We start from the raw sequence: 144,179 nt of genomic DNA on the forward strand, positions 1-144,179 counted from the left end.
CCCACTACCTTGAAGTTTTTTCCCTATGTTAGTTTTGGTTCTTTTGCTAGTCATCTTCATACAATATTTCCTAGTTCCTGGTCATTCTGGATCTCTCTCATCATTTTAGTTTCTCTATATTTTCTCTAAAGCCTTCACTTCTTGTTTAAAGTAAGGCACCCAGAACTGGTGCCATACCAGTGCTCCAGTTCTGGCAGTACCAGTGTTTATAAAGGCTTGATATGACTTCCTTGTTTTATGTGCAAAGGACTGAAGAAGGTATTATGGAAATAGTGTATAAATTGGATTTTATTTTCCACAATTCCACAGATTATAGAATAGTTCTCACACTTTGGACAGCAGTAAATGTAATGACACTATTTTTTTAAAAGAGGGAGAAAATAAACAAACCCTACGGTCCCATTGGCCCATTATCAATAATGCAAAACAAAATGCTAGAAGCTATAATAGAGGATAATATCAACAAGAATGGACAAGGTCAATATGGATTCCTGAAAGGGAAATTGTGGTTGCTACATGCACTCGAGTTTGGTTCATGTATTAGAGTGTAACTGATAAATAGATAGGGGTAAACTAGTGATGCGGCCTACTCATATTTTTTAAAAAACACAATAAAGTCCCATATAAAAGATTAGTATCTGAAATTAAAGTGCACAGGATTAGGACTAATAGATTGAAAATTGATTATCAGACTAAAAGGAGAGTCAGAATTAATGGATCTTGCTTTGGGTGACAGTGTTAAATAAGGTACTGAGGGGATCAATGATTGGGCTTTCAGCTATTCAAACTATGATGTAGATAAGGGATGGATTGTAATATTTCAAAGACACTAAACTATGAATTGTGAGAAGATACAAAAGGAGTTCAAAGTGACTTAGACAGATTGAGCAAAATATTGGTCTCCTTATGCTGTTATGGAGGGAATGCAGTGAAGGTTCATCAGACTGACTCCTTGGATGATAGGACTGCCACATGACAGGAGATTAAGTTGACTTGGTCTGTATAACAGAGCTGAGGAGAATTAGTGGGATTCTAAAGGAACAAAAAATCTTGATGCAGTCTGAAAAATTCTGTCCAGACTGGATACATGGGGGATGTTTCAATTGGTTTGGAATTCTAGAACAAGGAATCAAGAGTCTCAGATTACAGAGCAAGAGAACTGAGGCTGAAATAAAGAGAAGGAATCTTTTCACAGGGTGGTGAAATATGTGGAATTTGCATTCAGAGGTATACAGAGACCGGTTTTCACATACATTTCAGAAAGATGTAGCTTGAGACATAAAAGATGAAAAGGTATGTGGGAAGATAGATGATCAGCTATAATTGTATTGAATGGCTTTCAGCCCTTTGGACTTTAAGGGTTAACTAGCCTATTTCCTACCCCATTTACCTGTTCCTATTTTCAATGTACCTATGTACTTTATTACTTATTTATAAATAATTCTGATCCCCAGTATCTTTTTAACAATTTGCTCAACCTGCTTTGCCACTACTGATTAACTGTATTTCCTATATTTTCGTTATGATATGGAAAGACATCATTCAGTCAGGCTGGTCTCTGCTGGTTTTCAGTGCTCTCGTTCGCTATGTACTTTTTAATAATTGTACCCTCTTTACTGTCAGATCTTATATAGTTGCCGGTTTACAGAGGAAGGGGTGTAGTGTTAAAACAGGTGGTTTTTAGAGGGATATCCTGCTCCAGCCTGAGCGCCAGGCAGCTGCTGTACCCTAGGTAGCGCTGCTGACCGGAGTCTGTAGCGCCGTCAGGCGCGTCCAATGTGACGTCATCGCGGGCCGCTGGTGCCGGCATCTTTACCAGGTGCCGCCAGGCAGCACTGCGAGTGGAGTGTCTCGGTCGTGGTTGGGTGCCGCCAGGAGCCGCTGTGGCCGGCCCTGTCAGTCCTGGTGCTCGGTCTCCTCGCTGACACACCGGGGTTGTGACCGGTTTCTCTCCGCTGCCTCTGCAGCCGGCCGAACAATTCTACCCGCCGCCGGCCTCACCGTCGTTAACCTTGGCCTCCTCGCACTTTTGCTCCAGCGTTGCCTGCCTTCCCTAGTTGGGGCCCGCTCTCGTTGACCGGTCCTTTCCTACCTACCCGCCCCGGTGGAGGCTTCCGCTGGCTCCCCGGACCCCTTTGCTGAAGTTAAGCCGGGAGGTGCTGTGCTGGTTGTGGCTGGGCCTGGCTCCCAATAGTGAGTGTGTCCGGTGGCGGTGCGGTCTGTCTCCCACCCCCGCGGTATCCCGCTGGGGATTTCGCCCTTTTATCCCTGAGCTGAGCCCTGGCTCTGCCATGCCGGGTCCGGCTACCGGGAGCAGGGCACGCGTGTATGCCGAGGTAAACAGCCTGAAGCCCCGCGAGTACTGGGATTACGAGTTGCACGTTCCTGAGTGGGGGTAAGAGACATTTACAGAGTAATGAAGTTAATATTATATGAATGCATTGACATCTATTTATGGAGTGAGTAATTCGCCTGTAGGTTGTAGAAATGCTGGTAAACGTAATAATAACGTGCAGAGCAGTCGTGTGAACTGTGAATAGGAATATGTGGAAATATAGTTTTAAAAAAAGTAATGGATTTACTTCTATGTCCCCAAAGACATAAGCTCTTGTTGGCATACTGTATAAATGTTTAATTGTTAGAGCCTCCTGAGTAATGTTGTGGTTAATTTCTTAATAAACTTCACATCATATGATTTCATGTTATGAACTGTCCTACATCATAGATATATTTAAGTAGGTATGTACTTGATTTTAATAATTGTGTTACCACTGATTTGAACCACACCCTTTTTATAAACTTCATAGTTAAATACAGATTACTCTACAGGTTATAAACAATTAGCTTTTGGCATTTGGAGTACCTTTTTATTGGCTTACTTGCCTAAATATTGACAAAATTAGATTAGAACTGAATGGCAGTGGCAAGAATGTGAAATCAAAGTCAATATTTTCAAAGGAGGTTGCTTGGCTCATTGAGGCTTGGGAACATAAATGTAACACTTGGATGGGTTTTCTTCCTATGTGGTTTCACATAGTTCTGCAAGACTTGAGCAATGTACAAAGTATTTCTAACTGGGAAGACACAGAAAACTTCATAATAGCCTTACTGATTAATACCTTTATGTTCAGAGTCTTTTGCCCTGAATTCTAGGGCCTGGGTGTGCATGATAACATTCTTTCTGAGGGACTTCATAGCACCTACACATGAACTGAAACACTCAATTTGGAGATTGGCAGTGTATAGTGACTGCTTTCTGTCCATGCAATTGTCAAAAAAAGAAAGTGCTATTTAAGTTATTTTGATATTTGTTTCTGTGTTAGGTTGTGTTGCTTTTTTTTGTTACCAATAGAACATTTGCTTTAGGGTTAGAATTTTAGTAAGGAAAAAGCTGATATATCAAAATACTTACCAACTCTTCCTGCTGAGGAAAGAGCAGGATTCTAGCAAGGCTGCATATTCCTAACGTATAATATTAAAGTAGTCAAGATGTTTCTGAGTTGTATAAAGTGAAATTTTAAATATTAAATTATTTCTGTCATAAATTGAAGATTTTTCGCAGAAGCAACATTAAGATGCATCGTTAGTTGCCATGAAACAAAACAAATACTGTCTGCACATGTCAGGGAAGCTACTTGATTTACTCAATTTGATTTTTTGAGATTTATTCAGACACCTTGGATGCATTAACTGCAAACAATAAAAACACAACTATTTAAATATGCATTTGGGACAACTCTGACCATGTGCATGTTCCTGAAAGGCCCTTGACTTTTTTTGACACTTACCTGTAAAGAATAGAGTGGGGATCTATAAATCTTACAGTAAAATATTTTCAAGGAATTTGAGCAAGTGTTGACACTATAGCATTCCAAATGCTGAATTTGTTGGTGCTGACTTAGCTCATTATCTTAAAACATGCAATGTTTCTTTTTATTCTCATAATATACTCAGAAATTAAAATCAAGGAGGTAAAATTTAAATTTAGATGTTAAGAACCACTCAGTGATGCTTATCATAATTTGCTGTTGCATTTTGTTGCTGTTTTACATTTTTGCCAAAAGATGTTTCTAAAAAAAAAGTTCTAAAAGTAAACACAATTTTACCAAGTATGACCAGAAACAAAAAGATGATAGATCTGTTCTGTTTGGTGATAATGGGACAGCTGTTTCTCTACATGTAGAACTTTTGAAATGCTTAATAATTCCCAGAAAGGTCTTGGTTTAACATTGTGTTCAATGTAAAGCAGAAAATGCTGGGAATACTCAGGCCAGGTTGCACCTGCTGCAAGAATTTATGTTGACATTTTTTCAGCATTCTAACAGCGCCTTTGATCTACGAAGTTAATTCAGTTTCTCTTCTCAAAGGTGCATCCTGGTCTGAGTATTCCCAGCATTTTCTGTTCTTATTTTATAGGGCCTTAGGGAAGTACACACAGAAACGGGTCCTTTAGCCCATCTACTCCATGCTGAAACCAGTTAAACTGCCTACTATCTGTGCCTGGACCATAGCCCTCAGTATCCCTACTATCCATGTACTTGTACAAGCTTATCTTAAACATTGAAATTAAGCTCGCATGGATCCAATGTGCTGGCAGCTCATTCCACATTGTCGCGACCCTCTGAGTGAATGTTTCCCCTAGTTCCCCTCAAACTTCTTATCTTTTACCCTTGGCCATGACCTCTGGTTGTTGTCCCACCCAACTTCAGTGGAAAAAGCCTGCTTGTATTTACCCTATCTATACCCCTCATAATTTTGTATACTGCTATCAAGTCTCCCCTCAATCTTCACAAATGAGAAAATCTGCAGATGCTGGAAGTCTGAGCAACACACACAAAATGCTGGAGGAGCTCAGCAGGCCAGGCTGCATCTATGGAAAAGAGCACAGTTGACGTTTCAGGCTGAAACCCTTCCAAAGTTGGGTTTCAGCCCAAAACATCAACTGTTCTTTTTTTCCATAGATGCTGCTTGGCCTGATGAGTTCTCCAGCATTTTGTGTGTTCCTTTCAATAGCCCTAACCTATTCAATCTTGCCTCCAGACCTGGCATCATTTTTGTAAATTTTCTCAGCATTCTTTCAACCTTGTTTACATCTTTCCTGTAGGTAGGTGACTAAAACTGCACACATTACTCTAATGTGGCCTCATTACTCTAATGGTAATGTAGGCCTCACCAACATCTTGTACAACTTCAACTTTAGATGTACCTCATCTGTATTTTTCCCATTTTCATTATATTCCTCACCATTATCTGTACTATATGCCATGCCTTAAGCTCTTGAAAAAGGTTGGACTGTAATTTCTGAGTGAGATTCTATTTAGGTACCAAGGCATCAGGTGATGTTCAACATTAATGCTAATTTGAACCACGGTTCCCTTCTAATTCAATTAAATCACTTGGATACATTTGTATAACATTAAGTTTGACAATGCAAAAGATGATTTTTCATATTACTGCTTGAAGACAGTAAAAGAAGGATGCTGCAAAAAACTGCAGATGCGAGGAAGTCCAAACTAAAAACAGAAATATGCTGGAAATCCCCAGCAGTTCAAAGTAGCAATTGTGAAGTAAGAAATAAAATATTTTGGGTTGATGACTTATCAGTTAAAAGGAATCTCACTCAAAATGCATAGATTTTGGTTATTAAAGAATTGGTGGGGTATGGGAATTGTGTTAGAGAGTGCTGCTGAGGTTAGAATTTCAGACATGACCTTGATGACAGGAAAAAGCTCAAAACATTAATCACTGAGTTGAGTGGACCTTTGTAACATCTCCCAAATTTTCATGCTTGTTTCTTGTATTCTTGAACTTGATATGCAAGAGATTTTTGATTGGGTTTGTGGTTCTGTCATTTGAAAGGAGGCCTCAGGACTGTACTCTGAGCAACAGAAAGCTCCCTTCATGGAATTCATAAAATATATGCAGAGTAATTTCCCCCCTAGAGTTCCTACTTTGTAAAAGCACAACTGCTGTACAGCTCTAGCAAGGCTACAATCTCATCCTCTCGGGGCATTTATTATCACAGTGGCTTGTAATAATTACAAAGGAAGGTTCTAAAAATTGGGAGACAGAATGCCTTTGATCAAGTTTTATTATCTGATTAAAATGAATGGCCTTGGATGTGGACACCAGGTAGTTTGACAGGGAAATTGTGATTGAGATGTTTTGTGGTGGATAAGACACATCTTGAGCTTCTGGCAAAGTTTTTGAAAACGCTTACAGTTGCAACAGGTTTTTAATAAACCTGTGTATTGTAGAATTCTCCAGTTGGTAATGCACCAAATTTGAGTTCTTCCAACGTTTGAAAGATCAATGTCCATTTGGCTACTCCAAGCTCCACAGAACCTGATTTTTAAAACTTGTATGAGCTGGGCTATTAATAGACAGGGCTTTTCAGTTTGCACTTTTAGAATGGGGGGGGGGGGGAGCTAAAAAATTCAAGTGACTTTCACTCATTAAAGACAATAAAACATTCAGTCAATTTAACAAGGGATACTTTTAGGTGATACAAGTGTCCTTTATCCTAAGAATTAGAAGCTTAGCCTTCCCTATTACAAGCAGCAGTAAATTCAAGTTTTGTTTTGGGCGGGGGGAACAGGATATTTGTTTTTACAAAGCTGCTGCTGAGCCAATTGCAGTACCCCCCTCTCACAGCCAAACTATGTAATATATTAATAAAGGTAAGTCATGGTGCTTTCTAACATGTGGGATATTGGGATTGGTAAAATAACACAAGATACAAGTTAATGCCAATATTAATTTCCCTCCTGCATTTTCATTTGCCATTCAATAGGTCAATTAAATTGAAAATTCCTAACTTTCTCCTATTTTAAAGCTATTTCAATTCTGTCTGGTTCATCAGTAAAATCTGTTGTGAATTAATCTGAGCATTGGGTCATTTTGACTGGATCTCACCTACCCTCTAAAAGCTTAAGCATATTCAAAATGTTGATATTAACTTGTACTGTTGCACTCTCCCACCATCCTGTGCATGTTGACCTGGAGTGATTCCTGATTGGTTGTAAATATGGTGTTAAAATTCTCAGCCTCATTTTCAAATCCTTCTATTACATCTACAGGGTACAGAGGAGATTTACCAGGATGCTGCCTGGTCTAGAGAGTATGGATTATGATTTGAGATTAAGGGAGCTGGGGCTTTACTCTTTGGAGAGAAGGAGGATGAGAGGAGACATGATAGAGGTCTACAAGATATTAAGAGGAATAGACAGAGTGGACAGCCAGCGCCTCTTCCCCAGGGCACCATTGCTTAGTACAAGAGGACATGGCTTTAAGGTAAGGGGAGGGAAGTTCAAGGGGGATATTAGAGGAAGGTTTTTCACTGAGAGAGTGGTTGGTGTGTGGAATGCACTGCCTGAGTCAGTGGTGGAGGCAGATACACTAGTGAAGTTTAAGAGACTACTAGACAGGTATATGGAGGAATTTAAGGTGGGGGGTTATATGGGAGGCAGGGTTTGAGGGTTGGCACAACATTGTGGCCGAAGGGCCTGTAATGTGCTGTACTATTCTATCTAGCCTTCCATTTGTTGGAGGACTCTTTGTTCCTCCAACTTTGCTGTAGACTTCATTCTGAAGCATCTCCACTTCTTTCCCTAGTCCTTGTTTGTCTTTGTTAGAGATTTCAGTCACCAGTATTAATCTCCTTGGCTATTTGTAGAGTTTGGGTTGCTATTATGCATATTGCTGTTTATCTTCACGCACCAATTAGTAAAATGGCCAAATAAAATTAAGTATTCATTCTCATCACACTGAACCAGAAATGTTTAACCTTGAGCTCTTTATATTGAGGTGAAACGGTTGATATTAAAAGCATTGTATTATCAAATCCATTGTGAACTTTGAGACTTTCAAAATGGGTACAGTACTTGAATCATGTGGGCCCATGTCAACAACTGAACTGAAAGTAACAAACTTTTTAATGTATGTTTGAATTTTGCACATTAGTGGGTACAGTCTGTTGCCCCAAATTCAATGGACAGTGCACTTACTAGTAGCAACAATCCTTGAAGTCTTTTGTCAGTTTTACTCATGTATAGTACAATGAGTCACACATTTTTCTCTTACTTTGTTGCTGTGTGTTTAGTGGACCAGGAGATTAGAGTTCACTTTAATGGAACATAAGTGCTTCTCAGTGTCAAGTCTGTGACTGGAATATTCATATTCTGCAGCAGACCTTTTTCTCTATCCTGCCTTGTAAGGAGTTTTTTTTAATAAACTCATTTCAATAAACACTGCAGACATTCTCTTTTCTCCTTCACACCCTATGTAAGCAACTCTGCCAACAATTTCAGTGTTCTGTTTACACTCACAGATTTTGTGTTCACAATTGTCTGCTTCCTCCTTAAAGGCCCTGCTTGATAAATTGAGTTATGATTATTGGACCCAGCAGTACTAAAGTCCATTCTTTTCTTTGTGTGGGTGTTTATGGTTATTTTGACAAAACAATATCTGCCTCCAGTCCTCCTGGATCTTTTGCATTGTGGTCAATGATTGGTTTCAAACATGAGTCTGGCTTTATACTTTTATATTTTCTTTCGCATTCCAAAGAATAATAGTTATTATTGTCAGCATCAGGTTTATTATCACTGACACGTTATGAATTTGTTGCATTGTGGCAGCAGTACTATGCAAGACATAGCAAGTGGTGATACAACCAGTCAGAATGTTTTCCAAGTCTTTGGTGACATACCAAATCTCCTCAAACTCTGAATGAAATAGAGCCATTAGTGTGCTGCCTTCATGATTACATCAGTGTGTTGGGCCCAAGATGGTTCCCCTGCGATCTTGACACCCAGGGACTTAAAACTGTTGACCCCATCCATCAATGGCCCATCAACAAGGATTGGTATGTGTTTTCTTGATTTTCCTTTCCTGAGGTCCTCAGTTTGTTTATTGGTCTTGCTGATATTGAGTGCGAGGTGGTTGTTGCAAAACAATTCAACCAGCTGATCTATTTCACTCCTGAAGGCTTATTGCCATCTAAGATTCTGCTAAAAGCAATGGTGACTTCATTGAGTTTATAGATGCTGTTTAAGCTTTGCCTAGCCAAACAGTAAAGAGTGTAGAGAGAGTAGATCAGTGGGTGAAGCACACATTCTTGATAGGTTCTTGTTTAGTAAGGATGTCAAAGGTAGGAGAATGGGGGTGAGGGGGAAAATAAAATAGCCATGACCAAATAGTAGAGCAGACTCAATGGGCCGAATGGCTTAGTTCTGCTCCTACGTCTTGTGGTCTTGAGATGCACCAGTACTGACAGAGAGAAGTGTTATTACTGATCTGCACTGACTGTGACCTCACAGTAACGAAGTCGAGGATCCAGTTGCAGAGAAGAGGTGCAGAGGCCCAGGTTATGAAGTTTGTTGATTAGTACTGAGAGGATGATGATGTTGAATGTAATTCATAAAGAGCAGCCTTGCGTATGGTTTGCTATTGTCTAGATGCTGCCTGAGCTCTCATCAGCCATGTACTGTTGCACTAGAAAAGGCTATGTTTTCCAGTTTTAATGTTTGTTCATGATGTGTCTCTTCTGCTTTCCTAAAAGTGAACATAGTTGAGGCATATCTGAACATCAGGACTTTACAAAGTAATGTGCTGTAACCAGCTGTATTGTGCACCATTTTACACTTGTAAAATACTCTGGTATACCCACAGCATTAAATGTAGATCTAAGATTGCCTCTAAGATTGTCCTGCATTAAAACCTATCCTCCTGCTTGGTTGAGGTTGCCTCAATCCTCAGTCTACCATTTCCCTTTCATTCCATTTCCCTTTTTATTCTCTGCATGCCAGCATAAGAATTCAGAGCAGCAGTTCATGGTTGATCTAATTTTAACCCCTTTTCCACAATCTTGCACATCTACAGTAAGCTTTCACTCTTTTGCTGATTAAGCATCAACCTTGCTTCTGCTTTAAAATACTCAGACTCAAATTCCATCTTTAAGGGAGTCCCAAAACTCATAACCCTTAGTGAAAATTTTAAAAACTGTGTAATCTGTCTTAATGATAGGTAGTGGTGTCAGTGCTATTGCAGGCACATATTTGCCTGCATGTTAATTTTGGTAAGGCTCCTGAAGTTTGGAAAATGAGCCTTATTATGGATCTGGATTTACTTGCCACTGAGTTTTAGATTTGATTGTGTACAGCTTGTTTGAAATGGTCGAAATCTTGCTGAAATGAAGTACCTTGGAATGGTTTTCCTCATTAAACTTTTCTATTACCCGTTAGCTTGAAAAGCTCACTTAATTTCTGAATATGCAATTGAAAACTGAGCAGCAAAGATGAAATAATGTATCTGGGCCTTTGATGAATGAGGGGATTAACAATGTGTCTTTGACAAGAGAAAACACATTTCAAGACACATTCTAATAGGAAAGAGACAGAAGTCAAGTCAACTTTTATTGTCATTTCGACCATAACTGCTGGTACAGTGCATAGTAAAAATGAGACTGTGTTTTTCAGGACCATGGTTTACATGACACAGTACAAAAAAGTAGACTGAACTACGTAACAAAAAAAAACAGAGAAAGCTACACTAGACTACAGACCTACACTGGACTGCATAAAGTGCACAAAACAGTGCAGGCATTACAATAAATAATAAACAGGGCAGTAGGGCAAGGTGTCAGTCCAGGCTTTGGGTATTGAGGAGTCTGATAGCTTGGGGGAAGAAACTGTTATATAGACTGGTCGTGAGAGCCCAAATGCTTCGGAGCCTTTTCCCAGACGGCAGGAGGAAGAAGAGATCGTATAAGGGGTGTATGGGGTCCTTCATAATGCTGTTTCCTTTGCGGATGCAGCGTGTAGTGTAAATGTTCATGATGGTGGGAAGAGAGACCCCGATGATCTCAGCTGACCTCACTATCTGCTGCAGGGTCTTGCGATCCGAGATGGTGCAATTTCCGAACCAGGTAGTGATGCAGCTGCTCAAGATGGTCTCAATACAACCCCTGTAGAATGTGATGAGGATGGGGGGGTGGGAGATGGACTTTCCTCAGCCTTTGTAAAAAGTAGAGACGCTGCTGGGCTTTCTTTGCTGTGGAGCTGTTGAGGGACCAGGTGAGATTCTCCGTCAGGTGAACACCAAGAAATTTGGTGCTCTTTACGATCTCTACCGAGGAGCCATCGATGTTCAATGGGGACTGGTGCCCTCCTGAAGTCAACAACCATCTCTTTTGTTTTGTTCACATTAAGAGACAGGTTGTAGGCTCTGCACCAGTCTGTTAGCCGCTGCACCTCCTCTCTGTAAGCTGACTAGTCATTCTTGCTGATGAGACCCACCACGGTTGTGTCATCGGCGAACTTGATGATATGGTTTGAGCTGTGTGTTACAGCACAGTCGTGGGTCAGCAGAGTGAACAGCAGTGGACTGAGCACGCAACCCTGGGGAGCCCCTGTGCTCAGTGTGATGGTGTTGGAGATGCTGTTCCCGATCTGGACTGACTGAGGTCTCCCAGTCAGGAAGTCTAGGATCCAGTTGCAGAGGGAGATGTTCAGGCCCAATAGGCTCAGCTTTCCAATCTGTTCTGAGGGATGATTGTGTTGAATGCTGAACTAAAGTCTATGAACAGCATCCGAACGTATGTGTCTTTTTTGTCCAGGTGGGTTAGGGCCAGGTGGAGGGTGGTGGCAATGGCGTCATCTGTTGAAAGGAAAGAAGGAAATGAGAAAGATCAAAGACATTAAGCAAAACATTTAAAATCTACGCAGGCTGGAAGATTTGATTGTCATCGATTAGTTTTGGTGCCTGTTGTAATTTCAATCAGTTTAATGTTCAAATCTAAAATTAATTTTAAAATTCAGGATGAAGCAACAAGTGAAGTAGTTTAATAAATTAAGTTGAGAACTCTGCCAGAATGCAAATTATCATCATGTGCTTGCCAATATGTGCGATAATAATATTTTTCTAGCAAGGTTAGTTCATCTATTATCCACTGAAACCTGTGAATAATTTTTCCTTCCTGTCCATTGACTTAGTTCATAACTTAGTTTGTCTATTAGTCGTGATTTACTAATAATATTAGTATGATTTGAAACCAAAAAAGAATAGTTACCATTTACAATTACAAACTAACATTAGTTCCAGAGAGACCAGTGATGGAAAGGATGAGCAGTTTCAAGTTCCCGAATGTCAGCGTTTCTGAAGATCTATCCTAGACTCAACGTAATTTTGCAATTGCATCAAAGACTCAACAACAGCTATATTTCATTAGGGGTTTGAGAAGACTTGGTATGTCACCAAACATGCTTGCGAATTTCTACAGATGTACTGTGGAGAGAGTTCCAACTGGTAGCTTCACCATCTGATATGGAAGGGCTACTGCACAGGTTCAGAAAAATCTGCTGAAAATTGTAAACTCAGTCTCCCAAGCATCAAGGACATCTTTAAAATGTGGTGTTCAAAAAGGCAGCCTCCATTTTTAAGGACTCTTATTACCCAGGACATGCTCTCTTCTCATTGCTGCCATCAAAGAGGAGATAGAGAACCTGAAGGCACACATCGAACATTTTAGGAACAGGTTCTTTCCCACTGCCCTCTGAATGGAAGATGAATCCATGTACACTACCTGACTTTTTTGTATCTAGTCTTCATGTAATTTCCTCAAAGAATTCCAACATCTGTCAAGCAAGATTTTCCTCGTAAAGAAATCATGCTGATTTTGGTCTATTTCATCATCTGCCTAAAAACCTTAGCCTTAACAATAGACTCAAATCTTTCCAACCACTGAAGCCAAGCTATCTGGTCTATAAGTTGCAAACACGAGGAAATCTGCAGATGCTGGAAATTCAAACAACAACACACACAAAATGCTGGTAGAACACAGCAGACTAGGCAGCTGCCTGGTCTGCTGTGTTCTACCAGCATTTTGTGTGTGTTGTTGGTCTATAAGTTTCTTCCTTCTGCCTCCTCCCTTTTTGAAAAGTGGAGTGACATTTGCAATTTTCCAGTCTCCTGGAACCATTCCAATATCTAGTGCAAGGGTTCCCAACCTGGGGTGCCCACACCCCCAGGGGGTGCAAGATGGAATTTCAGGGGGTGTGACAAAGAGTGGCTTGTGTCCTTGAGTGATGAGCCACGAGTCATCACTCAGCCAGCCGCCAGTGTGCCTTGAGAAGTGATAGTAACGTTTGTCCCAAGCACACTCTAGTCTCCCACTGCCCGAGTCGAAAGAGACGTAAACTCACTCCAGTCTCCCGCTGCCTGAGTCAGCATTGAGGATTCTCATCAATGTTACCTGGGAAGTTACACCTCAGAGTTGAGGAGTCTCATCAATGTTAGCTAGAAGGTTACATCTCAGAGTTAAATATCATCTCATAATGCCAAAATCTTTACACATCCCAAATCAACCATCGAGTAACGACTTCACATTAAAACCAAACCCGCAGACAGTAGGTAAATTATTCAACTATAGAATTTAAAAAAGCCGCATTTTGATAAAAAGCAGCTGAAGTCATTCATTCGTATATGTCTCAATGCATTAAAGAAGTTTTTGCATTTCAAAGGTTTTTTCTCTCAAAAGGTTTTTTTCTTGAATCGTTGATAATTTTGAATTGTGTTAGTTGAGTCAGTATCATGGTTAGCACCGAGGACTTTGAATCGTGTGATAGGAGTTCATATCTCCAGTTGCTTTGGCAAGTAAGGTGAAAATAAATCCAAAGAGTTTCTACAGTTATATTAATAGCAAAAGGATAGTGAGGGATAAAATTGGTCCCTTAGAGAATCAGAGTGGACAACTATGTGTGGAGCTGAAAGAAATGGGGGAGATTTTGAACAATTTCTTCGGTATTCACTAAGGAGAAGGATATTGCATTGTGTAAGGTAAGGGAAACAAGTAGGGAAGGTATGGAAACTATGACAATTAAAGTGAAAGAAATACTGGCACTTTTAAGGAATATAAAAGTGGATAAATCTCCGGGTCCTGACAGGATATTCCCTAGGACCTTGAGGGAAGTTAGTGTAGATATAGCTGGGGCTCTAACAGAAATATTTCAAATGTCATTAGAAACGGGGATAGTGCCGGAGGATTGGCGTATTGCTCATGTTGTTCCATTGTTTAAAAAGGGTTCTAAGAGTAAACCTAGCAATTATAGGCCTGTCAGTTTCACATCAGTGGTGGGTAAATTAATGGAAAGTATTCTTAGAGATGTATATATAATTATCTGGATAGACAGGGTCTGATTAGGAACTGATAACATGGACTTGTGCGTGGAAGGTCATGTTTGACAAGTATTATTGAATTTTTTGAAGAGGTTATGAGGAATGTTGACGAGGGTAAAGCAGTGGATGTTGTCTATATGGACTTCAGTAAGGCCTTTGACAAGGTTCCGCACGGAAGGTTAGTTAGGAAGGTTCAATTGTTGGGTATTAATATTGAAGTAGTAAAATGGATTCAACAGTGGCTGGATGGGAGATGCCAGATAGTAGTGGTGGATAACTGTTTGTCAGATTGGAGGCCGGTGACTAGTGGTGTGCCTCAGGGATCTGTACTGGGTCCTATGTTCTTTGTCATATACATTAATGATCTGGATGATGGGGTGGTAAATTGGATTAGTAAGTATGCAGATGATACTGAGATAGGTGGCATTGTGGATAATGAAGTAGGTTTTCAAAGCTTGCAGAGAGTCTAGGCCAGTTAGAAGAGTGGGCTGAAAGATGGCAGATGGAGTTTAATGCTGATAAGCATGAGGTGCTACATTTTGGTAGGACTAATCAAAATAGGACATACATGGTAAATGGTAGGGCATTGAAGAATGCAGTAGAACAGAGTGATCTAGGAATAATGGTGCATAGTTCCTTGAAGGTAGAATCTCATATGGATAGGGTGGTGAAGGAAGCTTTTGGTATGCTGGCCTTTATAAATCAGAGCATTGAGTATAGGAGTTGGGATGTAATATTAAAATTGTACAAGGCATTGGTGAGGCTGAATTTGGAGTATTGTGTACAGTTCTGGTCACCGATTTATAGGAAAGATGTCAACAAAATAGAGAGAGTACAGAGAAGATTTACTAGAATGTTACCTGGTGTTCAGCACCTAAGTTACAGGGAAAGGTTGAACAAGTTAGGTCTTTATTCTTTGGAGCGTAGAAGGTTGATGGGGGGGTTGATAGAGGTATTTAAAATTATGAGGGGGATAGATGTAGTTGACGTGGATAGGCTTTTTCCCCCATTGAGTGTAGGGGAGATTCAAACAAGAGGACATGAGTTGAGAGTTAGGGGGCAAAAGTTTAGGGGTAACATGAGGGGGAATTTCTTTACTCAGAGAGTGGTAGCTGTGTGGAACGAGCTTCCAGTAGAAGTGGTAGAGGCAGGTTCGGTATTGTCATTTAAAGTAAAATTGGACAGGTATATGGACAGGACAGGAATGGAGGGTTATGTGCAGGTCAGTGGTACTAGGTGAGAGTAAGTGTTCAGCATGGACTAGAAGGGCCGAGATGGCCTGTTTCCGTGTTGTAATTGTTATATGGTTATAAGAGCACTTCAAGAACAAGCATGGCGGAGCTGATGTTGAAGGACACGATGCTGGGTCATTGAAAATCAAAAGGGCTCGTGTTGATTCAGAAGGATCTCTTCCAAAATTAGGTTTTGTTTCTGTTGAAAATCCACTACTACTTGTATCATAACAAGTGGCATATAAAGTGGCCAAATCCAAGAAGCCTCACACAATTGCGGAAGATGTCATCAAGCCACGTGCACTGGAAATGGCAACAATTATCCTGGGCAAAGAAGCAAGAAAAAAATTTAAACAGGTGCCCCCATCAAAAGATGTCATTCACAACAGAATCAGTGATTTGAGTGAAGATATTTTGGACCAAGTCATCTCAGATGTCAGAGCTAGTCCTCTTAAAAGCTCTATTCAGTTGGATCAGTCAACTGATGTCTCCAGTTGTAGTCAACTCATCACATTAGTGAGGTATGTCAATGATGGTGCTGTGAAGGAAGATTTCCTGTTTTGTAAAGATCTAAAAACAAACAGATCTGCAAAGGATGTGATGCAGCTGGTGAAAGACTTATTTGCCAAACATGATTTAGATATCAAAGTCATTGGTTCTGTGTGCACTGACAGGCACCTGCAATGCTTGGAAATAAATCTGGCTTTTCTGCATTGATGAAAAAGGAGACTCCAGACTTGCAAGTTACCCATTGTTTTCTTCTTTGTCATGCTTTGGCATCAACAACATTACCTCCAAATTTGAAGAAAGTCCTTGATACTTGTGTGAAGATCATCAACTGGATCATCGCATCTTCAGATCATTTTGTGAGGATCTGGGAAGTGAGCATTCAGTTTTGCTTTTCCACACAGAAGTCCGTTGGTTGTCACGAGGACAAGTTTTAACCCGCTTCTTTGAACTGCGGGAAGAAATCAAAGTTTTTCTGGAGGAGCGTGAATGTGATCTGGTTGGGGCAATGGAATCACAGGAATTCGCCCAAATGCTGTCTTACTTAGCTGACATTTTCACTTGTATGAATGACCTGAGTGCTTCTCTTCAAGAAAAAGCGATAAGCATATTGAAGGCTTGTGAAAAATTGAATGCCTTCAAAGAAAAGTTATGTCTTTGGCATTGAAGGATGGAAAGAGGCAGTCTCTCAAATTTTTTCTTCACTAGAAGAGATGGCCGATAATGCTGGATTCATAACTCCTACTGTGCGTGAAGAAATTGTGGCTCATTTGGAAATGCTGTCAGAATCGTTTGATGGATATTTTGCTGCTAGAGACCTGAAGATTTCAGAAGAATGGATCATGAATCCATATTCCTACAATTTGGAGAAAATGTTGGATGAAGAGCTGAAGGAAGATCTTATTGATTTGCAGACAAATCGAGCTCTTGAAATGCAATTTGAAAGCAAGACCTTGGAGGAGTTTTGGTGTGCAGCACTGGATATGTTCCCAGGACTTGGTGGAAAAGCACTCTGTGTCCTCATTCCATTTGCAACAACATACTTGTGTGAATCTGGATTCAGTTCTCTTTTGTCAATCAAGACAAAATCTAGGAATCGCCTGAATCCACAGACAGACCTGCGGATCACAGTCAGCAAAAAAGTTCCACATTTTGACAAAATCATGAATGAGAAGCAGGAGCAAAGAAGTCATTGAATTTTATGTTCACAATTGGGATTGATTTTACTGTTTACAATTTTTTTCTGAATAAATTAGAATCTAATTGCTCAATTTATATTTGCATTTATGCACTGAGTTAAAAGCTTATTTTTTTAAGTTCAATTTGTTCACCCATAGTATTGTATGTGGTTCAATTTGTGGTTCAAAAATTAGAAATTAGACTTCATCTTCAAATGTGATATTACTTTTGTAGGTGGTGCGAACATTAATCAAACATTTCCTAGGGGTGTGGGGCACAGAAAAGGTTGGGAACCACTGATCTAGTGATTCTTGAAGGAACACTAATGCCTCCACAATCTCTTCAGCTACCTTTTTCAGAAGCCTGAGGAATAGTTCATCTGGTCTAGGTGACTTATCAACCTTCAGAACTTTCAGCTTCCCAAGCACCAGTTCCTTAGTAATAGCATTCCTAATCACTTCTGCCCCCCACACTTTTCAGAATATTATGTGCCCTCTCTTTGCTTTTATGCTGTCTTTGATTTCCCTTGTCAGCTACATTGTGTCATCCTCTTTAGAATGCTAGTACTTTATGGTGTATCTATCCTGTGCCTTTCAAATTGCGCTCATTGCTGTTCTGTCATCACTGTTCTCCCCACGCCCCCCATCAACTCTGGCCAGTTTCTCTCTCATGCCTCTAATTCCCTTTACACTACTGTAATACCGATGCATCTGACTCCTGTAGTTAGAGAGGGAAAAGTTAACATTATTCATATCCCTAGATTCCTACAATATCTGGAGATCTGTCATTTAGTTTACGATGAAATTAATGTGCAGTACCTGGGTCAAAAGTTCAGAAGATTGCTTTTGGTTGGTAGGAAACCAATGATGGGTGCATGCTTCTAAAAGGTTTTTGTCTGTTTTGATATCTGCCAATATGGTATGGGGATCTATAAATTCTTCAGTAAAATATTTACATGGAGTTTGGGCAAATGTTGTGGAAATAGTATTCCTAGTCCTGGTCATCTTTGATTGCTGACTTTGCTCAGGTTTGTTGGTTAATATTTTTTTGTTGACCTTGTCTTTCTTTATTCATAAGTTTTCCCCCTCTTCACTCTCCCTCTTTGCACAGTCAGTTTGGCCCCTAGTTCAGCTCCTTGTGCCCCATCATTGTAATGCCATCTGGTCAACAAACTGTGGAATTCTATTCTTAAATTCCTCTGTTTCATCCCCCTCAAGTCAAATAATTACCTTTTTGTTTTTGGCATGAATTATTTGTGATCGATCACGTATTAGAAGGGGAATTTGGTTTGTTTCCTGCAGCTAGGAAGAGCAGTAAATGAAAGTCAGTTTCTCCTCCACTTGTTGCTCCTGGCAGCAGTTCTTAATTGGTGCAGGGGTGTGTGTTCCTGCTTCCCGGTAACTCTGTAGTCAAGTGATAGAATGCAGATTTGTTTAACAAGTGTCATATTTACCCTGGAGTGGAGGTGCACCTATTAAATGAAAGTTTCTAATGGAGATGCCAGGTCTAGTAAAATAGACTCAATCTACTGTACCAAAACATGATGAGAAGGGAACACTGAGCTGGCACAATGTTATGGTACTTTGAAAGGTAGATGAATATCAATTAAAGGTAATAATAATGGTGCATACATAATAGACAATAGGTGCAGAAGTCTGCACCGCCATTTTGAGATCATGGCTGATCAATTCCTATCAATACCCGGTTCCTGCCTTGTCCCCATATCCCTTGATTCCCCTATCCATAAGATACCTATCTAGCTCCTTCTTGAAAGCATCCAGAGAATTGGCCTCCACTACCTTCCGAGGCAGTGCATTCCAGACCCCCACAACTCTCTGGGAGAAGAAGTTTTTCCTTAACTCTGTCCTAAATGACCTACCCCTTATTCTCAAACCATGCCCTCTGGTACTGGACTCTCCCAGCATCTGGAACATATTTCCTGCCTCTATCTTGTCAATTTGCAAATTAGGTCAACTAGGTCAATTTGCAAATAACCTGGGATATTATTCAGTACTATCCATTGAACCTTTGAGATTTGATGTCAGAATTGTTATTTTTCTGATAGGTATAATATAGTGATAAATAGAACTAGCCTGGTCGGGGAAACTTGAGCCTGCATTGCTATTAAACAAGATTATGGCCAATTTTTGACCTCAACATCAGACATTGTACGAATCTAGGGATCTGGGTGGACTGGAGATCTGTCATTCAGTTATGAAATTAATGTACATTAATTTGGTTTAAGAAGTTTCAAAGGTCCACCACACTGAACACGTTTCTGCTCATCTCGCTCTGAAGTGGTTTGCCCATTCTTTTGAGATTGTGATACCCCTATTGCATTTTTAGTGAAGTAGATCTATACTGTCCCCTCTCTCAAGGGAAAAGATACCAGAACTGAGATGTAAAAGCAAGGCCTTGCCTTCATTTGCGGATGGGAATAAGATTACATAGCAAAATTTCAAGTAAAGATGGCAATACTCTGAGTTTCTCTAGTCAGTGTATCCTTTCACCAATATCTGAAAACAAACTATATTGTTACCTTCTCATCTGTAAGTTGTTTGCTCTACTTAATGTTGAGGAACTATAAATGTACTTATGGTGGTGAAGTGCCTTCATTTTGCAAGAGGCTGCATAAGTAAAACTTTTAGTACAGGTAGCTTTTCATGATGAATTGTGTAAACAAGAAAAATAATTTTTGTTACAATTGTCTGGAGCCAGAAATGATCAAAAGCTTCCTCCAAATGTTTGGGAATCTGAACAAAGTCCCTTAGAATTTTAAAAGCAACATTTTCTTCAGGAGCCAAATAAACATTTTCAGGAGTGAGCATTGAAAGACAGTGCAGACTCCTTTTGAAGTAGACTTGCATTGTTTTATGTAGAAGGAAACTTGTTCTTGCAGGGACTTGTAACTTTAGTTCTGGAGTGGAAGTGATGCATGCTGAACAGCTTTTCTTGTAGACTAGGTCTACTACAGTGTGAGTAATATTATAGTAAGAAAGGTAGTGAAAATAATCTGGTGAAGGCACAGGCTTCCTTGAGTACTCCACTCTGTTTTGCCCTATATTGAAGGTGCTGGGATGGAGATTACTGGAAGGTAAGCTTTGTGGATTTGGATAGGAGTCCTGCTTTCTGTTCTACCATATACACCAAAATTAGTTGAGCTTAAATCTAAGATGTTAGTTATTTTACATATTTTTGGAAAAATCTTAAAAGGGCTGATACAAAGTTTGAACAGCAGAATCATACAAACTGGGATTTGTTAGGCCTGTGTGTTGCATTACAAAGTGTTAAAACGTAGCTAATCTTTTTCTTGCTCATTTTAAGCTTTTGATTACTTCACCCTAGAACAGACTTTTTCTTTTTGCTCTGCTTGTTTCTCTCTGAGAGAGATGTGTGTAGGATGTATGCTGAGAAATGTACATGACCCAGTTGGAGTAATTCCTGGATTTTTTTTCTCCTTCCCACATGCGAATTATTGACCCAGGTTCACAATCTGGTGCTCACTTGTAAGGGAAGCATGCAAGCTGATTTTTTTTTTTGGCACTTTGTCTCCATTCCAGTACTCCCCATGTCTTCAAAGCCCGATAATGTATGAGGCAGGAGTCATGTTTGTTTGATGGTTAGAGAAGAAACCTACCACCCTTCCTGAATTCTGAACAAAAACTGCAAGAATTTTAACTAGCTTACACTGAATAATATTTTGGTGGAACTGAGTTGTTAACAGTAAAGGTCCGGTGCAATTCGTGGGTGCACTCTCACTGGAGCTGTCACCCATTGACATTGCAGAAATATTGCACATTTTAGTTGAATTATTTTAGAATTCAACACGTCTGATGGTCACAGCCCGGAGCCAGTAAAGAAACAACAAACAATTTCAATACGTCAGGACCACAGATCCATTTAAACTCTATTAAAATAAAGCAGAGGAAATCTCTGAACACAGTTTTGTGGGGGTAATATAATTCTGCGATTATTTGAGTTAGAACAATGTCAACATTCAAAATTATAACATATAACAATTACAGCACGGAAACAGGCCATCGCGGCCCTTCTAGTCCATGCCTAACACTTACTCTCACCTAGTCCTACCGGCCTGCACTCAGCCCATAACCCTCCATTCCTTTCCTGTCCATATACCTATCCAATTTTACTTTAAATGACAATACCGAACCTGCCTCTACCACTTCTACTGGAAGCTCGTTCCACACAGCTACCACTCTCTGAGTAAAGAAGTTCCCTCTGGTGTTACCCCTAAACTTTTGCCCCCTAACTCTCAACTCATGTCCTCTTGTTTGAATCTCCCCTACTCTCAATGGGGGAAAAAGCCTATCCACGTCAACTCTATCTATCCCCCTCATAATTTTAAATACCTCTAACAAGTCCCCTCTCAACCTTCTATGCTCCAAAGAATAAAGACCTAACTTATTCAACCTTTCTCTGTAACTTGGGTGCTGAAACCCAGGTAACATTCTAGTGAATCTCCTCTGAACTCTCTCTATTTTGTTGACATTTTTCCTATAATTCAGTGTCCAGAACTGTACACAATACTCCAAATTTGGTCTCACCAATGCCTTGTACAATTTTAACATTACATCCCAACTCCTATACTCAATGCTCTGATTTATAAAGGCCAGCATACCAAATGCTTTCTTCACCACCCTATCCACATGAGATTCCACCTTCAGAGAACTATGCACCATTATTCCTAGATCACTCTGTTCTACTGCATTCTTCAATGCCCTACCATTTACCATGTATGTCCTATTTTGATTAGTCCTACCAAAATGTAGCACCTCATGCTTATCAGCATTAAACTCCATCTGCCATCTTTCAGCCCACTCTTCTAACTGGCCTAAATCTCTCTGCAAGCTTTGAAAACCTACTTCATTATCCACAACGCCACCTATCTCAGTATCATCTGCATACTTACTAATCCAATTTACCACCCCATCATCCAGATCATTAATGTATATGACAAAGAACATTGAACCCAGTACAGATCCCTGAGGCACACCACTAGTCACCGGCCTCCAATCTGACAAACAGTTATCCACCACTACTATCTGGCATCTCCCATCCAGCCACTGTTGAATCCATTTTACTACTTCAATATTAATACCCAACGATTGAACCTTCCTAACTGACCTTCTGTGTGGAACCTTGTCAAAGGCCTTACTGAAATCCATATAGACAACATCCACTGCTTTACCCTTGTCAATTTTCCTAGTAACCTCTTCAAAAATTCAATAAGATTTGTCAAACATGACCTTCCACGCACAAATCCATGTTGACTGTTCCTAATCAGACCCTGTCTATCCAGATAATTATGTATACCATCTCTAAGAATACTTTCCATTAATTTACCCACCACTGACATCAAACTTAAAGGCCTATAAATTGCTAGGTTTACTCTTAGAACTCTTTTTAAACAATGGAGCCACATGAGCAATACGCCAATCCTCTGGCACCATCCCCTTTTCTAATGACATTTGAAATATTTCTGCCAGAGCCCCTGCTATTTCTACACTAACTTCCCTCGAGGTCCTAGGGAATATCCTGTCAGGACCCGGAGACTTATCTACTTTTATATTCCTTAAAAGCGCCAGTATTTCCTCTTCTTTAATCATCATAGTTTCCATAACTTCCCTACTTGTTTCCCTTACCTTACACAATCCAATATCCTTCTCCTTAGTGAATACCGAAGAAAAGAAATTGTTCAAAATCTCCCCCATCTCTTCTGGCTCCACACATAGCTGTCCACTCTGATTCTCTAAGGGACCAATTTTATCCCTCACTATCCTTTTGCTATTAATATAACTGTAGAAACCATTTGGATTTATTTTCACCTTACTTGCCAAAGCAACCTCATACCTTCTTTCAGCTTTTCTAATTTCTTTTTTAAGATCCTCGAGCACATCATTTACTCCATGCTGCCTATATTTATTGTAGACCTCTCTCTTTTTCCAAACCAAGTTTCCAATATCCCCTGAAAACCATGGCTCTCAAACTTTTAACCTTTCCTTTCAACCTAACAGGAACATAACGATTCTGTACCCTCAAAATTTCACCTTTAAATGACCTCCATTTCTCATACATCCTTCCCATAAAACAAATTGTCCCAATCCACTCCTTCTAAATCCGTTCGCATCTCCTCAAAGTTAGCCTTTCTCCAATCGAAAATCTTAACCCTGGGTCCAGTCCTATCCTTCTTCGTAATCATATTGAAACTAATGGCATTATGATCACTGGACCGGAAATGCTGCCCAACACATGCCTTTGTCACCTGACCTATCTCATTCCAAAACAGAAGATCCAACACTGGATCAGTGAAGGGAGAATGTTGTGGGGATGGCTGTGGAAAGAAAGAATATAGGTAGAAGATGTGTCCTTCTAGTTGGAATTGATTGCTTATTTGTGTAGAATTATCTGTTGTAAAGTAGATATCACATAGCTAACTTTCTAATACCCTATTTGGGTTGTGATGTTAGCTTTACATTTCCTCTATGGTTACTTGTGCATTAATCTCTGATGCAAAAAGAGAACTGGGGGGAGTGTCCTATGTGTTGAAGCTAGGATGGTAGGGTAAGACTTCATTTCTTTGAAATGGGGGCAGTATTAATGATGAAATGTTGCATGTTCAGAGTAAAGGTGGGTGAGCAGAGTGAGGTGCTGGTGGGTGGGGATGGGAGAGCAGGGAAGAATTGAATAATAGACCAAAACTTTAATTGCCCGATACTGTCCTTTGTCTTTGACTAGTCAACCATAAGTAGAGATTGACAAATGAGTCACATGTTGCAGACATTCAAACAATTTTTAAAAAGTGATTTTTGTTTTGCTACAGTAACCAGGATGATTACCAGTTGGTGCGAAAACTTGGTCGCGGGAAATACAGTGAAGTATTTGAGGCTATTAACATAACAAACAATGAGAAAACGGTTGTCAAAATACTGAAGGTAAGCCTCAGCATGTTATATTTATCTTTGCTCACCCTGTGTTTCAGTATTGTAGGCAGTAGAGCAATCTGGTATGTATTGTTTCCTTGATTGTTGCTTTTTAAATCCTTGGGTTTGGAGGCTGGATTCTTTTTTTAAATTCAGATTTGGACCCCAATCTAATGAGGACAGATAGGATAAACATCCCTTGCATGCGTTATTTTGTCTTGGAATAAGCCTGAGGAGCAGCAGTTTGGTTCATGGTGGTGTGCACTGTGCTCTCAATCAAATTGATTAAAATCGACCGTGCAATTGCAGTGGAAATTAGTTTACAAACAACTGAGTGCTTTCTACTGTTTATTCAATTCTGACATGCTACCATTTCTGCCAATTTTCTGGTATCTTTATCCCTTGATTCTCCTAGAGTCCAATGTTTCTCCATCTTAGTTTTAAGTAGATACTGTGCAGCGAGGGAACAAATTTCCAAGATTTGTATTCCTCAAAAACTGAATTGCTCTATCTCAGACCTAAAGGCCAACCCTTTTCCTGTGACAGTCTGCAATTTACAGTCTGAGGAAATGAGCTTTTGCACCCACCCCCAGAATCTTGGATATCTAGCTGTGACAACTTGTTCTTGGAGAGATTGTTGTCTTTCTAATTGCTTGTTGTATCTGAATATTACCTATGTTTTAGGGATTAGCTTATCAGGTTTCCTGTGGTTACCATCGTAGATTTTCTGTTCTTCATCCAAATTGAATAAACTCTCATTTCCCAGGTTATTCCTTTTTCTGTTGTATTTCTCACTTGGTTAGATTGTTTAGCCCTTTGTCCTCATAGTCATTTGTCAGCAGACATAGAAATTTGGAAAGTTTTAATCTAAGTTGTCAGGCAACTTGTATTTGAATTGGAACCAGATCTCAAAAGTTTTTGTAGAAGTATATAACTACAACTTTAAATGGGATTATAAAATTATAGCTGGCTGTTGGCATAGTGGCATCAGTGCTGGACTTCAGGGCGAGGGGTCCCGAGTTTGAATCCGGCCAGCTCCCTTGCACGCTCTCCATCCGTGCTTGGGATGAGTGTTGAGCTAGCAACTCACCCTCGTATTAAAAAAGAACCTGGAGAGGGATGGACTCCACCAGGTTTCAGATGCCCAAGACACACTGTATGATGAGCAATCACCAAAAAGATCGGTGCAAAAAGCTTGTCATGACAGTGCCCCGATGACTCCACCAAGAGTTAAGGGTGCACACACACGCAAACACATACGATATAGAAGCAGAATTAGGCCATTTGGCCATCGAGTCTGCTCTGCCATTTACCCTCTCAGCCCCAGTCTCTTGCCTTCTTTCTATATTCCTTCATGCCCTGACTAGTCAAGAATCTGTCCACCTCTGCCTTAAATATGTCCCATGACTTCGCCTCCACAACCACCTGTAACAATTCCACATATTCACTACTCTCTAACTAAAGAAATTCCTCTTCGTCTCCATTCTAAAGGGAGACCCCACTATTCTGAGGCCTTGTCTGAGGCCCCCACAATAGGAAACATCCTCTCCACATCAACATTCAATAGGCTTCAATGAGATCACCTATCACTCTTCTGAATTCCAGTGAGTAGAGGTCCAGAGCCATTAAACACTCAAAGCCTTTCAATCCTGGAATCATTTTTGTGAACCTGCTTTAATTTCTCTCCAGTGTCAGCAGATCTTTCCTTGGATTAAAGGGTCCAAAACTATTCACAATACTCCCAAATGAGGTCTAATCGATGCTTCATAAAGCCTCAACATTACATCCTTGCTTGTATATTCTAGTCCTCTCTAAATTAATGCTAACATCACATTTGCATTCCTCACAACCAACTTAACTTGCAAATTAACCTTTTGGGATCCTGCACTGGGACGCCCAAATCCCTTTGCACCTCAGATGTTTTCTATCCATTTAGAAAATGGTTTATGCATTTATTTCTTCTACCAAAGGCTAGGACCATATACTGTATTCCATCAGTGACTTCTTTGCCCATTCTCCTAATCTGTCTGTCCTCCTGTAGCCTCTCTCCTTCCTCAAAACTGCCTGCCCCTCCTCTTCTATTTGTTCACAAACTTGGCCACAAAGCCAGCAATTCCATCATTCAAATCATTGACACATAACATAAAAAGAAGTGGTCCTAGCATAGGCCCCTTGGAACTGGCAGTCAACCAGAAAAAACTCCCTTTATTCCCACTCCCGCCTTCTGCCAATCAGCCAATGCTTTATATATGCTATTATCTTTCCTGTAATACCATGGGCTCTTAACTTGTTAAGCAAACTCGTGTGGCACCTTGTCAAAGACCTTCTGAAAATCCAAGTACAAATCATCAACCGATTCTCCTTTGTCTATCCTTGCTATTTCTTCAAAGAAATCCAACAGATTTGTTAGGCAAGATTTTCCCTTAAGGAAACCATGCTATCTGGCCTATCTTATCCTGTGCCTCAAAATACCCCAAAACCACATCCTTAACAATCATTTCTAACATCTTCTCGACCACTGATGTCAGACAAATTGGCCTTTAACTTTATCAGAATCAGTTAATTCTTGAAAGATCATTACTAATGCCCCCACAAACACTTCAGCCGCCTCTTTCAGTCATCTGGTCAGGTGACTTATCTACCTTCAGAGCTTTGTTTTCCAAGAACCTTTTCCCTAGTAGTGGCAGTTTCAAACTTCTGCCCCCTGATGCTCTCAAACTTCTAGCATACTGCTGGTGTCTTCAGTGAAGACTGATGCAATATACTTTATTCAGTTCATCCTACCATTTCCTTCCCTTCCCCCTTACGACCTCTTCAGTATATTCCAGTGGATCAACTTCTACCTTTGCCTTTATTTACACTTTATCTGAAAGAAACTTTTGGTATCATAAATATAATTGGCTAGCATAACTCATTATTCCATCTTTTTCTTTGACTTTTTTAGTTGCTTTTTGTTGGTTTTTAAAAGCTTCCAAGACCTCTAACTTCCCACTTTTTTTTTTTGCTCTCTGGCTTTTATGTTGGCTTTGACTTATCTTGTCAGCCATGGTTATGTCATCCTGCCTTTAGAATACTACTTTCTCTTTGAGATGCATGTATCTCGAGATTTCTGAATTGCTCCCAGAAATTCCAGCCATTGCTGCTCTGCTGTCATCCCTGATGGTGTTCTTTTATAATCAATTTGTGCCGGCTCTTCTCTTGTGCCTCTGTAATTCCCTTACTCCACTGTAATACTGATACACCCAACTCTAGCTTCTCCCTCTCACTTGCAGGGTGCATTCTATCATGTTATGATCACTGTCTCCAAAGGGTTCCTTTACCTTAAGCTCTCTAATTAATTCCAGTTCATTGCACAACATCCAATTCAGAATAGCTGATCCCTTAGTGGGCTCAACCACAAGTTGCTCTAAAAAGCCATCTTGTAGTTATTCTACAAATTCTCCTCCTTGGGAACCAGTACCAACCTGATGTAATTTGCAATCTACAGGCATCTTATAAATCCCCTATTGCTACTGTAACATTGCCCTTTTGGCATGCATTTTCTATCTCTTGTTATAATTTGTAGACCACATCTTTACCACTGTTTAGGGATCTGTATATAACTCCCATCAGGGTCTTTTTACCCTTGCAGTTCACCTGCCAACCCTATGTCACTTCCTTCTAATGATTTGATTTCATTTTTACCCGTCGAGCCAATCCACTCCCTTTGTCTTCCTGCCTGTCCTTTTAATACAATGTGTATCCCTGGACGTTAAGCTCCCAGCTATAATCTTCTGTCAGCCATGATACAGTGATGCCCACGACGTTATACATGCCAATCTGTAACTGTGCTACAAGTTCATCTACCTTATTCTGTATACTGCACACATTCAAATATAACTTATTCAGTCCTGTATTCGCCCTTTTCGATTTTTGTCTACCTTTGAACTCATCCAGTTGACCACAATTTTTCCCTATCATCAACCTCTCCTTGCTAGGAGTCTCACTACACACTGCTTCTGTTTGTAAACCAAATACCCCATCCTTGGCACTATCATTCCGGTTCCCATCCTCCTGCCAGATTAGTTTAGGAGTCAGTGGGAGACGCTCATGGAGTGAGTACTGTTTCAGATCCGCTCCATAACCTTTACTTTTTTTAACCTTTGATCACCCTTATTCAACTTATTGTTACCTACACCAAAAGATTTTTGCTACTTTCTCGGGCTTATCGTTAAGATTTTATTGTGATTTTTGGAAGATATGCAAACAGAAATGGCTCTTAGATCCAAAGGACGAGAACCGGGGCGAAACCCGAACGGTAATGGAAAGAAGCCAGCTCAACCGCAACGCACTGAGTTAACTTATGAACTGCTTATGGAGCTTTTGGATAAAAAATTTGAGGAACAACATCAGGCTTTTCAACGAGATATAAAGGCTTTTCAAGATTATATGGTTAAGACGGATTCAGTAATTAACCAGCAGCAAGTGCTTATCACATCTCTGCAAGAAGAAGCTCGGAAACGAGATTTGACAATTGAAAAATTGCAACAGGATTTAATTTCGACTATTAAACTCGTGGAGACACTTAAAGCCAAGAGTGTCGATTTGGAGAATCGGTCCAGAAGACAGAACCTACGCATACTTGGTCTCCCAGACGGCATAGAAAAAGGCGATCCTTCGAAATACTTTGCTCAATTTCTAAAAGATGCGTTTCCGTCGGTTTTTCCAGAAAACCCTCCGCTACTTGACCGAGCACATAGAATTTGGAGTCGTTCACCGACAGTTTCAGATAAGCCCCCGGTGGTAATCGTCCGATTTCATTACGTACACGACAAAGAACAACTCATTCCTGAAGCTCGAAGGGCTGGGATGATTAAATTTCGTGATTATTGCTTTCGTTTGGTGGATGATTTTAGCCCAGAAGTTATGAAAAAAAGGCTGCTTTTTAAACCTCTGATGTCTGAATGTTATGAGAAAAATCTAAAACCTGCGCTCTTATACCCGGCGAAGCTCAGGATCTCCCCCCCGAATGCTCCGCGTAAAGTATTTTTGTCTACCTTTGAAGCGAGAAAGTATTTGGAGGAGAACTTCCCTACTGATACAGTTACTACTCTCCATTAAATGAGTGATTCTGATCGTGAAAGATGGTTTTCGATTTCTTAAACCAGGGTTAGTCTCTGGTTATTGGTGTAGGTTTATCCTATACTTCATATTTAAGTTAAAGTGTGTTTTCGTTATATTAATCGCTTTGTCTTATACACTTTAACTACTATACTATATTTTTGTCTATTATTTTTGTTCCCTTGAAGGTATATTTTTAACCTTTCGAAGTGAATTTTTTGTTTAATATCAAGATAATGGTTTTTTGCAAAGTATTGGTTTAGTTTAAGATGGCGTTATTGTTTCTTTTTTCGTCTTCTTCCTATAATGCTTATCATAGTTTAAATACTTCTTGATTTGTTTGGGTTATAACCCGATTTATAAACTTTTAGTGATTATATTCCCTTTTTCTTTACAACTCAGCATATTAAGAAGCGTAGTTTTTAGTACTGCGATCATAATTCTTAAAGTTCGGGTGTTTTTTTTTATATATATCCTTTAAATACGGAGTGGTCTGCCGCTGATATGGGGGTAGAGTTAGTCTCATTTTTTCTTTTTTCTAGCCATATTTTGGCTTTTTTTCTTTTTCATGTGGGGGTGGAGGTTGGTCTGTTTTCCTTTTTAATTTTTCTCTTATCAATTTGTTTTAGTTTTTTTACTTGGGCTGTTCTTGAACTACAAATATGTCTACGATGTCGTCACTTCCGGGTCCGCTCTTTATTTTTGTTCCTCTTCCGGGTGCATGAGTTTATAACATGGTTAACCCTTTATATACCAAAGGGATGACTTTAGAAACATGGCTCAAACCATTAACTTTGTGTCTTGGAATACTAATGGATTAAACCATCCGATTAAACGAAAGAAGATTTTCAAAGTATTCCAAAGACTTAATGCTCATATTATTTTTGTACAAGAAACTCATGTGAGGAAGGAGGACAAATATCGCTTTTTTAGGTCTTGGCGGGGTCAACAGTATCATTCAAATTCGAATGCCAAAGTTAAGGGAGTTTCAATTTTTATTGACTCCTGTATTGCATTTGTTCAACATGATATCCTTTCGGATCCAAATGGTAGATTTTTGTTAATTACGGGTTTACTCGGTAATAAAAAGGTTGCTATGGTTAATGTTTATGCCCCAAATGTGGATTGTCCTGATTTCTTTAAGTCCTTATTTACTTCTTTACCTAATTTAAATGAATATAAGTTAATAATGGGTGGTGACTTTAATTGTTGTCTAATTCCTTTGATGGACAAATCTACACCTATTCAGACTCTACCCAATAAGTCGGCCACTTGTATTAACTCCTTTTTGACTGATAATGGAGTTTTTGACATTTGGAGATTTCGTCATCCTAATGACAAAGAGTTTTCTTTTTTCTCACATGTTTATCACTCCTATTCGAGAATTGATTATTTTTTTATTGACTCTTGTTTTATTCCATCGGTAATTGGTTGTAATTATGAAATTATAGCTATTTCCGACCATGCTCCATTAAAACTTTCTATTAATTTTACGGATACAGCTTTAAGTGCTAGACAATGGCGATTTGACTCTACCTTATTGCAAGAGCCGGACTTTATTAAATTTATGAAGGAACAGATTGATTTCTTCTTTTCAACTAATTCCACGGAGGATATCTCTTGCGGAATACTTTGGGACACTTTTAAAGCGTATATACGTGGACCGATTATCTCTTATTCTGCTGGTCTGAGAAAACGCATTAAGAAGGAAACTCTTTTATTGGTTGATAAAATTAAAGAGATTGACAAGAAATATTCGACTACTCCTAGCAAGGAGCTTTACAAACAAAGGGTTGAACTTCAAATGGAACATAGTTTATTACTTACATCTCCGATTGAAAATCAATTAATGAAAACCAGATCTGATTTTTATATACATAGTGATAAATCGGGAAAACTGTTAGCTAGTCAGCTGAAGAATGTTTCAGTTAAACGGCAAATCACTATGGTTCGTCAGCAGAACGGGGATTTGACAGTTAACCATGATGAGATAAATAAGTCTTTTCAAGACTTTTATACCTCCCTGTATCAATCTGAATTCCCTCAGGATCATAATACCATGTGTGATTTTCTTGGGAAATTGAATTTTCCAAAACTATCATCTGATGATCTTTCAGTAATAGATACTCCGTTTACTGATGCGGAAATTAAAGGGGTCATTTCCTCAATGAATTCTGGGAAAGCACCAGGTCCAGATGGGTACACAGTAGAATTTTTAAAATGTTTTTCTGCTACTCTATCTCCTTGGCTATGCAAGGTTTTTGAAGAAGCAATTAGATTGGGGAATTTGCCTCAATCTTTTTATAGAGCTTCCATTTCCTTAATACTGAAGAAAGATAAAGACCCTACTGATTGTGCATCTTATAGACCAATATCTTTATTGAATGTGGATTCTAAGATTTTTTCCAAGTTACTGGCTTCCAGGCTGGAGAAGGTACTACCCCAAATTATTTCGGAAGACCAAACCGGTTTTACTAAAAATCGCTATTCTTTTTTTAATGTTAGGAGATTATTGAATATTGTTTATACTCCTTCACACAATACTTCAGAATGTGTTATTTCATTAGATGCGGAGAAAGCATTTTTTAGAGTTGAGTGGCCTTACTTATTTTATGTGCTGGAGAAGTTTAACTTCAGTCCGACCTTTATTTCTTGGATTAAACTGATATATCAAACTCCAGTAGCCTCGGTGTTTACTAATAATCAAAGATCTCCATTTTTTCGTTTATTTCGGGGCACTAGACAAGGTTGTCCTCTTAGTCCATTACTATTTAACATCGCTTTAGAACCTTTGGCAATTGCCATCAGAGAATCACAGGATATTTTGGGTATTAATCGTGGAACAGATATTCATAAGGTATCTTTATACGCAGATGATTTATTATTATTCATCTCTAACCCTGAGAAATCTATTCCAGCAGTCTTATCATTGTTGGCTCAATTTAGTGAGTTTTCTGGGTATAAGTTAAATCTTAATAAGAGTGAATTGTTTCCTTTGAACAGACAGGTCCCAAACTATGGTATTTTACGGTTTAAATTAGTTAAAGACTCTTTTACTTACTTAGGGATTAAAATTACAAAAAACCATAAAGAATTATTTAGGTTTAATTTTTTACCCTTAATTGATCAGATTAAAGGCTTGTTTACTAAGTGGTCACCATTATCTTTGTCTCTGATAGGTAGGATTAATGCTATTAAGATGGTTATTTTACCTAAATTTTTATATATTTTTCAAGCGGTACCAATTTTTATTCCGAAATCCTTTTTACTAATGTTGATTCAAAAATTTCCTCATATATATGGCAGAATAAAAATCCCAGGTTAGGTAAAATATACTTACAGAAGACAAGGAAGGATGGTGGGTTGGCATTACCCAATTTCAGATTTTACTATTGGGCAGTTAATATTAGATATTTGATATGTTGGTTGAAAGAATGGGATGGTCCTTTTGGCCCTCATTGGGTGAGTTTGGAAACTAAATCGGTATCTGCTTATGCTCTGGGTTCTATTTTAGGGACATCTCTCCCTTTTGCTCTTTCTAAATTGCCGAATCGAATCGACAACCCGATAGTTAAATATACCTTACGTATATGGTTTCAATTTCGGAAATTTTTCGGGTTGACTCAATTCGTGTTAAATAGTCCTATTGTATCTAATTGTTTTTTCCACCCCTCAATTATAGATCAAGCTTTTTTGGCTTGGAAAACTAAGGGATTATTAAGATTTTCTGACTTATTTTTGGACAACTGTTTTATGTCTTTTGAGCAATTAGCAAATAAATATAATTTGCCTAGATTTCATTTTTTTAGATACTTACAGGTTAGGCATTTTTTAAGTACGGTACTTCCTTCATTCCCAAATTTTGTGTCTTCAGATATTTTGGAGAGTTTGTTTGAATTAAACCCTTTTCAAAAAGGGCTTATATCAAAACTTTATAATATAATTATGAAGATACGTTCAGTGCCCTTTGATAAGACCAAAAATGATTGGGAAAGAGAGCTTAATCTTATTATTCCTATTGAGAATTGGGATAGAATTCTTCAATTAGTTAATACATCATCTATATGTGCCAAACATTCATTAATACAATTTAAGGTTGTGCATAGGGCCCATATGTCCAAGGACAAATTAGCTCATTTTTATTCTCATATAAACCCTATTTGTGATAGATGTCAATCAGAAATCGCGTCTTTAACTCATATGTTTTGGTCATGTCCGATTTTGGAAAAATATTGGAAAGATATTTTTGATATTATTTCGGCGGTACTGAACATTGATTTACAACCCCATCCTATTACCGCAATTTTTGGTTTACCGATGATGGGCTCACTTCACTTATCTCCTTCCGCCTGTCGAATGATTGCTTTTCTCACTTTGATGGCTAGAAGATCTATTTTGTTGAATTGGAAGGAAATTAATCCTCCCACGGTATTTTGTTATGTCTAAATTTAGAAAAAATTAGAAGTGCTGTATTTGATACTTCTATTAAATTTGAAAAGATATGGAGACCATTTATTCAATATTTTCATATGATGTAATGGCCCTGTGCCAGGCTTATTGTTTTTTTCAGCTTTAATCGTATGTATGTTGAGAGGATCGGAGTTGACGACATTGATGTTTATGTATGCTTGTGAGATATTATGAACAGCCCTTTTTTTTTCTCTTTTTTAGTTTTTTTTAGTTTTTTCTTCTTTTTTGTTTTTTTTTCTTAGATATTAGATTAGTAGATTAGTTAACTTTCATATATAGATTTGTATTTTTTATTCTCTTTTTTTATATTATATATTATGGAATATCTAGACTTACCTTGTTCATATATACACTATATGGTTTATGTTTGGGAAAGCTTACTTATACTGTATTCATTGTTTATGTATTCCTTCATGTGTAATGGGAGTTTATATGTTTGTAATCCATTATTAATATTTTAATTGTATTTTGTTCATAATATTTTTAATACTAATAAAAAGATTAAAAAAGAGAGAGATTAGTTTAAACCCTCCTGAACAACTCTAGCAAATTCTGCTTGGGGCACAGGCATAGTTGTGTTTATTTTCTTGAAGAGTAAAACCATTGATTGAGTAGTTACTGCTTTAAGTTCAAGGACGAGGGGGGAGAGGAAATGGGGACTTTAATCATCATGTAATTGATCTTACCTCAATGCAGTAAGAAACCCGTCGTCTGGTCTTGTAGGCCCAAGTTAGAAGCAAAAGGATGGGATTGTTTAGATTGCATTGTGTGCACTGTGAACGAGTGCTGAATTGAGCTCAGGTTTGATCCTTTCTTTGTTTCTGAGCGTTTAGCCTGTTGACATTCACTGTGAAGGTTCACATGATTGAGAGGTGTTCTGTGATGGAGAGCACCAGTTGCCCATAGAGCCATCCCACAGTGAACAGTTGACACCATCAGAAGAATGTTTTTCAAATGATTCTGGGATGCAGAACAAATGTGGAGTGGCATTGAGTAACACAGCATGTAATGTAGCAGGTTAATTGAGATCTCAGTGGGAAGGCCATTAAATTGGCAAAGCACTAAACTATTTAGTGATCCCAATGATTAGGTTCACAGTAAAATGAAAGGTCATAAAGAAAAGATGGTGCTGTTTATTTCAGGTTACCAGTTTGTATCATTTCAAACAATATTACATTGGCATTGTATTTTTTCAAATTTTTGTTTACTCAGCATTTTCTGTTTGTTTTTTTGCGGGAGTTGTGTGTTATCTTAGAATGCCTGATTTAATTGAAGCAACTCATGGATCTGTAATTGAACTAGCTCAGCAAATGTGAGCAAAGGAACATGATGAGAATGGAGTTCATGTGATTTCTTTTTCTTCTAACTAAATCTGATTGTAATATCCCAGAATATGAGTTGGGAGAATGAGGTATTTCACACCATTTTATCTTTAGTGTTTTTGCAAGCTTGTCTTTTTAATTGAAACAATTCCAGGAAAGCTTGCCGCCAGCAAAATGAGGCAAGATTGTGGGTTCAGTGCAATAGTTCTAATGATGGTAAATCTAACTCGACCAGATGCCATCTGTGTTTCATTTAAACAATATTTGAACCAATAGTAGTTCCTTTAGTTGGTATTTATTTCTCGTCCCATTCTATCTGCCCTATGAGTCCTATTCTACATATCCATGTAACTGATTCTGTCATGCAGCTGTATGCATTGGGCAGAAACCTGTTGCCACCAGTTGCTGGTTTGTGAAATAACAAAGGAGTCCCCACCACTTTCTTTGACTCAAACTTATCCAAAAGTCTTCAACATACTGAGTTTTAGATATGAGTTCAAGATTAATGTGATGAGTAGATTCAGATTTATATTTATTTATCAGACATTACATTACATTATTACATTGAAATGTAACCCTCAGGCTCGCCCTGCTCACATTCGTCTAAGCAAATCAGCCTTCGGCCCTGCTAAACACATTTGTATGGATGCGGTGTAATGTACTCCAGTTACAAACCCACACACAAAATATCAGACAGTATACCATATACAATTAAATGATAGGCTTTATGAATCTTAATCTGAATATAAGGTTGGTAATGAAAATAAGCAAAACAAAACAAACCAAGTCAAAGTCCCAGTTCGAGCTCACTCAGTAGTCATTCTTCTACTATTGATCTCCGAACATCGCTGACCTTCAGACCCTCAGATCCCAGTCCACTCCATCCAGTGGTCTACCAGCTGTCTCCACGCATCTTCCCTCTTCATCTCTCCTCGACAAAAGACCGCAAAAACCCAGCTCCCAGACACACAAGAAAGAACAAAATTTCCTCATTGGCTAACCCCTGCATACCAAACCCCATTATCTCCTCGCCATAACCCAAACATTGCTGCTACCGAGAATCCGTTACATCAGCAGTGAACATTACAGAGAAGCCATTACATTAGCGTTAGTAGTGAAACATTACAAAGAAGCCATTACAGAATCATGAAATGCATCGTTTGTGTTAACAGCCAACACAGCCAAGGATATGCTGGCAGCAGCCCGCAAGTGTTGCTGCACTCTGGGACGAACATGAATATTTAGTGCTAATCTCCATTTTGTACAAATAAATAGATCTACATATTTACATACATATAAACATACTATACAAAAATAAGTCCTGATGTAAATGGTGACTGTCTATTCCTGTCCACAGATATTGCCTGACCTGCTGAGATCCTCCAGCATTTTATGTGTGTTACTCTACATATTTCACTGTTATTGAACAATTTTGACTGCAGTTAACTGCTGACATTAAGTGCTATGGAAATCGGTTCATCTGTCATATGTAAAATGATTGACATTTGGATTCAAGATCATTGCAGCTGGGAGTAGCTAGTTTGCTTGTATGTGTCAGATTTGGCACCCTTATGAAGACTAGCCTAGTTAATATAGTTTTCAGCTTCCTCATAATTACCCTGCACTTTGTACATATTGGGAACTGGCTTTTTGCTTTAGCTGATGTTTATTAACACCGTCACCATAGCATCTTTTTAGAAAGTGTACATAGAGCTGTTAGTGCCCTTTTACCAGGAAGCCATGTAATTCATTATATGCACCCATCTAATCTCAGCAATGTTACATAAACCAAACTTAACCGCTTGCATTATTGTGATATTGTAATTTCATGACCTTGGGATCAGCAGGCCATCTTAAAGAGCTGCAAATCTGGTCCACAGAGATGTGGTGCAGCTGTGTGGGGTATTTCGGTAATCCACATAATCAAGGGCATGCTGTCTATCTGACTGCAGTGTCTGCAGCTCTAGTAGTCTAAGGCCAATGATGGAAGATTACCATTGGTGTGAAGAGATTTCTTGTCATCTGCCCTAAATGGGCAAGTTTTTATCTTGCCAGGGGAAATGTTAACTCTGCGCTGTCCCCACATGTCATAAAACTTTTGTTCATTACTCATTTCTCTCTTTTTTTGACCTTTAAGTAGAAGCTCAGTCAATTTAATCTCTCATTTTACAAACCTTCAGGAATCAAATCTGTTGAAGCATTGTGGAATCCTTCTGTTGCATATCTTTCCTCAGTTTAATTATTGCTTGTTATGCCGTGTGTGTCAACTTTCTGGATGAGTCATGTAGAAGGAGACTCAGGTCTCTCTGCACATCAACATCTCATGTCTTGTTTTCTCACCTGTCAGTTAATTTCTCTCCCCCCCCCCCCCCCCCCAAACCACTTCATTCAGTAAGAAACTTGCACTAATATCTACTAATTTGGAATTGATTTAGAGATACAGTGTGGAGCAGGCCCTTCTGGCCTCATTGGCTGTGCCGCCCAGCAGCCAACATATTTAACACTGGCCAATTTACAATGATAAATTACCCTACTGCTACATCTTTGGACTGTGGGAGGAAACCCATATAGTCCTAGGTAGAACATAACTCCTTAAGGACAGCACCAAAATTTGACTCTGAACTCCACCTCTGTTTTTATGTTATAGTATTTGAGGTGCTACTCTATAGTAGTGCTCCAATATAAGACCGTAAGATGTAGAAATGGAATTAAGCCATTTGGCCCATTGAATCTGCTCCACCATTCAATCATATCTCATTTTCTCAATGCCATTCTTCTGCCTTCTTGTAATTCTTAAAACACTTGCCAATCAAAAACCAATAATACAATAAATTTGGCATATTCCTCTGTGCCAACACATTGAGTTGCAACTCAGAAGAAATTCCTCAGTATCAGTTGCAAGGGGACATCCTTTGTGCTGAGGCTATGCCTTCAGAGCCTACACTCTCCTAACATGCTCTTCATAGTCCACTCTATTCAGGCCTTCTGGTATCCAGTAGGTTTCAATGAGATATCTAAGCTTCTAAGCTTCATGAGTATAGGCCCAGAGAAATGAAACGCTTTTAAGTTTAGCATTTCATTCCTGGGATTATTCTTGTGAACCTTCTGTATCCCTTCTAGGGCTAGCATATCTATCCTTGGATACAGAGCCCAAAATTGCTCTGTTTTCTATATGCAGTCTGAAATATGCCTTGTATAAATATTGCTTTTATGTTGCTCTGAATTGTACCGTTCCTACCATTTGCCTTTTTGGTTGACTCAATCTGCAAATTAACTTAAGGGAATCAAGAACAAGGACTCCCAAATCTTCTTACCACTTTGATTTCTGAATTCTGTCACCTATTCTACACCTTCATCCTCACTACCAAAGTGCACAACCCCACACTTAGATAGATAGATAGATAGGTACATTATTCATCCCCATGGGGAAATTCAACTTTTTTCCAATGTCCCATACACTTGTTGTAGCAAAAACTAATTACATACAATACTTAACTCAGTAAAAAATATGATATGCATCTAAATCACTATCTCAAAAAGCATTAATAATAGCTTTTAAAAAGTTCTTAAGTCCTGGCGGTAGAATTGTAAAGCCTAATGGCATTGGGGAGTATTGACCTCTTCATCCTGTCTGAGGAGCATTGCATCGATAGTAACCTGTCGCTGAAACTGCTTCTCTGTCTCTGGATGGTGCTATGTAGAGGATGTTCAGAGTTATCCATAATTGACCGTAGCCTACTCAGCACCCTTCGCTCAGCTACCGATGTTAAACTCTCCAGTACTTTGCCCACGACAGAGCCCGCCTTCCTTACCAGCTTATTAAGACGTGAGGCGTCCCTCTTCTTAATGCTTCCTCCCTAACACGCCACCACAAAGAAGAGGGCGCTCTCCACAACTGACCTATAGAACATCTTCAGCATCTCACTACAGACATTGAATGACGCCAACCTTCTTAGGAAGTACAGTCGACTCTGTGCCTTCCTGCACAAGGCATCTGTGTTGGCAGTCCAGTCTAGCTTCTCGTCTAACTGTACTCCCAGATACTTGTAGGTCTTAACCTGCTCCACACATTCTCCATTAATGATCACTGGCTCCATATGAGGCCTAGATCTCCTAAAGGATCTTCATACCCTGTATTCCATTTGCCTCTTTGCCTACTGTCCCAACCTATCCAAGTCCTTCTGCAAACACTCTGCCTCTGCAACAGTATCTGTCCCTCCACCTATCTTGGAATCGTCTGCAGATTTGGCCACAATGCCATCATTCCCTTAATCCAGATCATTAATACATGAAGTGAAAAGATATGGTCTCAACAAAGACTCTGGAGGAACTCTGTTAGTTACGAGCAACCATTCTCCCCCACCCCTTATCCTCATTCTGTGAATTGCCAGTCAGCCAATTTTCCATTCGTGGTAGTTGTCTGCCTCTTGTCTGCGCTTTTTCTTGGTTTGTAGTCTCCGGTGCAGACCCTTGTCAAAAAGCCACCTGAAAATACAAGTAATTAATATTCATCAGCTCTCCTTTGTTTAACCTACTTGTCACAAACTTGGATAATTTCAACAGATCTGTCAGGAATGATCTTCCCTTAACAAAACCATGCTGTTTGCCCTACTTTATTAAGTATTTCCAAGTACTCCAAAACTTCAGCTTTAATAATTAATAATGGACTCTTAGAATTTTACCAGTCTCTAAGATTAGACTAACTAGCTTATAGTTTATGCCTTTTGCCCCCCCCCCCCCCCCCCACTTTCTAAAGCGGGTATCACATTTGCAATTTTTCCACTATCTTCCAGTTAGATGGAAATCTCCACAATCTTTTCAGCTGCCTCTTTCAGAATTCTGGGATGAGGTCCATCTGGGCAGTTGAATTATGCACCATCAGGCCTTTAGCTTCTCTAGCAACTATCTTTGCAATGGTCTGTAGACTTGCCTCTCCTCCCCTCCCCCCAAACTCTCTTGAAATTCTGGCATTCTACAGGTGTACTTCATGTGAAGATGGATGCAAATTACTTGCACAGTTCCTCCATTTTTCTATTTCCTATTCCTAATCCTTTAGCATTATTTTCAAGTAGTCTAATGTCCATTCTTGTTTCTCTTTATTTTGCATTTTAAAAATATCTTCTCAATTCTTCTATTATTGCTTAGACTACCCTTGTATTGTAAATTCTCCATTGTAGCTTTAATAGTTGTTCTCTGTTGGCTTTTAATGGCATCCCACTAATCTTTGCCATATTGTATGCTACGACTTCCCTTATCGGTTAGGATTGCCTAAGTGTGCTTAGAATCACAGTCATAGAACAACATTTTTTACACAAAATATACTTTATTCAAAAATAAAATGATGTACAATAAACCATTCAATGTCTCTCAATCCTTTACCAATGTTTCCATTACGGTATTTACATTCCCACACTTTTAGCCACCCATGTGGCACTCTGTTTCATACTTAAATACCATTCTTGAGGGGTATACACCCCGCCACCCTACCCTTCAACTCCCATGGGAGAAGAACTCTAAACTGTGGTCCTTCCCCACCGGGCCCTTGCGGTGGCCGCACCAAGTTTCAGTGCGTCCCTCAGCATGTACTCCTGCAGCCAAAAATGTGCCAGTTGGCAGCATTCTCCCACAGACATCTCTGTGTGCTAGTAGACCATCAAGTTTCGGGCCGACCAAAGAGCATCTTTCACCGAGTTGATGATCTGCCAGCAGCACTGGATGTCGGTCTCTCTGTGCGTTCCCGGGAACAGCCAGTAGATCAGAGAGTCCTCTGTTACGCGGCTGCTGGGAATGAACCTCGACACTGTCCCTTCCATCCTCCTCCACACTATCTCCGTGAACTCAGTGTGCAAAGAGGTGGGTCACTGACTCCTCCTCACTATAGTCCTCCCGTGGGCAGAGGGGTGTGGAGATGACGTTCCGGGTGTACGGGAGGGATCAGACTGGGAGGGCCCCTCTCACCGCCAGCCAGGCGAGGTCTTGCTACCTGTTGGTGAGGTCTGGCAATGAGGCATTTTGCCAGATGAACTGGACGGTCTGCTCAGGGAACCACCCCACCGTGTCCATCACGTCCTTCTCCTGCAGTGCCTGCAAGACATTTCGTGCTGACCACTGCCTGATGGCCCTGTCAAAGGGGTTGACCTGGAAGAACTTCTCTACGAAGGACAGGTATGGCGGCAATGACCAGCTGACAGGGGTGTTGCGCAGAAGTGGGGCTAGACCCTTCCTTTGTAGCCAGGGCAACAGGTAGAACCTGGGCGCACAGTGGTATTTGGTGCCCACGTAACTGGGATCCACACCCAACCTGATGCAGCCACACATGAAGCTGGCCATCAGGGTGAGGGCAACATTGGGAACGTTTTTGTTCCCATTGTCCAGGGACTTGTGCATGATGGCCCATCTGACCCGCATCTTGGATCCCCAGATGAATCTGAAGACAGCTCGGGTGATTTCCAAGCTGCAGGAGCAGGGAACGGGCCACACTTGCGCCAAGTACAGCAGCCCTGAGAGCACCTTACAACTGATGACCAGGTTCTTGCCCATTATCGAAAGGGAGCGCCCTCCCCACAGTCCCAGTTTCTATTTCACCTTGGCAGTCTGCTCCCACCAGTTCTTATAGCACACCTCAGCCCCTCCGAATCAGATCCCCAACACCACGTGATCCGACCTGATGATGAAGGGGACACTGGATCGGTTGGGTCAGTTGCCGAAGAGCATGGCTTTGCTCTTCATGTGGTTGACCCTGGCTCACGACGCCAGCTCAAATTGTTTGCAGATGTTGATCAGCCTGCGAACCAACCTCGGATCAGAGCAGAAGACGATGAAGTCGTCCATGTACGGGGAGGTTTTGACTTGGGACCCTCCACTGTCTGGCAGCGTCACCCCTCTTATGCCCTCATCCCTCCTGATGGCTTCAGCAAAGGGTTCTATGCAGCACACAAACAAGACGGGCGAGAAGCAGCACTACCTGACTCCATACCTGATGGGGAAGCTGTCTGTTTCCCACCCGTTAACCTGAACTGCACTACAGATGTCTGTGTAGAGCAGCTTGATCTAATTCCGCATTCCCTCCCCAAATCCCATTTTGGAGAGTACATCCACCATGTACGTGTGCGATATCTTGTCGAAGGCTTTCTCCTGGTCCAAGCTGACCAGGCAGGCATCCAGCCCCCTGTCCTGCACGTAGGCGATGGTGTCCCTCAGCAGCGCGAGGCTGTCCGAGATCTTCCTGCCCGGTACAGCATGGTCAGACTTGACCCTGTTGGCGATAGCCTTGGACAGGATCTTGTAGTTCACATTCAGGAGTGAGATGGGCCTCCAATTTCTAATGTCCTTCCTCTCCCCCTTCTGCTTGTAGATGAGGGTGATGATGCTGCCGGCCAGAAGCATAGCATTGTACTCTTCTAGCTGGTCAGGGCCCATCCAGTTCCACAGAGTCGAATACAACTCAACTGGTAAGCCGTCGCTTCCGGGAGTCTTTCTTGACTAAAAGGAACAGATGGAGCCAGTCAGCTCGTCCAGGGTCATTGGCTGCTCCAGATTCTCCTGCTTGCTTTTGTTTAAGATCTGCGTGATAGACGACTGGAGGCTGTAGAGTCTGTGGCCTTTTCACTGTACAGACCAGCATAGAAGGACTTGCAGATCCTCAGTATGTCTGTCTGTGAGGACGCGACTGAGCCGTCCTCTTCCTTAAGGTTGTGGATCACAGAGCTCCTCCTGTGCACCTTTTGGAAGAAGAAGTGAGAGCATGTATCACCCTTGATCAGAAGATGATCTTGGAGGATTCGGCGGCAAAGTGCTGGGCTTGCCGGCCCTTCACCTCCCTTAGTTCCTCCCTGACATCCACCCCCCTGGACTGCAGAAGGAGGTGCTGCTGCAACTCTGTCTGGAGTTTATGCAGTTCCCTCTGCCCCTGCCTTGCTTTTTGGGTACCCTTGTGGATGAAGAACCTCTTGATGTTCTCCTTGGTGGCTTCCCACCAGTGAACCGGGGAATCAAAGAAGGCTTCCAAGGTTGTCCAACCTGTGTAGTCCTTCTCTAGTTCCCCAATGTTCTCTGGGGTCAGCAGTTTGACATTCAGCTTCCACGTCCCCCTACCTGCCTTCCGGTCCTCCCGTAAGTGACAAGTGGCTCGCAGAAGGCAGTGGTCAGAGAACACCGGCATGACGTCGGTGGATCTGACCGTGACCTACTCTGAGAGGAAGAAGAAGTTGATCCGGGAGCGGGCTAAGCTGTCCGATCGTGTCCAGGTGGCTTTGTGGCTGTGCTCCACCTGTGGGGGTGCCAAAGGAATCGCGCAGCTTGGCTGTCTTAACCATTTCCATCAGGACTCTGGAGGTACTGCCCAGCCTGCCATCAGCACTGCCGGATCGTCCAGCCGCATCAATGGTGCAGTTGAAGTCTCCGACCGAGACATCACCAGCAGCGGTGGGAGCTGCTCAAGGACGGCCAGCCGCTTGCTCCACACGGGGGAGATGTAAACGTTGATCAGCCGGAGTGGAGTGCCCTGGTATTTGACATCTGCTACCAGGAGGCACCCAACAACCACCTCTTTAACTTGGGTGATAGAGAAGTTGCCTCCCATAGTAGAATCCCCAGGCTGAGAGCACGACAATCGTTGCCCCGCCCCCCCCCCCCCCCCCCCCCCCCAACCACACCGACAAACCCTGGGTCTACCACCGTGACCACCTCCAGTAGTTGTGGAGGCGTGGTAGTCCGCACTCCTGAAGGAAGGTCACGTCAGCCTTTACAGTGTCCAAGTACATTTAAGCATGCCAGTTTAATGTCCGCCATCATTTAAAGTTCTTTATTTCAGCTGCTCGCTGTCCTTACCTTCGCAGTCCTGCCCACGGCCTTTGTGAAGTCTTTCCGCTTCTGTGGGCACAGGAATTGCAGGTCATTCTCCACTGGGTGTGGCAGTTCTGCTTTTGAGCCTGGGGGCTTGTTGTCTTGCCTGCTTCCCCTTCTGGCTGCGGGGCGCCAGACGTGACTCTGCTCATGGATTCCCAGAGCTGGGGGTCTCTGCTGCAGTCTGCCTCCTGTACTTGTACTTGGGGGATGGCCAGCAGACATTCTCCACTCTCTCTCCTCCTCTCTGCTGGTTTTGCCCGCTGCTTCCTCTGCTGAGGCTGTTGGCCTCCCCCAGCTCCTTCCTCCTCTGGTGGACATGTTACCGGCGACTGTGCAGTCGGTCCCCTGCCCTTTTCTTCCCGTTCTCTTTCTGCTCCGCCCCCTGTCGTTTGGCCAGAACCTTTTGGGCCTCTGCGTTTGCCCACAATGCTCCAGCCTTCCTTGGTGGCCCTCTGCCTTATGGTTCTTGCACATCACAACCCTGCACTGGGCTGCGATGTGCCCCGTCTTGCTGCAGTTGCAGCACACCCTGGGTTCCCCCATGTACACCATGAAGCCTCAGTTCCCTCTGATGGCGAAGACTGAGGTGGTGGGGGGGGGGGGTGGATGACGCAGCCGTGAGAGTCCACCCTCAGCTTCACCTTGATCTGCCACTTGCTGGTCCAGATGCCCCGGCTGTCCTTCATGTCCAGACTAGTTCCTATGCTCTCCACATACCGAGTGAGGAATGTAAGGACGTCCACCACCGGCACGTGTGGATTAAACATCTGAACCATGACAGTATGTTACTGCTGGGGAGCGGCAAAGAGGGGCTGCGCTTTTAGCAGCGACAGTGGCGCCTCACTCCCCTTCTCTCAAAATTGCTGGTGCAGCCTCTGCCACCCTGAGGGTTGCTGGAAGGTGACATCAAAGAAGCCAGCAAAATCCTGTACACAGTAGATGTCCTCAGCCGTAAATCCACAATACTTCATCAAGACCTTCCAGATGAAGGTCTCCCTCATGAAGCTGGTGCCCTCATTCTGGTCTCGCACTGTCAGTCTGACAGTGTTCTTGATCCCTGGACCTCGGGCCAATGCGCTGGTGCCTGCAGCCATCCTCTTCACCACTGTCATCGCTGGAAAGGGGTGTTAGATTGGGAGCCAGTCAGCTTTAGGATCCACCCCTGCGTCAGCACAAAATCTTCTCCTCCTTTCAATCGCCGCGAGTCCCCAAGGATACTGCTCTTGATCTTAGCCAAAAAGTCATAAAACAATATAGTACGGATACAGGTTTACATGCGTCCAGGTGCTGACCCAATTCATCCCAATTTCCTTCATTTGTCTGGTATCCCTGTAAGCCATACACCTCTAAGTGCTCACGGTAGTCATGGTGAGCTTTAATATGCAGATAAGCTATAAAAAAAAAATCAGGTTGGTGCTGTATCTCAAGAGAAGAAAATCGTATAATGCTTATGAGGTGGCTTTTTAGAGCAGCATATGATCTAGCCCCCTCTGGAAAAGGCAATTCTGGATTTGGTGATTTGATTAAGGAATGAAGATTAAAGAACACTTGGGAGGCACTGATCAATATATGGCAGAATTCACCCTGCAATTTGAGAGGGAGAAGTTGAAATTGGATATGTCAGTATTAGAATGGAGTAAATGGAATTGCAGAGACATGAGAGAGGAGCTTGCCAAAGTTGACTGGAGTGGGACCTGAGCAGAGATGATGCTGGAGTAGCAATGGCAGGAGTTTTTCAGAATCTGGTTTCAGAATCTATGTTGTGAAATTTGTTAACTTACTGGCAGCAGTATAATGCAATACATGATAAATGTAGAAAAAAAATGAACTACATTAAATATATACGTACATTAAATAGTTAAATTAAAAATGGTGCAAAAAACCTGAAATAATTTTAAAAAGTGAGGTAAATGTTCATGGCTTCGAAGTCCATTTAGAAACCAGATGGTAGAGGGGAAGAAGCTCTACCCCACTATTACAGCACAGGGTTTTATTCTGGCATTGTCTGTAAAAAGTTTGTACATTCTTCCCATGACTGTGTGGGTTTCCTCCAGGTACTCTGATTTCCTCCCACAGTCCAAATTCATAACAGTAGGTTAATAGTGCTTTGTTTTTCTAAAAGAAAGTCTTGTGATTAGGCTACGATTGCTGGGTGGTGCGGCTTGTTTGGCTGAAAGGGCCTGCTCTGCACTGTATTGCTAAATAAAGAAGTAGCATTGTAAAGGGAGGATGAGGATGAGGCAAATGGCAGCCATGCAATATCAAAAACAGCAGAAGAGAAGGCATACGATATTGCAAAATGTAGCAGGAATCTTTTAAAAACCAACAGAACTGGGGGAGGAGAGGAGAAAAGATAATATAAAGGATACCAGAAGTTTTTTAAAACAGATATATAAAAACGAAAGTACTCTGACTACTGGAAAAAATTGCTGGATATGCAACAATAGGGACAAAATTAATGAATAAGTATTTTCATTCAAACTTTACTGTGGAAGATACCAGCAATGGGCCAGAAATTAGAAAGTCAGGGGCAAGTGTAGTCACTTTTATTAAGGAGAAGCTGCTTAGGAAGCTGAAAGGTCTACGATGGATTGCACCCCAGGACTCTGTAAGAGGTTGCAGAGACTTTCGTAGCGATCTTTCAAGCATCACTAGAGGCAGGAATGGTTCCAGAGGACTGGAAAATTGCAAATATCCCTCCAGTCTTTCTGTAGAAGCTAGTTTCTAGTTAATTTCTGCCCATTATGTTTTGTGTTTTTCCCCTTATTAATTTCTTGGTCCACTGAATTCCAAAATCTTCTAGTCTTTGAGCTTGCTGCTCTTTTTAATAATATTATAAACATTTTTCCTTTTTAATCTTGTACAGTCTTTAACTTCATAGTCACCTCTGTATTTTTTTCTCCTCTTTGGACTTTTGTACAGAAAATTTAGGTACAGGAGCCTAAAAGACAGATGGTCAACATTTTAAGAATAGCTTCTTCATCAGATTTCTGAGCAGTCAATGAATCAACTCATGAACACTAACTCAATTTTTTTGCTCTTTTTATTTTTGCACTTATTTAATTTATATATATTATTGTAATTTATAGTTTTTTTTAGGTATTGCAGTGTATTGCTGCCACAAAACAGATTTCATGACACCTATCAGTGATATTAAACCAATGTTAATTCTCATTCCGTTTTTAGGAATATGTACAGTTTGTTGACGTATGGCCAAGTGGTTAAGGCGTACATCTAGTTATCTGAAGGTCGCTAATTTGAACCTTGGCTAAGGCTGCGTGTACGTCCTTGAGCAAGGCACTTAACCACACATTGCTCTGTGATGACACCGGTGCCAAGCTGTATGGGTCCTAATGCCCTTCCCTTGGACAACATTGGTGGCATAGAGAGGGGAGCCTTGCAGCTTGGGCAATTGTCGGTCTTCCATTTTAAAAAAAAACCTGCCCAGGCTTGCACCCTGGAAACTTTCCAAGGTGCAAATCCATGGTCTATCGAGACTAATGGAGGCCTACTACTACAATTTGTAAACTAATTCTAGAATTATTAACCTTGTTTACTGTCAATTCTTGTAATGTAGATTCCCAATCTGCAGCAACGGCTCACACCTTTGTGTGAGGTACCGACTAGAGAGGGTGCAATATTAGATCTATTAGGAAACGAGTTATGACAAGTGACGGAAGTGTGGGTAGTTTGGGTCACTTTGGGTCTAGTAATCATAATGCCATTAGTTTCAACTTGGTCATGGATAAAGATAGATCTGGTCCTTGGATTAAGGTACTAAACTGGAAAAAGGCCAAATTTGAAGAAATGAGAAAGGATCTAAAGTGTGGATTGGGACAGGTTGTTCTCTGGCAAGGATGTGATTGGTAAGTGGGAGACCTTCGAAGGAGAAATTTTGAGAGTGCAGAGTTTGTATGTTCCTGCCAGGATTAAAGGCAAGGTGAATAAGAATAAGGAACCTTGGTGTTTGAGGAAGTTTGGAAATCTGATGAAGCAGAGAGAGAGATGTATGACAGGTACAGGCAACAAGGAGCAAATAAAGTGCTTGAGTATAAAAAGTGCAAATTATTTAAGAAAGAAATCAGAAGGGCTAAAAGAAGACATGAGGTTGCTTTGGCAGTCAAGGTAAAGAGCTTCTATAGGCATATTAAGAGCAAAAGAATAGTGTTACGTTCCCCAGTAACCGGGTAGTTTTCCAGCAAAGATAGATGGATCCACCGAAGCCTGATGCTACTATTTTCAAACGTTTTTATTTATAAAGGGGCACAAACGTATGGTTAATACAAAACATTCAGATCATATACGTCGTTACAACTCAATCTAAAGCACAGGTATAGTAATAATCAATCAGAAATAAGCTCTACAGTTGTCTAGGGGTAATGTAGATATATATCGTTTACTGGATATTTAAAAGTCTTTTTGCGGTCACTGCAGTTCCACCAGCCGCCGTCGGTTGTGGTGTTGCGTTGGTGCACTTTTGTTAGAAAGAGAGAGAGAGAATGAAACAGTTACCCGACAGGTTTTCCAACCTGTAGGAGGTAGTCGGAAGTCTCATTGGGGAATGGACTCTCATCTGTGGCTTCCCCTGTAGCTAGGCCGTTCTTCCGTGGTGAGGTCGCCAATCCCAGGCAAGAGAAGGACGCACACGAACCCCACCACCGGCTGTCGCTCTCTAAACGCAGTCGCAGGAATTCTCGCAATCTTCTGGTGCGTCTGGCGCCCTGCCTCAGCAGCCCACCTTTTATCTGGACTGGCAGGGTTGTAGATGTCCATCAGGGTAGGGGGGCGAGGCAATCCTTCCCCCATCACCCATCTCACATTGCCCTGAGATTTTGCACGTAGGCCAATTCCTTATCCCACAAAGGGATGGGGTAAGAAGGGGAGGAGGGGCATTAACAGAAGTTTGAGAAATCAATGTTCATGACATCAGGTTGGAGGCTATCCAGACAGAATATAAGGTGTTGTTCCTCCAACCGGAGTGTGGCTTCATCTCGACAGTACAGGAGGCCATGGATAGACATAACGGAATAGGAATGGGGCGTGGAATTAAAATGTGTGGCCACTAGGAGATCTTGCTTTCTCTGGTGGACAGAGCGTAGGTGTTCAGTGAAACGGTCTCCCAGTCTGCGTCGGGTCCCACCAATATATGGAAGGCCACACCAGGAGCACCAGACGCAGTATATCACATCAGCCGACTCACAGGTGAAGTGTCGCCTCACCTGGACGGACTGCCTGGGACCCTGAATGGTGGTGAGAGAGGAAGTGTAAGGGCAGGTGTAGCACTTGTTCTGCTTGTACTTACACTTCCTCCCTCGCCACCATTCAGGGCCCCGGACAGTCCTTCCCAGCTTTTAGCTTCATCCCTTCCCCTCCTGTCTTCTCCTGTCATTTTGGATCTCCCTTCCCACTTTCAAATATCTTGCTATCTCTTTTTTCCATTAGTCCTTACAAAGGGTTTCAACCCGAAACGTCGACTGTACTTCCTATTGATACTACCTGGCCTGCTGCATTCCACCAGCATTTTGTGTGTGTTGCTTGAATTTCCAGCATCTACAGGTTTCCTCATGTTTGCATTCTCTAGTTACCATAACCATAACCATATAACAATCACAGCACAGAAACAGGCCATCTCGGCCCTCCTAGTCCGTGCCAAACTCTTAATCTCACCTAGTCCCACCTACCCGCACTCAGCCCATAACCCTCCACTCCTTTCCTGTCCATATACCTGTCCAATTTTACCTTAAATGACACAACTGAACTGGCCTCTACTACTTCTACAGGAAGCTCATTCCACACAGCTATCACTCTCTGAGTAAAGAAATACCCCCTCGTGTTTCCCTTAAACTTTTGCCCCCTAACTCTCAAATCATGTCCTCTCGTTTGAATCTCCCCTACTCTCAATGGAAACAGCCTATTCACGTCAACTCTATCTACCCCTCTCAAATTTTTAAATACCTTGATCAAATCCCCCCTCAACCTTCTACGCTCCAATGAATAGAGACCTAACTTGTTCAACCTTTCTCTGTAACTTAAGTGCTGAAACCCAGGTAACATCCTAGTAAATCGTCTCTGCACTCTCTCTAATTTATTGATATCTTTCCTATAATTCGGTGACCAGAACTGTACACAATATTCCAAATTTGGCCTTACCAATGCCTTGTACAATTTTAACATTACATCCCAACTTCTGTACTCAATGCTCTGATTTATAAAGGCCAGCGTTCCAAAAGCCTTCTTCACCACCCTATCTACATGAGACTCCACCTTCAGGGAACTATGCACTGTTATTCTTAGATCTCTCTGTTCCACTGCATTCCTCAATGCGCTACCATTTACCCTGTATGTTGAGCTGAGATTCTTTTTCTCTGCCTTTTACCCCCATCGTTTAATGGGTCTCTCTCTTTTATCAGTTCTAAAAGTTAATTCTGGATTATTGAATTCTCATCAATTTGCACCCTGTCCATAAGATCATATTTGTTTCTACTTGCGCTATTAATTCACTAGTCATGTTAGCAATATTGTGTGCATTCAGACAACTTTGTGCATTGTCAGTTTTTTTTGTCAATTCTTGCCTGACCAGTTAACATTATGCTCTTTCAACTAGATCATATCGAGCCTTATTTGAGAAGGACACCATGACAGATTTGTAAGTTACTCTGGGTCAAAAGAATTAATTCTGCCAGACCTGACAGTTGTATCACATAATAGGCGGCAAGGCTCCAGGTTGCTTTGCTGCTTCTTGAGCACACAATAGTGTTTGAAATTCAAAGTAATGACTGTGAATACGTTGATCTTAGTTATTTAAACTTTATTCAGTGACTCAGCAAAGTTACAGAATTTATCTCTGCAAGGATATCAATGCCCCAGTCTGTATGTTATTCTCTTTGCAACTGGTTTCTTATTTTTTAAAAATTATTATTTTACAGCCTGTGAAAAAGAAGAAGATAAAGCGTGAAATCAAGATACTGGAAAATCTCCGTGGGGGTCCCAACATCATCAAGCTGCTAGATGTGGTAAAAGACCCCGTGGTGAGTAACTGTGTTGACATATTCTCCAGATTAAAAGTAAATCTTGCCATTCAGCTTTATGAAAGTGCATGTTTGCCGAGGTTCACTTTGCTCAGATGATATTGCATTGCATGCTATTTTGTAGCATTGAGGCAATCCCATGGCAATGCTCAACCACAGCATTGTCACTCAGATCACTATCAAGTCAGAGCACTTTCATTTGGTGAGGTGTTGAACTGGAACCTCGATTCTTGTTTAGTTGAAATGGATATTAGGGATCTATTGGGGATAACCAAAGTTACATAGGATTTTTCATTTCCTCCCCTTTCCATTAACCTATCAGAATTGGTTTATCTTATCCCTGTTGCTGTGTGTAAAAGCTACCATTTTGGATCATATGAGAATATTGCATATGTTAATCAGAGTTAAGTGATTTAAGAAGATGTTCTAAAGCTTAAGGTCTAATTGGTTCCAGGATAACATTTTTAAACTTGTTCAGTGTCTCCAATTTTGTTTATTTGCCCTGACTTTACTATACAATGCTAATAGTGTCTGTCGGGTGTTCATGAAAATGTAGAGTTCAGCATGGCATGATTACTTAAAGTACAGGATATGTTGTTGCTTCTGTCAAAATCCACCATTCTTGCATCATAACTTTCTACTTTGAGTTTTAATTGACAGCTATCCCATTCACTAGCAAGAGACATTTAAGCAGAGAAGCAGGATGGTTCTGTAATGATCTGGCCCTTTTAAAGATGGCAGAACTCAAAATACTAGTATACATACAGTAAACTTTTGTTTTGTTTCTCTCTGCACCTTGTGTCACATTGGGTGGCCACCTTGCCATTTCTTTAACATTTGTCTGTTTTTGAAGCCAAGTTGCTAGCTCGATGCTCAGCCCAGCACAATGGAAAGCGTGCAAGGAACCAGCCAGATTTGAACCCAGGTCCACTCTCCTCAAAATCCATCGCAGATGCCACTACACCATCAGCTGGCTATACAATAAACTAAAACTGCAAATTAAATTTCACACCACTCTCTGTGAAGCGTTTATACATTCTCCCTTTGACTACATGGGTTTCCTCTGAGTGCTGTGGTCTTTTTCCTCCTGCATTTCAAAGACATGCTAGTGTTAGGTTAATTGGTCATGTGGTTTTAATAGGGCAGCATGGGTTATTTGTTACTGTGCTGTATCTCTAAATAAAATAAAATCCTGATGTTCTGTCAAATGTAGCCCCCCACTTCCTACACACATACGCATCTATATTCTGCCTTTTGCCAATTTATCCCTCAAAGTGAGGGGTAGAAAAGTTCAGTGACCTGGATTAAAGAATCTCTTCAGTCCACCTATTCAACAAGAACTGTTGATTGTTCAGTGGAATGTGGTTGAAACTGAGGGATGAACAATATTGTCTTTTTGGTTTTTCTTCTCCCTAGCCAGGTTTAATTACTATTTCTTCTAAACTTGTTATTATTCTGGAAAAAGATATGCATCATAATTTATGTACACAAGCATAATGCTCGAAAGATCATTCAGGTCAATTTTAGTCATGGCTGCGAGATGGTAAAGGAGCAACAGGAAGGAAGAGTTGTCTTCGGTTGTTCTTTGGTTTTAGCTGGTGGCTAGTCTGAGAACAGAATTACAGAATCCTGGGAGTTGATGAAGCATATCTGATTGAGAGTTCATTGCGCAATCCATTAAATGGAGAGGGCCGTTGGCTTAACAAGGGACTAACCCAAAGTGACATTCTGAAATGTATTTTTAACCGCTCCTTCACAGTATGTAATATTGACCACTATGACATTATAAACTTTATTGCCTGTAGCAGTTTCTGTTGACTATTTGTGGTAAATCATGAAGTTGATTCCTGGCACATTGTACCTTCAGCTATATGCTGTATCTTACACAGTGATCTTGTTCTTTCCACAGTCGAGGACTCCAGCTCTTGTTTTTGAGCACATTGATAACACTGATTTCAAGGTGAGCTTGTAGATTTGTGCATCAGAGCAGTTATTGCATTTATTGATGTTAGTTTGGTTTGCATTTGTGTACAGCTTTACTAACACATGCTGAATTTTCCTCCAATCTCACCCTACCACACTTCCTGTCATCCCTTTTTCCTCTCTCTTTGTCTAGCAACTGTATCAGATCTTGGTGGATTATGATATCCGGTTCTACATGTATGAGATTCTCAAGGTGAGTTACAAGCCATAAGATTTTTCCAGCTAATCAATTGAGTTGTGTTTATTGATTCTGTATTCTAGCTTCTTTCTGCTTTTGTTCCCTTTTAGGTCATCCCTGCTGTGTCAGTGCCCTCCCCACCACCACCATCATTCACAGATGATTCTTTGGCAGGAAATAATTCTATACAGAGACTGGCGTGGGCCCCAGGCTCCTCCCACACCAATGTTTGCATCACTTGGTGGGTGTCCAGCTAGTGATTGACATTCAAGTGGTGGCAAGCCCCTCACTTCTGGATAAAGCAATATGAGCTTCATCTGGTCTGGTTGAGAGCAAGCGCTTCTCTTCCCTTCCCTCTGCCAATGTAGGAAAGTGGTGCTTTCTTCCTGCTGTTGAAAGCATGCACTGATGAAACACAGGGCAAAATGGAAACGATATAAATGTTAATGATACATCGACTGTCTCTCATTTTAACACTAACATGTCCAACAACAAAACTGAAATTAGGTTCCTTCTGATAGGTTATATTTGATCATAGTGAAGTTCAGGGGAATTTATGTTGTGAATAGCATTTATTTGACAGGTCACAGCAATCCCAGATGTTGATTTTTTTTTTGCTTCCTGTAGTACTTCTAGGTAATTGTGATAATTGGAAGCCAGTTATTCCATTCTGAAGATTGGTTGCTCTGGAACAGCTGCTAACCAGCTTGAGACATGGAGCATGTTGTCCACATTACATTGTGGTAGCAGAATGGGAGGGAACAAAACACTGTTGAATAAAGGCATGAACTTGTACTACTCATTACTTATACTTTTGTTCTCATAGGCCTTGGACTACTGCCACAGTATGGGCATTATGCACAGGGACGTGAAGCCGCATAATGTGATGATCGACCATACCCAGAGAAAGGTATGAGAATGACTGCAGGTTAGGCTGCTTCAGCAGTTTTATGGGGGTTAGTGGGCAGACTGCAGTATAATAAAGGAAACCTGCAAGTACTACTTCTGAATGCTACCTTGTATGGTAAGTCATGACTAAATGTTTTGTGTTGATCAAATTGTATTTAATATGGTCCTTTGTAATGTGTTGTACTAAGCTGTTGTCAGAAAGTTTACACAAGGCTTAAGGTGAAACGTCTGTGAAAGTGAATCAAATTTTTTAAACTTGGGGCACAGAAATGTGCATACCTCATAGGTACATGCTTGTTCTGGTCTTGTATTTTATGATGGCATTTCAACTTGCGTTTACTCTTGGTTAATTTTTTGTATCAACAAATTGAAAGATCATTGTTGTTTCCAGTGATATTACTGAGGAAATTCCCTTTTGATGTTAATAACTTGAAAATGTGCTGTTTCCAGTGTTGGAGTTTTGAACTGATCCTGTGGGATCTTGTGGAAGTTGTACTACTGACTATTTAACACAACAAAATGGTGTCAAGAGGAATACTGTATGCCCTTTAGCTCATAATGTCTGTGCAGACCATGACACCAAATTAACTATCCCATCTACCTGTACATGATCCATTTCTTGCACACTAAGTGGCCTCAAACATCAATATCCTATCTGCTCCTCTCTTTCTCTCTCTACTTGCCGTCCTCCCACCCCTGGACAGGTTGTAGTTCTGCATTGCAGGCACTTGCTATTCTGTATTTAAATAAATCTCACCGTTCACTATTCCTTGAACTCCTCCCTTTCACTTTAAATTTATGCCCTTTAGAATTTAACATTTCCATTAATAGAACATAGAATAGTACAGGATATTACAGGCCCTTTGGCCCACAATGTTGTGTCGACCTTCAAACCCTACCTCCCATATAACCCCCCCACCTTAAATTCCTCCATATACTTGTCTAGTAGTCTCTTAAACTTCACTAGTGTATCTGCCTCCACCACTGACTCACGCAGTGCATTCCACGCACCAACCACTCTGAGTGAAAAACCTTCCTCTAATATCCCCCTTGAACTTCCCTCCCCTTACCTTAAAGCCACGTCCTCTTGTACTGAGCAGTGGTGCCCTGGGGAAGAGGTGCTGGCTGTCCACTCTGTCTATTCCTCTTAATATCTTGTACACCTCTATCATGTAATACCTCTCAAATTTTATAAACTTCTATTTGGTTATTCCTCAACCTCCATTCCAGAGAAAACAAACCAAGTTTATCCAATCTCTCATTATAATCAATAATTCTAATTCAGTCAACATTCTGGTGAGATTGAATTCCTTGCATCTGCCTTCTTGTCACCATTTGAAGGCCCCCAGAATTGTTGATCCTCAATTCTGCCCAAATTCTGTACTTGCATTTCTCCCTCTTCCTTCTAACAATACTGCGCCTTCCTCAATCAATACTTCACCTTTCAGTTCCCTTCAGATGCTTCAGACACAATAGAGAAAGATGTAAAATGGGTGTGTGAGTAGCATGGGGAGACTGTCACAGCAGCATTTAGAGAGGGTGTCCTGCAGAAGGTCATCCAGAGAAGCAATATGGGTTGAGCTTGGAAGTAAGAAAAGTGCAGTCATACTATATACTCTCAATAGTCAGTGGGAGGTAGGGGAGCAGGAATGTAAAGGTTTTTATGATTATAAATATAGCATAGTAGATTCTTCAAATTTTTCTTTGCGGTTGATATTTATAATATCCTTCCTATTTTTGGCTATGCTAAATCTATGAGATGGAATAGGTTTACATTCCTGTTGAAAAGTCAGTTAATAAGTCAATTCATTTCCAAAGAGGAATTGTGATAACAATATTGTGGCTCATTTTGTAAACAGCTTGGGCTGAGCTGAGTTCCATTGTGCACATTGTTGTGGAAACTTGTATGTGTTTGTCATCTTAAAGTATGCTGGCTCCATCTAGTGTTTGATTTTAAAGTGTTTTGTTTTTGATGAAGGGTCTCAGCCCCAAAACATTAACTGTTATTCATTTCCCTAGATGCTAAGTGACCTGCTGAGTTCCTCCAACATTTTGTGTGCATTGCTTTGAATTTCCAGCATCTGCAGAATTTTTCTTGTTTTTGTTTTGTTTCTGTCCATTTTTGTCTTTTCTTGAAGAATGCCAGCAGAAGGTGAATGGGCAAGCTATGGCAATTTGTGTAGCTCCAGCACGTCACCTGATACTTGACTGACTATCCCAATTTATTTTACAGCTTCGGTTAATTGACTGGGGACTGGCTGAGTTCTATCATCCTGAGCAAGAATACAATGTTAGAGTGGCCTCCAGATATTTCAAAGGTCCTGAGCTGCTAGTTGATTACCAGGTACAACCAGAAACAGTGAATCCTGGATTATACTGTATTAAGATTGTAATGTCCCGCTGGAGTGGAGGGCTGTAGGTCATTGTCTCTCTTGCTGCACTTTGGTTCCCATTTTCTCCTCTTGCCTCCCCATTCTGTGTCACTCTCATTCTTCATGAAAGTACCAAGGTTCCCTCCCCAGTCCCTTACTCCCTTCTATATCCAAACTATTTTGAAAGCAATCCCAATTACTCTTCTTTTGGCTTTCTTGCCACTGGCTTCTTTCCAACCTTAATTTCATAGACTGATCCTTTTTTATGCATTTCTTTAATGAAAACCACAAATTCCATTTAAAACAAATCTTGCATGTTTTAAAAAAAATTTTTGTTGTGTGGTAGAAGTCGAGTTATTACCTGACTAGAATTTTGAACATTGCCATCCTAAGGCAAATTGTCAAAGGGCCAATTAGTAACATGTTAATTGGAAAGCTTAACTTGAAACATTTGAGAGTGAATGAATAAAAAGGGGTGGACTTTATTATAATTGTCAATTTCTGTACTGTCCTATTGGTGAAATAAGGTAATTTAAGGAATAAAATGACGTAGGGGCTATTATAAATGCATTCTTTTAACTTGATTACAATATCAAGTCAAAGTAAATGGTCAAATGCACAGGTGCAGTGAAAAGTTTGCATGCCGCAGCGTTATGAATACATGGTGTCAGATGAACAGCATTCACAAAACATAAATTAAATACATTGTACACAATTTTAACAAGAAAAACATTGATTAAAGCAAAAAAGAACAGTCCAATATAGTCCTGCTAAAGGATCTTAGGCCAAAATGCTGTTTATTCATTTCCATAGATATTGCCTGACCTGCTGAGTTCCTCTGGCATTTTGTGTGTTTTGCTCTGGATTTTCTGCATCTGCAGAGAAGTCCAATATAGTGCAGGCTGATCAAAGTTGTCAGTGTTGCAGTACTGTAATGTTTAGGGTTGGGCTAATTGGTTCAATAACTGAATGGCTATTCTTGAACTGATAGTGTTGGACTTAAGGGTTCTGTACCAGCTGCAAGATGGTGGCCAGGTCTGAATGGTGGGTATTTTTGATAGGTGTGGCTGCCTTTAGGTAGCACCTTGTGTAGCTCTACTGATGGGAACCATGTATTGGGCCATGTCCGCTACTCTCTGCAACCTCTTGCATTCCTGTGCGTTCAGATTTCCATACTGAACTGTGATACAATCAGTCAGGCTATTTTCAATGTCTGTAAAAGTTTGAGAGTGTTCAGTAATCTGCCAAACCTAGGAAGTGAAGATGCTGGCCTGCCGCCTTTGTGATTGCATCTATTGATGGGACCAGGACAGGTCATCTGATATGTTAATACTCAGGGATCTAAAGCTGCTGGGGTAGAGTAATCCAGCATGGATACAGGTCCTTCAGCCTCCTCATTTTTGTTAACTAAGGTGCTGACTTGCACCTTTTGGCCCATGTCCATGTGTTTATCCATATGTACCTGCCTGTTCCATATCTGCACCAACCTGTGTCAGGATGTTGCCCCTTGGATCCCTTTTAAATCATTTCCAACTTGTCATAAGCTCGTGCTCTCTAGGTTTTTGTTCCTTTTCCATGGGGAAAAGAGACTGCATTTGTTCTATGTCCCTTGTGATTTAATACATCTGTTACTCTTAGGCAAATTGGTTTATTATCACATGTATAGAGGTGCAGTAAAAATTTTGTCTTGCATATTATTCATACAGATCAATTTATTGTATATGTAAATCTTTAGTTGAAACTTGTGGGTGAACCTTGCCATAATTGGTGTCGACCTCAGTCAAAAATCTCAGGGCAATGTAAACCCAAGTCATGCCAGATACTATGGTTTTGAATTCATTTTTTGTTTTGTCTAACCACTATCATCCTAATCTGCCTTTTATTTTTCCAGATGTATGATTATAGCCTTGACATGTGGAGTTTGGGGTGTATGTTGGCCAGTATGATATTTCGTAAGGAGCCATTCTTTCATGGACATGATAACTATGATCAGGTAGGGTTTTGATGCTGAAGGCAGAAAACACTAACATTTGACAAGTTGTGCAGCATCTGTGGAGAGAAAATTGTTACTATCTCATGTGAATGATTTTCATTAGGATCAGAAAAATTAGAAATGAAACATGTATAAATTTCCAGGAAATCTCAAGGGATGCAGCTAACAAGGGGAAAAAACAAACAGTTGAGACTGGAGGACAAATACTGTTGGTGTCGGCTAAGAGCATGGGGAAGGGGCTTAATAGTTCAACACTCCCTGCCAGAAAGTGACTGGCTGGAAATCGTCTCTCAGTTAAAACAGATGCCATGCTAAAGTTTGCTGTTTGCTTTGGATCTTAATGTAGATTACCCATTTCACTGAATCAAATTTCAGTCACATCGGGTAGCATCTGTCAAGTGTAGCTTATTGATTTTAATTCAATGTCACCATTATTACAGATGTATTTTTAACAATGTAACTGCTTAATTTTTCCTTAAACAGGATCGCATAAGGTTTCGCATTCTGTTAAGAATCAAACTCTGTTGCCCCAAACACCCAGGGTTTACTTTCCCATTATTCACAAGACTGCAGTTCAGTGAGAATTGTCAAAATCCTTTGCAAAATGAGTTTCTTCACTGTTAGACTTTTGACCTGATCTGTCCAAAGCACTTCAGCAGAGACCCACTATTGTGGAACCCTAACTTGTGTAATCTCAGCTGGCACTTGCCTTGAACATCCTCCATTGTTGCTTCAAACTTCAATTTGCCCTAGGTTTTGAAACATTTAATCTTGCTTTGTATTCCAATCAAAATCTTATGGTTTCAAAGAAATTCCTTGATTGTAAGACAATAGTTGGTGTGTACAACTTGGAAACAGTAATGGTCACCATGGTATCAAGTCAAACATTACAAGTAGTTTTAGTTCCTTCAAAACTAATATTAAACTAATGTGAAACTAGGTGTCACACTTGTCAATCTAACATGCTGATATTCAGAATATTTCTGCATTAAATAAATGGAGGTAACCCTGCTTAAAATATAGTAAACAAAGAATCAGGTTTAATATCACTGGCATATGTTGTGAAATTTGTTGTCTTTGTGGCAGCAGTACAATGCAATACATAATAGAAAAAAGTCATGAATTACAATAAGTGTATATATAAAATGGTTAAATTAAATAAATAGTGCAAAAATAGAAAAAAAGTAGTGAGGTGGAGTTCATGGTTTCAATGTCCGTTCAGAAATCGGACGGCAGAGGCGAAGAAGCTATTCCTGATTCATTTGTTGTGTATTTTCAGGTTTCTGTACCTCCCTCTTGACCTCTTGATGATAGCAATGAGAGCAAGGCATGAGCTGAGTAATTTGGGGGGGGGGGGGGGTAGTATGCCAGAAAATGGAACATTTTCTTAAAATGGGGAGAAAGCTGATCCTGATGTATCTTCCCTTGGAGGAGAATATATTCATTTGGTTGCTCTCCAAATGAAAGTGACTAAGGATAGGAAGTTTTCTTATTATATTGAGTACCAACTCTGGATGATGGCATTTGTATGCAAGTCGGATAACCCAGATCTTTAAGTTATTTTCAAAAGCATGCCTCATCAACAGTTATAAAAGTGAATGTAGGTGGCCATTGTCTCTTCAGTTTTTTCCATTAAAAATCAATGAATGGATCACATTATTCTGCTGTCATTGAGTGCATGTGAAGATACTTTTGACTTTTCTTCCTTCCAGCTTGTTCGCATTGCCAAGGTTTTAGGAACTGACGAATTGTTTGACTACCTCAAGAAATACCACATCGAACTGGACCCTCGGTTTAATGATACTCTTGGCCAGTGAGTTGAATAATTGAGTAAAATAAATCTGAGATTATTTCTTCAATGTTTTTGCAGGGATGAAAAAGAACTACAAAGTTAATTTCAGAAACTTGATTTACTTTTGGTTTAAGATGATGTAGGTATTGGGCAAGAGACTGGAACCAGAAATGGATTCTGCAATCCAGATGGGGAAAAAGAATAAGTGGATGCATCTGATGTGTGATATGATTCTCAATGAGAATATGCTTTTAAAAGGAAAGTAAATGGGTTTATTTTGAGGCTACTTATATTTTACGAACTACATGTTAAATGCTCATTATTTGACATTTTCTTAGCTGTATCCAGATCACATTCATCTGGCATGTTCACTTTTAAAGAGCATTTGCTCTTCCTTAGGCATTCTCGAAAGCGCTGGGAGCAGTTTATTCACAGTGAGAATCGGCACCTGGTTAGTCCAGAGGCCTTGGATTTGTTGGATAAACTACTTCGTTATGATCATCAGCAGAGACTCACAGCTAAAGAAGCAATGGAGCATCCATACTTCTGTAAGTATGAGAATAACCAGCACTACAGAAATTCTCGAAGCTGGGTGCTGCCACTTTATCCAAAATTTCTGTAGCTCAGTCTGCCATGGAGTATTTGCTGGAAGTAGTACCGTAGATTCCGGACTACAGAGCGCACCTGATTAAAAGCCGCTGGCTCTAATTTTAGAAATAAAATCAATTTTTTACTTGTACAGGCCACACCGGATTTTAGGCCGCACCGGATTTTCGGCCGCAGGTGTCCCACGTTGTAATATGAGATATTTACACAGAAAGATATTACACGTGAGGATTTTTTAACTTTTAATTAAATCCATATGGTAACATAAACAAATACATATTGCAAATGCTTTTTTTCGAACCGTGCCTGTAATGCGGCTACTTTTAAATATACGTTGCGTATACTTCTTTACTGAACAACATTCCAATATCTCCTAACGACTGGTAAAAAATATATATACTGCAGCCTACCAGGAAAAGTTATTGATCGCCTTTAACTTAAAAGCAGCATTTTCGCTCCGCCGCTCGCCCCCCTCCTTCCCGTTTATCGCAAACTGGTATCCCACAAGACGCGGCGAAACCGGGTGTGACGTCATAGCATCCCGCGATGTAGTACAGAAAACAAATATAGTTAAAACAGTTCTAACTTTAACTAACAAATGAATTACTAAGCGAAAATATTATAAACTAAATAACTGCCATAAAGGCAGCACAATGCTTTTCTTCGAGTGTTTTCCATGTTGATGAGGGTGAGTACAAATGACTGATTTACAATAATTTAATTGTGAAAGTGCGCTTGATTTATCGTACAATTTCATTGGACCTCTGAACTACTCATCAATTTTATTGGTCTACTGTTACGAGGCAAAATGTTTTTGGCGGCATGAAAAAAAACCATGTATTAGCCGCACCGTATTAAAGGCCGCAGAGTTCAAAGCTGTTCAAAATGTGGGAAAAAAGTAGCGGCTTAAAATCCGGAATCTACGGTATGTCTATATATTGTAATCTAGTAGTGTTACAACTTCACACAACTTAATAAATTTGGGAGGGGGCACATTAGCATGCTTTCTGTACTCCACCCTCATCTCTTGCTGAATAGAGTTTTGATTTCTGGTGTTGTGGTAAAAGGTTATTATCAACGATGAGTGTTCCTCTCCCTCACTTCTCATATCTACGTAGCCAGATAATTAAAATTTATACCGTATCCTATCTGAGAAGTGCCAGAATAGAAATTGGAAATGCTATCAAAGATGTAGAACTGAGGTGTAAAGTTGCCTCTTTCCAGCATTCTGGCAGCAGATTATTTGGCACCTCATGCCTATGCTTCCATTCATTCACATCTTTTATCTTGGTACCACGTGCCTGCACTGACCTTTGTGTCCCCTGATTCCTTTAATTTAACAAAATATATAAATTGCTATCTTGGATGTACTTGGTAATTAAATCTTCATACTTGAACAAATATTCACCACCTTTTGAAAATTTATTTTTGTCCCAGTCCTCCATGGCTAACCCATTAGTGACTGTGATCCATGGTTCTGGACAACAGAGCCAGTGCAATATCATCTATTGATCTAGGTACTTGTATGATTGAGAAGAGTATCATCACATTCTTCCAAGTTCAAGTGGATTGTAAACACAGTCTAGTTGATCTGTCTGGACAAACCTCTCCTCTCTAGAATGTGTCAGGTGAACCTTTTCTGCAGTCCCTCTGTAGCAATTTATCCTTCCTTAGAGTCCAGATTCATGCGCAATATTTCCAGCTGTCAACTCACCAGGCCCTATTTTGTCATATTTAAAGATAGTTCTGAATCACAAGCTGTCATTTCCATTGCATTTACAAGAAACAAAACCAACTTCTAATGAATACCTTGCAGCTCTTGAACAATATCCCAACAAAAAGCTTGCCTGCGAAGTTGGAGAAGGAGGTTAACATTTTCTAGATCTTTAGTGATTTTGCATCTGATAGCACAACTACAAATGCAGTCAAAAGGTTTTCAGAGAAAAGACTACAATCAGAGTACCATTGATGCGAGCGTTTTGGAACTGAGTAGTTAGAGACTGGGTGCAAACATCATTTTCTGTGAGGATTATAAAATTGAGGCAGTTTAGCCAACAAGCATAGGGTGATGGGTAAACAGATTTGGTGTACATTTTTAGGATATGCAGCAGTGTTTTGAATGTCGTGTTTATAAAGGTAAAATTGTTAAGTTTGGAGGAAACAGATGCACCATCTTGCTATCTCTTTTAATAAAATGCAAGGTTTTAGATTACTGTAATTCAACAACAGAAATTTGGTGCATATGCACAGACTCTGAGTCTGCTGAATTTTGGGATGCAATGGTCAGTTTGGTACTTGTTAGCCTCAAGTTATTTGACCTTTTTTTTGCACTCCACTGCAGATCCAATTCTGAAGGAACATTCGGATGGTGCTCGGAATAACAACTCGCATATGCCTGGTGTTTCTGCAGCTGTGCGGTGAATCGTGGTGGCATAGTTCATTTTGCAAGATGGAGTTTTGGATTTACGGGGAGACATTGGACAAACAAGGAGCTAACACAGTCTGGAAATGTGAACTTGTGACTGCAGCAACACAGGTGACCATGGCTTACCCTAAACCCAGTGGCAGCACTGTACTACACCCATTTATTTTAGATTTCCATTTATGTTTGGAGAGAATTACAACTTACTAGATTTTGGTTCTAAATTTACAATGTTTTTGTATATTTATATATTATTTTTTGTATTGTAATAAAATACCTAGAATGTGTTCCATTATCAAATTTTCTTGTTGTCCTTTTTCCTGTCTGTCCATAAAATCAATTTGCCAAATGCATTTAATATTTCTAAAGATAGGTAGAATAAGTTTCTACTGCTCACAACAGTTCATCAGTTGGGGACACTTGGTGACTTGGGTTTGAAACAAAAAGAAAATTATTTTCAAGAGATCCTCTCTCAAATGTCGGATCTCTTGCAAATTTGAGTTTCGGTGTTTTTGGGAAGTAAACTGGTCAACAAACATCCTGGAGTGCCACTTGGCTGTTATGCGAAGGTCGAGGTTCTCCTTTCACTCACACCATCAGTCTTGGCCAGTTGTCCCTCATTGTATGCAGGTAATTGAGGCAGACCTGAATGAAAGTAAAAGAGAATGCTATCGAGGGGGATGTTTGGTGCCGTCATAAATCCTGTACTGACTGCAGCATGTGAATAAATGTACCTCTGTCATAGTTTTGGTTGATTGGAATGGAACCATTAGCTACAGGGGGTGTATCTTACTGCCAGTCTGTGAACAGGAATAATGCTAACTGGTGGTTTTTATTCAGTGTTTCCCTGTTGGCTTCAGAAATGTCAGTTTACCAAAGTGCACGTGAGAAAATAAAGGGTTGTGCAGGTACAAAGGTCACAAAAAATAAATAAATAGCTTAAGGTTCTGCCCCATAAGATTTTGTTGAGACAATCTGTTAAATGCTGTACAAAAAAAATGTAAGCAGTTGTTGAATGGGTGAGTGGTCAATTTAGTGCAGCAAAGGAGCTTAAGGTGGAAGGAGGAGAGACTAGTCACAAAAACACTTTTTCGGTATATGGGTATATTCTGTAGATGGGAATAATGTAACTTGAAAATATACAGATGCAATGCATATACTTACTGTATAGAGAAAATGTATGTGAAGTCCAAAAGAGCATGAGAGTGTTTGCAAAATGTACATTTAATTATAGTAGCATGGTAAACTGTTAAAACTTTCTAAAACCAAATGCAAAGCACTGTGTAAGCTTGTGTACAGTCCAATCAATCAAGTTACACTGTACATATTTAAAACTGGTAGACAATTTTAATATTTACAAGGGAAATTGGGAAGGTTTCTGCTAAGCAAAATTCTTTTGCATGTTGAATTAATTTTTTTTAACTGCATGGTGGTGTGACTTCTCCAAATTTTGTTTAACAGATTATTTAACAACAGTCCCAGTTGGAATAGATTTACTGCTTTAGAGGCTGCAGAAAATCACTCAACAATAATGGAACTTGACTGCTGGCGCAAACCTTGTGTTGTCATTCTGAAGTATCTTTGGGTTTTGTCCAAATTGTCTGAGCAAATAATTATTTTCCCTGAGCCCATTTGCTACAAGGTAGTGCATGGAGTAGAGCAAAAGTGCACTTCATTTTAAGTATGTACCAGTTGACTGAGTTTGTGTGGGGTTGGTACAATGATGTGATGTTCCAGATTATGGCAGCTGCCATCCCGAAATCCAGATTAACAAAATCAGTAAGACATGGGATTCATTGGCATTTATACACAAGTGTTTGGATTATAAAACTACTGTAACCTTTTTAAATTCAGAATAAAAAAAAACTGAGCAATGTAAATATTCTACAGTTCCTTTATCAATGATGACCACAACTAGTGTGTTTTTGCATTTTACCTCCCAAATTTGGGAATGGCTTTCAAAGAATTGAGTTTCCAAGTGAAACTGAAAGGAGTTTAAACACTTAAAAAGCACCAGTACATGCCTGATCCAATAATAAAATATGTATTATACTTAATGCAATGGAAATCATTCTTACAAATCTAAACAGTTACATTGTGCCAAAGGGAAATTGTTTTTGTAGGGTTTTAATGCCAGAAATACAACTGGGAAGAGAAACAATGGTGCAACAAGCCTGAGGGGCTGAATAGCTGCTTCTGTTCTTCCTGTTTATAATGCTTAAAATTAAGCTTATTTTTTATATTTTAGACAATGAAACTGCCAGGTTTTTGCTTTCAGTTACTATATAATTTTATAGCATGCAAAGTAAATCCTTGCTCTTCAACTTTGTGCTCAACATTCTGTTTTTAACTTAAAAATAAACCAAATTAATCTAATTTTCTGAGCACAAACACAAGGAAATTTGCAGATGCTGGAAATTCAAGCAACACACGCAAAATGCTGGTGGAACGCAGTAGGCCAGGTAGCATCTATAGGAAGAAGCACAGTCGACGTTTCAAGCCGAGACCCATGAAGGGTCAAAACGTCAACTGTGCTTTTTCCTAATTTTCTGAGGCCAGGGATGTGTGTCTGACCTAACTCATAACAGATATGCTAATATCCCATTCCTCTCTAAGAAAATGTTTGCTGCATTTAAAGTGTGTGGTTATGAAAACCTCCTTGCTCTTGTAAATCCTCTCTTGCTTGCTGTTACAGTCACAATTTAAGTTCCTGCTTTATTTAGAGATGCAGTACAGAACAGGCCCTTCCGGTCCAATGCATTGCCCTGCAACACACCTATTTAATACTACCCTAAACACAGAACAATTTATAATGATTAGTTACCTACCCTACAATGATTACTACTAATCCGTATGTCTTTGGACTGTGGGACTAAACTGGAGCACTCTGAGGAAATCCATTCGTCCACGGGTAGAATGTACAAACTCCTTTTAGACAGCGCTGGCATTGAACTCCATACTCAGCAGCACCCTGCATTGTAATAGCTTAGTGCTAACTGCTACGCTATAGTAGTGTGCCGTCATTATCTTAATGAATTTTGAAGCTGTTCATGATTTCAATGGAACAATGTCTGGTATTGCAAATGTAAATTTCCCGTGGGGCTCAACTGCAGATTTTATTCCTCTCTTAGTGTTAATATGTTTTCATTTCTAGGTTTGAGTCATAATCTTTATGTAATATGGAAATGAATACTTATTGACATGTTTTACTATATAAGCTTGGGGAGGTCACATGAAGCAGAATACAAAGCTGCATTTATAGAAGATTTAGTGGGACAATTAAGCTGCTGGCTTCTGAAGCACAAACATACAGCTGCAAACTGAGTGAACAAGTTAAATCTACTATGTCCAGTCAATGAGAAACCAAGGATTACATATAGCATGAAAGAAGGTAACCTGTCTCAATGACCGTCATCCAGTAGCAATTACATCTACTGAAGTGATTTGAGAAGTTAGTGATGAAGCATATCAACCCCTGCCTGAGATTTGATCTGCTCCAATTTGTCTACTTGCACAACAGATCCACAGCAGATGCTATTTCATTGGCTTTTTACTCAACCCTAGAACATCTGGACAGCAAAGATACATAAAGCAAGATGCTCTTCATAAGCTACAGTTTAGCATTCAATAGTAGCATTCCCTCAAAACTAATCAATATGCTTCAGTGCCTTGGCCTTTACCTCCTTGTGCAATTGGATCCTTGACTTCCTCACTTTCAGACCCCACTCAGTTTGGATTGGCAACGATATACCTCCACGATCTCCATCAGTGCAGATGATAACTAGCCCTCCAGTTGTGAGTTGGAGAGCTACGAAACAGGAGGTGGCACACAGGTCCAGGAGTGAAGTTTAAAAGGGGAAAGCTTTGCAGAAACTCAGCTATAACCGGTGCACCAATCGTGTATTGGAGAACAGGGAAGGTTCAGGGATAAAAGGAAGACACTGCCTAGTGGAGCTGTCATCGGAGTGGTCTGAGTCAGAGTGGTAGGGCTTTGGCTCATTTGGGTTTCGGCAAGGTAAGTGGACTTCGTTTTCTCCTTGCATTTTTTTGAGGAATAGAGAGCATGTATGTAGTACTTTGGGTGTCAGATGTGGGAGTCCTGGGAATCTTCCAGTCTCCCAGATGGCCACATCTGTGCCAAGTGCATGGAGATGCAGCTCCTGAGAGAGCATGTTAGGGATTCTGGAGCTGTGGCTCGATGACCTACAGTTTATTAGAGAAAGTGAGCAGGAGATGGATAGAAGCTACAGGGAGTTAGTCACCCCAAAGCTGCAGGAGTTAGAAAAGTGGGTGACTTTCAGGGAAGGGAAGAGCTCAGATAGTAGAGAGCACCCCTGTGGCCATCACCCTCAGTGATCGTTATCTTGTTTTGGATGCTGTTGAGGGGGGTGACCTGACAGAGGATGACAATGGGGATCGGGTCTCTGGCACTGAGCCTGGTTCCGTGGTGCAGAAGGGAAAGAAGATGAGGAATGCGGTATTCCATAGGGGATTCCATAGTGAGGGGAACAGACAGGAGGTTCGGTCAGCCTGATAGAGATACCCGCATAGTGTGTTGCCTCCCAGGTGTCGGGGTATGGGATGTCTCAGATCGGGTGCAGAGTATTTTCAAGGGAGAGGGTGAACAGCCAGAAGTCTTGATACACGTTGGTACCAATGACATTGGTAGAAAAAGGGAGAAGGTCCTGAAGAAGAGAGTTCAGGGAGTTGGGTTGGAAGCTGAAAAGCAGGACCTCCAGGGTAGTAATCTCAGGATTGCTGCCTGTGCCATGTACTGACAAGTACAAGAATAGCATGATCAGGCATATTAATTTGTGGCTGAGAGACTGGTGTAGGGGGCAGGGGTTCAGGTTCCAGGATCACGGGTGCCTCTTCTGGGAGAAGTATGACATTTACAAAAAGGATGGGTTACACCTGACCCCAAAGGGGTCTAATATATAGTAGCAGGCAGCTTTAATAGAGTTGTTGGGGTTTAAACTCGTTTGACAGGGGGATGGGAATTGCAGTGATAGGGCTGAGGAAGGGGGAAACAAATAAATCAATGATGGTGTGCAACAGAGATGATAGAAAGGACAGGCAGGAGATGAGGCATAATCACAGCCAGTGGAATGAGTTAACAGGACGATAGAGGCTTGGTGCAGTTAAAACAGAAAGCAATAAATACTGGACTGAAAGTGTTGTATTTGAATACACACAGCATAAGAAATGAAATGGATGATCTTGAAATTCAGCTATAGTGTGGTAAGTATGACGTTGTGGCCATCTTTGAAACTTGGCTAAAGGATGGCTGCCATTGGGAACTGAACATTCAAGGATATGATGTATCAGAAAGATAGGTTAATAGGCAAAGGGGGTGGTGTGGCCCTGTGGATAAGAAATAATATTAAATCATTAGGGATGACATAGGATCGGAAGGTGTAGTCTCTCTATGGGTTGAGTTAAGAAATGGCAAGGGTAAAAGGACCCTAATGGCAGTTGTATACAGGCCTCCAAACAGCATCCAGGGTGTGGATCACAAATTACAGCAGGAGATAGAAAAGGTGTGTCAGAAGGGCAATGTCATGATAATTGTTGGGGTTTTTCACATGAAAGTGAATTGGGAAAACCAGGCCAGTACTGGAACTCGAAAGAAAATTTGTAGAGTCTCTAAGGCATGACTTTTTAGAACAGCTTGTTGTTGAGCCTACTTGGGGATCGGCTGTGCTGGATTGGGTGTTGTGCAAATGATCCGGAGATGATAAGAGAGCTTAAGGTTAAGGAACCTTTAGGGAACAGTGATCACAATATGATTGAGTTCACTTTGAAATCTGAGAAGGAGAAACTAAATTCCAATGTCATTATTTCAGTAGAATAAAGGAAATTACAATGGCATGTAAGGGGAAGTGGCTAAAGTTGACTGGGAAAGGACACTAGCAGGAAGGACAGCAGAGCAGTAATGGTTGGAGTTCCTGTGAAAAATGAGGGAAGTGCAAGACAGATATTCCAAATAAATTTTCAAATGGAAGGACACTACCATGGCTGACAAGTGAAGTCAGAACCAAAGTAAAAGCAAAAGAGGGCATACAAGGAAGCCAAAGCTAGTGGGAAGATAGAGGATTGGAAGCTTCTAAAAAATTTGCAGAAGGAAACTAGGAAGGTCATTAGGAAGGGAAAGATGAATTATGAAAGGAAGCTGGTGACTAATATCAAAGAAGATATTAAAAGCCTTTTTAAGTATATAAAGGGTAAAGGAGTTGAGGGTAGATTTAGGACCAATAGAAAATAACGCTAGAGATATTATAATGAGAGACAGTGATGGCAGAGGAACTGAATGCATATTTTGTATCAGCCTTCACACTGGAAGACATCTGCAGTATACTGGGCATTCAAGAGTGTCAGGGAAGTGAAGTATGTGCAGTGAAAATTAAGATAGAGGGGGTGCTCAGTAGCTTATTAATGGTCTTAGGGTGAATAAGTCTCCTGGACCTGATGGAATGCACTCTCAGCTTCTGAAGGAAGTAGCTGGAGAGACTGCAGAAGCATTAACAATGATCTTTCAAGAATCGATAGATTTTGGCATTGTACTGGATGACTGGAAAATTGCAAATGTTACTCCACTACTTAAGAAGGGTGGGAGGCAGCAGAAAGGAAACTATAGACCTGTCAGCCTGACATCAGAGGTTGGGAAGATGTTGGAATCTATTGTTAGGGAAAAGATTATGGAGTACCTGAAGGCACATGACAAGATAGGCCAAAGCCAGCATGATTTCCTGAAAGGAAGATCCTGCCCGACTAACCTACTGCAATGTTTTGAGGAAATTACAAGCAGGGCAGACAAAGGAGATGCAGTATAAGTGTGTACTTGGATTTTCAGAAGGCCTTTGACAAGGTGCCGCAAGTGAGGCTGCATAGCAAGATAAAAGGACATGGAATTATAGGGAAGTTACTAGTGTGGGTGGAGCATTGACTGATCGGCAGAAAACAGTGGGAATAAAGGGATCCTATTCTGGCTGGCTGCCGGTTACCAGTGGAGTTCCACGGGGTTGGTGTGGGACCACTGCTTTTTATGATGTATGTCAATGACATGGACTATGTGATTAATAGATTTGTGGCTAAATTTGCTGGTGATACAAAGATAGGTGGAGCAGGTAGTGTTGAGGAAATGGAGCCTACAGAGAGACTTGGATAGTTTTAGAGGAATGGGCGAAGAAATGGCAAATTAAATACAATGTTGGTAAGTGTATGGTCATGCACTTTTGTGGAAGAAATAAACGGGCAGACTTATTTGAGGAGAGAATTCAAAATGTAGAGATGCAAAGGGACTTGGGAGTCTTTGTTCAGGACACCCTAAATGTTAACCTCCAGGTTGAGTCAGTGGTGCAGAAGGTGAATGCAATGTTGACATTAGTTTCTTGAGATATAGAATATAAGAGCAGGGATGTGATGTTGAGGCTTTATAAGGCACTTGTGAGACCACACTGGGAGTATTGTGTGCAGTTCTGGGCTCCCTATTTAGAAAGGATACACTGACATTGGAGAGGGTTCAGGGAAGATTTATGAGAATGATTCCAGGAATGAAAGGGTTATTGTTTGAGGAATGTCTGGCCTGTATTCCCTGGAGCTCAGGAGAATGAGGGGGAATCTCATTAAGACATTCCAAATGTTAAAAGGTCTGAACAGATTAGATATGGCAAAGTTATTTCCCATGTTAAGGGAATCTAGGATTGAAGGACGTCCATTTAGAACAGAGATGCAGAGAAATTACTTTAATCAGAGGGTGGTAAATCCATGGAATTTGTTGCCACGAGCGGCTATAGAGGACAAGTCATTGGGTGCATTTAAGGCAGAGATAGGTTCTTGGTTATCCAGGGCATCTATGGAGAGAAGGCAGGGAAGTGGGGATGACTGGAAGAATGGGATCAACCCATGATTGGCAGAGCAGACTCGATGAGCCAAATGGCCTACTTCTGTTCCTATATCTTATGGTCTTATGGATGTATCACAGGGCTGTGTGCTTAGCCCCCTGCTCTACTCACTTTACAGTGGAGCTGTGCTTAGCCACACAGTCATAAAGCCATATTTGTTTGCTGATGACATCACTGTGATTGGCCAACTCAAAAGTCATGACAAGTTAGCATATAGGAGGGAGATTGAAAATCTGACTGAGTGGTACTGCAACAACAGCATCTTATGCCAGCACACCAAGGAGCCGATTATTGATTTCAGGAGAAGGAAGCTGGAGGTTCATGAGCCAGTCCTCACTGGAGGATCAGAGGTGAAGAGGGTCAGCAACTGTAAATTCCTCTTATTTCATGTGGCCTATCCTGGGCTCAGTATGTAGAGCAATTACAAAGAAAGCATGGCAGTGCCTCTGCTTCCTTAGAAGTTTGTAAGGATTCGACATTACATCTAAAACACTAACTTCTACAGAAGTGTAGTGGAGAGTATATTAACTGGCTGCATCACAGACTGGTATGGAAACACAAAGCCCTTGAACAGAAAATCCTACAAAAAGTTGTAATACAGCCCAGTACATCACCGTTAAAGCCCTCCCCACTATTGAGCACATCTACATGGAGTAATGTCACTGGAAAGCAGCATCCATCATCAGGGGACCCCCACCACCCAGGTCATGCTCTTTTCACTGCTGCCATCAGGAAGAAGGTACAGGAGCCTTAGGACTCTCACCACCAAGTTCAGGAACAGTTATTAACCCTCAGCCATCTCAGGCTCGTGAGCCAGATGGGATAACTTACCTCAGCTTCACTTCCCCCCTCCCCCCAAATATCTGAACTGTTCCTACAACTTGTGCACTCACTTTCAATGACTCCACCTCATGTACTTGATATTAACTGCTTATTTATTACCTTTTTGTATTTAGAGTTTGTTGTCTTTTGCACATAGATTGTCTACCCTGTTGGTGTGGTCTTTCTTTGTTTCTATTATGGTTATTGGATTTATTGAGCATGCCCAGAAAAAATGAATCTGTATATGGTGACATATTTACTTTGTTAATAAATTTTGAACTTCTGGAATTTGAAGGCGGAATTTTTTTTCTAACTTTTACTGAGCCAGTTGTGAAGGTCAACTCTATGGTCCAGTCTATTTTTTTGCAAAGTTCATTTACAATACATAGATTCATTGGAAATGTTAGATAAACTCCTGGATGGGCACATGGATAATAGCAAAATGGAGGGCTATGTAGGTGGGAAGGGTTAGACTGGCCTTAGAATATTTAAATGGTCAGCATAATATTGTGCTGTTTCAACGATGCCTTGGCAAATTGCATGTAGCATATGTTTGTCAAAAAGTAAAGTTAATTTCCTAAAGTGTGATTTCTTGTGCCAGGAAACAAATTCACAGAAATCAGAGTAATAGCTTGAGTAAAATTTGAGTAGAGGCAGTTAAAGAAATTGTATATAAATATTAATATTTCTTAGCAAGGTAGTTAGCAAGCTTCCTAAGAGTTAAATAATTATTTCCATTCTGGTTAGCAACGATTTGATCACAAATGCACCCTTCCTTAAATTTCTATTAGCTTCAATTGGTGCCTTTGAGACACTTTTTGTTGTAATGTTTTAAATGACTGTCATCATTAAATATATCTCTTGATCCCTAGGAGTTGCACATCTGGTAAGGTAGGCCTGGCCCTTCATGGTTTATCTGACATTACCTACATGCAAGTTCATTCTTGGAAGAATTCTAGCTGTATTTCAAAAGAAACTTGGATAGGTGAGTCACTCTGAAGTCGATTCATCGTCAGGTCAGGTGCTTTCAGCCATTCACGAAAATTGGTTAAAAAAAACAGTTCTGTGTTTCCTCTGCACTAATACTAATCCACTATTACTGGTGATTTTTTTTACTGGTGCAATCTAAAATTATCACCAAAATTTACTTTAGATATACAATAAGGAGCAGTAAAATGGACGGCAAAGAAGTAGTAAATGAGGATGGAAAAAAGTTGGTGCCTAAAGATGATTAGTATTCTTGGTGAGGAGATTCGTAACACTGGGATGGGAAGCATCTGGAAGAATACGAAGATGGTCAAGGTGCTAGTTTGAACTTCAGGCACTGAAAAGAGGAAGAGAATGACCAGGATGAATAAATGGGATTATATTTGCCCAATTGGGGTCAGGGTGGAATGCGAGTGATACTGGATTTCTGATCTTGGCTGCTGGAACGAGGAGATGTGCCAGCTTTTGTGAAAAGTGCTTGCATTCAACCAATCCAAATACTATGTTGTTAAAGTTGGGAATATTTCTTGTTCATGTTGAAATAAGTGGACGTGGCCTAGAGTGAACCAGCGAGGTCTTGTGTTCTTATCCGAGTTCACAGGCTTTGTTGTATGGGCGAAGTTCACTAAACTGATCATTTATTCTGACAGGAGGTGGGGCAGAGTGGAGACTGCGGAGACCTTTCCCACGAAAAGTTTGAGGTGATGACTTTTTAAATGTAAATCAAATTAGCTCCATGCAGGTTGCTGTAATTAGTCCTCAACAGCAGGGACGGCCTTAGTTTTGTAACGTCTCTGAGGAGCCAAAACCTGTTGCTCAAAGGGCGTCTATCTCTCAGGGTTACGGCTGTTCCGGTTGGACTTCTGACCACCGTGACCTTCCGTGTTGGCTCCGATTGGTAGTTGCGATTCTCGCGTCTTCACTCGCTTGACATTCTGAGTGTGATAGCAGCCATGACAATGGCATCTACTTAGTTTCCATGGCAGCGCACAAGCGCTCTGTATGGTCGGATGGACGAAAATATAAGGTGCATGTCGGGCCTTTGGTCAGGGTTAATGTAAAGGCGGAGGGTTTTCCTGTCTGCAGTAACTCCCTCTTTGGTCGGCTTGAAACTTGATGGTCTACCAGCACATGGAGATGTCCGTGGGGGAATGCTGCCGAATTCCCACTCTCTACCCCCCCACTCTCTGCAACCCCAGATAATGCGAATTCTCGGCTGCAGGAGTATGTGCTGAGGGACGCACTGAAACTTGGTGCAGCAACTGCAAGGGCCCAGTGGGGAAGGACCACAGTTTAGGGTTCTTCTCCCGTGGGAGTTGACAGGTAGGGGGTGGGGTGTATACCCCTCAACAAGGATGTGTAAATATGAAGTAACAGAGTGCCACCTTGGTGGCAAAAAATGTGGAATTGTAAAGACCATAAAGGAAACGTGTAAAGGATTGCGAGTTATTGAATGGTTTATTGTACATAATATTTTTGAATAAAGTATATTTTGTTTAATAAAAAAATAACTCTGGATCAGCCACTGACCCTAGACGAGCTGACAGGCTCCATCCGTTCCTTTGGATCAAATAAAACTCCCGGAGGTGACGGCTTACCGGTTGAGTTGTATTTGACTCTGTGGAACTGGATGGGCCCCGACCTGCTGGAAGTGTACAATGCGATGCTTCATGTCAGAATCCACGAGGAAGGGCATCATCACCCTCATCTACAAGCAGAAGGGGGAAAAAAGAGGACATTAGGAATTGGAGGCCCATCTCTCTCCTGAATGTGAACTATAAGATCCTGTCCAGGGCTATCGCCAACAGGGTCAGGTCTGCTCTAGAGCAGGTGATCCACCCAGACCAAACCTGTGCTGTACCGGGCAGGAAGACCTTGTGCTGCTGAGGGACACCATCGCCTACGTGCAGGACAGGAGCTGGATGCCTGCCTGGTCAGCTTAGACCAGGAGAAAGCCTTCGACAGGATATCGCGCACGTACTCTCCAATATGGGTTTTGGGGAGGGAATCCAGAATTGGATTAAACTGCTCTACACAGACATCTGTAGTGCAGTCCAGGTTAACAGGTGGGAAACAGACAGCTTCCCCATCAGGTCTGGAGTCAGGCAGGGCTGCCCTCTCTCCCATCTTGTGTGCTGCATAGAACCCTTTGCCGAAGCCATCAGGAGGGATGAGGGCATAAGAGGGGTGACGCTGCCAGGCAGTGGAGGGACCCAAGTCAAAACCTCCCTGTACATGGACGACGTCACCATATTCTGCTCTGATCTGAGGTTGGTTCACAGACTTGTGTATATCTGCGAACAGTTCGAGCTGGCGTCGGGGGCCAGGGTCAACCGCACGAAGAGCGAAGCCATGCTGTTCGGCAACTGGCCCGAACGATCCATTGTCCCCTTCACCATCAGGCCCGACCACGTGAAAGTGTTGGGGATCTGGTTTGGAGGGGTCGAGGCGTACAGAAAGAACTGGCGGGAGCGGACTACCAAGGTGAAACAGAAACTGGGACTGTGGGGAGGGCGCTCCCTTTCGATAATGGGCAAGAATCTGGTCATCCGGTGTGAGGTGCTCTCAGGTCTGTTTTGCCGCAGGTGTGGCCTGTCCCCCACTCCTGCAGCTTGGAAATCATCAGACCCATCTTCAGAATTGTCCGGGGATTGAGGATGGAGTGAGTCAGACGGGCCATCATGCACAAGTCCCTGGACAATGGGGGCAAGAACGTTGCTCTGATGGCCAGCTTCGTGTGTGGCTGCATCAGGTTGTGTGTGGCTCCCGTGGAGAAGGACCACAGTTTAAGGTTCATCACCTGCGGGAATGGGAGGAGTCGGGTGGGGAGGAGAACACCCCTCATCAGCGGTGTGGATAAATGAGTCAACATGGTGCCCCAGGAGTGGCTGGAAATATATAGACCGTAAAGGAACTTCGGTATAGGAATAAGAATCCATGCCTGGATGTTTATTGTTAATAATTTTTACTTTATTGTAAATAAGTCTATAATCCTTGCCTAAAGTTTGAGAGTCAATGAATGGTTTATTGTAAACATTTTTAATTTGAATAGGAACAGAGAGCCAATGCATAATTTATTGTAAATAACTTTATTTATTGTTTAAGGACACAGATTTAACAAATGGTTTTTTCTATGTAAATAACTTTTTTAATATTCCTGTATAAGTATTTTTGGAAAAAGAACTCCATACATAATTACAGTATATAGTTGTTCTGTGCAGCCCCTGCATAATTGTGCATTCATCTATATTTGGACACTTGTGGGTTGCTGTCAAGCTTCCTTGAGTGTTATTTACTGAACATAAGGAATACTCGGGGTGGATAAGTAAAGTAAACAGCGGCACGTCGTCTCTCGTATTTGTTATTGACGGTCACCCGGCTTCCCAGTGGCACTAATAACTGGCAGTCAGAATCATTGCACACCAGTCCTTAATCAGCCAGGCCATTTGTCCCCCATCATCTGTGCTTTCTGAGGTGCCCCCATTAGCTATACGTGCACCACCAAGAGATAAAATGACTTGGAAGTCATCCCCAGGTTGTTGATACCCTCACGAGAACAGGCATTCTCCAGACAGACTAAATCTCCAGTTTATGGGGTCGAATAATCCCCGGGTTTATGTGTGGGAATAGAGGCAGTCTAAGCTTGTTCTCTAGTTTAAAAAATGTTTATGTTTGAATTTGATGATTAATCCATTGAATGTTAAGCAGCTGATCTCCCCTTCCAATTCACAGAAACCTTTAAAATAAGGGGGAGGTTTTGTATTCATGTACAGTGCTTTTCATGAAAAGTATTTGCTGTCATCACAGTCCTGTCATCCTAGCAGTTTGTCTGGTGAACCTTGCACTTCCTCTATGACAAGTGCATCTTGGTACAGAGATGAAAACTGCACACGATATTCAAGTGTACTCTCACCAAGGCCTTAAATACTGTGCCTATAAAGAGTATTCACTCCTCTTTGGAAGTGTTCATGTTTTATTGTTTTACAACATTGAATCACAGTGGATTCAATTTGCTTTTTTTTTGGACACTGATCAACAGAAAAATGCACTTTCATGTTAAGGTGGTCTAAATTAATTACAAATATAAAACACAAAATAATTGGTTGCATAATAATTCACCCTCTTCAAGTCAGTATTTAATAGATGCAACTTTGGCAGCAATTACAACCTTGAGTCTGTCTCTATCAGCTTTGCACATCTGGACACTGCAATTTTACCCCACTCTTCTTTACAAAACTGCTCAAGCACTGTCAGATTGCATGGGGATCATGAGTGAACAGCCCTTTTCAACTCCAGCTCCACATTCTCAATTGGATTGAGGTTTGGACTCTGTCTTGGCCACCCCAGGACATTAACTTTGTTGCTTTTAAGCCATTCCTGTGTAGCTTTGGCTTTATGATTGGGGTCACTGTCTTGCTGGAAAACAAATCTCCTAAGATTTGTTCTTTGTAGACTGCATCAGGTTTTCCTCCTGTATTCATTTTACCTTCAACCTTCACAAGCCTTCCAGGGCCTGCTGCAGTGAATGTGCATGATGCATGCAGCCACTACCATGCTTCACAGTAGGGATGGTGTGTTTTCGATGATATGTAGTGTTTGGCTTGCATAGCATTTAGTCTGATATAATATAAATTGCTGAATTCAGCATTTCATTTGACAAGGCTATAACAAGCCAAGTCAAAAGATGAAGCACCTAGAGCTGATGTTGGGGTTTGTGGGTACCATGTGGAAGGCCAAAGATTGCTCTAAGTGTGAAAGAGCCATGGAGTGTTAAAACGGCAGACAATGGCAACTTAAGTTATTCTTGGGAATAAGGTGAAAACCTCTTGTGTTGACTTTATAAAGTGAGTTTGGACAGTTTCAGGTGGGCCTTAAGTATGCTACTTTGCCTAAAACAAGGACCATTGTCTGCAAATCAATCCGTGTCGATGGTCACAGGGTTAATTAATCAAAACAAAATGTTCAGTTCTCTTCAGTAATTACTGGAAATGATGTCTTGCAGCAGAATTTATGCAAGATTTAAACATCTGTGCAAGGCATTACTTTTATGATTGTGGTACTGGGAAGCTGGGTGGCCATGAATAACACACAGGAGAGATGGAGAGGTGAGGAACAGACTTGCAGCTTGTTTTTAAACCTGTAAGGCATCTACACAGAATAACCTCTCAAATGAGGTTCTTTACGTAACACACAGGGAGGCTTGAGGCAACCTGTAAGAGTCAAAATAAATAGCCTATAGAAGTATTCACACCCCTTAGAAGTTTTCATGTTTTATTGTTTTATATCATTGAATCACATTGGATTTAATTGGGCTTTTTTGACTTTGATCAACAGAAAAAGACTTTCAAGTCAAAGTGAAAACAGATCTCTACAAAGTGATCTAAATTAATTACAAATATAAAACACAAAATAATTGATTGCATAAGTATTCACCCTCTTTAATATAGCACACCAAATCATCACTGGTGCAGCCAATTGGTTTATCTCCTCTTCAGTTTTGTTAAATGCTGGCCTTCATCGAACTCTTTCAGCCAGTACACCACCATCAGTTGCGCCATCTAATCTCTGCTGAGCTCCAGTTTTCTTCACCTATATCCTTCTGAACTCACAGTGTGATTGATTTCTAGCTTTCTCAGTTCTAATGGAATCTGAAATGTTAGCACTACTTCCCCCTGCCTGAGATTCTGAGTACTTCCACCATTTTCTGTTTTCATTTCACCTCACCATCTCGGCTTGGATTCAAACCTGAATTCCAGAAATGAAATTACAATTAAGTTGATCTTTCTAATCATCTACCTAACAGTTGTAATGCCCTGGTTATGATTACTATTGCTAGGCTGTGAGACTGTTTATTCTTGCAGTCTTCTGTAAAAGCAGCATGCTGTGCTGGAAAGTGTGTTTTGGCTTCAGCCAAGATAAGGACCCATTGAATTGAATTGAATTTTGGTTTATTGTCATTTAGAAACCACAACTGCAATGCAGTTAAAAAATGAAACAACATTCCTCCAGAATGATATCACAAAAGCATATGACAAAACAGACTACACCAGAAAATCCACATAACGTTTGTCAATCCCCAAATCCAGAGTCCAGAGAGGCTGCTGCGTATTAATATCGCGCTACCATCTTAGCGCATTCCCCGGAAAGGAGCTCCAAACCCACCGGACAACACAAGACTACCCAGACACACCAAGTCAGGAGACCAACTCTACCACCCAACAAACCAAAAACTAAAGCTACAAGACCTACACAAAACTACATAGTTACAACAGTGCAAACAATACCATAATTGATAAAAAAAAAAGACCATGGGCACAGTAAAAATAGTCCAAAGATGTTAAAAGACTATAAATTTGAAAGAAACCACCACACAGCTTCCACCAGTCCTCAGGGTCCCGATAGACTTGTCATCCCACGCAGGTGGCAGAAGGGAATACCCCTGTTATGGACTTACATGGCGCCACCGGACCCAGCCTCACAGGTGCAGCACACAGTGAAAGCGCCCCGACTGCAGCGGACTCCGGGTCTGTCGAACCTCCAAGCCTCCAACCATCCCCTCCGGCACAGCCTCTCTGAGCATCATCCTCTGCTGAATGCACTACGACATCCCCACCACCGGCAACGCGACCCTGAGGACTGGGGGCCTGTTCTTACCAGCAGAGACCCAGACCTCATAACAGCAGTAGCAACGAAGAAGGCCTTCCTGGAGATTTCCAGATGGTCCTCTGTGCTCCCACGTCCGTTTTTCATCAGATTAAGATTGTGCACAGCACCCCGCTTGACAAATAACAGATATCAACTCCGGAGAGGCCATTGCAAACTGCGTTGTGCCGCCATGTTGTCCAACTTAGGAATGTGAGCCAGCCAGTCAGGGCTGTGGGATGTGAGAGAAGATTCTAGAGAGCTGTGGAGAAGTTTTCTGAAGGACAGTAGTCTGGTTTGGGGTCTTTTGGTGGGAGCTGCGGAATGGGACACAAGGGAAGATGCCACAGAATGCTGTTGGAAGGAGAGTCCCCGTTGCAACAAGCACATTATGCAGATGAATGACTCCAAGGAGGCAGGACTAATACTTCTGAGTGAGGGCCAGTTTGTTTGAGATGGTCTTCAAAGGGAGTTTGGAATGTGGCAGGTGCTTTCACAGATTGTGGGTCCAACGCGTGAGTAAGAGACACACCCCAACTACTCCAGTATAAGCTCTGACGGCTATGTGCATGTTGGATTGGTTTAAATGCAGTGGGCCCTTTTTTCTGTAACTGTTAAAGTTGAAAACTTGGTAAATATACTTCATAATTTTATGTTGGTGTACAATCTGTCATTTTTGGGCTACTGATAACTCTGTATGGGCAGTATTTATACAATTGTTTCCAATCAAGGTTTCTTTAATCAGAATATCTCGACATTTCTGTTTGATTGCATCCCAAATCACACCAACCCTAGACATATATTGTTTATCAAAGGTGGCCTTCTCACTGCTGAGTCATGTGGCTATTAGCAGTTAGCCTATGAGCCAAGTCTGTATACGAGCCCTGATGAAAGGGTTACACAGTATTTTAGTAGCAGCCCTTTTAGATTTAAGAAAATTGACTGAGAAGGAAATGCAATGGATGTGTAGGTTTTTGCAAATAAAAAATGATGGGTGTGTTTTATGTTTAAGAAAGAATGTAACAACTCCTCCAAACACTGAACACAAAGCGCAGTAAAAAAAGGACCTTATGTCATTACATTATCACATCAGACCAGCCCCTTAAAGTGATCCTCAACCCAATGTCAGTGGTTGTGAATTCTGCATGTTTCCACCCCCCCCCCCCCCCACCAAAGAAATCACTAAAACAATCATTGTAAGCCTGTCCAGAGCTCAGACAAGCTGCACAGTGCGGGTCCTGTGTTCCATGGTTGAGAAACAGCAGAGACCTCTGGCTCATCCAGAGCTATGTGGTCATGTAGTGGAATTCTCTAAATTTTGCTGTGTTGGTTTCTTTCTTTCTTTTTCCAATATTTTTATTGAATTTCATATACACAAATACAGAGTTTATAAGGATGCTTATTATAAATCAAGATAGCACAAAATGCACTATATAAGTCATAGTGATACACAGTATCCCATATTGATGATCTATCAAATAAGATAAATTGAATAATGAAATACATTAGTATGATTGATTATATTATATAAAAAAATCTATACCCCCTACCAAGACAAAGCTGGTTGGCGAAAGAATGTATTGGTTTAAGGCGATCTACCAAAATACATTCAGGTATGCTCCTCTTATGTATTCTCTCCATTCCAAAACGTGGAACGGGCCATTGTAAGGGGATCTAAGCAGATGTTGGTATGCATCATGGTGTACAAAAACAAATGAAGTGGAATGTAGATCAAGAGTGCTGTACGCTATGATGGGAGGTGGGAGTAGGTGCAAAGGAATTGAATTTACTGAGGAGAGTGGAACGCCGCTGACCAGGCAGTTGTGGTGTCAGGAATAAAATCATCTGGTACTCATAACGGCAGTCTCTATACCAACTCAGCTGCGGACAACTTCAAGTCCTCTTTTGGAACTGTTCTGAGCTCCAGCAGGACCATGGTTATAATCATGCCAATGCTTATCCATCAGGGAAGCCCTCAGAGCAGCCTTTACTCACATAGGCCATTGGACTGCGGGTGATACACAGTGGTGTGATGTAGCCCAACACTGAGGTTCTGGCCTGTTGCAGCCCAGAGGTCTGATATGAATTGGGGGCTGCAGTCAGTCAGAGGAAATATCAGATGGGGGGGAGGGGGACAAACCAAGCAACCCAGGTGCCAATGAACACCTGAGCCACGTCTGTGGTTGTTGCCAATGCTAGAGGGATGACCTCTGCCAACCTGGTGGTACCAGTTTACCATGGTAAGGAGGTGCAAAAAACCATGGGGTGGAGAGAATCAATAAGATCCACATTGACATGGTCAAACTGTGGCTCAGAGGCCTCAGCAGGTGCCAATGACGCCTGAACATGGTGTTTAATTTTTGCCCATTGGCACTCCACTGCAATGCAATTATGCGTGTCCTTTCTAAGACTGTGCCACACAAACTTTAGTGCAACTAGTTTCTGTGCTGCCTTAAGGCCCAGAAACAAGACACCATGTATATAACCATATAACAATTACAGCACGGAAACAGGCCATCTCGGCCCTTCTAGTCCATACTGACACTTACACTCACCTAGTCCCACTGGCCCGCACTCAGCCCATAACCCTCCATTCCTTTCCTATCCATATACCTATCCAATTTTACTTTAAATGACAATACTGAACCTGCCTCTACCACTTCTACTGGAAGCTCATTCCACACAGCTACCACTCTCTGAGTAAAGAAGTTCCCCCTCGTGTTACCCTTAAACTTTTGCCCCCTAACTCTCAAATCATGTCCTCTTGTTTGAATCTCCCTTACTCTCAATGGAAAAAGCCTAACCAAGTCAACTCAATCTATCCCCCTCATTATTTTAAATACCTCAGTATTTAAAATAATGTATGGAGTATGGAGTTTAAATAATAGTATGGAGTCAAAAACTGTCTATCTCCAGTTTGATGCAACGATGGGCTGAGGGCGACCGGTTGAGACATCACATAGGTGATAAACCCCAGCTTTCCCCAACTTAATGACGACCATCTTCAGGCCTGTGACTGCAGTTTGGTAAGCCTGGATCTCTGGGTCAGTAGCTTGGTCGGCTGTCCTGCCAGCATAGTCAACCCCTATGTGTATGGCCTCAACAGCTGGCCATAAGAGGCAATCAGCCATGACATTATTTTTCCACTTGATATGTTGTATATTAGTTGTGAACTCTGATATGTAGCCGCTCACCTTCTTCAGCCAGCAGTTCCATCCCGCCCCAAAAGAAAGTACAGCACATCTGACCTTGAACTTCATGGTCTCTATCTGGCTGTCCACCATTTTCCTTTTCTTCTGGAGGATTGCCATTTCGCAGTTCATTGACCACAAACCCCTTTTGCATGTGATGGCCAAAGTATCAGTCCCTTTCTCTGCAGTGCCAACTGGCCTACATCTTCGCAAACATCCATGAAAACAGAGGAGAATGAAAGATGGTTAAACGTTAGAACCTCAAAGCCCCCCAGCTCCCCTCTCCCACGCATAAGCAGTAGCAAGCAATGACCCCCCACCCCCTCCCACAAACAGCACTGGCAATCCCCACCGAGCACTCAAGTGTGCAGCAAAGCATCAATAAAAACAGACTTGCAGTACCCCAAAAACTACTCTCTCTCTCCCCCCCAAAAAGGGAAAAAGATGTGTCCCTGTTTCACAGCAAGAGGGGAGACATAACAAAGCAACTCGATTTATGGTGTTAAATGTCTGTTGCGTCACTTTTTCCAAGCTCTATGCCCAAAGAACTCGGGTCTCTGATTGGAGAATCATTAAATCAACACTATTTGATGTACATGTGATAACCTAACCTCTACATGTGATGAGTAGACTGATGGGACTGAAGGCTGACAAATCCCCAGGTCCAGATGGTCTGCATCCTAGGGTACCAAAGGAGGTGTCCCTGGAAATTGCGGATGCATTGGTAATCATTTTCCAATGTTCCTTAGATTCAGGATCAGTTCCTGAGGATTGGAGAATGGCTAATGTTATCCCACTTTTTAAGAAAGGAGGGAAAGAGAAAATAGAGAACTATCATCCTGTCAGCTTAACATCAGTAGTGGGGAAGATGCTAGAGTCCATTATTAAAGATGAAATAGTGGCATATCTAGATAGCAGTTATAGGATTGGGCCGAGCCAGCATGGATTTACCAAGGGCAAATCATGCTTGACTGATCTATTGGAGTTTTTCGAGGATGTAACCAGGAAGTTAGACAAGGGAGATCCAGTGGATGTAGTGTACCTCGATTTTCAGAAGGCATTCGATAAGGTCCCACATAGGAGATTGGTGGGTAAAATCAGAGCTCATGGCATTGGGGGGAAGATATTGACATGGATAGAAAACTGGTTGGCAGATAGAAAACAAAGGGTAGCGGTGAATGGGTGTTTCTCAGAATGGCAGGTGGTGACTAGTGGGGTGCCACAGGGCTCGGTATTGGGACCGCAGCTGTTTACAATTTACATCAACGATTTAGATGAAGGCATTGAGAATAACATCAGCAAGTTTGCTGATGATACTAAGCTGGGTGGTAGTGTGACATGTGATGAGGATGTTAGGAGAATTCAGGGTGACTTGGATAGGCTGGGTGAGTGGGCAGATACTTGGCAGATGGCGTTTAAAGTGAATAAGTGTGAGGTTATCCACTTTGGGAGTAAGAACAGGAAGGCAGATTATTAATCTGAACGGTGTAGAGTTGGGTAAGGGAGAAATACAAAGAGATCTCGGAGTCCTTGTTCATCAGTCACTGAAGGTGAATAAGCAAGTGCAGCAGGCAGTGAAGAAGGCTAATGGAATGTTGGCCTTTATTACAAAGGGAATTGAGTACAAGAGCAAGGAAATCCTCTTGCATTTGTACAGAGCCCTGGTGAGACCACACCTGGAGTATTGTGTACAGTTTTGGTCTCCAGGGTTAAGGAAGGACATCCTGGCTGTAGAGGAAGTGCAGTGTAGATTCACGAGGTTAATTCCTGGGATGTCTGGACTGTCTTACGCAGAGAGGTTAGAGAGACTGGGCTTGTACACGCTGGAATTAAGGAGATTGAGAGGGGATCTGATTGAAACATATAAGATTATTAAGGGATTGGACAAGATAGAGGCAGGAAATATGTTCCAGATGCTGGGAGAGTCCAGTACCAGAGGGCATGGTTTGAGAATAAGGGGTAGGTCATTTAGGACAGAGTTAAGGAAAAACTTCTTCTCCCAGAGAGTTGTGGGGGTCTGGAATGCACTGCCTCGGATGGTAGTGGAGGCCAATTCTCTGGATGCTTTCAAGAAGGAGCTAGATAGGTATCTTATGGATAGGGGAATCAAGGTTATATGGGGACAAGGCAGGAACCAGGTATTAATAGTAGATGATCAGCCATGATCTCAGAATGGCGGTGCAGGCTCAAAGGGCCGAATGGTCTACTTCTGCACCTATTGTCTATTGTCTCTCTTTAGTGCTTAATCAGGGAGTTGGAGTGAATTCTGTAGTGATATGTAGTGCATCTTTATTGATAACTTCTGAATTTTTAACTGCTTGTAAGGACATTACTTGGTCCTTAACCGCATGGCAATCTGCTTTTGTCAGATTCCCTTCATACTTCAGAGCAGCTTTCCCCACTTAGCTCATCTTCCTATTATGTAGCTATACTTCATTTCAAATATGACACTCATCTGTTCCAATTTAGTGTGTAGTTCACAATTTAGCCTTATTTTTGTAAAATGCCAGCTTTGATTATTATTATGTACAGTATATGGTACATAATTTGTGTGGCTATCTACAGCATTATTACTGAATACCTGGTATGTTTGATTACAGTTCCTGAACTGTGATCAGTAGCCACACTAAAAATTCATGTATGCCTGGAAATATGCTTTTGCTACACTGAAACCTGGCTGTGTCTAGAACTAGTGTGAAATTGGAGTGGCAGTCAATATATCCCAGGTTGGCCTGCTCAACTCAGTTGGGATTTTGACAGGCTCAAGGAACACTGCTGTTCGTGCACTGTGGCTGCAACTTATTGTGATCTGGCCCAGAACAGAAAAATTTAACTTGAATTACCTGTCGAAAGTGAACGTGCAGTAGGAATTCATGCATGACTTAGAAAACAAAACTGAAACTTATTCCAAAATTAAGTAAAGTTCTTTTTAATAGTGAATATTATTCATTTGCTTTACGTCCTTGCAACACATAGTAATCATGAATGTACACATGCACTATCAAAGGAGGACCTAAAATAATGCAAATCCATACAATTGTATTTCCATAGAGTCCTCTTAAATATTTACTGAAAATCCATGCAATTGGAACCTGTGCAAAATAAGTCAAATAAAATATCAGCCAAGCAGTTTGGAAAAATCTTAGAATAAAAAAAACATAGCTAGTATTGGAAATAAATTAAAATTAGCTAGTAGTACAACTAGCATACCTTTCAAAGTTGAGGTCTACAGTCACAAATCATTAGAACACTAACTTCCATTTTGACTGCTTCCTTAATTCAATTGTATAAGAACAAATGACATCTCATGCCTGCTTTCCCATTCAATAACAAAGCTGATTCTGCTTCATCTCATCTAATTACAATAGTCACTGACTCAATTGATGTTTACAAATTTTTATCAGTCATGAATAATCTCAGTGATGAAATGTTGATGAAGGTGAGGATTCCAAAGATTTCAAATCTGTTTAAAGAAACTTAATTTCTTCTCAACCCAGTTTTAAATGGCAGCCACCTAATCTGAGATTGTGCCCAACAGTGATGCAAAGCCTAAGTTAACAAATTTCACGTCACATGCCGGTGATAATAAACCCGATTCTGATTCTGACACTGGAGGTGGACCAAACTGGTAACCCGAAACACTTCTGATGGTAACCTGCTCAAGCATGGAATCCCAAGCATCCTGAGAAATCCTCCATCTGTCCTGTTTTAGGACTAAAGGAGGGATAGCAGACTCCCAGCATGCCAAGTAGTGTAGCTGTTAGCATAATAATGCCATTACAGTACCCGCAACTAGGGTTCAATTCCGCTGCTGTCTGTAAGGAGGTAGTATATTCTTCCTGTGACCACATGAGTTTCCTTGGTTTTCTCACACATTCTCAAAACATACATTAATTAAAAAAACATTAATTAGTCATGGATGTAATTGGGTGGTGGGGGCTTGTTAGTCCCTAAGGGCCTATTATAGTGCTGTATCATTAAATAAATAAAGCATCCTGTCATTTCCCAGGGGAATCTGTATCTGGTTAGATCTGGTGCACATTTATTGATGCTATTTTAATAGAAGGGAATGATTGTGAAAAATTTTCCATCTTTTAGAATTTTTCAATGTTAACTTAAATCTACTTATTGCTAAATTAAATTAATTTAAAGGTGTTTAGTGTTTTCTGTTCTCTTATAATATTTAGTTTTTTCAAATGTTTTGTTATTAGCATAATTAATTTCTAGTAGCTCTTGAATGCTTGTGCCAGACACGTTCACAATAAAAGACTTTGAAAATTCTATTGCTGAAAGTATTAATACTACAAGGTCTAGCCAGTAAGATGGCAGCATTGGAGGGGAGGGTCAAGTTACTGTTCTAAGTAATTTGAATACAGGTGTCCCTGACTTTATGAATGTTTGCTTTACGCCACTTCACTTTTACAAAAGACCTACATTAACCTGTTTTTGCCTTACACAGAGGATTTTCGCTTTTACGAAAATTTTTCCATATAAATTAATGGTTCTTTGCTTTATGCCATTTCGGCTTAAGAAAGGTTTCATAGGAACTCTTTACCTTTGTAAAGGGGGGACTGAGCACAGATACAGTGTTACATTTTGGAGGTGAAATGTTAAACCCAACTGTTCACTCAGGTTAATGATCTTTTGACATCACCTTGAGGAAAAGTTAAATGGGGGATGTATTGTTTTTGTACTAGCCTACATTTATTCAACCATTAACTTCACCAAAAATAATTACATGGTTATTAAAACATTGTTGTCTGTAGGATTTGCAGTAAGCATTATCTATTTGCATTTCTAATATAGCACCAATTACTTCATTCCAACGCAGAACACATACTGGCTGCTCCCACTTTAGGATTTACTGAGATTATGAAAATACAATATAATTGCAAATTACTTCTTATGTTTCATTTGTAATTATGCTTGTAGACTCGTGGTCCTAGACTCCAAGCGTCTATTAGTGTTATTGGTGAAAGCAATTTTGGTGTAATTTACATGTGGAAGTTACTGATATTTATTAAAATACTGAATGATACATAACAAAGGTTACATATTAAAGATACATATTAAAACAGGTTACCTAACCTTACCTGCAATATCATCACCAGAAACAGCCAGAAACGGAACATGTTAAGTGGTGCTGCGATCAGATACTACGTCAAAAGAAGTGTGTAAACATTAAGTCTAGTTACTGCATAAAGGGGAAAATATAAATTACATTTTATTCAGCTCAAAAACACAATTAGAAGAATATTTTTATATTAAAGCCAGCTCTTGCTGGTAGTAATAGTAATGCAGAATTTTATTTATAAGAAAATCCTTAATGGTTCTTTTAAAATTTTAGTAAAACAACTATTTTCTAGGTTTCTTATATTTAATAGTAAAATACATATTGACAGAGTATTAAGACCATCATCATGTCCTTTTCTCATTACCAACATCAGGGAAGAAATACAGGAGCCTGAAGACCCACACTCAAGACTGTAGGAACACCTTCTTCCTCTCGGATCAGATTTCTGAATGGCCTATAAACCTATAAACACTACCTTGCTATTCCACTTTTGCACTCTTTAGTTTATTTTCTGTTGTAACTTTTAGTAATTTTTATGCCTTGCTCTGTATTGCTGCCATGAAACAACAAATTTTGTGACATTTGTGAATGATAATAAACCTGATTTGGATTCCTTCTGGGAAGAAATTTGTGTTAAGTTTGGCAGATGCTTATTTAAAGAGATTTACAGAAGCCAAGCTCTAATGGTGAAGAATAAATGAGCAAGACTGCTTATTATTTTACATCAGATGATTGTTTTCCATCATTTAATCAGATACAGGACATCATGCACTGTCTTACAAATAGCACTCCCTGTATTTATGACCAAAGTGTATAACTAAACACATTGATGAAAGTAGTGCCATAGGTGTAGTGTATATGGAGTTCAGCAAGGTATTTGATAAGGTATCCCATGCAAGGCTTATTGAGAAAATAAGGAGGCATAGGATCCAAGGGGACATTGATTGTGGTTCCAGAACTGGCTTGCTCACAGAAGGCAGAGTGGTTGTAGACGGGTCAAATTCTGCATGGAGGTTGGTCACCAGTGGGGTGCCTCAGGGATCTGTTCTGGGACCCCTACTCTTTGTGATTTTTATAAATGACCTGGATGAGGAAGTGGAGGGATGGGTTAGTAAATTTGCTGATGACACAAAGGTTGGAGATGTTGTGGATAGTGTGTAGGTAAGTCAGAGGTTACAGTGGGACATTGATAGGATGCAAAACTGGGCTGCGAAGTGGCAGATGGAGTTCAATCCAGATAAGTGTGAGGTGGTTCATTTTGGTAGATGGCAGAATATAGCATTAATGGTAAGAATCTTGGCAGTGTGGAGGATCAGAGGGATCTTAGGGTCCAAGTCCATAGGACACTCAAAGCTGCTATGCAAGTTGACTCTATGGTTAAGTAGGCATACGGTGCATTGGCCTTCATCAACCATAGGATTGAGTTTAAGAGGCAAGAGGTACTGTTGCAGCTATATAGGACCCTGGTCAGACCCCACTTGGAGTACTGTGCTCAATTTTGGTCGCCTCACTACAGGAAGGATGTAAACGCTATAGAAAGAATGCAGAGGAGATTGACATGCTCCCTGGATTGGGGAGCATGCCTTATGAGAATAGGTTGAGTGAACTCGGCCTTTCCTCCTTGGAGTGACGGAGGATGAGAAGTGACTTGCTAGAGGTGTTCAAGGTAATGAGAGGGATAGTCAGAAGCTTTTTCCCAGGGCTGAAATGGCTGGCACGAGAGGGCACAGTTTTAAAGTGCTTGGAAATAGTGCTTGTACAGAGGAGATATAACCATATAACAATTACAGCAGGGAAACAGGCCATTTCAGCCCTTCTAGTCTGTGCCGGACGCTTACTCTCACCTAGTCCCACTGACATCTTCTGCAATTGTATGGGGCTTCTTGAATTTGGCCACTTTATATGCCACTTGTTATGATACAAGTAGTGGATTTTCAACAGAAACAAAACCTAATTTTGGAAGAGATCCTTGTGAATCAACACGAGCTCTTTTGATTTTCAATGACCCAGCATCATGTCCTTCAACATCAGCTCCGCCATGCTTGTTCTTGAAGTGCTCTTATAACCAAATAACAATTACAGCACAGAAACAGGCCAGCTCAGCCCTTCTAGTCCATGCTGAACACTTACTCTCACCTAGTCCCACTGACCTGCACTCAGCCCATAACCCTCCATTCCTTTCCTGTCCATATACCTATCCAATTTTATTTCAAATGACAATACCAAACCTGCCTCTACCACTTCTACTGGAAGCTCGTTCCACACAGCTACCACTCTCTGAGTAAAGAAATTCCCCCTTGTGTTACCCTTAAACTTTTGCCCCCTAACTCTCAACTCATGTCTTCTTGTTTAAATCTCCCCTACTCTCAATGGAAAAAGCCTATCCACATAAATTCTATCTATCTGTCTCATAATTTTAAATACCTCTATCAAGTCCCCCCTCAACCTTCTACGCTCCAAAGAATAAAGACCTAACTTGTTCAACCTTTCCCTGTAACTTAGGTGCTGAAACCCAGGTAACATTCTAGTAAATCTTCTCTGTAGTCTCTCTATTTTGTTGACATCTTTCCTATAATTCAGTGACCAGAACTGTACACAATACTCCGAATTCAGTCTTACCAATGCCTTGTACAATTTTAACGTTACATCCCAACTCCTATAATCAATGCTCTGATTTATAAAGGCCAGCATACCAAAAGCTTCCTTCACCACCCTATCCACATGAGATTCCACCTTCAGGGAACTATGCACCATTATTCCTAGATCACTCTGTTCTACTGCATTCTTCAATGCCCTACCATTTACCATGTATGTCCTATTTGGATTATTCCTACCAAAATGTAGCACCTCACACATCAGCATTAAAGTCCATCTGCCATCGTTCAGCCCACTCTTCTAACTGGCCTAAATCTCTCTGCAAGCTTTGAAAACCTACTTCATTGTCCATAACACCACCTACCTCTGCATACTTACTAATCCAATTTACCACCCCATCATCCAGATCATTAATGTATATGACAAACAACATTGGACCCAATACAGATCCCTGAGGCACACCATTAGTCACCAGCCTTCAACCTGACAAACAGTTACCCACCACTACTCTCTGTCATCTCCCATTCAGCCACTGTTGAATTCATTTTACTACTTCAATATTAGTACCTAACGATTGAACCTTCCTAACTAACCTTCCATGCGGAACCTTTTCAAAGGCCTTACTGAAATCCATATAGACAATATCCACTGCTTTACCCTCATCAACTTTCCTTGTAACCTCTTCAAAAAATTCAGTAAGATTTGTCAAACATGACCTTCCACGCACAAATCCATGCTGACTTCCTAATCAGACCTTGTCTATCCAGATAATTATATATACAATCTCTAAGAATACTTTCCATTAATTTACCCACCACTGACGTCAAAATGACAGGCCTATAATTGCTAGGTTTACTCTTAGAACCCTTTTTAAACAACAGAACCACATGAGTGATACGCCAATCCTCCAGCACGATCCCCGTTTCTAATGACATTTGAAATATTTCTGTCAGAGCCCCTGCTATTTCTACACTAACTTCCCCCAAGGTCCTAGGGAATATCCTGTCAGGATCCGGAGATTTATCCGCTTTTATATTCCTTAAAAGCGTCAGTATTTCCTCTTCTTTAATCATCATAGTTTCCATAACTTCCCTACTTGTTTCCCTTACCTTACACAATCCAATATCCTTCTCCTTAGTGAATACCGAAGAAAAGAAATTGTTCAAAATCTCCCCCATCTCTTTCGGCTCCACACATAGCTATCCACTCTGATTCTCTAAGGGACCAATTTTATCCCTCACTATCCTTTTGCTATTAATATAACTGTAGAAACCCTTCGGATTTATTTTCACCTTTCTTGCCAAAGCAACCTAGTATCTTCTTTTAGCTTTTCTAATTTCTTTCTTAAGATTCTTCTTACATTCTTTATATTCCTCGAGCACCTCATTTACTCCACGCTGCCTATATTAATTGTAGATATCTCTCTTTTTCCTATCCAAGTTTCCAATATCTCTTGAAAACCATGGCTCTCCCAAACTTTTAACCTTTCCTTTCAACCTAACAGGAACATAAAGATTCTGTACCCTCTAAATTTCACCTATTACCTCCTTCCCATTAAACAAATTGTCCCAATCCACTCCTTCTAAATCCTTTCACATCTCCTCAAAGTTAGCCTTTCTCCAATCAAAAATCTCAACCCTGGGTCCAGTCCTATCCTTCTCCATAATTATACTAAAACTAATGGCATTGTGATCACTGGACCCGAAGTGCTCCCCAACACATACCTCCGTCACCTGACCTATTTCATTCCCTAATAGAAGATCCAACACTGCCCCTTCTCTGGTCAGTACCTCTATGTATTGCTGCAAAAAACTATCCTGCACACATTTTACAAACTCCAAACCATCCATCTCTTTTACAGTGTGGGCTTCCCAGTCTATGTGTGGAAAATTAATATCTCCCACAATCACAACCCTGTGCTTACTAGAAATATCTGCTACCTCCTTGCAAATTTGCTCCTCCAATTCTCGCTCCCCATTAGGTGGTCTATAATACACCCCTTACCCATTCCTCAATTCCACCCAAATAGCCTCCCTAGACAAGCCAGGGTAAGTTATCAGGGGTAAGTTTTTTTACACAGAGTGATAAGTGCGTGGAATGGGCTGCTAGCGGCAGTGGTGGAGGCGGATATGATAGGGACTTCTAAGAGACCCCTGGATAGATACATGGAGCTTAGGAAAATAGAGTGCTATGGGTAAGCCTAGGCACTTCTAGGGTAAGGACATGTTCTTTGTGGGCCGAAGGGCCTGTATTGTGCTGTAGGTTTTCTATGTTTCTGTTAACTCAGAATAAAGACCTGTTTAAAGAGTCAGTAAATAAAATTTGCTCCTGCAAAGTCACAAAGTTGAACTTGCCTGGAATATTTTTCTATGTTCATTGGACAATTCATCCTTACAAAACTGACTATCAATGATCAACTAAGCCACCAAATGTTCTTACATATTGCAATGAGAATATTTTTATTCATGTGGGCATGAAATGTCTTTGAAGAAATTATTTGAGGAGGCATTTAACAACTGAAACATACTTCCAGTTAGTAGGAATTAGAGATAATTTGCAAATCAGATACAGGGATATTTTACGTCCTGCTTCATAACTGTACTCACACTGAATCCAGTAGTAATACACAATATCCTGAACTAATGGGCTGGATGCACTTCAAAATTAGCCATTATTTGCCAGAAGTAGCATGACATTTTTATTGAATATGTCTGACTGAAAGGGTAAATGTACTCAGTTGCTTTTCCCTTATGTATTAATTTCTGGTAGATTATAAGGTATTCTGTTGCCATTTTTGCATTTTAGTGAGTATTGTTTACTAATATTTTTAAATCTTTTTAATTCTATTCGAACTGTTTTTATGTGTCTTTTGTCAAAATGTCATCTAGACATTCTGGGGTTGGAGCCTAGAATTTGCTGCCTGAGGTTAAGCTGCTGTTACGGTCAATTGTTACCATAGGTTCTTGCCAACAGAAAAAGTACATTAAGAGATGATCAGATTGTATATGATACAGTACAAAGGTGATTAATGAATTTGTCCTCTCTGTTCACCATCAATGAAACAATGCAGCTCTGTTATTTTGATCAAATCTTTATATCTATTAATATTTCAGTTCTAACAGTAAAGATTAGAGAAGTGTTACAGAGGCCTATGTGAGAAAGATTATACACAGTTCAAGTGGCATGAGAATCCTATTGTTACCATATTACATTATTATATTGCTAAATATTGTGCAGTACACTCATACACATAAAAGCAAGATATTCAGTTTGTTTACTGGAAGTGCAAGCAACACAGTATCCTCAGGTATACCTAAAGTAAGTTCTAAACTAATAATAGTAAGGGTCTTAAAGAATTATGTACACGTTTGTAACTACAGAGAACTCCAGTTAATTGGGACATAAGTTAATTGGGGCAGCCACTTATTCGGGACAATTCTTAAAAAAACAAAAACTAATTGAGGAAATAGCCAGGATTCACTTTGTTTATTTGGGACACAAACACAATTGGGGTAGAAAGCTGTTGACAAACAGTTTCTAACTACTGTCAGACACATGCACATGTATGGCCATTAGCTACTACACTGCACTTAGAGCGAATAGTTTTAAAATACAATCAGTTGTGTGTGCTTGTGTTCAAAAAGCAGTGATTTTTGTCACTGATAGTTGATGAGAAATAAGCAGTAAGACAATTCAGAACCGTTTTGCTCACTGTGGTTTCAAACATTCAGGATTGGAGATGCCATAAATCACCAGGAGTGAAAGTGAAACACTACTTCAACAAGTTAGGAACCATGATGAATGTGAAGACATCGCCAATCATCCTGAATGGTACAATTAAATGAAAATTTGGAAGATGCAATTGTCAATAGCATTGTATGAAAGCAGTCCATTATCTGCTCTAGATGTCTGTGCTGAATTTGTTCATTTGCAGTCAATCAAAAGAATGTGTACATTGGATGAATTCCTCAATTGATAATTATTAGGAACTAATACAGTTTTATAGTACTGTAGTAGTATTGATAGTGTTCTAATTTATTCTGTATTTCATTTAAAGGCATAATTTGTTACTCAGTTAAACAGTACTTTTTCTGTTTTATATCTTTTTAACTATTTCCACTAAATATCATCTAATTGGGGCTGCCACTAAATTGGGTCAAAATATGTCACAATGTGTCCCAATTAACTGGAATCCACTGTATATATTAAAGACTAATAGGAACTGGGGTCCTTTCTTGTTAGGAAAGGACCCAAGTTTCATGAAGAGATAGATCTGAAGTTTATGTGGCTGGTTAACAGTTAGTGCTCTGCTCTGTCAGTATTAAAGATCTGCAATATTAAAAGAAGTTAGAACAGAGGTAAATTTTTAACACAAGAAGTGAGTGCGTGGAATGGGCTGCTCACGATGGTGGTGGAGGTAGATATGATAGGGTATTTTAAGAGACTCCCTGATAGGTACATGGAGCTTAGAAAAATAGAGGACCAAGGGTAACACTAGGTAATTCCTAAGGTAAGGACATGATCAGCACAGCTTTGTGGGCTGAAGGGCCTGTATTGTGCTGTAGGTTTTCTATGTTATCTAACATTACTGTATAAGCTTATTTATTTATTTATTGAGATACAATGCAAAATAGGTTCTTTCCTCCCTTTGAGCTGTGTTGCCCCATCAATTCTTCAATTTAACCCTAGCCTAATCACGGGTCAATTTACAATGACCAATTAAACTACTAACTGGTACATCTCTGGACTGTGGGAGGAAACCCACACGGTCACAAGGAGAATGTACAAACCCTTTGCAGACAGTGGCAGGAACTGACCCTGGGTCACTGGTACTGTAAAGTGTTGTGCTAACCACTCCACTACAGTATAGGTTTCTTTAATTAGTATGTGGACAGTCCAACAAGAGGAGGGGCTGTATTGGACCTGGTGTTGGGTAATGAATCTGGCCAGATGACTGACCTTTCAGTGGGTGAACAGTTAGGAAGCACTGTCCACAACTCCATATCTTTCAAGGTACTATAGATAAGGATAGGTATGGTCCTTGTGGAAGAGTTTTAAATTGGAGTAGGGTAAATTATAAGTACATTAGGCAAGAACTAGGAAGTGCTAATTGAAAACACCTTTACTCTGGCAAGTACACGTCAGACATGTGGAAGGTGTTTAAAGCTAATTGCACAGGGTACAGGAGAGATGGAGATGGAAAGATAAGAGAATCTTGGATGTCCAGAGAGGTGATGAATTAGACAACAAGTGAAAGAAAAAGTATGTAAAGCTTCAAAAGTCAGGATCAAATGAAGTAAAGAAACCAGAACAGAACTAAAGAAGGGAATTAGAAAAGCCAGGAGAGGCCATGAAAAATCCTTGGCAAGTAGGATTAAGGTGAATCCCAAGGCATTCTATACATACATCAAGGGTAAAAGGATAACTAGGGAGAGGGTGGGACCACCAACGATAAAGAGGGCAACTTGCAGAGAATGTGAATGAGGTACTTAATCAGTACTTTGCTTCAGTATTTACCAAGGAAAAGGATATGTAGGACCAGGAGATCGGTACTGAATGTATAAATATGTTAAGGTGTTTAGAGGTCAAGAAAGAGGAAGTGTTGGGCTTCCTAAGGAGTATGAAGGTGGGTGTCCCAAAGACCTAATGGGATTTACCCCAGGTTATTGAAAGAGGCAAGAGGTGAGATTGCTGGGCCCTTGACCAGTATTTTTGTGTCTTCTACCCACAGGCGAAGTCCTGGTGGACTGGCAAGTGGCTAATGTTGTATAATGTTGTAACTATAGACCGATGAGTCTCATGTCAGTTATAGGGAAATCGCTGGAGAAAGTTCTTAGGCATAGGATATATGAACATTTGGAAACCCATGGCTGAAATTAGGGAGAGCCAGAATGGCTATGTGTGGGGCAGGTAATGCCTTAGCGACTTGACTAAGATTTTGACAAGGTGCCGTGAGAGGTTAATGATGATAGGCCAGTGGATGTTTTTACCATGAATTTGAGTAAGGCATTTGACGAAGTCCTTCATGGGAGGCTAAACCAGAAGATTAAGATGCATGGAGTCTGCAGCGAATTGGCTGTTTGGAATCAGAACTGGCTTGTGCACTGAAGACAAAGGGTAGTGGTTGAAGAGGCTTATTTGAGCTGGAGTCTGTAATTAGTGGAGTTCTGCAGGGTTAATGGCTGGAACCTCTGCTGCTTGTAATGTATATAAATGACCTGGATGAAAATATAGATAGGTGGGTTAGTAAATTTGCGGATGATACTAAGATTGGTGGAGCTGTGAATAGTGTACAAGACAGGCAAAAAATACCGCATGACACAGATTAATTACAGATATGGGCTGAGAAATGGCAGATGGAGTTTAACCCAGATAAATGTGAGGCGTTACACCTTGGCAGGGCAATGCAAGGAAACAGTACTAAGATCCTCAGCAGAGAGATCTTGAGATCCAAGTTCATGGTTCCTTGAAAGTGATTACACAGATCAATAACGTCGTTAAGAATATTTATGGAATACTTGCTTCTACCTGTCGAGTTATTGAGTTCAAATGTCAAGAGGTTATGTTGCAACTTTATAAAACTCTGGTTAGGCCACATCTGGAGTACTGCATACATTTCTGGTCATCCCATTATAGAAAGAAAGTTGAGGCTTTGGACAGGGTGCAATAGAGATGCTTAAGTCCTGACGAAGGGTCTCGACCCGAAACACTGACTGCTCCTTTCAACAGATGCTGCCTGACCTGCTGAGTTCATCCAGCTTGTTTGTACGTCTCAATAGAGATGCTGCCTGGTTGAGAGGGCACGTGCTATCAAGAGAAGCTGGATAAACTTGGGTTGTTTTCTCTGGAGCTTTGGAGGCTGAGGGGGAGATCTGATAGAGGTTTACAAGATTATGAGGGGCATAGAATGAGTGGACAGAGAGTATCTGTTTCCCAGGGGTGAAATGTCTAATACCAGAGAGCATGCATTCAAGGTGAGGGGAGGTAGGTTCAAGTGGGATGTGAGGGGTCAGTTTTTTTTTATTCATAGATTCGTGAATGCCTGCAATGTGGTGCCTGGTATGGTGGTGGAGGTAAATGCAATAGAGGCTTTTAAAAGACATTTGGATAGGCACAGGGAGGTAAGGAAGGTGGAAGGAATGGACATGGTGTCAGTTGGGGAATTAGTGCTTGGATGCTTTGGTTTGCTTTTTAGGTGGTCCGGCACAACACTCTGGGCCAAATGGCCTGTTCCTGTGCTGTACTCTTTTATGTTCTATACTTACAATGATTGCCATTTTTCCTATGCTAAACCGGAGTTATATTCAAAAGAACTTCATTGATCTGAAGTGCTTTGGTATATCCTGAGGTCCTGAAAAGGTGCTATGTAAATGCAATTGCTCATTCTTTCTAAGTTTTTTTTGAAAAAGGGGACAGCAAGCTTCTCCAGGGCTGCTGATGTTGGCACTGGGGAGAAGTAGTCTCATGAGTCTACTCCTTTCGTAGTGGGGAAATTAGAAGAAGTTGGTTAGAGGCCACAAGTGGATCAAAAGAAAGAGGCACAAACATTATGCACCTTCACTGACTCTGTGTGTTTGTTCTCACTTACCTCATGATATAATGCTGATAATAAGAATACCGAGGCTTGGCCTTCCCATTTTGAATAACCCTTTTCAACCAGTGGTCTATAAATATGTCTGTTGAATAACAAAGAATAATAATTGTTGTACCAAACTTATTGCTATGTTCATCTTACCACCTTCAACTAAAACTTACAATAATCAGCTTGAATGTTTTGCTGATTATTTATATTGTATTGATCATATACTCCACTTCGACTGGATAGAACTTTTCATCCACAAAAGATATGAATGAATGAATGAATGAAATTTTATTTTGGTCAGTACAAACATAACCAAAAGCATAATTTTCAATGATGATTTCATAACAATAACTTCATAAGACAAAATTAAATAATAGAAATCTTTAAAACAGACCAAAAGGGTGTAGGCTGAAGCTACAGCTTATTACTCCTACCCTTCTTATCCTTTGTTTTTGAATTGTACATGTTTCTCTCAAATCATGTTGACTTTCTCTCATTTTAAACAATCTTTGGATACTTTGTGGTAACTGTCCATTTTTTACTTTATACATAATTTGTACTATTTGAAAATCTACAAAAGCTCTGAACTTTAAAGTGTTTAGTTAAATAAATAGTGGATTGGTTGGCTCATAATAACTTGTCTTATTTACAATTCATATTGCTTTCTTTTGGATTAGAAAAATTAAGTTTGTATTTGTTTTATATGTATTTCCCCATAACTCTACACAGTAAGTCATGTATGGGACTATAAGTGAACAGTATAATGTATACAAAGATTCCTGATTTAAGAAATCTTGCACTTTGTACAGTATTGTGATAGATTTTGACATTTTTTGCTTTGACATAATTTATATGTGGTTTCCAGTTTAATTTATTATCTATTACCACTCCTAAAAATTTTGTTTCAGATACCTTATCAATTTCAACATCATTTATTCTAAGTTTACTATACGAGTTTGGTACACGGTTTCCAAATATTATGAATTTAGTTTTATTTAGATTCAGTGATAATTTATTAGTATCAAACCATTTCTTTATAATTTTTAGTTCTTTCTCCACTGTATCCAAAAGTTGTTTTAGATGTTCCCCACTACAAAATATATTGTATCATCAGCAAATAATATACAATTTAAATGCTGAGAAACCATACATATATCATTTATATACAAAATGAATAGCAATGGACCAAGCACTGAACCTTGTGGAACCCCACAAGTTACCCTCAAAAGTTTTGAATTTGAGTGTTTATATGTGCATACTGATACCTGTACCTGTCTTCCAAATAACTACTTAACTACTTAATGTGCCACCCCTCTATCATATCTTTCTAATTTTGCTAATAATAATAATTTATGGTCAATTGTGTCAAATGCTTTTCTTTAGATCAAGGAATATTCCCACTGTGTATTCATTTCTTTCTATAGCATTTGATATTTCTTCTACAACATTTATTAATGCAATTTTAGTGGTTCTGTTTTTCCTGAAACCATATTGCTGTTCAGAGTTTATTATGTTTTGTTATAAAATCATTTAACCTTCTTACAAATACTTTTTCCAATATTTTGGAGAACTATGAGAGCAAAGAAACTGGTCTATAATTTGAAAATACATGTTTATCTACAGCTTTGTAAGATTGCATGTTTCTCATCTAGCTACACAGCAATTTGTAATTGGCATGATAGTAGAGGATGATGATTAACCAACTCCAACCTATGGTTATATTTTATTTATATTTATCTTTTATTTAGAAATACAGCACAAAACCAGACCCTTCTGGCCCAATTACACTCATGTTGACTAATTACATATTTGGAATGTGGGAGGAAACCAGAGAACCTAGTGGAAACCCACATGGTCACGGGGAGACCATGCAAACTGCTTATAGACAGTGGTGGAATTCAACCTGAGTTGCTGGCACTGTAATAGTGTTGTGCTAACTGCTACACTACCATGCTGTCTTAAAGTGTGAAGTAGGGATTCAAAACATTTGATTGACTATTCACGGTATAGTTTTACTAATTTCAATAACGTAGTTTGTCATAAACATACAGAAAACTATGGTTCAAAACTTTGAATGCTTTTTAAGCAAGTAATACTTGGTTTAGCCACAAAAGCCATTAAATTGACAGGAACCCAGAGAGAAAATGGTTGTAAGTAGCAGAAACTGAGCAGAGGAAAAGCAAAGAGGACCATGGAAAAGAAATCTGAGATCACCAGGGTTAGTTTCAGGCACGGAATAAGCATTCTATAAAGAAAAATGTTACAGTTCCATAGTGAAGGTCAAAGAACCATAGGATGGTTACAGCATAGAAGGGCACAATTCAGCCCAATATGTCCTGACAATTCATTAGTTCCTCCATTTGGCCCCCTTCCCCATAGTATGCACATTTTTGTTCACCATGTATTTATTGAAATACAGTCTGTTAGGCCACAATGAACGTGCCTTTGTCAAATCTAAAATTCCAGGTTGTCTTTGCTTACACCCCTTTAAAAAGTGTGCTTTACTGTTTTCTGCTTCTCTTAATTTTTCTTAATAAAATGCTTCACTTCTCATTTTTCTACATTAAACCATCTGCCATTTTACAGCCTGCTACAGTTTATCACCACCCTTTTCACAGTTTACAGTACTGCAGAAGTGTGTCATCTACAAATTTAGGAATTGTAGCACCTACTCCCAAGTTTAGAACATTAATATAGCAAAGTCCTTAATACTGGTCCCTGGAGAATGCCACTATTCAGTATGAATTCTTCCACAGTCATTTTATTCAATGTACTTCAACTTTGCTGATTTGCCACATAAAGATGAAAGAGGGCTTTGAAAAGTGTTGCACACACGAGTCATTTGCCAAGAAAGCTAAAAATGACCTAAATAGTGGTCTTATTGCTTCTTTTCCAAAATGATAGCAAAGTGTGGAAAATCTCATACAATTGGTGAAAGATTAATAAGCCTGCTGTATCAGAAGAGCTCATCACTGTTCTCAAAATGGATACCAGTATTTTAAAATCAATACTCCTGTGTAATAACTCTGTAGCTTGTTGTATGATGAAATGAGTGAAGACATTGAGTACGAATTATGTACAGAGCTACAAAAACTGAATTTGGGATACAACTGGATCAGTCAACTGTGCGAGACAATGAGGCATTACCAATGGCATATGTATGGTTTATCAAAAATGCAAAAGTTTATTAAGAGATTCACATTTGTACAAGTTAAAAATAAATATCAATGGAGAATCAATCTACAATGAGCTCAAAATGTTCATTGAGGACTAAAGTATGCAACAAATGGAGCACCATATATGACAGGTCATTATGCTGGTTCAGTGGCATTTATGAAAAAAGAAATTGTAAGTCTATAATCCATTGTGTAATTTATCATCAATATCTTGCAGCTAAAAACCTCAGCCCACGGCTTTCTTTAAGCATGACTCTTGTAATATCTGTTATCAACAAAATTAAAGCTCATCCATTAAATACAGAATATTTCGCCAGCTATGTCAAGATAAGGATGAAGAGTCTGAATGCTTGCTTCTTCACAGTGAAGTACATTAGCAGTCAAAAGACTACTGCTTAAAACGTTTCTTTGATCTTTTTGATACTGTGGTTGAATTTTTGCTCAAAGTCAACAAGAGCTTGCAAAACAAGATTGAACTTTGATGAGGAGATGTGGTACACCTAACCGATCTGTATGACAAAATCAACACTCTAAATATGAAACTGCAGGGTGAGAATTTCAACTTAATCCAGGCAAAAAGTGTAGTGTCCACATTCATCAGAAAATTGGATATATATAAGCAAAACATTGAGAGAAGAATGTTCTCACAGTTTTCCTGCATGCAAAGTGTGGCATTTTCTTTCACAGACAGTGATTTGCAAGAGTACTGCAGTCACTGAAGACGGATTTTCAGAATCGATTCAAGGATCTGAACGATCTGGAAATTCCGGACTGGGTAATTAACCCATTTCTTTGTAAGGTGGAAGAACAAGAAGAGAGATTGCAAGAAGAAATTATCGAAATTTAGAATGATGAAGGAGGCAAAATACTTTTTAAAAATATTGTTTTTTGTGGTATGTGTCTACACTGTCATACAAAGTTTCCTGGTCTTTGGAGAAGAGACAAACTGCTCTTCATTGCATTTCCATCCTCCTATCTTGATGAAAGAGGCTTCAATGCAGTGAACTACATACTCATAGAAAATAGAAACCACTTGTACATTGTTATGCATGGAAACTTGAGGCTTTTGCTGTCACAACTTGAACCAGATATTTCAACTCTTGCTAAAAAGCTGAAGATTCACATTGACATCGAAGCTGCTGTACAGCACATAGGTACAGTGTAAGCTAGGCTTAAAGACAAATTAAAATATAAAGCAGAATCATTTTTCTCATGTTAGCATCTGGTAGATACAGTTTTACACTATGGGCTGCTGGAAAGTATATTGTACCTAAGAGGGGCGTTGGCATGAAGCTGAAGATTCACATTGACATCGAAGCTGCTGTACAGCACATAGGTACAGTGTAAGCTAGGCTTAAAGACAAATTAAAATATAAAGCAGAATCATTTTTCTCATGTTAGCATCTGGTAGATACAGTTTTACACTATGGGCTGCTGGAAAGTATATTGTACCTAAGAGGGGCGTTGGCATGTATAAAGGTGCTTTTAGGGAACGTTGGGCTAAAATACATTGGGAAACACTGGTCAATATGGTCAAAATTATAGTGCCTCTCAGGACCGCTGTCAACTGCCCCCTTTCTGAATAGGGAAGGTTTAGTGTTAATTCAAGCCAAAAGTTCATCTCCACCAAGTTTTGGAATTCTGAATTTCAGTAGAATAAACACTGTGCTCCAGAGAACTTGCTGTTTTTCAGATGGCATTTGGCTTTTCCTATCTCTTGCCAGGCTGGGATAATGGCTAGGTTGAAGCAGATAGTGCGGCCTGGGAATCTTCTTAGATGTAATTAAATAATGACAGATACAGAAAATTGGGTAATAGTAAGCTGTTGCCATTGACATAAAAGAACAAGGCTATACAAATGAAGAAGAACGGTAAAAGAGCCAAAAATGACTTGAGATTAGACTTCTTTACATTGCAAGTAGTTAGGATCTGCAATGTACTGATGAAACACTAATGAAAGCAGATTCAATTGTAACATGCAAAAAGGAAAAGAATTAGCATTTGATAGAACTTGCAGTGCTTTGGTGGAAAGTGAGGAAGTGGATATGGTGGACTAAATGGTCTTTTCTCATACTGTAATATCAGAAACATAGGAAACCTACAGCACAACACGGGCCCTTCGGCCCACAAAGTTGTGCGGAACATGTCCTTACCTTAAAAATTATCTCGGGTTACCCATAGCCTTCTATTTTTCTGAGATCCGTGTACCTGTCCAGGATTCTCTTAAAAGACCCCATCGTATCCACCTCCACCGCCGTCGCCAACAGCCCATTCCACGCAAACACCATCTCTGCATAAAACACTTACCCCTGACATCTCCTCTGTACTTACTTCCAAGCACCTTAAAACTGTGCCATCTCATGCTCGCCATTTCAGCCCTGGGAAAAAGCCTCTGACTATCCACACAATCAATGCCTCACATCATCTTATACACCTCTATCAGATCTATAATTTCTCATCCTCCGTTAATTCCAAGGAAAAAAAGGCCGAGTTCACTCAACCTATTCTCATAAAGCATGCTCCCCAATCCAGGCAACCTCCTTGTAAATCTCCTCTGCACCCTTTCTATGATTTCCACATCCTTCCTATATTGAGGCAACCAGAACTGAGCACAGTACTCCAAGCAGGGTCTGACCAAGGTCTTATATATTCTGTAATTCTATAATTTCTCTACTCTGTCCACCTACCATATCTTATTTTTGTCATACATTTTTGGACCTCAGCTTTCAGGTGCTTAAAGCATGAAGTTTCCAATCTGAGAAAGACTGGCACTCTGGTTGATTAGATCTTGGATCTTCTGGTCATTCTTAATAAAGAAAATCCTACTATTTTCAGGCAAGGAAGCTAATTATTTGACTAATACTGCCTGATTTTGGCCAAGTAACTTATCCCTTAGTCTAGGTGGCCAATCTATGAAAGAAGACTTGACTTAACTCTTTAACCCTGCCTAACCACTAGAGGCACAGTTCATTTCAAATGCAATTCTTTTTATATGAACATTACTTCCTGTACATAAGCTGTGTTTTTATATAATTTTCTGTGCAGGTTAATTTGAATTTCAATTTGAAGCACACAGTGGAAAAGGATTCACATCCATCCATTCTTTATTTGCCCTTGAAACAGCAATATCTGTGAGTCTTAAGCTTCATTAATATTTGTAATCTTTTACTAGATATACAGTAGATTCTAGTTATTTGGGCCATTGGTTAATCAAGGCAGCTGCTTCTTTGGAAGAAATCTGAAAAAACAAGCATTCAAGCTTCAAACATGAAATTTCACTAGTTCAACAAGTTAGGAACTATAAAGACCATAAGACCATAAGACAAAGGAGCAGAAGTCGGTCATTCAGCCCATCAAGTCTGCTCCACCATTTCATCATGAGCTGATCCAATCTCCCCTTTAGTCCCATTCCCCCGCCTTCTCACCATAACCTTTGATGCCCTGACTACTCAGATACCTATCAATCTCTGCCTTAAATACACCCAATGACTTGCCCTCCACTGTCGCCCGTGGCAACAAATTCCATAGATTCACCACTCTCTGGCTAAAATTTTTTTTTCGCATCTCTGTTCTGAATGGGTGCCCTGCAATCCTCAAGTCATGTCCTCTCGTTCTAGACTCTCCCACCATGGGAAACAACTTTGCCACATCCACTCTGTCCATGCCTTTCAGCATTCAAAATGTTTCTATGAGGTCCCCCCTCATTCTTCTAAACTCCAAGGAGTACAGTCCAAGAGCGGTCAAACGTTCCTCATACATTAACCCTCTCATTCCCGGAATCATTCTAGTGAATTGTCTCTGAATCCTCTCCAATGTCAGCACATTCTTTCTTAAATAAGGAGCCCAAAACTGCACACAGTATTCCAAGTGAGGTCTTACCAGTGCCTTATAGAGCCTCAACATCACATCCCTGCTCCTATACTCTATTCCTCTAGAAATGAATGCTAACATTGCATTCAGCTTCTTCACCACCGACTCAACCTGGAGGTTAACCTTAGGGGTATTGTTACGAATGAGGAGCAACTCTGATGGGCAGAAGGGTGCAAAGTCGCCCCCCCCCCCACTTTTTGAGAATCGCAAAATCGCTACTATTTCGGGTCTGATACCAAGGAAATGAGAGAGATAACAGCAAAAGATAGTTGTTATTGATAAACAGCTCATGTCAGTTAATGAGAGAGAGACAATGCAGAGATACACAAAGTGGAATGTCTCCTCCTAACAAAAGCGGAACGGAACCACTGATTACTGCTATTGTCTCTTGGAGAAGGATTGTGTATTGAGTACTGTTCTATTCATTGAAACCCCTCAGGGGGCAACCAGAGGGGGCGGGTTTGATGGGTTGCATCATCCCAACCTGATTGACACCTGAGACCCCGTGAGTGGGGATAAAAGTAAGGTCTGGGGAACACCCTTCAGACGCACCAGGAGAGACGCTACGAGACCGGTGGGGGCTTGTGTGTGTGTCCACCCTTGCCTGGGTGACGAGTCCACCACGGAACAGTCTAGCTAAAGGACGGAGGGGTCATACGTGAATGGCCACAACAACAACGCATTGACGGATCAAGATCGTAAAGGAAAGTCAGCAAGTCAATAGCTGTTATTCTCTCTCTCTCTCCAACAATTGCAACACAGCGACCAACAACTACCGCAGCCTGCATGAACTGAACTGAACTTTATATTTCCATCGGACAATTCATTATCCCCTAGACAACAACAGAGCTTATTTCTTATTGATTATTATTATACCTGCACTTTTAGGTTTAGTATTGATGACGTATATTATCTGTATATTTGCATTGATATTATTTTTGTGTATTTTTACTAATAAATACTGTTAAAAATAGTATCATCAGACTCCAAAGGATACTCCTATCTTTGCTGGTAAGACACCCAGTTACGGAGTTCGTAACAGTATCCTGCACGAGGACTCCCAGGTCCCGTTGCATCTCAGAACTTTGAATTCTCTCTCCATTTAAATAATAGTCTGCCCATTTATTTCTTCTACCAAAGTGCATGACCGTACACTTTCCGACATTGTAAATCATTTGCCACTTCTTTGCCCATTCCCCCAATCTATCCAAGTCTCTCTGTTTCCTCAGCACTACCTATCTTTGTATCATCAGCAAACTTAGCCACAAAGCCATCTATTCCATAATCCAAATCATTGATATACAACGTAAAAAGAAGCGGCCCCAACACGGACCCCTGTGGAATACCACTGGTAACCGGCAGCCAACCTTTATTCCCACTCTCTGTTTCCTGCCAATCAACCAACGTTCTATCCACATATGTAACTTTCCCGTAATTCCATGGGCTCTTATCTTGTTTAGCAGCCTCCTGTGCGGCACCTTGTCAAAGACCTTCTGAAAATCCAAATACACAACATCCACTGCATCTCCCTTGTCTAGCCAACTTGTAATTTCCTCAAAAATTGTACTAGGCTTGTCAGGCAGGATTTTCCTTTAAGGAAACCATGCTGAGTTCTGCCTATCTTGTCATATGCCTCAAGGTACTCCGTAACCTCATCCTTGACAATCGACTCCAACAACTTCCCAACCACCGATGTCAAGCTAACAGGTCTATAATTTCCTTTTTGCTTCCTTGTCCCCTTCTTAAATAGCGGAGTGACATTTGCAATCTTCCAGTCCTCCGGAACCAGGCCAGAATCTATCGACTTTTGAAAGATCATTGCTAATGCCTCCGCAATCTCCACTGCTACTTCCTTCAGAACACAAGGATGCATTCCATCTGGTCCAGGAAATTTATCTACCCTTAGACTATTCAGCTTCCTGAGTACTTTCTCTGTCATAATTGTGACTGCACATATTTCTCTTCCCTGACACCCTTGAATACGGTATATTGCTGATGTCTTCCTCATACCTTCCAATTCAAAGAATTTGAAGGTATCAACAATCATCTTTGGTCTCCACCACTCAGCTTTCACAGTGGCTCCAAGTAGATATTTACATGCAACAACAGCCAAACCCTGATACACCAATTCCACAGGCAGGCTAAACCAGGTGAGGGTAGCCAGCGGGTCTCATCCCCCCCAGTGAGGTAGGGACATGACTATCATAGCATGCAAAGATAGCTCTGGCAGATTGGCTGGATGAAATCTACAGTGAGATCCAATGGCCAGGAAGGTAGTTCTGCAACACTCCATGGAGAGCGAAGGGCATGACGAGGTATAGAAATCGTGGTCATCCACTGCAACCAACATAGACCCCAGCTGTGAAGACTACTTGTACCACTGGACCTGGACTTCCGAGGTTGAGAGAGCGTAACTGCCCCACTGTAAAGGTTTTTCCACTTTAAAAACTCTCCCACAAAGTTTCCTGTCATCATTGGATATGATAGGCTATCACCAGTAGTATTAGTAGTGTTGTAATTTGTTCTTTTATTTCATTTAGATACATAATTTGTTACTCAGTAAAATGGTAGTTTGTCTTTTTTATATCTTTTTAACAATTTCTCTCAAACTTCAGCTAATTGAGACAGGCACTTAACTTGGGCCAAAATGGACTTGTCCTGATATGTCCCAAATAACTGGAATCCACTGTGTTTTGGAGTAAGTACTATGTTTATCATTTATCACTGTTATAGAATGTTACGTCTATGTATTACTTTGGTTAACACAATTGTGAGAATAATTGACAGTATTAATAGATTCAGGCACAAGACGATTCTGTATCGAATTTAATACATATTTTACTTATAGCAGTTTCACAAAAAAGATATCATTTAAAAACCCGAAGGAAGCTTCCATCTAAGACGATTTTTGAGAAGGTATTTAACTCACTGCATAACTTTGTATATCCGCACTGCATGGGTAGTAGAGTGAAAGATAACTCGTTCTTCAAAGGCATTGCTCGCAGACTGGAGACTCATCTAAACTCTGTACATGCCAGTGTCAGCTTCAGACCCAAACAACGTTGAATGCCTAAAATCTGGAAGTCAGTTCAGAATGTGGTACATCAATTGCTTTGTGCCGATGCTCAAACGAATCCATAATTAACATAGTTGCAGCACAAGCTTGCGCCAGAGCTAAAGTAACAAGAATGAGAGCAGCTTATGCTAAATGGGAAGTTGAGATGTAAATGGAGAAAACTCGCATAGACATGGAGAGCGCACATGTAGAAGCTACATTCAGTGTGCTCAAGAAAGAGCGTGAAGCAGAGACATATATATGAAGCAGCAGCTAACTTAGACAGTGGTGAGTCTGCAACCAGATTGTCATGCTTTGCCGTCACAACAGACAATGCAGCTTACTAAAGAAAATGTCCAAATACCCTTTGACTATGGAGAAAACCATGCTCTAGCTCTACATGGAGAAGCTGCCCACACCATACAGCCAACGTGCCTTTCACATAGTCCAGGTATAGACAGTCAAGGTTAACAGCAGCAAAGACCCAAAACACCCCTTTCTGCAGCTGGTCATATCAAAGACTTCAGGCTAGAATTGCCACTGATGCCAACCCTATCTAAACGGACATGGACAGACTGAACACTGAACACAGACTGAACAGACGCCATCCTAGGACACTTCTGGCAATCTAATCTCCACAATGCCCTTCATTCAACAGCCACATGTGCATTAGATTTGGCTTGGCATCTAGCTTATTGAAACCTAATCACAACAGGACAAAAAGGTTTTGACAACTACTCTTGTCAGTTATCTGTCCTGAAAGTCGAGGTTTTGCAATGATGTGGAAGGATTAAGTCACAAACCTAGCAGAGCTAGAGCTTCTTTGTAAATGGCTTGATAGGGAATCACTGCAACATGTAAGTAGGGTTAGGTCAGTTCACACAAATAATCCAGCTGCAGGTTTACAAATACGGTGCCAGAAACTGGACAAGTGTTATGGTTCTGCAGAGGCAATCATAGCGTCTCTCTTCAGTAGACTCCATAACTTTCCAAAGCCCTCACACAAAGAATCAAAATCAGGTTTAATATCACCAGCACATCGTGAAATTTGTTGTCTTTGCAGAAGCAGTACAATGCAAAACATAAACAATAATAGAGAAAAGAAACATGAATTACAGTATAATATATAAAATCATATATATAGTTAAATTTAAAAATAGTGCAAAATAAAAAGTAGCAAGGTAGTATCATGGGTTCAATGTCCATTCAGAAATCAGATGGCAGAGGGAAAGAAGCTGATCCCGAATTGTTGAGTGTACACCTTCAGGCCCTTATACTTCCTTCCTGATGGTAGCAATAAGAACAGGACATGTCCTTAGGTGATGGATGCCACCTTTTTGAGGCATTGCTCCATGAAGATGTCCTGGATACTACGGAGGCTAGTGCCTATGATGGAGCTGACTACACTTACAACTCTCTGCAGTTTGTTTTGATCCTGTGCAGTAGTCACCTGCCCAACCCATACCAGACAGTGACGTAGCCAGTTAGAATACTTTCCATGGTACATCTGTAGAAATTTGCGAGCATCTATGATGACGTACCAAATCTCCTCAAACTCCTAAAGAAATATAGCTACCTTTGTGTCTTCTTTGTAGCTGGATCGACAGGTTAGGCCCAGGATAGATCCTCAGAGACATTAACACCCAGGAACTTGAAATTACTCACTCTAGAACCATGGAAGCTACTAGATCTACAAGGCAAATGAGGATTACCTTCAAGGATGGAGTTTCTTGGATACAGCAAGAGGAATAAACCCTATAGTAGAGAGGCTACTGAACAATATCCAATTGAAGGGTTTAAGTATAAAATAAAGGATCATGCCCACTATCTATCCACCATTTTCATTCATTGTGGAATTCGGCTGCCACCACACAGAAATGTGAAATAACCCTAGAAATGACCCAAGTTACCCAACTTCCGGTAACGTCATTCAAAGCAAAAGCATGCAAAACCAAAACCCCTATCGTGATCAACAAAATCAAAGTAGAAAACTCTATCATGAATCCTGATATACAATGCCATTTCCATAAGAAACATCACCCCTAAGGGAAATGCAGAGGATTCAGAGAAAACCCACTTGCAGTCTGGAGGCACTTTTTAAAGGAGCACTCAATGTGTTTCAAATGTTTTGCTTCAACAGCACACCAAGCAAGGCTGTGAAGCTACCATACTGCACTGAGTGCAACAATGACCAGCATATATCAGTATTTCATTCAGGGCCAGCACCTTGGGTGACTACTGGTTCCAGCACATCTGTAGCAGAGCATGGCGGAGAGCCACCTGAGCATCTAACAGATGTAGCTACTTCCTCGTCCACAGAGGTATGGGAGAAAGGCTTCCAAGACAAATCCTGCTCGAGAATATGTATGTCTAATCAACATCTATCCAAAAGGACCTCCTGAGGCATATGTGATATTAGATGATCAGAGCAATGTGTCATCGACAAAATCAACATTCTTTGACACATTCAGTATTCAAAGTTCTGTTTTTCCATATATTCTAAAAAAAAAAGTTCTGGAACATCAGAAGTTACTGAAAGAAGAGCTAGTGGAATTGTCTTGTAGTTAATTGGAGTGGAGGTCTGCTTACCCTTGTCAACCCTCATTAAATGTTACCATATTCCCAACAGCAGGGATGAAATCCCAATCCCTGAGGCTGCATGTGGTCATTCGCATCTCAAGGCCATAGCTGATCCCTTGCACTTGACTCTTTTGCTGAGATTCTCCCGTTTCTTGGCAGAGACACCGTCTGTGCACATAAGGAACGTGAACAGTGCAATGGTCGGGACCAATACACCTTATGGCCAATGACTGGACCTGGGTTGGGTCATAGTGGGTGAAGTCTGCCTCAAAGGTGCTCATCAGCCCACTGTCAGCACATTTAAGACAAATATCCTGGAAAATGGGGGCCCATCATTTCAAACCCTGTGAGAGTAGAATCTGTACAGAACAGAAGACTATAGGCAAGCAAACTCAGTGCCCTGACATTCTTAACTCTGCTCAGATTTAGGCAAACTGGTCTGCAGTTTCTTGGAAGATGGTTATAAGCTGGTACCTTCCATCAAAGATGAGGTCTTCCTTTGAATCAACTTGCTAGTGAAAGAGGATCATCAAGTCTATCTCAAATTCTTGTGGTTTAGTGACCACCAAATTAACAACAAAATTCTGGAGTACCACATGGAAGTTTTTGTATTTAGTAAATGCCCTACGCCAGCTGTAGTAATCAATGGCCTTCAAAGGGACAGCTATCAAGGAAGAGAAGGAATTCAGGCCTGAAGCATGGGGTTACATTTCTATGTTGATGATGGTCTTAAATAATTTTCTAGTGTGAAGAAGCAGGCAGTGTGCTGAGAGCACTGTAAGACACATTGGCACAGTAAAATCTCAGACTGCATATTATCCCATCCATCAGTGCTGAGGTCATTCACTGATACCCATCTGAAGATCTGGCCCAAAGGTCTACAGAATCTTGATCGTGACAGGACCTCCCTCTTATGCAGTGCAGTCAGGGCCTTTGATGGGATGTCATTACCAGCACCCTTACTTTTCAAATCCCTGATACCAAAAGACCCTTTACACATTATGGCATGCTATCAACTTAAGCAGCCGATTCAACCCCCTTGCTACTCCAGTCAGTATCCAGAGAGGCTTCTTGCTAAGAGAGTTGATCTCAGACACTTGTGGATGTGACATCCCACTCCCTAATGAGAACCATGAGCAGTGGAAGCAGTAGTGTTCCTCCCTTCAGGATCATAAAAGGTTGAAGATTTCAAGAACCTACACAACAATTTTGCTATCTGTAGCTCAAAAGGAGGAGCTCTGCATCTTTTGTGATTCATCAACCAAAATTTATTGTTACTGTTGCATACTTGAAGGTCACAGGCACTGCTGGATATAGTGGTTGGATTCATCTTGGGCAAGGCAAAACTCACTTCAGAGGAAACTCTCCCAACAATCATCCTGGATAGGCACCATGTCACTTCTCTGCTCATTAGACATTATCAAGAGTAAGTATGTCATCAAGGCTGACAATTTAAAATGGGAATGATTAAACACTGTGCAGTAAGACATTTTTCAAAATCAGTCTTTCTTTTCCCGAAGATGTAATGAATTGATCACTTGACTTTTGTTTCAATAGTTAGACCTGGCATTGTATGGATCTGTGAGTCTTATGCTTTGTTAATATCGGTAAATATTTAGTAGGTATAGTTTGAACGAAGTATTATGTTCATCATTTATCGCTATTAAGTATTATGTTTATTGTTACGCTATGAGTTACCCTTATGGACACAGTATACTGTAGTTATAGAATATTGTGTGTATGTATTACTTTGGTTGACACCGATTGCGAGAATAATCAATCAAAGTACATTTATCATCTGAGTATGTATACATTATACAACCTTGAGATTTGTCTCCCAACAGGTAGATATGTAAAGAAGACTGTCTTAGCACCCAATTTGCAGAGAATAATAACCACATCATGCTCTTTGAAAAAATATAAAAAGTAAAAGAATAAAATAACCCATAAAAACAACTGTCAAACACCCAATGTGCAATGAAAAAAAACCATGCAAACAGTAACCACAAGCAAATAGCATTTCTGAAATGAAGTCCACAAAGAGAGTCTTATAATTTAGCACAAAGTCAAGTAAATATCATGGAGCAGTGATCTGAACTGACCTAGTACCTCACCTTCAAGCCCCGACACCTTAACTCCACCCGAACGTCAGGTTTTGGCGCTTTAAACAGCGATCTGAACCAGCCCACACCTTGTCTCGGGTCCCAACCCTGACCTTTTCAATCTGGCCCTGTGCTTAAATCTCTGTCAATAATTGACAGTATTAGGATATCCAGGCATGCAACAATTCTTTATTGAATATGTATTTTACTTAACTTTCTTAAGTTTCATACGTAAGATCTCATTAAAAACTCTGAAGGAAGCTTCTGCCTCTTGTGTTTTTTGAGAAGGTGTTTAACTCACTGCATAGATTTGCAATAGACCCCCATGCCGTCCTTTAAGACTCTTTGACCAAGTTTTTGACTTGCCACATACTATTTCCTTCTTTGAATGGAGTTCCATTTTCCCCTTATGTTCTATCTCCCTTAAATCTCTCAATAATACTTATTGTAGGAGCCATGTATTCTGTGCTATGCCTTTATTATGGGTATTATGGTAACTAGTTACATTCATGGGAGTATAGTGAAAGCAAAGGAAATAAATTACATATTCATGCTTGCTTTGTGACAGTTTGTAGCTTGGGACCACGGAGGCCACACCTTTGCTGACCATTGAGATAACGCTCAATAATGCTTAATTTGCCTGGATGATTGGTGGGGACACACATAGCAACATGGAGACTTCTAAAAGGATTTCCCAAGATACCATGAAAGTTGAAAGATTAGGTATTATTATAGATTGGAGTAACATAATTAAAAATAATGACTAACTTATTGAATTTTTTAAGTTTTAATGTTAATGGGCTTAATGGACCAGTAAAAAGAAAAAGAATTTTAACATATATTAAAAAAATGAAAATAGACATAGCTTTCTTACAAGAAACTCATTTAACGGACATAGAACATCAGAAATTAAAAAGAGACTGGGTTGGAAATGTTATTGCAGCTTCATTTAATTCAAAGGCGAGAGGAGTTGCAATATTGGTTAATAAAAACTTACCAATTAAAATACAAAATGTATTAATTGATTCGGCAGGAAGATATTTAATTATACATTGTCAAATTTTTTCAGAACTATGGACACTTATGAATATTTATGCACCAAATGAAAACGATGTAAAATTTATACAGGAGGTCTTTCTGAATTTGGCTAATGCACATGATAAAATATTAATAGGTGGAGATTTTAATTTTTGTCTAGATCCAGTTTTAGATAGATCAATAAAGGCTACTACAAAATCAAAAGTAGTAAAACTAACTCTATCATTGATGAAAGATCTAAATTTGATTGATATATGGAGAAGAATCAATCCAAAAGAAAGAGATTATTCATTTTATTCAAATAGACATAAAACATATTCAAGGATAGATTTTTTCTTATTATCAACGAATATTCAAGATAGAGTGAAAAATGTGGAATATAAAGCAAGAATATTGTCTGATCACTCTCCTTTAATAATGACAATGATTATGATAGATAAAGAGGAATCAATTTATAGATGGAGATTTAACTCAATTTTACTAAAACGACAGGATTTTTGTGATTTTATGAAAAAACAGATTCAGTTCTTTTTAGATACAAATTTACATTCAGTTGATGATAAATTCATACTGTGGGAAACAATGAAGGCATATTTGAGAGGTCAGATAATAAGTTATACTTCTAAAATTAAGAAGGAATATATGATAGAAATAGATCAATTGGAAAAAGAGATTATAAAATTAGAAAAAGAATCTCAAAGAAATATGACAGAAGAAAAACGAAGACAACTTATCAATAAGAAGTTAAAATACAATACACTCCAGACATATCGAACAGAAAAAGCAATTATGAGAACTAAACAGAGATATTATGAACTAGGTGAAAGATCACATAAGGTCCTTGCATGGCAATTAAAAACAGATCAGGTTTCCAAAACAATAAATGCAATCCGAACAAAAGTGAATAAGGTTACTTATAAGCCTCTAGAAATTAATGAGGCTTTTAAGAACTTTTATTCTGAGTTGTATAAATCAGAATCAAAAAACGATGATGCTAAGATAGAAAGATTTTTAGCACAAATAACTCTTCCAAAATTAGATATGGAAGAACAGAAGGGATTAGGTATGCCTTTTACAGTGAAGGAAGTTGAAGAAGCTCTAGGATCACTTCAAAGTAATAAATCCCCAGGAGAAGATGGTTTTCCGCCTGAATTTTATAAAAAGTTTAAAGATTTATTAATTTCTCCTTTTATGGAGTTAATACATCAAGCGGAAAGAACACATAGACTTCCAGAATCTTTTTCAACAGCTGTTTTAATAGTGTTGCCAAAAAAAGATAGAGATCTTTTAAAACCAGCATCATATAGACCTATTTCTTTATTAAATACTGATTATAAAATAATAGCAAAAATCTTATCTAATAGATTATCTAAATGTTTACCAAAATTAGTGCATATGGATCAAACAGGATTTATCAAAAATAGACAATCGGCAGATAATGTAACCCGATTAATTAGTATAATCCAATTAGCGCAAAAGAGGGAGGAAATGAGTGTGGCAGTTGCTTTAGATGCAGAAAAAGCGTTTGATAGATTGGAATGGGATTTTTTATTCAAGGTATTGGAAAAATATGGATTAGGAACACCATTTATAAGATGGATTAAAACCTTGAATACTAATCCCAAAGCTAAAGTAGTGACAAATGGTCAAATTTCAACACCATTTCAGTTAACAAGATCAACTAGGCAAGGTTGTCCATTATCACCTGCTTTGTTTGTGTTGGCAATAGAGCCACTAGCTGAATTAATTAGAATGGATCCAGATATTAAGGGTTTTAGAGTTAATCAGGAAGAATATAAGATTAATTTATTTGCTGATGATGTTCTACTTTATTTAACAGATCCATTACACTCATTGGGTAAATTATCTTATAGACTAGAAGAATATGGGAAAATATCAGGTTATAAAGTAAATTGGGATAAAAGCGAAATTTTACCTCTTACTAATGGAGACTATAGTCAATGTCGATTAATAACTCAATTTAGATGGCCGGCAAATGGTATAAAATATTTAGGTATAAGAATTGATAATGACACAAAAAACTTATATAAATTAAACTATTTACCACTTTTAAAAAAAATTCAGGAGGATCTTGATAAATGGATGGCATTACCAATAACATTAGTAGGTAGAGTAAATACTATAAAAATGAATATATTCCCTAGACTACAATATTTATTTCAATCATTACCAATACAATTACCCCAGAAGTTTTTTCAAGAGATAAATAAATATGTGAGGAAGTTTCTTTGGAAAGGTAAGATGTCAAGAATATCGTTGGAAAAATTGACATGGAAATTTGATCTAGGAGGGTTACAACTTCCAAATTTTAAGAACTATTATAAAGCAAATCAACTTAGATTTATTGCATCTTTTTTTGAGAAAGATAAACCGGCATGGATTAGAATAGAACTGGACAAAATAGGAGAAAACGTACCAGAAGATTTTATATATAAATGGGAATCTAAATGGATACGGGAAAAGAAAGAATCTCCTATATTAAAACATTTGATTGATTTATGGAATAAGATAAATGTTGATGATGAGACAAAAAAATCTTTATTAGCAAAGAGATCTTTAATTCAAAATAGACTTATTCCTTTTACAATGGACAATCAACTTTTATATAATTGGTTTCAACAAGGGATTAAATATATAGGAGATTGTTTTGAAGGAGGTATATTAATGTCATTTGATCAACTAAAGAATAAATATAAAATATCAAATAACACTTTATTTTGTTACTTTCAATTAAGGGCTTATATAAGAGAAAAACTAGGTCAAACAATGTTATTGCCGAAATCCAAAGAAATAGAAATTTTAATTCAAAAAGAAAATATTAAAAAATTTATATCTTGTATGTATAATTTGATTCAAAACCAGGCAACTAAACAAGGAGTCCATAAGTCAAGACAAAAATGGGAAAGTGATTTGAATATTAAAATTGAAGAAACAAATTGGTCAAAACTGTGTCTTGACAGTATGACAAATACAATAAATGTTCGGTTAAGATTAGTGCAATATAATTTTTTACATCAATTATATATTACACCACAGAAAATAAATAAATTAAATCCAAGTTTATCTGATCAGTGTTTCCGATGTAACCAAGAAACTGGTACATTTTTACATTCTACATGGTCTTGTTCTAAAATTCAACCTTTTTGGACAAATTTAAGACTTTTACTGGAACAAATTACGGGAATAAAAATTCCTCATAATCCAATAATACTTTTACTAGGTGATATTGAAGGGACAAAACCAAAACTCAAACTTAATAAATATCAGAAAGAATTTATAAAAATTGCGCTGGCTGTAGCCAAAAAGGCTATTGCAATTACTTGGAAATCAGATACATATTTAAGTATAGATTGTTGGAAAAAAGAAATCTATGGCTGTATTCCATTAGAAAAAATTACTTATAACTTAAGAGATAAATATGAAACATTTTTGAAAATCTGGGGCCCTTATTTACAAAAGACAGGATTAAATATATAGGTGCTCTGAAGAGAAAATTAATGGTTACTTGGGGAAAGAAATAAATACATATACTAAAGTTATTAAGAACTCCATGGAGCATGTGGAGACCTTCCAACAACCAGGCACTTTTTCTTTCTTTCTTTTCTTTCTTTCTTAATTTTTTCTATATAGGGAAGTTAGGGGGGAGGGATTAAGGGGAGGGGGGAAGGGTCACATATCTTTTTTTCTACACTTGTAATCATTTAAAAATTTAATTAAATAAAATTTGGAAAGAAAAAAAAAGACTCAAAAAAAAAATAAAAAAAAAAATGCTTAATTATATGTTTACTAATGGCTAATAAGGATCAAAATAGGGAATTCGACTCTGGAGCAATTATTGAAGCTGTGCACATGTCACCCAAGTGTAACATCTCCGTGGGGTCACAGACTGGTGGCAATTGTTTTGTTCTGATTTTGGATCAATTTTGCTGTTACATTTTGTCAGCAAAGATTTTGACAGTTAGACCAAATGAATAGCAGCTTGTGGCAAGTATGACCTCTTTTGTTGTTCACACTGTGTGGGTGGTTTGAAACATAGTTTTGAAGTGGTCAAACGCTGCAGTTCAACTGGGTTGGACTGAAAAACTGTAGTGGTGGTTTCCTGAACTGTTCGACCCTTGGTTCTGTTGAATGTTGAAGAATTGAAATACAGGTCCACAATCCTTGGGTCAGTTGCATTTCGGAATTCAGAATTTTTCAGATTTCAGAAAATTGATAATTATATTGATAATTAACCTGTTTCAGTGCAGGTGGACTTTAGGACCCGGGGGAGCTCCAGACCTACGCACATCCTCCCGTATACTTTAAATCATCTCTAGATTATTTATAATACCTAATACAATGTAAATGCTATGTAAATAGTTGTCATACTGTATTGTTTAGGGAATAATGACAAGAAAAAAAGTCTGTACATGCTCAAACAACGAGTGCTGGAGAGAGAACTTCCAGGTTTTCCCAATCCGCGCTCTTTTACAAATACCATTATAGTTTATTTATAGAGTAATATACTGATAAATGAAATAGTCAGATAATTATACACTAGTACATTTTATTTCCAACAAAAACATTCAATAAAACATAAAAATATACAGTTTCAAATGAACCAAATTAAACACATAGTAAATGACTTATTGGAATAAATGTAGAACGTAAATACAGTGAAATTAAACACAAAGTCAACAGTGAACACAAAATATCAGTGAACAGCAAATGCATGTGTAACCAGTACGAGCGCTGAGCCACAACTGACGTCTGGCGGCCTCTGTTAGTGCTGCCATGTCACACCTGAGTGATGTCAGCTGTTGGTGCGCCAAACAAGCCTTGTTACGACATGCTACAGACGCCACAAAAAATCTTCCGTTTTCAGAGCTTTTTGGATTTCAGAATTTCGGTAGGGGACTGTGGACTGTAATTGAATTGCTTCTATTGTTGAAAAGCTGAACTGAACCTGCCATTGTTTTGTCTCATTTGTGCACTTGGAAGATGAAATTATTTCAGCTAAAAGCAGTGACTTTGAAGGACAGTTCCCTGCAGGAAATGCAAATATTTACGAAGTCAACGAATAAGTTGTGACGACTGCTAAATTACAGGATGACGTAAGTGCTGAAGATGGCATATCTAACATGTGTGGAGCATGTTCAGTTGCTAGCAGATCAACATCCTGTGTCTGAAACCATTAGAACACAGGCTGATTTAGCCGAGTTACATGAAGAACAACAGACATCGAGGGATAAGCATGCCTAGGAGGAAAAGGTGGGAAGGGTATGAAGAGACCAGGAACAGCTTCAGTGGAAGATGGAAGAGCTTAAGTTTCAAGAAGAAATTGGAGCCAAAACAGCCAGTGTTAAAGTGCTAAGTGCTTAAATGCTGTGAGTGTTAAACATGCTACAGCAGAGCAGATCTCTGGTGGGAGTTCCCATGTTGATAAGGAACAGAAAAAATTCAGCTTTCTCAATGTCAAAGTGGATACATTTCAGAATCAAATACGTATGAGCCATGAGTTTGAACCTCAAGGGGTAGTTCATTCTCAGCCTGCACCAAAGAGGCACTCTGAACCTATGCCATATCCAATAGCACAAGGTATGATGACACTCATGTTTCGGATAATAAAGGTTACCCTAGAGAGCTTGTTAAAAGTTGCCAGCAAGCCGGACCGGAACAAGGATATCTAAAGACCCAAATTTTACTACAGGAACATTTTGGTGATGAGCACAAAATTGCTGCAGCCTACATAAGAAAGGCTCTTTTTGGCCACATATCCAATCAGAAGACATGATAGTTATTCAAAACTACACTGTTTTTCTTAGAAGTTGTTGCAATGCCATGGAATAGGTACAGACCATGCCTGCTAATATGAAAATTGTCATAAATAAATTGCCTGATAAACTTTGGACAGAATGGGGATTGGCAATGTATGAACTACAAAAATGCATAACCATAAGGTTACTTTCACTGACACTATTAATTTTACTAAAAGATAAATGAAGATTTCTGCACTCCCAGTATTTGGGAAAGCATACAAGGCTACATCACTGGCAGTAAGTAAAGGAATGAACAAACCTGAATCATAAATTCATTCTCAAGCTAAATGAAGTAGCCTCACCTCTACTGAGGCTACTGTGGAAAGTGAAACTGAACCCGGAGCTGATGAAAAGGGTGGAGAAGCAAACACAGTAATGAGTATCACCCTGGTCTTCACAATGATCACAATGGTAAACTTCCTATAATTCCAGTTCAGCTCAAGTCTAAGAACATTAACAAGACAGTGGTTACTTATGTTTTCCTAGATCAAGGAAGTATAGAAGTGTTGGGCACAGACAGCCTCATGAAGAAGCTCAAGCTGACAGGAAAAGGAACACACATTCTCTTACATACTGTGGGTCAAGAGAATGTTGTGACTAGCGACATCATTTCAGAATTGGAAGTGGCTGGCTTAGTGAAAACTATTGTGAACTGCCTAACAACTATAAACAGGAAAGTATGCATGTCCACAAAGGAAACATTCCTCATCAGAGAGATTTTCAGTAATGGTCTCACCTGAAGTATATTTATTTGTGGGAAATTGAGCCGTTGCAAGTGATTCGTAGTGGTAATGATGGACTCTATGCAATCAGTACAAAACTATGTTGGACTGTTAATTGACTATTGAAAGGAAACTGTAACGTTGGAAGGGACTACGCTCAGCCACAGCTAATGGTTAATGGGACTTCAGTTTTGCACAGATGAGCTTTGGCAGCAGTGTTTCAAGATATATTTTCCTGAATGCAGTCAACAAAGACAACCTGGTTTGGCAGGAGAATATCATAATCCAGTATAGACTGCTAACTAAAAGAGGACATTTGTGCAAATACGGTCGGCCCTCCTTACCTGCGGATTCAACAAACTGCGGATTGGGAAAACCTGGAAGTTCTCTCTCCAGCACTCGTTGCTTGAGCATGTACAGACTATTTTTTTTGTCATTATTCCCTAAACAATACATTATAACAACTATTTACATAGCATTTACATTGTATTAGGTATTATAACTAATCTAGAAATGACTTAAAAGTACAGGCAGTCCCCAGGTTATGAATGAGTTCCACTCCTGAGTCCGTCTTTAAGTTGGATTTGAAGTCAGAACAGATACATCCGGTATTATTTAGCGTCAGTTAGTCAAACTTTTTTCTTAGTATATTGTACATATTTTACCTTTCGATGCATATAAAACACTTAAGAAACATATATATTTCAATAATTAAACCACTGTGTTGCTTAGTAATAATTGTAGCTTTCATCGGGGCAGGGCCTTTCACATTCTCCATTAAAATTGTTCCGATTGTTGACCGACTGTAGCCTAACACTTTTCCAATGCCGGTGGCGTTTCACCACTTTCCAATTGCTTTATTACTTCCACCTTATTTTCAATTGCGATCATGATTATTTTTGTGAACAGAAACACTGCGGATTCAGAGCTGTGCTGCCAGGTCCTAATGTCCACCGCACAGAGACATATTAAATAAAGTCTGGGGTTCCGCTGTGTCCTAAGGACCACCGCACTGGCACATGTTAAATAAGGGACTTGAGCATCTACGAATTTTGGTATCCACGGGGGGGTCCTGGCACCAATCCCCTGTGGATAAGGAGGGCCAACTGTATTGAGACTTCATGTCTCCAGTGTCTTGGTAAAATGTAGTTGTAATTATTACAGTGTAATAATTAGGGGACTGGAATGTAAGCAGTGCATTTATCATGTGCATTATGGTAACTAGTCACATTAATGGTGCCATGGTAAAAGCAAAGGAAATAAATTACATATTTATGCTTATCTCGTGGGAGTTTGAGCTTAGTACCACAGAGGTCATATCTTTGCTCACCACCAAGATAATGCTCAATAATGCTTAATTGTATGTTTGCTTATGGCTAATAAAGAATCGAAATAAGGAATTCAACTCATTGAAGTAATCATTGGAGCTGTGGGCATGTCGCGCATCTGTAACAATTCTGTGGGGCCACATGCAGCAGCAATTGTTTTGTTTTGATTTTGGATCAACTTTGCGGCTACACACATTTTTATAGTAATATTAACACATAATGATTATTACTTAGGTAGAAGCAATAAAGATGTATGTGATTTCCTTCTTATTATGCCTATTTACACAATACATTATTCATCTTAATATACATTTACAGTTTGGCCCAGTGCTCGGATGTACCAATACATTATCTCATGACACATAATTGAATTTTCTAAGCTCTGCTCAAAGTAGTGAGCACATAATCTAGTTTGAAACATAAAAGCAGTTGGGATAGTGTATTTTTCTTAGAAATGCTATCAATTAGATGTAATATTAAACTGATAGGTACTAATAGGAAGTTCTACTAAGGAATTGACCAAAGTTACTTTTTTAACAGGTTACCCAAAATATGTTGTTAAACCCATCTTCTGCTCAAGGGATCATGCAATTGTGCTTTGTATTATACATTTTATAATATACTGTGACTGAAGTTTTAAAGCAATTCAATGCATGCTTTAAAAAAGCTGGAACAACCCTAATGATGAGATAACACAAAAAAGCTCATTCCTACTTTTACAATAGCTGTTTAAAAATAAGTACTGAGCAGGCTTTCAAAATTTCAAACACCAGATGTGATGCTGACAGTAACTTTTAGATCAGTTGTAACTGTAGTGGGCAAACTTCAGTTCTAAATCTTACCTCATGCACCACTTGTGAAAAATCGTATTTGAATTTGACCAGAAGTAAGTGAGAGTCTCTGAGTTCCTGCATAAAATATAAAAGATTTGAAACCTTTAGATTCTCCTTGAGTTGAGAATACTGACAAAGGAAGAGAGGTTAGATCATGAGGTAACAGTACATTTCAGAAAATTGTTTACTTAACTGACTATAAGATAATGACTTAAGAATAAAATATTTAAGCAAACCTGTTTAATACCATTACACTGCAACATATTTTTAGGTTTATCATTAGGTTGTAATTTTTCAATGATCAACACTGATTTCTTGAGGCATGTTTTCATTAGGTTGGGTGATGGATATCATTGGACATCTAGCTATTACAAATGATAGTTAAGTTGAAGGCATATGGGCATGATACAGAGCCACATAAAACAGCAAAACACAGAACACACTGAAAAAAATCACAAACTAGAAAACACACTTGTATACTAGTTATGAATTTTTCTCTCTTCTACTTTTCACATTGTTAGCTTCTGGAAAATTGGTCCAGTACTTTTGAGCTGACAAAGGAGAAGGAGAAGTCTTCAGTAAGGAAAAACTGGATTCCATTAGAATAATAGAGCACTACAGCACAGAAGCAGGCTCATCAGCCCATCTAGTCCATATGAAACTGTTATTCTGCCTAGTCACATCAACCCACACCTGGATCATTGCCCCCCCCTCATACCTCTTCCATCTATGTACTTATCTAAATTTCTGTTAAATGTTGAAATCAAACCCATATCCAGCACTTCCACTGGCAGCTCGTTCCACACTCGCACCACACTCTGAATGAAGAAGGTTCCCCTCAGGTTTCCCTTAATTATTTCACCCGTAACCTATAACTTCTAGTTCTAGTCTCGCCCAACCTCAGTGGCAAAAGCCTGCTTTCATTTACTCCATCTGTACCCCACATAAATTTTGTATATTTTTTTCCAAATATCCCTTTCATTCTCCGATGTTCCAGGGAATAAAGTCCTCATCTATTTAACCTTTCTCTATAATTCAGGTCCGCAAGTCTCAGCACCATCCTTGTAAATTTTCTCTGCACTCTTTCTATTGATATTTTTCCTGTAGGAAGGTGACCAGAACTGCACACAATATTCCAAATTAGGCCTCACCAAAATATTATACAACTTTAAGATAACATTCCAACTCAGTACCCAGTACTTTGATTTATGAAGGACAATGTTGCAAAATCTCTCTTTACAACCTGTCTACTTTTAGCACCGCTTTCAAAGAATCTGTATTCCCAGATCCTTCTGATCTATCGCACTCCTCAGTGCACTATGTAAGTCCCACCCTGGTTTGTCCTCCCAATTTGCATTAAATTCCATCTGCCATTTTCAGCCCATTTTTCCAGCTGATCCAGATCCTGCCACAAGCTTTGATAGCCTTTCTCACTGTCCACTATGTCTCCAATCTAAATGTCATCCACAAATTTGCTGATCCAGTTTACCACATTATCAATGAGATCGTTAACTTTGATGACAAATGACAATGGACCCAGCATTCAACACTGTGGCACATCACTAGTCACAGGTCTCCAGTCAGAGGCAACCATCTACTATCACTGTGCCCAGCCATCTAATATACCCAGTCCTCCATAATGCAATTGTCTTAGACCTTAAGATATAGGAGCAGAAGTAGGCCATTCGGCCCATCAAGTCTGCCCCACCACTAATCATGGGCTGATCCAATTCTCCAGTCATCCCCAATCCCCTGCTTTCACCCTATACCCTTTGATGCCCTGGCTAATCAATAACCTACGAGGGGTGATTGATAAGTTCATGGCCTAAAGTAGGAGGAGTCAATTTTAGAAAACCTATTGCATTTATTTTTCAACATTGTCCCCTCCTACATTTACACACTTAGTTCAACGGTCGTGGAGCATACAGATCTTGGACCTCCAGAAAGTGTCCACAGCGGGGGCTGGGAGTGATTGTGGCCTAAGGTACAGGAGATAAGTTATACAGCTCTCGTTACATGTGCATGCAGTTCAACTCTTTGAGTGATTATGCAGTAAGTTTGAAGTTAATAACTCATCTCCAGTGCTTGTGTAGGAAAAATGAAAAGGAAATGAAAACTGCATAGATATGAGAGGAAGGAAGAAATTAACGTGTACTTATACCATCAAGGATTCAGAAGACCAGTCACTGTCTCTATGACCATAGCAGTGTTCAGTGTTGCAAGTACCCATCATCAATATTTTTTTCTCTTCACTGGAAAGGGAAGTGCATCAGTGAATGTCCTATAATACATTGAAAATGCAGAGGTACTTGTATCCTATTTATATCTGGCCACCCTGTAGATCAAGTGAGAACTGGGCCCATGAATTTCCAGCAGAATGTTTTGCATGATGTCATGGTTAAATTTGCAAATTTGCATGCAAGTGCTATCAAGTGCTATGAGACTTTCAACATTGTTAACTTCATGATGGTGAGATAAGGCATATGAATAAAAGAGTTGAATACTAATTGATAGATTTCAGAGAGGGTAATTGAGTGTGATGAAATGAGCACTGGATAAGTAATGCAGTGCAGTCAGTAGGGATTTGTTATAACATGACCGATCTTATCCTGACAATTCATATTTTATTACACTTTTCTTGGACTGTTTCTCATTTTTGGAGTAGCATCTCTGGCATTTACATCTATGGCTCCATATACTCTCAGCTTCCTAGGCACAGTCTGAAGACTCTTTTGCCCCTACTTGCTTACAGAGTGTCTTACTTACTGTGTCTTGAACAGAGACCTCCTACAAACTGTCAAAAACATACATGATGCATGCTGCCATATATCTGCAGCTATTCTATAAAGCATGGATTAATTTTCCTAATAGCTCTTGCAACTGCAGTGCACCTCCCCCTTTAAGAAATTCATGCTACTCTTAAGTAGTACTTGTCATTTATGACAGCTGGCTTCTGCTGAAGCATGAAAACTATGATCAGCAAGGGTTTCATTGATAGCCTGCAACCATCAGGGCTGATAAATTGACCTTTAGTGTCAGTGCAGTTCCATTGTGTCCTGTTCAAAGGTTCATTTTATCAAAGTATGTAGGCAGAATACAAATCTTGAGATTTGTCTTCTCCAGATAGCCATAAAATCAGACCAGTGTAGTTGAAAGAAAGACATCACCACCCCCCCATTAAAAGAAAAAGAAACAAAACTTCCCCAACCCCTCCCTCATACAAAAATTAGCTTATCACCCACATGGGGAAACAAGAAGAAGAACATCAAACCCCAAACCCCCAGTCCACCAGTCAGCAACAAGATATTCTTCTTGCATCCTCTCCATGGTAGTCATCCATCCTGTCAAGATCCTAGTGGAGTTTCAGTGGCAGGTTTATCACAGTCTACCATGACCCTGTGATCATCACAGGTATTTTTTTTTAAAAAGGTGATTCAAAACTAGTGGCCAATAATGGAATCTCCAGCTTTTTTATTTCCCGGGCTTACAGTTGTGAAGCTAGTAGTGCTTCTTTACCAACACTGCAAGCTGAAGAAAATCATACCCAAGATTGGTGATCAAATCTTTCATTACTTTCTAAATGTGGTGAAACTTTCTGCCTTAAACAATTAAACCATCAGAGGCACTAGTTAGCAATACTTAAGCATGGATGGAACAAGATCTTCACTTTAGGTAAATCTGACATTGTATTTGGAGGGTTGTCTCTAAGAATGCAATCGAAAAAGGCCCAAAAATGGTCACTAGCACATATATAATTACAAAAATTGTCTACAAGAAATCATTATATTTAAAAGCATCAAAGGTTAGCTATTGTCATTTTTTTTCAATTCAAAAAATATTTGGTAAATCCTCTTCATGCAGAATATATTGTGTAACATGACACTTACCACCAGTCTCGATAAAATGCCCGATCTCCAAACCTCATCAGCTCAGCAATAAAGTTCAAAGTTGAATGAAAGAACCCATAGAAAAATATGATCCACATGAAATGATTTGGGATCTGTAAGAGGAACCAGATAGTCAATATTCCTAAACTGTTAATTGTATAATTTTCACTCTGTAGAGACAATTTTGGTCCAACAGGCAGAGTTGTAATTGTCAGTACTTTCTTTTCCAGATCACAAGATATGCTGAACATCTTTATCACCCAAATGAGCATTCTTCTGACTATGTGCTCACTGGTCCCTTGCTATGCCATTTGGAATGTAGCATTCACTATTCATTGTGCATGCAGCAGGCATTCTTGCTGGCATCAGTTTAGGATCCGCCAAAGTTTTTGTTGCCATCTTGGATTGCTGAATAGTGGGTGGGTGGGTGGGTGGGGGGGGGGGGGGGAATGAGGTGGAATTGATTCCACTGGATGTGTGAGACACAAAAAGGATCAGATTCTTTGGCTCAGTCTAGCAGTCTAGAATCTTTATTAAAATGTCTAACTTACTGAGGTGTACCAGTCAAAGTATCACTACCAGTTCAAATACTGCATCTACAGAGCTGTGAAACTCAAATTCATAATCAAATCTCTTCTACTGCCCTATGAAATTTACTTGTGGGCAGCATGAATTATGCATGGATTTCTATTATGTGTCTGGTATTTTTAACTGAGCAATGTGGAAATTGATAGAGAATACAGGGTCCAATTAAAAATATGGACTTCAGAATCACTACCTTAAGGAAGAGATATTTGGAAAGAACATTTGAATTCAATGTGAAAGCTAACATAATTGAAAAATAACTTCCATAAAATAAATTCATATTGACAGGTGTTACATTTCTTCTACAAGTACTATTATCATTCTATTAAGTAAATACAGAAATATAAAGTTATCACTCTATTCAAAGGATTACACTATTAAAACTGATTATGAAAAAAGCGAGAAAGAATTAACTGACGACTTTGTTCTGAATTATAGCCATTCTTGCAAGCAGGCTGAGTGCCCATCCTGCCCAGTCAGTAACACAACCTAGTTAGATCATTACAGACTAAAAGTGAATGGAGCAAGCTCTAAAACTAATTATGATAATTAGCTGATACCTATACGAAAGTGGCCCAAAAAGTTGGCAGTTTATTTATTTCCTTAGATGCTGCCTGACCTGCTGAGTTTGTCTAGCATTTTGTGTGTGTTGCTCTAGATTTCCAGTATCTGCAGGATCTCTTGTGTTTCTGATAATTTGCACACAATTTTGAGATTCCCATTAGCTCATAGGTTGCTTGTGGGGGTGAAATGCATCAGATTTCTTTGTGATGATGGGGTTATATGCACACAGTGAACACCTGCTTGAAAAATGCATGCAGTGCTAATTTGATGACAACCTGACATTCTGGAGCAAAACTACCACACAATGCAAACTTTGAAAATGGCGTGATTCAATGCACATTTAGCAACAGCAAAGGTCCACTACGGGTATGGCAGAGCCAGTTACCTGTTAGCTATAGGTTAATTTCTTCTGATTACTGCTGCACTATGTGTGCTTAACTGTTTCAAGTTACAAGTCTCAGAGAGTGATGTAGCAGAACTTGCATCTGCAGAAAGTAATGTGACAGAATTCTTCAAAATCTCTATCTGAGGGGAAGTCTGATATGAGATGTCCATGCTTAAATAAGGAGATCCTCACTGAAATCTGCCACTAACTGCAGTTACTATACTCTGCAGTTAGAGCAGAACAAGGGGAAGGATAGCAATGACAATCTCTAATTGTGACAATGTGTTTAGCTCTTTACTGACAGACATTGGAATGGTTTGGTAAGATGGGTCACTGTCACTCTTTAATTATAGAAGGCAAAACACATTTTGTTCTCCCTTGCCTTAAAGAAGCTGCCTGAATAATCGAATGGCTTACAATAGTTACAGTCTCCCCCCTCCTGTGCAGGGTAACACTGACTTCACACCCATATCAACTCTGTCCTACACCAGAACAGAAACATATTTCACTCTATCAGTGACTAACTGGAATGAAATGACATCAAATGATGCAGGTATCTCTCCTGGCATCCTGCCATTTGTCTGTATTTCTTTACTCTGCATCATGTGATTGTGTTAGTATTTGAAGTGACAAACTAGAATAGCTGAAAGCTCTCAAGCTCTATCAGTGGATAATGGGGCTCATGGCATTAGGGCAAAACTGAATAGTAAGTGTGCTGAATTCATACAATGAAAGAAACATGACCCATATAATGTAACAGAGCAGTTTGTGCACTGAAACATTTTTGTTGCATAGATAATCTGGTGTCTTGTGACACTGTAAAAATTGTAATGTAAAGAGTCTTTGTGATGTACAGCCACATCACTGTGACCTTCCAGTTGTACGATGAACAATAGAAACAGGAACAAGAGGCGAAGGATACAGAAAAGTGGAAGAGTGAATCTAGACAGTCCCTTTTATCCTTGATTATCTATGATAAACCTGTCTTTGCAATACTACCAAATACAACTCAATTCAATATTCATCAACCACTTACGTCAAAGCCACTGCCAATCACAGCATCTATTTGACAACAATGCCAAAATAAGGGCAATTGTAAAATCACGATTTTAAGTTGAGGTACTCTCTGTGTTCTTCTAGTGCCAATTTTCTGTGAAATTTTGCTTACCTTGGTGCAGACTTTCAGAGTAGAAGATTTACTGTGGGGGACTACTTCAACCAACTGAGCTGTGGCTGTGAATTGTACTTTCATAGTGTAAGTAGTGTTAGTTTTACTGGCTGACTGATTGATAGGTAGAGTACGGACACCATCAGACTATCTCTGGAGTTAGCTACCACATCCATGAACGAAAAGATGGGCAACATGCTCTGTCCAAAGACTAATGTAAATTCTTCTATTCCCCTTGATAAAGAGTATACAATTTTTAATAAGATTTCCAATTTTTTATTGAGCATTCTATCAGTTCACATCATTAGGAACCTACCTAGGAATGCAAGTAATAAGGAAGGATTAATAAGAAAGTTTGTTGCTAAGGACCACAACATGGTGACCACAAAATTACAGAATTTCAGATACAGTTTGAAGGTAAAACACTGGATCCAAACCAGTAGCTTCTACTTAAATTATGACAATTCCAATGGTATGTAGGTACAGTTGTCCAGAACAAACCAGATGAATAAACCAAGATATTGGTCAAGGACTGAACAATGACAAATGTTGAGCAGCAGCAGATATTTAAACAGCTAGTTCATAACACGTAACAGAAATTTATCCCACTAGAATCAGGGATTCCATAAGAAAGAAGAACCATCTGTGATTAACAAAGGAGGTCAAGGATACTGTAAATTAGAAGGTAGCATACACAGTGCAGCAAGGACTAGTGGTAGACAAGAAGTTTGGGTATTTTTCCAGGAATATACAATAGACAAAAAGGCTCATTAAGGCAAAGCTGATTTTGTGAAAACACTTGCATGTAATAGCAAAATGAACAGTGAATGTTTCTATAGATACATAAATAAGTAGCTAAGGTTCATATGGGACCTCTAAAGAATGAAGTTGGGGACTGAAGGCAGAAAATTCACTAGCACCTGAAAGCCTTCACCCAAGGGTTTTAAAGGAAGCAGTTGCAGAGATGGTTATTTAAGGTTGTAATAACTAGGGGTGATAATGGGAACAAGCTAAGGGTGCACAAGTTAAATGCTCATGTGTCAGAGGAAGTGTGTTAGGATGGATTGAAAATTGATTATCACATTGAAAGCGGAGTTGGAATGAACTGGCCCCTTTCAGGTTGGATGGATATAAATAGTGGTGTATCTCAAAATCAGTTCTTGGCTCCCAATTAGTAACTATTTTCCTCATGACCTGGAGGGGGTGGGGGGCAAGTGTAAGGTATTCAGATTTGCTGATTATATGAAGATAAGTGCAAGGAAAATTTGTGATATGGATATTGTGACTCTGCAACTTTTAGGGCAGCATGGTAGTGCAGTGGTTAGCACAATTGCTTTATAGCTGGAAGTCATTGATCTGAGTCTGATTCCTGCCACTGACTGTAAGTAGTTTGCACATTCTCCCCATGATTGAATAGGTTTCTTCCCAGTGCTCTGGCTTCCTCTGACATTACACAGATGTACAGTTAGGGTTAGTGAGTTGTAGGCATGCTATGCTGGTGCCAGAAGCGTGGCGACACTTGCAGGCAGCACCCAGCACAATCCCTTGATGTTAAATGACACGTTTCACTGTGTTTTGATGCATATGTGACAATAAACCAAATTTTTAATCCTTTAACAGAATAGGCAATGACTGCATGAGTGGGCAAAAATGCCTGCAGACAGAGTTTAATGTGGGAAAGTGTAAATTGTTAAGAGAAATCAAAAGGCAGGTTATTATTTAAATGGAAAATTTGCAAATGAATGAAGTACAAAGCGATCTAGGTTTTCCTGTGCATCACTCACTGAAACTTAGTAGACAGGTGCAACATGTAGATAAGAGGACAAATGCCACATTTCCCTTTATTGCTTTTGCCTTTATCTGTCCTTGATAACTGCAAGCTGCCCTCCTGTATTCTTCGATTTAGACAAAGTCCAAGTTGAAATTTAAAGTTTTGTTTAAGAAGCTAATTGCACATAAGGTTTTCTTTTCCCTTTTAGAGTGTATTCTGTTACAGGAACAGAGGGATTGTATTCAAATTAATAGAACTACCCTCACTATAAAATGTTTGGAGATTTGTTGGTCTAAAATATGCCAGACTGAAAATGCTCTGGCTTCCTTCATATCTGCTCATTTTCATCCCTGGTGTTGTGGAATTTAGGACGGGCCCTGTTACTGCACAATGTCCTATTCAGCTATATATTGCAGCATTGTCTATTATTTGTTGAAGAGTACTTCTAAGTAAACACTTTTGACCATAAGTCCATCAAGGCAGTGGTCAGTGCTGGAATGTGCCACAGACACTGTGGGACCAGGACATTATCCATTCAGTGGGTTTGTGTCCTGAGTAAACAGTCCATACTATCTGGCAGAATTTCACATACCACATAAGACCAACAAACACCAAGCCCTCATTTGGATTGAGTGAAAAGTTCCCTTCCAATTCAGAGCTTTCTTTTACAGATGACATATTACCCCCAGCGTCCATCGCCCTTGGGACGGCAGTGGTGGGAAGGAAATGGTCACCCACCTTTTTGCAGACTGTGGATTTGCTAAAAGGATGTGCAGAGAGATTGAAGGATCCCCAGCAGCAGTGTAACAGAGGACTCTGATGTACAGCTATTTCTAGGGACACACTCTGTCACAGACATCAAGTGCTACTGGAAGGTCATCAGCTGAGAGAAGGACACTACTTGGCCTGCCTGAAACTTATTCATTTTCCAGCACAGTGAGATGCTTGTACAGAAATGCAACAGACTGGCTCAGTACAGACTGCACGACTACGTACTTAGGATGCTCTGAATCTTAGTGCAGCCTGTAAGGAAGGACCACAGTTTAGGCTCTTTCCCCTACTGCAAAAGGAGGGGCAGAGGTGAATGTGGAAACCCTTCAATGAAACATTTGTCTGTGTTTTTCTTTTACTTTAAAAGTTTACACTATTGAATGTAATGACTATGAATGTAAAAGGTTGTTGCACTGTTTCTACCTTAGTATATTTTTATTATTAATTAACTCTATTTTTGAAATAAAGATGAAAGATTATAGAAACAGAAATACCGTAAATTCCGGTGTATAAGCCAAGAATTTGGCCCTAAATTTTGGTCCTAAAATTAGGGGGTCGGCTTATACAGAGGGTGCCAACTTTGGAAAAACAAATACATGGAAGAGAGATTGTATTTATTGGCTGTTTTTGAGTCAAATTCATTCCACTGTTGACGCATGAATTCTTTGAATGGTTTGCTTTAACTCACATCTAGTGGCTGCAGCATGGACGTCAAACCACTGGGGATGAGTGCAATGTCCGTATTTTCAGCTTTTAATGCTGCTTTTGTCTCACCTGATAAGTGCGCTTTGAACATGTCCCAGACAAGTAGTGACTTTTCCTCTCTGAAACCTTCGGGACATTGACGCCACACCTCTTTAACCCACTTCAAGCAACCTGCTTCATCCATCCAGCAGCGTTCTTGAACGTAAACAACAACACCCCGCGGGAATTTTCTGAGCAATTTTTAAAAAAATCTCAACACAAGATCATGTTTATCCATAAATCGGGTGCACCAACTTTGCATAGCTTTGAAATTTTCGCTGACCTCACAGTGTTTTTTGGCCCATTTTAACGCTTGAACTCGGATCATTTCTCTGGTAACAATGTATCCAGATGATCGCTGGTGATTCACCCACTCTAAAACTTTTTCTTCGAGTTCTGACCACTGGCATGTTTTCCCACAGTTTGCACATTTCGTCTTTGGCATTTCCCTCAGCGTGTCCTCTGCCTTTCTCACTTGTTTCTCATTTACACTAAACTTCTTAGCAGCTGCAGAATTATTCGTTCCTTTAGCAACCTTCAACAACCTTCAGCTTGAAGCCAGCATCACACTGCATTTGTTTTAATCTTTTGTACATGGTGGTTGCAAACTCAATACTGAGTACACGTACTGATCCCGCCACCCCGTGTTATGTTTTAACAAGATTATGATGGGCGCTAAATGGTTTCACGGGGGTTACATTTCAGAGGATTCTTTACCATTGGGAACCTAATCCAAAACTTCCCTCCCTGATTTATTTATTAAGAATTCACTTATAACGCTCTACAATGTGTAGGTCTATTTTCTTAGCAGGTACTGGTTCATAAAATTTCCAGGTTTCGGATCCGGTAAAGCTGAGTACTGGCATGTGAGATCTTGTGATCTTTTCTGGTTAAATCAAAAACCTCTACAAAAGGGGTCAGCTTATACAAAGGTAACATGAAAAAGTCACTTTTTTAACCTTGAAAATGGGAGGTCGGCTTATATACCAGAATTTACGGTGCTACAAAGTAAAAGATATGAGCATAATCATGTCTCTTATTTACAGTAAAGACACTTTTGACTTGCATCTGTTTAGAATAAAAGCACAATTAAGGATGGTATTACCCACCGCAATCAGCAGCAGTTGGTGAATTATTTTAGTTAGCTTCATCTCCTAAAATCAGTTTAAATAACACAGAGTTAATTAATTTTTAAAAGCTATAAACAAATATATAAAAATAACAAACAAATTTTGAAAGGCTTACTCACAACAAAGGGCAGCATTGAATTTTGAGTCACTGGTAAAACTGACTAGATGGAAAGGAAGTATACATTTTATATGTTTGTTGTTAGACAGAATGAAACAAAGCATATTATTATTATACTTAAAATTTAGCAATATTATCTGTATTGAAGTTTTAAGGTGGTAGATGGGAAACATGACGTAATTACCATCAAATACTAATTCATATAAAGTATTACTTGATACATAATAATGTCACTGATTATGCAATCTTGCATTACCTTTAGAAATCAAAAGCTGCAAGGAAGTTTTTTGGTTAACCATTTCATCAATTTGCTAATCTAACTACAAGAACAAATTATTAAATTGTTTCCCCCACAACTACTATTATATGTTAAACCATGTCTGTTAATTTTTAAATACATAGATTGTATTTCTACTAGCATTGGATAAATTTTCCAATCGCTAAAGATATAGAGCAGTGGCCAAGCACTCAATGTACCTGAATGATACTCTTTCATTCAATACTTTAAGTATTAACATGTTTTTAAAAAAATGGGAAAAAGTCAATGTTTGATCATATGAATAACCAAATTTGCACTAACCATAATTTAACAAGTGCCTTAAAGTTAATTAAATACATATAGAAACAACATTCATATAACAATTTATTATTTTTGGTGTTAAGAGTTAAAACTTCTCCATCCAATTTCTTCCAATTCTCTGCCCTAAAGTCCTGGTTCCACAGGTGCCAGCAATGCCCATTTTGTAAGTGTGTTAACAGTGCATGTTCACAGACTATCAATAATACAGAGATAATAACGCTAAGCTTAGTGCTGATCTCAAAGCGTTTTCCAGCAGGGGTAACTGGAGCTTATCAAATAAAATGGCCTTGGGTGGAAATGTTTATGAATATCATTGTCTCCTCTTGTAGAATACGTTCTATTGAGGCTCACAGCTGCTTAGAAAGAATGTCCCTTTGTGGCAGTATTTTGTATATTATTCAGCACATTAAAAATATTTTCACTGTAAATTTTTGATTCACATTGTATAGCCATGGCCGATACAACATGGAACAACTGAAGGTTTATTTTTAGGCTTGAAGTTTTTTCATAGATTCAACTGATAAGGCCTTAAAATCATAAGACATAGGTCAATCGACCCATTCAATCATCTATGCCATTCCATCATGGTTATTTACTATCCCTTTCAACCTCTTTCCTCTGCCTTATCCCTGTATTGTCATTTAAAAAAAATTCAATAGGTATATGGAAATGAAAGGAACGGAGGGTTATGGGCTGAGTGCAGGTCGGTGGGACTAGGTGAGATTAAGCGTTCGGCACAGACTAGAAGGGCCGAGATGGCCTGTTTCCGTGCTGTAATTGTTATATGGCTATATGGTAACCTTTGATGCTCTGACTAATCAAGAAACTATTAACCCCGCTTTAAATATACTCGGTGACTTGGCATCCACAACCCATCCGTGGGAATGAAATCCACAAATCCAACACCCTCATTTCTCTTCTGATGGACATTCCTCTATTCTGTGCATTCTGGTCCAAGACTCACTCAATATAGGAAACATCAACTCCACGTCCACTCTACCTAAGCCTTTCAATATTGAACAGGTTTCAGTGAAGTCCCCTCATTCTTTTACATTCCAGTGAGTACAGGCCCAGAACCAACAAATACCCCTCTTACATTAACCCTTTTATTCCAGGAATTATTCTCGTGAACTACCTCTGGACTCACCTCCAATGCCAGCACATCTTTTCTTAGATAAGAAAAGGTCTGGGACTCAAAACTGGTCACAATACTCCAAATGCTGTCTGACCAATGCCTTATAAAGCCTATAATGCATTACATCCTTGCTCTTATATTCTAGCCCTCTCCAAATGAATGCTAATATTGCATTTGCCTTCTTTACCACCAACTCAACCTGAAAGTTAACGTTTAGGGAATCCTGCACAAGGACTCCCAAGGCCTTGATACCTCTGAATTTTAAATTTTCTCCCTCTTTAGAAAATAGTCTACGTCTTTATTCTTTCTATCAAAATGCATAACCACACATTTCACTACACTATATTCCAGATTTTTGCCCAATCTGTCTGCTCTTCTACAGACTCCCTGATTCCTCAAGACTGCCTGCTCCTCCACCTAACATGGCCACAAAGCCATCAATTTCATCATCCAACTTGTTAACATACAACATGAAAAGAAGTGGTTACCATACAGCTGGAATTTTCTTTTATATTATGTTAATATAATATTGAAATTATGCTGAGATAATTTTGATATTTATGTTATTTCAACTGTGAAATGTCAATGAATATAATCCATAAATTTTCTAAATAATAAAAAATACCAATCTTTTAGAGCTTCAACATATTTACATTGTCAGTGTTTCAAGTTATAACACTGTTACAAATTGTAACAATAAGCACAGAACTGAAGTTGGTAGCTCATTGTTAATAAATCACCAGCTCACTGAACGCTGACACTGTCTACAAAAAAAACATTTAAAGTACCATGCAGTTTTCAGGCCATGTAAAATTATACTTCTTCTTTGGGTGCATCAGTCGCCACCTTCCAAATTACTCCCAGAAACTTCTGCCATTGCTGTTCTGCCATCAACCCTGCTTGTGTCCCCTTCCAATCAATTTTGGCCAGCTCCTCTCTCGTGCCTCTTTAATTCCCTTACGCCACTTTAATACTGATACATCTGACTTTAGCTTCTCTCTCCCAAACTGCAGGATGAATTCAATCATATTTTGATCACCGGCTCCTAGGGGTTCCTTTATCTTAAGCTCCTAATCAAATCTGGTTCATACACAACACCCATTGATTTTCCTGTAGCAGACTCAACCACAAGCTACTCTAAAAAGCCATCTTGTTAGTATTCTACCAACTCCCTGTCTGGAGATCCAGTACTAAGCTGATTTTTGCAATCTGTATGTTGAAATCTGCCATCACTATCTAGCATTGCCTTTACTACATGCTTTTTCTATCTCACATTGTAATTTATGTCCCACATCCTGGTTACTGTTTCTGATAAGTTGGTTAGCCATGCTAAGTAAGCATAGCATTAATCACTTCTTTCAAACAAGTGCAGGACTGCAGTTGAAGTCAAATTGAAAAACAGGTTACACACACAAAATGCAGCTGCCAGGCAGCATCTATAGGAAGAAGCACTGTTGACGTTTCAGGCCGAGACCCTTCGTCAAGACTAACTCTGAAACGCAGGTTAACTGATTGTGCTGTCAACTGAATGATAAAATTTAGAAACCACTTACAAACTATCCCTTTGAGTCCTACTTTTTCTGCTGACAAATAGACTACAGTGCCTAAACTCTTGACATTCAGACGACAAGAAATTAACAAGCCTATGAGTCTGAATCTCAACATAACAGGGGAATATAAACTAAAGTAAATTAAATAAATATGGAATTTAAACTAATATACCCTTGACACTATTGAGCTATTGTAAAATGGAATCACCTTCATTAATATCCTGGAATCAACAAGGAATATATTTTCATAAATAGCTATAGCAAAGTATTAAACTATAAAAAAGTTTAAGCTATTAAACTTACCATATTTCATCAAAAGTTCATAATTAACCTACCTGGAGATAACTCATTCTGCAATAGTACATGGCAAACATTTAAAAATGTGACACATCACACTAATAAGATTAACTTTAATGTTATATGGTTTCATTGGTCAAAGCTATTGAAGTAAAAGAGTTCTCCAGCCAAATTCACTGAACAACAACCCCTCCCCAGATTGCACTAGAGTATTTATAAACAGAGCGAGTCAGACAATATCTGTGGAAGGAGAAACGGTAATTATTTGGGACTGTGATTCTTTTCAGAACTGAAAGTGCAGCTTTTCTTAGCTTAATCCAGACATAACATTCTTAGGTGGAGGGGAGGGGGGTGAAAGAGAAAGTGATTAAAGGCACTTGCTTAAACACCCTGTGAATCATTTTCTTGACGTACAGTACATATTTTGAATAATCTCATCATCATAAATCCAAGAGAAGATACATAATTTTTCTTAAGAATAAAGATTTTGAAGTGGGAAAAAAAACTATATGGGGGTCATTGCTAGTTGAGTAGCTTAATTTCACATTTCTACACACAAATACAATGTATCATCAGATAGTGGACTTGGGACATATTTGTGCACACACATCTTGTCAGTTGTAGAAATGAACATAGTCCAGTCGTGATTATTATGTACTCAATATTAAAGTTTTCAGGTTTGTAATATTTACCATTGAAGTTTTCTGATAGATGATAGTGTTAACTCTTTTCACTTAAATCTTCAGTACCTTTAATTTTCCCTCCAGGCTACAGTTTCAAATTCAATTCATATGCAAGTGAATGCAAAACAGTATATTTACCCTCCTCACGTTAGCAAGTAAGTGCATGCATATGCTATAAAATGGTTGATATTACTGTCAATTGTAATATCTTCCTTACTAACTAGTTTTATATTGAAATTTATCATAAGATTTAAATATTAGTCTAATGATTGTACATACCTGTACCTTTACAGAAAGAAAAGCACTGTTTTCATATGAAATAACTAATTATCAAACATAGAATAATAATCATGAACTACTCAACAGATTTTTACCTTGGTATTTCGATGCAGAAACTGAAGTTCATATGACAGCTTCTACAATGCCAGTTTAGCTCCCAGGTTGCAGAATGATCCTTTACCCCATTACATCAATTTAAGAACCTATCTGTTAGAACACCTATCTGTCAGATGCCTTCATAGCATATACAGTATTTGTAACTTCAATCTTACCTGCTGAATCAGTCCAACAAAAAGATGAATCAAAAAGAACTGTAATACAGGAGAGAGTTTATCAAATTACTATAATATCTTCTGATGAAAGAAGATACCAGTAATATTGTACCCATTCAACTCACTAATCTTACTGCTTCTCATAAGCACACTACTATTAATACACACTACCACTTCTTAAAAAGAATAAAACATCATTTAGAGTTCAATAAAGTAACACTTGTAAAGCTATGCCAATTAGAATGGAAAGCATCACCAATTAGAATAACTCACAGTATTTTCAAGGTACCTGAACCTTCTCCGGCACTTGGAAGGAGGATTTAAAAAAACAAACACAGAAGGAAAAGTAAGGCAGGCAATTATTATTTTGAAGGGACAGATTTCAAGGAGTTTTTTCAAGCAGGAAAGAAGTAGGAGAAAATCAAAAGCTCAGCGTTAGTTAGTGGCTGATCTTACTGTGAGTTCACTCATAATATAACTATCTGATGTTCTGTGTATCATATGCTCAATAGTCAACTGGGTTAGTAGAGTATTACGAGGCACCAGCAGTTTTGAAATGACAGTACATCCATTTGAAAAGAATTTAAACAAGGAAAATGCTGCATAAAAATGCTCATCCTCAGTAGTGGAGAATCGAGAATTTGAACTCAAAAGGCAAATATTAAAATGAATGTAATTATCCTCAGCTAGTTGAGTCAACTGTTTGATCTAAATCAATTTCTCTTGAAGACAGTCCTGCCAATTTGATTCCCCTCATTTGGAATTAGGAAATGCCATATAGCAACAGATAAAATTAAGGCTGGTTATTAAGGTTATTAATATTGATAACATTCCTGTTAGAGTACTTATTATTTGTGCTACCAAACTATCAGTGCCTCTAGCCAAACTGTTTCAATACAGGCCCTTAGTTATTATAACACAGACTATTCAGCTCATCAGATCCATGCCAGCACCCAACAGAGGAAATCCCATCAGTTCCATTTACCCACTCCTAAAAAATACTCTGCTCCAGCATCTCATTCCCTCTTACACACCCATCACCTCTCTTTGATTCTTTTCGCTATCTGCTAATGCTACATAGTAGCCAATAACCTATTTTGGAATGTGGGATGAAATAGGAGAACCAGCGAAGACCCATAGGGCCAAGGAAAGTTTGTGAAAATTCCACTAATCACATCCAGGTCCCTGGAATTAATTGAAAGTCAAAGTCTAGGTATATTTATAAAAGTGTGTATGTGTCACTATATACTACCTTGAAATTAATTTTCATACAGGTATTTACAGGAAAATAAAGGAATACAAGAGAATTTATGAAAAACTATACCTAAACAGGATTGAACAGCTTGTCATATGAAGAGTGTATGATGGCTCTAGGCCTGTATTCTCTGGGATTCAGAAGAATGAGGGGTGACCTAATTGAAACCTATCAAATGGTGAAAGGTCTTGTTAGAGTGGATGTGGAGAGGATGTTTCCAGTGGAGGAAGAGTCTGGGACCCAAGGACACAATCTCAGAAAACAGGGGCATTCGAAGGGGGGGGGGGATGCAGGAGGGAGCAACCTGACAGTGTGGATTTGCTGTCCATAAAACACAGAATTAACTAACTTATCAAAACTTTAACAGAAGAGCAAATCCAAAAAGGTGAAAGTGAGCACTTAAAGGATCATTTCTAATACCATTTCCTTTCCAGTGCAAAACTCACTGATCCTGACAGTGATTTCCATGATGCAAATATGCAATGAATGTTGGAAGATTTTGCGCTTAGCTTTGTATAAACATGTTAAACAAATGTACAATGCAAGTAAGGGTTTCGAATCACAAACAGTTCCATTACTTCCAAGGCAGATGGAGGTGTACATCAGACTCTTCCATAGATGGGGCAAGAGGGTACTTTGTGAGGCAGCACACTCCCTCACAGCTTACTCAAGATTGCTCCGTGATTCCCATACATAAACCCAGCGTACTCAACATCAGCCCAGATGCTCCTTCTCAACTTTGAAAGGCCATGACTCAAGATTCCACCAAGTCAGCGTCCAATCAATGAGGTTTTGAGCACATTCTTGGATCCCGTCCCACTAGTGATCTGTCCAGTGACAATTCAAAGGGTGTTGGGCATGTGAACAACATGATCTGTCCAATATAGTCAGTAAGTATATCTGGAGCTTCAGTGCTGGGAATGTCTGACAGTGAAAGGACTGTGATGTTGATTTGCTTAATTTTCCAATTGTTTTGGAGGATGACATGGCTGTTAACAGTGCCTTGAGGTGATTGCTCAAGTCATATCAAGTGATAGTTCAATGACCAGAAGCAAAAAGCAAGGCCCAACATTCCAAGAGTTTTGTGCCAAGTCTAAGGCTTCATAGCTATAGGTTGAACAGTGTAGAACATAGAACATAGAAATGTACAGCACAGTACAGGCCCTTCAGCCCACAATGTTGTGCTGACCCTTAAACCATATAACCCCCCCCACATTAAATTCCTCCATATCTGCCTAGTAGTCTCTTAAATTTCACTAGTGTATCTGCCTCCACCACTGACTCAGGCAGTACACTCCATGCACCACTCACTCTCTGAGTAAAAAACCTTCCTCTGATATCTCCCTTGAACTTCCCACCCCTTACCTTAAAGCCATGTCCTCTTGTATTGAGCAATGGTGCCCTGGGGAAGAGGCGCTGGCTGTCCACTCTATCTATTCCTCTTAATATCTTGTATACCTCTATCATGTCTCCTCTCATCCTCCTTCTCTCCAAAGCGTAAAGCCCTAGCTCCCTTAATCTCTAGTGTCTCACTAGTTCTGAAGGTACGCTCCACTCTTGTGGAAAGTTTGTTTATCATGGATGCAACATTCTGACAAGAAAGACTGAGAAAAGTGTTGGAGAATTGAAAGGCCTAGAAAAGAGCAGACAGGAGCCTCATTTCTAACAGAATATGTATGTCATTTTCACGTGAGGCAGCCAAAGAAAGATTCAGTGCTGGATGAGCTGAGTAATACTAAATAACTCTCTAGTCCAAAGAGTTGTGAAGGCTAAACCATTTGAAGTAATTAAAGAAGAAGTAGTTAAGTTTTTTTGAAAGATCACAGAATTCAAGGATATTAAAACAGGAAAGGAACTGAGATGTAGGCAGATCAGCCATGATTATATTGAATGGTTAGACAGCCCTGAGAGACCATGTGGCCTGCTCCTATGATTTCCTTGTGTTCTGGTACAAGCTGGAATCATTTAAGGTACATTTTAAATTGAGTCACCCCAAATCAACTGAATCTATCAAGAAAAGTAAATTTTAATAAATATAGAGACACAAGGGACTGCAAATATATGAATGTATAGCAACAAACAAAATGCTGATCCTAATGAAGGGTCTCAGTCTGAATTGGCTGAATTTGAATTGTTCATTTCCCTCCACAGATTTTGTCTGAGGTGCTGCATTCTTCCAGATGAAGGGTATCAACCCAAAACGTGCACAGCCCATTTTCTTCAGCAGATGTTGCCTGATGCACCGAGTTCCTGCAGTATCATGTTTATTGATAACTATGTATTTTTTTACAATTGGATATCACTGCACTTTTATCAGAATTTACATCAAATCCTCCAGGAAATGGGTATTTTATTGCCAAAGTGATTATTATTTTATTCAGGTTACCTTTTTGTCAACTACTTTTTTTTCTCTTAATGCTTTTCAAGGATCATAGAATTAGAATTGTAGAATTGTTACACTGCAGATGGGCTAGTTAGCCCTCAATACTCAAGGTTATCTACACAAGTGACAGACCCATCACTTCCTTTTTTCCTCAACTAAAACTGCCATTGCATCTCAATTTACTTATTACATGAAAACAAAGTTATAACACAAGACAAGCAAACAGCTCATCTGTCACTTCCTTATGCTAAATATTTGAGTGAATGACCTTGGTAACATACTCAATATTTCACACAAATAACACTATAATATTTACATGAGATGAGCTCACATAAATGTACAAAACCAGCTTATTTCTGTTCAGGTGAATAAAAGATGTTGATTACTGGGCAAAATCTCAAGTATTGTTCTCAATATACTTCCATTTGTGTGGCATGCAATAAAATTCAATTGCAAAGTCAGGTCTATCTTTATAGCTGGGAAGGTAAAGTTAAACACAGATTCATCAGGTTGCACTAAATAGCAGCTGATTAGAGTACATCAGATACATAAACCTGAATGTTAGTCCTTCACTACGCACTTAGCAAGAAGTCTTGAAATGAAGTATCTATATTTGTTGTTGCACAGCAGCACACTCAGATTCTCACCATTTCAAATAGACGCCTCAGAAGGAATCGTATTCGTACTTTTGCAGATCTTGGGAAATTCATCTGGTAACAGAGTGTTGGTGCAAATAAAAAATAGTAGAGATCTAAAAAGAGTCACAAAAAATAACATTTCATTAACTAGTGTTAACAATTGAAGTTATATTACAACTGAATATAGTTTTTCTTCATTATCTCTTTTGAGTACTACAGTACTATATGACAAATTGAGAAATGTACATTTAATAAAATCAATTTACACTGTGATAAATATACCAACTTTGCAGCCAAAAAATTTGTTTGCAGTATTAATGAAAGTAATAACTCAAATACTAACATAACAAAAAGCAATAAATATTTTATGCAAATTAAAAGAGCGAAAAGTTTAAGTGCCAGGCCTGTTAGAAGAACATCAAGTATTCTAAAATTACCTTTTATGTGATGAGTTTTGATCTCATATTTGCTACAACGATGATGAGGAGAATGGATTTAAAATTTAAGGCTTCCTCAGGAAGGTTAAGTTGGCATTAGTTTTGTATGAGATGATGACAATTACAGCAATTACAGCCATACTTCAGAAAAATATTTCCTTTTAAGAAATATTTCAATGTACCCCCTTTCTCTTGGTATGAGCTTTTCTTGTCTTTATTCTAGTAGCACTATGCTGATAACTTACTTGAAACAATATTACTTCAGATATATTCTACTTAGAGTGTGCAGCTCTTTGAGGAACAAATTACTGGTTGAAATTAGCTCCAAACTCAGCAGCGGGTCCTGTAAAACCCTTCACAAAGATTGTCTAGCTCCACAAACGATAAACATTGACACGTAGTAAATAAAAGCCCTAAGTAGTACATGGCACTAGAGTTTTCCTCATGTGCTTGACAGCCTTAACAAGGGATTATTGCTGTCAAACACATAAGGAAACTCTAAAACCATGTGTCATATCCGGCAAAACATTGCCAATTGAAAATAGCATTTGAGGGTCCAGGAAGAGGAGCAAGTTATCCTACAGCATGAGGTTCTGAAGTGGAACACAGATTTGGGTAACAGGAGTAACTAGGGTACACCAATTCAACATCCACAGCCCTGTCTCCTAACTGAGCAGAGGCAATAGACATGGTTTCACAGCAGCCTACAAAATCACAATATAAACCAAGATATTCTCTCCAGCACTGGGGCCCAAGCTACACTCAGTCAGACTACGTACCACATTGTTCACAAGGCTATGACCAGACTTCCAAAATAAAGAGTTATCTGACTCTGGAGATTTCCATGAAGACTGAGGAAAAGTCTGAAGGATATATCCAAGGCTTCCATGAGGAATGCAATATATCCACTTTCTCCCTCTAGATATACCTAATTTTCACAAGAATAGAGGTAGAAATAATTCCACTTAATTCAAAACTACTTTGTACATTCTATGTGTAGCTTCCACAGAATGCCAAACATATCAGAAGAATGCTTAAGAAAAATAAGTAAGGGTTAAGTTTCAAGATAAAAAGTTATTTCTATCACCTTTTTCTTGATCTCATCATTTTTCATTGGGAAGCAACTTTTTAGCTAAAATTCCAACTTACTGCTGAAAACAAAATCTAAATCAAT

General features: G+C 39.7%; 2 protein-coding genes across 3 annotated transcripts in view; one reads left to right on the forward strand and one right to left on the reverse strand.

The window, feature by feature from the left end:
* Nucleotides 1-1,824: 1,824 nt before the first annotated feature.
* Nucleotides 1,825-63,353, forward strand: csnk2a2b (casein kinase 2, alpha prime polypeptide b). 2 transcript variants are annotated; one of them, XM_073069625.1, is made up of 11 exons: nt 1,825-2,395; nt 23,932-24,043; nt 50,697-50,798; nt 52,708-52,758; nt 52,915-52,974; nt 53,786-53,869; nt 56,102-56,212; nt 58,132-58,233; nt 59,946-60,046; nt 60,425-60,573; nt 62,973-63,353. In XM_073069625.1, the coding sequence occupies exons 1-11, from the start codon at nt 2,292-2,294 to the stop codon at nt 63,050-63,052; spliced, it is 1,056 nt and encodes a 351-aa protein (XP_072925726.1). In that variant the 5' UTR covers nt 1,825-2,291; the 3' UTR covers nt 63,053-63,353. The 2 variants fall into 2 exon arrangements, with proteins under 2 accessions (XP_072925726.1, XP_072925727.1); XM_073069626.1 differs by having other exon boundaries at nt 52,927-52,974.
* A 22,188-nt stretch (nt 63,354-85,541) lies between these two features.
* LOC140740962 (diacylglycerol O-acyltransferase 1-like) overlaps nt 85,542-144,179 on the reverse strand; it is a 59,502-nt gene continuing 864 nt past the window's right edge. Inside the window, exons 4-12 of the mRNA XM_073070603.1 lie at nt 142,578-142,681; nt 138,293-138,331; nt 133,498-133,539; nt 133,358-133,402; nt 126,261-126,373; nt 122,383-122,448; nt 97,857-97,944; nt 87,693-87,755; nt 85,542-85,691 (exon numbers count right to left, since the gene is read on the reverse strand). Coding sequence (XP_072926704.1) covers nt 85,542-85,691; nt 87,693-87,755; nt 97,857-97,944; nt 122,383-122,448; nt 126,261-126,373; nt 133,358-133,402; nt 133,498-133,539; nt 138,293-138,331; nt 142,578-142,681 — 710 coding nt within the window. The remainder of the gene's footprint in view (nt 85,692-87,692; nt 87,756-97,856; nt 97,945-122,382; nt 122,449-126,260; nt 126,374-133,357; nt 133,403-133,497; nt 133,540-138,292; nt 138,332-142,577; nt 142,682-144,179) is intronic.

The sequence above is a fragment of the Hemitrygon akajei genome, chromosome 17 (genome assembly GCF_048418815.1).
Source record: "Hemitrygon akajei chromosome 17, sHemAka1.3, whole genome shotgun sequence".
NCBI lineage: Eukaryota > Metazoa > Chordata > Chondrichthyes > Myliobatiformes > Dasyatidae > Hemitrygon > Hemitrygon akajei.

Coding starts and splice junctions, on each gene's coding strand:
- csnk2a2b (XM_073069625.1), top strand. CDS start 2,292: ATGCCGGGTCCGGCTACCGGGAGCAGGGCACGCGTGTATGCCGAGGTA. Junction 52,759..52,914: donor TTGATAACACTGATTTCAAG/GTGAGCTTGTAG, acceptor CTCTTTGTCTAG/CAACTGTATCAGATCTTGGT. Junction 60,047..60,424: donor TTTAATGATACTCTTGGCCA/GTGAGTTGAATA, acceptor GCTCTTCCTTAG/GCATTCTCGAAAGCGCTGGG.